Source organism: Macrotis lagotis, chromosome 1 (assembly GCF_037893015.1).
Source record: "Macrotis lagotis isolate mMagLag1 chromosome 1, bilby.v1.9.chrom.fasta, whole genome shotgun sequence".
NCBI classification, from domain to species: domain Eukaryota; kingdom Metazoa; phylum Chordata; class Mammalia; order Peramelemorphia; family Peramelidae; genus Macrotis; species Macrotis lagotis.
The window spans coordinates 220,252,291-220,358,563 of record NC_133658.1 but is presented as its reverse complement, the minus strand read 5'-3'; the positions used below and the strand labels follow the sequence as shown (position 1 = coordinate 220,358,563).

The 106,273-nt window shown below is 36.5% G+C and overlaps 1 protein-coding gene across 1 annotated transcript; it reads left to right on the top strand.

The window, feature by feature from the left end:
• Nucleotides 1-19,016: 19,016 nt before the first annotated feature.
• Nucleotides 19,017-93,971, top strand: SRD5A2 (steroid 5 alpha-reductase 2). The gene is made up of 5 exons (XM_074209665.1): nucleotides 19,017-19,342; nucleotides 69,752-69,915; nucleotides 72,769-72,870; nucleotides 86,810-86,960; nucleotides 91,585-93,971. Exons 1-5 carry the CDS (start codon nucleotides 19,062-19,064, stop codon nucleotides 91,649-91,651), a joined length of 765 nt encoding a protein of 254 aa, XP_074065766.1. The 5' UTR covers nucleotides 19,017-19,061; the 3' UTR covers nucleotides 91,652-93,971.
• Nucleotides 93,972-106,273: the final 12,302 nt, after the last annotated feature.

Sequence of the window (106,273 nt, the reverse complement as noted above, 5' to 3'; positions counted from 1 at the left end):
GAACTGAATTCCAATTCAGCCTCAGATACTTAATAGTTGTGTGACCCTAGACAAGCTACTGTTTGACTCATTTTCCTCATTGTAAATAACACTTAACTCTCAGGATTTTTGAGAAGATCAAAAAAAAAATTCTGACCTGTAATAGGCGTCAAATAAATGTTTGTTCCATTCCTCCTTTTCCTTTCTCTCCCTATCTTTCATTTCATATTCCATGACTTCCCTAATGGAACTAAGTGGTAAGTAGGAAGGTTGGGCTTCATATCTGGCCTCAGACACTTGCTATGAGACCACGGGCAAGTCATTTAACCCTGTTTGCTTCAGTTTTCTTATCAGTTTTCATCTGAGAAGAAAATTTACAAACTACTCCAATATCTTTGCCACAAAACTCCAAATTGGGTCACAAAGAGTTGAACATGACTGAAAAATGATTGAATAGCAATGACAACAAAAACAAGACTTCTTTAAACTGATAATCTTTTCCTTCCTCTCTATACCCCCCTCTATTGTTGTATATTCCCAGCTAGATGGTAAGCTTCTTTAGGACAAGAGCAATACGTTTATTTCTTCATTTCCAGCTCTCAGGATAGTAGGTCAATTTTTATTCATGATAGCCAATCAAACCTTCCTGTTAGAGTTTAATATTAATGAGGTTACATTAAACATAGTCCTGTAAAATCTTCACAAAGCTAATTTGAAACATGAATGTGATATGGGTCAAGGGGATATTATTTATACATCATCAAGAAATTTTCAGGTGAACTGGTATAACTGTCAAATTGAGATTTATAAAAGAATAAGTCTGATCATGTCATTCTCTGTTCATTAAACTCTTAAGGACTCCAAGTTACATAAACACTGTTTAGTATGGGAAAGGGGAAAGGAGGAAGGAATGGATGAAACCTTTATTAATCTCTTGCTATGTGCCAGACTGTGTTGGCACAATGTCTGACCTGTAGTAGGCACCTAATAAATGTTTGTTCCTTTGCTCCTTTCCCTTTCTCTCTCTATCTTTCATTTGATATCCCATCACTTCCCTAATTGGGCAGCTTGGTGGTATGAGTCAGGAAAACTCAGTTACTTAGTTCAAATCTGGCCACGGACACTTACTTGCTGTGTGACCCTGGCAAATATTATCTCATTTGATCTTCATGATAATCCTGTGTCATTTGTTATTATTACCACTTTACAGATGAAGAAACTAAGGCCAAACAGTGGTTAAATGACTTCCCACACAGCTAGTAATTTAGACAGGATTGGAAGTCCAGTCCTCCTGATTTCAGGCATAGCACTCTGTCTACTGAATTCACCTAGAAACCTGTGTGAAGCTTTTGTTTAAAATTCATCCTTCAAATTTGCTCTAGTCAAGCCGCCATTCTTGCTCATTCCCATATATGGTATTCTGTGCCCTGTCATTTTTCCTTTGTCCCTCAAACTTGAAATGCATTGCTTCATTTCCTCCTCTTAGAATCCCTAGCATCCTTCAAGGCTTGGCTGAAATGTCACCTTCTCCAGGAGGCTAATCCAGGCCTTCCTGGTTGCTAGGGTTTCCTCCTCTCACCCCAAATTACCTTGTATTTATTTAGGATAATGGGAGCATAGCTTCAGAATTGGCAGGGACTTCAGAGGTCATCTAAATCAATCCCTTCATTTTATAGAAGAGGAAACTGATCTCAGAGCAGTTAGGGACTTGCCCCAGGTGATATACTGTTTCCCTTCAGTAGAATGTAAAACTCCCCAAGGGCAGGGACTTTTTTTATGGTATGGTCAGGGGACAGAATGCCAACACTGGAGTCAGAAGAGATACATTTGTATGATTCTGGGCATGTCTTTTAATCCTGTTTGTCTTGTTTTTCTTATCTGTAAAATGAATTGTTGAAAGAAATGGCAACCTAGTATAAGTATCTTTGCCAAGATATCCCCTAATTGGATCATTAAGGTATAGATATGCCTGAAAAACAACTCAATAAATCCTTAGCCCCTACCAGAGTGCCTAGCACGTGATAGATAACAAATACATACATATTAACTGAAAGACTTTTAATAGATGAATGAATCTGAGAAGACAATTTAACTCAGCTTATGATATTCCAGGTATGGAAATGTTTCTCAATGAATCCATCAGCAAGCATGTATTAAGAATCTAATACATGACAGGTACTATGTTAGACTCTGGACATACAAATTCGATGAAGTGAAACAATCCCTCATCATAAGGGACTGACCCAAGGGAAAGGGATCTAATGAGTCCCACACATTTACAAAATCATTAACTTTCATTTATTTACTTCATTACTAGAGGTACTCTCTCCATTAATGCAGATTGTAATACATGAATTCTTCCTCAGCTATCTTGTGTGATTCTTATCTATACTTTTCCCAAAGGTGATCCACAAAATATCCATCTGACATGTTGAAGCCTTTCTCTAAGTGTTTTTGTGTTTTATGGGCACCATCTGAACATTTCACAGGCACTATCTGTGATACATTGTTTATGCTTGTCCATTGTTTTTTCTTCTCCTATATTTTTCCAATGATATACCTTGCCATATAGTTTCTTGACCATAGATCACCAAGGGGATATGCCAAATCCTGTTTATGCCCAATGACCACTTAAATGTTGTCCTTAGGGTCATCTCCAACTTTGACTTTTTTGGAGAGTACTGTGTTCCAAGATTTGCAATCACATAGTACCATCAGAATATTTATTTTTCAAGAATGAATTTCTGCTTTAGGAAACAGCTTGGAACCATATTGTTGATGTTTTTCTATTCCATAGTGGAGTGTGTTACTAAACAATGAATGAGGGAAAGCTGGAATTTTTCTTTGGTGAGGTGAGCATGATGAATTTTCATTTTCAGTAACATAATGGAAAACAAGGAATATATGATTAAATTTTCCATAGTTAGGACTATGTTCAGTATGATCTCTAATAACCACTATTGCAAAGAAGTTTTTTGGAAGTCAGGCAGCTAAATGGTATAGTGGAGTCAGAAGACTCATCTTCCTGAGTTCAAATCCAGCTTCGGACACTAACTAGCTGTATGACCCTCCGCATATCACTTAACTTGTTTGACTTAGTTTCTCTTATGTAAAATGAACTGGAGAAGAAATTGGCAAATCACTCTCATATTTTTGTCAAGTAAGACCTTGAATGGAATCAGACACAACTGAAAAGTGACTAAGCAACTTTTAGAAAATCATTGATCTTCAAAAGAAATTTGTAATTAATTTCTCTTTTTAAGGTGCTGAAAAAAAGCAAGTACAGAAGGAAGCATTTATTAAGTATCAGGCACTATGTTAAGCACTTTAAAGATTTTATCTTATTTGATCTTCACAACAACCATGGTGTTCCCATTAGTCCCATTTTATGGTTGAAGAAAAGATGACAGAAGTTACATGATTTACCCAGGGTCACCAACTGGTAGGTGTCTGAGGCTAAATTGAAGTTCAAATTTTCTTGCCTCAAGACTCAGTGTTCTATATAACCATTGTGCCAGCTAGTTGCCTTTTCAAGATTATTAAAACCACCTAATACTTTTGGGATGCCCTTTATTTCAGATTAATTTACTTGTGTTCAGGTTGTTCTCTTCTTGTCAGTAGAATGTAAACATCTTGAGAACAGAAACTATTTAGTTTATGTCTTTGTAACCCCAATACAAAGCCCAGAGAAGGAACTTAATAAATGCTCATTTAATTGAATGATTGCATGGTAGAGAAAGTATTGAATTTGGATACAAGGCATCAAAGATTATAGATTTGGAGCTGGAAGGAATCTCTTTTAGTCCTATTTTAATGATGAGACACCATGCGATTTTCCATACGTCATGGGTAGTAATGGCAGGAATGGAATTTGAACCCTGATTCTGCTTCCATTGTTCCACACTTCTTCTCTTGGTCCTGAATCTCCATTTTCTTAATTACTAGCTCTGTAAGTTAACACCTCTTTGGGTTCAACTTCCTCATCTGTAAAATAAGGAATTAGAGTAGATGAACTGGTCCCTTCCTGTGAAAACCTATGATTCAAGATCTCATAAGTGAAAGAGGGAAGATGCAATTAGAAGTGGTAATCTCAGAAGTTAAGAGGAAAAAATGGATGCCACTCCTCACTGGTCATGACAGGGTTAGTCCAGGGTAGGAGTTGAACATAAATTAGTATAAAGAACCAGACAGGGAGGAGCAAAGTTGGAGAGAGTTGATATGAATCATACAGGTTAGGGTAGAGGGAGAAAAGTGTAATTATTTGTATACAAGTAAGAGTCAGACAATAAAATAACAACAAAAAGTTAACTTTTGATGTTAGTTAATGGATGTAAAGGTAAATGTCAGGGATTTTTATGCCTTCATCAAATTCTGAGAACTTCACATTTTGCATCTCTTTCAAGGAAAAGGTTGCAAAATTGTCTTCTTCATGATGGTTGATTCATAATTGATGGAGTTCAGAGAGGAAAAAGGAAGCAAAATGAACTATTTTTAGTTACAGTTGGAAAAATGAGGAAAAAACAAAAAATTGGGTCATGGTATATCAGACAGACTGATGTAGCTAACTACATTCTTGGTTCTGGCTTGATGACTTTCCAAATCTATTTCCCCGATACTAGGGCCTATCTCTTGAACCCATCTTGTACTTATTTCTATGAGAAATTTCTACATACATGGAAACTTTTTTCATCACTTTGTTCCTTTTTGGTAGGGATTATATAAGATTTTAAGAAGATATATTTTGGTCTTCATTTAAATTCCACAGTTCCTTCTCTGGATATGGATGGTATTTTCTAATAAAGGTATTTTAAAATTGTCTTTGATTACTGTACTACTGGAATGAACACTTAACAATTAGCAATTGGTTAGTAATCGCCCCATGATGTTGGTGTGTATAATGTTCTTTTGGTTCTGCTCATTTCATTCTGCATCAATTTATTCAAATTCTTCCAGGCTCTTCTGAAATCCCATCCCTCATGATTTCTTATAGATTGATGGACATCCCCTCAATTTCCAATTCTTTGCCACTACAAAAAAAAATTGTTATGGATAGTTTTGTATTTGTAGGATTTTTACTCTTTTTTCCATGATCCTTGCAGGATATAGACCCAGGAGTGGTACTGTTGGATGAGAGAGTTTCTTAATAGCTCTTAAGGAAAAACTAACCTAACTTCCATGGAGAAGGAGAATAGGATATTTCATTACCTAGCATGACCCTGAGATAGATCCTGGCTGTTGGTCACAGAGGGGTTGAGACTCAGTCTATTAAAATGGTTATTTAGTAATAACTCTTGGCTTTCTTGGGACAAAGATTTAGAGATAGTTCTAACTAACATTTGCAGATATCTGTACATTTATCTTGGATACTTCTGAAGTTGGCTTCCTAATACAATTATCTTTAGTAATCCTGGCAGTAGATGTGCTTCTGAAAAATCAAACCTCTTCTTGTAATTTAAAAGTATTCCTACTGCCTTAACTAACAATTTTGAGTCATGTGACTTGTATTAGCTTATAACTTCAGAGAAATGCTGTGACACTTCAGAGAAGTGTCAGTGGGTCTATCTTCTTCCCACAATCCCTTCTACACTGACAGTGTTTACTATTTTCTGTATTTTTTTCTAGGTTTCCCCTAGGCAATGGGGTTAAGTGGCTTGCCCAAGGCCACACAGCTGGGTAATTATTAAGTGTCTGAGGCCCTTAGGTCCTCCTGACTCCAGGACCGGTGCTCTATCCACTGCACCACCTAGCTGCCCCCCCCATTTTCTGTCATTTTTGTCAATTTTCAGGGTGTAAAGTAAAACCTCAGAGTGGTTTTGTTTTGCATTTCTCTTATTATTGGTCATTTGGAGCATTTTTCCATGTGGCTGTGAATACTTTGCACTTCTTTTGAGGATTGTTTGTTTCTATGATCAGAGTTACCTAATTTATCTTTGCTCAAGAATGCAGCTCTTAAAGGATCTAAAAATATACAAAATATTTTTAGACTCTCTTTTCTGGTAGCAAAGATTGGAAATTGAGGATATGTCTATCAATTGGGGAATGACTGAACAAATAATGGTATGTGATTATGATAGAATACTATTCTGCTGAAAGAAATGATGAGCAGGATGTTTTCAGAAAAACCTGTATGGACTTACATGAGCTGATTCAAAGTGAAAACAAAGTTAACAGCAATATTGTAAGATGATCAGCTGTGAATGACTTCACTACTCTTGGACAACCCAAGACATCTCTGAAGGTCTTAAGTTGAAAAATCCTATCCATCCCCAGAAAAAGAACTGATGGTATCTGAATAGAAATGAAAGCATACTTTTTAAAATTTTATTTTTCTTGAGATTTTTGTGTTATGCTTTCTTTTATAACCTGACTATTAGGAAATATTTAGCATAACTACATATGTTTAACTTTTATTGAATTGCTTGCCTTCTCAATAGAGATGGGGTAGGGAAGGAGGAAGGGAGAGAATTTGAAATTCAAAGTTTTAAAAATGAATGTTAAAATTGTACATGAAACAGCAGAAAAATAAAATATTAAATAATGATTAAAAAAAGAATTCAACTTGTATTAGCTTATAACCTCAGAGCTTATAACTTGTTCCTTCCTTCCTTTATTCTCTTCAGGTCCAAGTGTTGCTGGGCCATCTCCATGTCCTCTCTGACTTTCTCTTATGGGGACTCTGAAATCCTTTCTTCTCACCAATTGAATCTTAGCTCTTTTACATCTCAATCTAGTGCTAATTGTTCAAAACACTTGGCTCCTTATCTGGGCCTTGTGGATTATTCCTCCAGTTATTTAATTTTTAAATTTTCATAGGATGATCTTTAATATGTAGGTCACATCCATTTAGTTTATATATTGTGGAATGAGGTATAAGATGTTGATCTAAGTCCAACAACCTTAGCAACCATTTGATCTAATTCATTAAAAGATTTTTATGAATATCTTTAATTTTTGATGAAATCTTTCTTCTTTGCTCTAATCAATGTACCATCCTTTTTAACAGAGAATAAAAATAAAAGGAAAAATGCAGTTCAGCAAAATTAACTACTCTATCAATTTTTGTCTTTCATTTCTGCAAAGAGATGTGTTTTTTTCCCAATCTTCTACTATTCCAAACTTGATCACATTCATCATATAGTATTTAATTTTCTTCTTTTTCCTTCTACTTCACTACCATCTCCCCTCCCCTCATTCTTTTATGGAAGATAAAACAAAGGCTAAGAAGAAATTACTTGCCTTGGAACACAGTGGCAGTTAGTGCTAGAAATTTAAGTCTAGTTTAGTGCTCTTTCAATTTTAACATATCATTATCATTAAACATTTATTTAGCACTTGAAAAAATTTGCTCTGGGAATATAAAAAGGTCCAAGGCATGGCCCCTATTTCTAGTTGCTTTCAATCTAGTTAGGGAGGTATATATCATTAAAGGTAGCAGGTATTAAGTAATAAGGTACATTTGTGATTTAGACAAGTGCTACAGAAAATTCAAAGGAAAAGGAAGTTTCTGAGGTTTGAAAGAGATTTCTTGGAGGTTTTGAACTTTGAATTTGAAGAGAAGACAAGGACTTTTAAATGGGCAGGAAAGAGAAGGACTCCCTACCTCCAGGGTAACACACTTGCTATTTCCCAAATTCCCCATGTCAGGACACATCAAGAATGTTATGCTCACTTTGGGGTGCCAACTTTGCAGAAGGGTATTGATAGGTTTGGAGAGGTCCAGTTTTCTTCAGCCAGGAGAGGAGAGAGATCAATCTAAAGCATGGGTCCCTGACCTGGGGACTATAAGTTTTATTAGAGATCCATAGTGGGGACCCTGAATTTGCAGATAAAAGAATGAAAGCCCTGGGTGCTGAAAAAGGGTTGAAATGCCAGATGATAATTTTGGTAGGGAAAAGAAGATAGAGGTCAAATGTGATTGGAAAAGACTAAAAAGTCAATTAGGGAAAGAAAAAATACATTGGAATGAATGTTGAGATTAGATAAGATAAATTTGTAATGGAACCATTCAGCACTATTAAAGTGACTTTCTTCAGTAATATTCAGTAGTATTCTCAAAAGAATAGATTGTGACTATTAATTAGTATTAATTACTAAGAATAGCTGACATGGAAGGTCTACAAAACATATTTACCTATCTGGAACTTATATCAGTTGGGCAATGCACTTGAAATTATTGACTAGCTTCAGCATTTTTTGTTCGGTTATTTTTTTCAGTTGTGTTTTAACACTTTGTGACCCCATTTAGGGTTTTCTTGGCAAAGTTACTGGGGTAGTTTGCTATTTCCTTCTCTAGTTCATGAGGAAACTGAGGCAAGCAGAATTAAGTGACTTTTCCAAGGTCACATGGCTAATAAATGTTTGAAGCTGGATTTGAGTTCAGGTTGTCCTCACTCCAACTTTGGTACTCTATCCATTGTGCCATTTACATGTCTAGATTCAGATTAGGGGTCTCTTATGCAATCATAATCTCTTTCAGAGGGTTTATCCTTAAAATATCAAGATTTGACTCATGTATGTCTAAAGATATTCAGCAAATACTTGGGTTTAACAAAACAGAGACCATAGGGAAGATTTCATTTAGAAAATAAAAATCCCAGACATCATGACAAAAACCAGAAAGACTTTTTACCTGAGTTCATCACTATTTAGGAAACCTCCATTCCCCTTTCCAGAGGTCAACTCCTGCTCTTATGAGTCTTATCTTCCCTTTGGATTTATAGAGTACCAATGATGGGTAGCTACTCAATGCACATGGTTCCATGATGGACTACTCTTTCTTCCTCTTTGTAGCCACAAAGATGATGCTGACACAGGATTCTCTTCAGGTCCAAGTGTTGCTGGGCATCTCCATGTCCTCTCTGACTTTCTCTTATGGAGACTCTGAATTCCTTTCTTCTTACCAATTGAATCTTAGCTCTTCTACATCTCAATCTGGTGCCAATTGCTCAAAACACTTGACTCCTTATCCAGGCTTCATGGATTATTCCTCCAGTTCTTTAAATAGGAACTTGAGTCAATGAGACCATGTTAGAATAATAATGGGGACCCAAGGCAAGGTGGTTTAAAACCTTGTTCAAGAGTCAGCTGAGTCCCTTGGTGGAGGCTTATAACAAACCTATTTCAAGGGCACTTAGTTTTACAGAGAAACTGAAATGAGAAGGGATTAACTAACTTTTTTATGATCATAGAGCTAGTTAGTATCAAAGGTAGAATTTGAACTCAGATCTCTCCTGACCTCAAGTCTAGGTTTTGATTAAATGTTTTTTGCGTTTTCTAATAATTATTCCACAAACATTCCCTGTCCACTAGGCCAATGTAAGGCATGATCTTTGGCCTTAAGGAATTTATAGTCTAGCATGGGAGATTAAGGAGGTTAAAAAATAACTATTTTATGACAGTAGCTGATAAATGTGTTGGAGAAATGAGAGATCTCCTTTTACTGTTAACTGGGTAACCAGGAAAGCTTTCTCCTCCTTGCCCTCCTTCTCTCCCTGATCTAACCTCCCCTATTCAGGGAGAAAGGGAGGAAAGAAAGTAGGAAGGAAAAAAGAAAGAAAAAAAGAAAGGAAGAGAGAGAGAGGAACAGTAACGTTTCCCCTTTTTTTCTTTCCTTGTTCCTTCCTTCCTTTATTCCTTCTCTTCTCTTCTTTCCTTCCTCCTATCTTCATTTCCTCCCTTCTGGGAGTGCAGTGCAGTGCACCCTAGACAGGAGTGCAGTTTTATATTAAATGCCATAAATACCAATCTGACATAGGTTCCACTCATCCTGACCTCCAGTAGTTGTCTCTGCCTAGAGCTAATATATCATTTCTTAACTCTCTCCTAGCTCCTTCCTGCTTCCTCTCCCATCTTAGCACAAGGCAGTCCAAGGAGAGAGGACAGCAGTAAATAAAACTTCAAGGCAACTTACAATGGCAATACCAGTACTTTTCCATCCAAGCCTCTTGAGGTTATAAAACCTCTCTGAACCAGGGAAAGATTGGTCACAATTAAGTCCTGCTGGTTGACTCCATTTGAGCTATCTATCTATGACCCAGGGTATCACCACCCATTCCCTCATCCCAGTGAAAGAAGAACTCCCACCTCATAAGTGAAAATGATTGTTATGGGAGCTGCTGATTAGGATTTCTTCCCATGTGTTCTTGCAAAAAATCCATAACTGTGAGTGGACCATATGTTTCCTTTCCTGAGGACTTTTGAGCTCGCTTTGAGCACAAAGTACTATTCAAAATAAGAATATAAAATAAGTCTTTTCACAGGATTCTTGGTGACATTTGCTTCTTGTACTCTATCATTATCCCTTGAAGCTTTGTGTTGTTCATGGTTCCAGCAGGGATTCTAGGATGAAGCAATAATAAGGACAGGGACAGTGGTAAATACACTCTAATAGAGAAGGAAGTGTTGAAAAATTGTATAAGAGACCAAGAGAATGAAGGAATCTAAAAGAAGAGAAAAGGAAGAAGATGGGATCTCTTCCATACACTCAGGCATTGGCAATGGCTTTTGGCACTATCTTTGCATACTTGTTCCATTCCCAACCTTTGCTTGGCTTTATGATCAGTGCACAGGTCAAACATGGTGTAGGGTCTTGGATAGTTTCCAGATATTCTCTATGTTCATTTTTGTCTCTGAACCAAAGGTAACATTCTGGGTATACAGTCCTAGCAAAATAAAAACATTCACTCAGGCTTCCAATATCCTCAACACTTTTTCCCCTTTCTCCTTTTCCTGCACCATTTCTCTCCCAAAGCTTGTTCCATCTATTTTGCCCCTCATTGCTTTCTTTCTCTCTGAACTCCCACAGGTACCTTTTCATCTGGTTCACACCAGACTGCAAAACACTAGATGCCCACATGCCTCCAGTTTGCCTTCCTGTGGAAATTTAGCAAAAGAAAAAAAAGCAATAACAACAAAACCACAACCAAAAAAACCCTTCCCACATTCTAACTGAGCACTTGTTCCTTCTAATACTGACTACTGTCTGTATCACTCATTTTGCTTGACACTTAATCACCTACTTATCACCTTATATTGTTAACTGTTTCGTGTATGTTAGTTTAGGTTTTCTGGAAGAGCCTTTATAGAAGGGCAAGAGTTGATCCTTTATAATTAAAAAAAACAAAACCATTTTTTTGTTTCCCAAGTGTGTAATAGTACTATGCTTGGACACCTATTAAGTCCTTGATGAATTGTTGGAGAAAGAGAAAGGAAAGGGAAAGGAATCAACATTTGATAAACGATTAACACCAAGAACTTTACAAATATTATCTTGAAATTTTGAGAAACATAAGGAAAGAATTCAAAGAAGAAAGAGGAAAAGACATAGAAATAAGAGGTGCAAGAGAGAAGAATATGGGTAAATAAATTTCTGTTCTACTTAATTTTTAAAGTCGTTATTCAGTTCAAAACATAGTAAGATCCTTTTCTTTACAAAGCAGTGTTAGGTACAGGAGATATACTCAAGCTCTAATAATCATTTCCTTTGCAAAGTTTACATTTTATTTCAAAGAAGGTGTGTGTGTGTGTGTGTGTGTGTGTGTGTGTGTGTGTGTGTGTGTGTATGTATATATATATATATATATGTGGTGAATGAAAATGAAGCATGAAGAAAGTTGTATAGAATAATTTCAAGAGAGGGAAAGCACTTTAATAGCAGAGAACACTTGGAAAGGTCTTACATAGTAGGTGGTCCTGAGATTCATTTTGAAAGAATCTAGGAATTCAGAGAAGGAGGGTTGTTGAGGGAGAACATTCTAGACAATAGGGAGTCCTCATCTCCCTTGTACAGGAGATAGCTAGCACACAGTTTGACTGGGAACAGAAAGTAAATAAAAGTGAGTAATATATAAAAAGTCTGGAGAGACAGGTAGGAATCAAACTTTAAATGTCAGACTGACAAGTTTGTCTTTTGTCCTTGAAATATCAGAGAATTGCTGAAGCCTTCTGAGCAGGGTATTGGCAAAGTTAGATCTTTGCTTCAAGAATGACAACATAGGATCCATGTAGAGGATGAACTGGAGAGAAGACTGAAAGGAAGGAGACTAATTAGAAGACTAATTAGAAGACTAATTAGTAGCCCAGATGCAAAGAGTATCTAATGATCATGGTCTGTTTGAGTGGAGAAAAAGGGACAAAAGATATTGTGGAGACAGAATTGTCAAGATTTGAGAACTTGTGAAATTATGGAGATGAGGGAAAAAGAAGAGTCAAAGATGATTCCAACATTTTTGAGGCACCAGTGGTGTCTAAAATAGTTTTCTGTACACAGGTAAACACTTAATAAAATGTCAACTAGTTGACACTTAATCACTGCCAGTCCGTGATTGGGGCTCACCATCTCACTAGACAATTTCTTTGTTGGATAACTCATATGGATAGAAGGTTCTTAATTGTATTGAGTTAAAATCCATTTCCCTGTGCTTTATCCACACCCCAATTCCCACTGCAGTGTCATATATATATATATGTATATATATATATACATATATATGTAGATATAGATATAGATATAGATATACACATAATCTAATCCCTCCATGACAACCCTTCAAATGACTTAATCTTCCTTTTTCCAAAGTGTTGACCCAAGAAAAATCAAATATTGGGTCAGTTTGGTGGTATAGTGGATAGAGCACTGGCCCTGGAGTGAGGAGGACCTGAGTTCAAATCAGACCTCAGACACTTAATAATTACCTAGCTGTGTGATCTTGGGCAAGTCATTTAACCCCATTGCCTTGCAAAAACAAAAACAAAATAAAAGATCATTGAAGATCCCCATTTTATTTTTTTCATTTTTTTAGATTTTTTTTTTGTAGCTTGTCCAAGGCCACATAGCTAGGTAATTGTTAAGTATCTGAGGATGGATTTGAACTCAGGTGCTCCTGACTCCAGGGTCAGTGCTCTATCCACTGTGCAATCTAGCTGCTCCTAGACCCCTACTTAAAAAGATTAAAATTAAAATTAAATATCTAGACTAGTTGACTGGGTGAAATACCCTAAGCTATATAAGTAGAGGTAAAAGAAAAATGGTGGAGAAAAAGAAAAAATCAGAATGAATGATAGAGAATAATGGTGGGAATAGTATAATTAAAATAAAAAGTGTTGGACTTGGAGTCAGAAGAACTCTGGCTTTAAATACTGTCTCCAACATTGAATTATTTGCTAATATTTTAAGTCTGATGTTTAATTGTAGAATATGGAAGGAACATTAGATTTGAAGTCAAAGACCCTTTCTTAGAAATCCTGACTGTGAGACTTTTGAGAACATCAGTTCAAATACTTGACCTTAGTTTTTATTAACTATGAAATGAGAGGATTGGAGTCAGTGATGAGAAAATTAAATTGAAATGGATCCTTCAAATATAAGAATTCCTTGCAGGTACATATCTGCTTAGAAAACCACATAATAACATTTTCTATATCCTATTGTATTTTTATTGATTTTATTGATTTTTCCTAATTCTATTTTAATTTAATTAGGAGGCATGAGCTGTGGTGTTTGACCCTTCTGAATTAAATGATTTTTTCAGTTTGCTATGGGTAGTAGGAGATATGATCACTCAAAAGTGAAGAGAAAGAGAACTTTATTTAATAGAGACTTAAGTCCAAATCCTGCCACTTAATTTCTCTGAACTTTAGCTTCCTCATCTATGTTATATAGTTATTTGTTGGTCATGTCTGACTTTTTGTGACAGACCCCATTTGGAATTTTCTTGGCAAAGATACTGGAGTGGTTTGCTATTTTGTTCTCTAGCTCATTTTACAGATGAGGAAACTCAGACAACAAGAGTTAAGTGACTTGCTAAAAAGTGTCTGAGACTGAATTTAAACTCAGGAAAATAAATTTTTCTGGTGCTTAGGTTCAGTACTCTACTGTGCTATGTAACTGCTCCTTCTCATATGTAATTGAGGATAATAATGCCTCCTTTTTATATAGCTCCCACTTTACAGAGTTGTGAGAATCAAATGGCATGATATTTTAAATATATATAAAATGCATATTCCCACCTCTCTAGTACCTTCTTCATTGGGTTGTTGTGGAGAATCTGTAAAAAATAATATTTGCAAGACATTTTGTCAAATAAAGTGTTATATACAGACCATTTCTTATTATTCAGATTTCTTCTTATCTTTTTTTCAGTATGGTTCAGGTAGAAAACCCAGGGACAAGTTATAATCCTGCTATTATGTTTTCATATTTTACATTCTGCTGAATAGAACACAGTGGGGATAAAATAATATTTGGTTTAAGCACCAGCTCTGTGGGGTCATCTTAATGTAATTCAAGCAGCAGAGAGGGCCACAGGGATGATAAATACCTCATCCTGTTCCCATAAAATTTTTGGCTAGATTTCTCTATTTTGAGTGTTTTTCCATCCTTTGCAGTTTGGAGATTATGAATATTTGATCATGGTAGTTGTTGTTCAGTTAATTTTTTAAATTATATCTGACTCTTCATGAGTCCATTTGAAGTTTTCTTGGTAAAGATACTGCAGTGATTTGCTGTTTCCTTCTCCAGTTCATTTTACAGATGAAGAAAGCGGTGCAAACAATGTTAAGTGAATTGCCAGGATCACACAGCCACTAAGTGTGTGAGGCCTGATTTGGAAGATGAGTCTTCCTGATCTAGTATTCTATCTATTGTATCACTTAGGTGTCTTGCTTGGTATGGTATTAAAATGCTATTCTTAAGTTTTTCAAGTCAGGATCAGTGTAGGTCTGAAAGACTGTGCAATATGTTCGTCTGTGATAATGCTCTGTCTCTGGAAGAATTTATTAGTTGGATTCACAAAATATTCCTAAGTATGGACATTTGTTCTATGTCAGTCAAGACAGCCCTTTTGATTCCATCTTGGATCTTAACCTTGACATATGTTTCATCCAGAGATAAACAGGATATCTATGACAAAAACCCACTTGCACAGGAACCGGGAAGAAGAGATTACTGAGGACCAGGTGACAATAGAGATGATGGCAAAAGATTGTTAATTCCTGATTAATATAACTCTTGACAGTGTCAGGTCTTGCTAGATATTTGGCAGGTGCTAATTTTTACAATCTACTGTAATGTGTTGCTTATCTACATTGATCATTAAGTGTGACTTATTAAATATAACCCTTCCTGACATTTCTGATAATAATGACTTGATCTTAAATTGTCATCATTTACTGCTCCATTTCCTTAAACAAGTCTCCACACTGAGTCATTTGCATGACACTTATTTGTTGACTGAAGTCATGTAGCTGTTGACTGTGGAGAATCTTTTGACTTCCATTTTATATCTTAGCCATGTCATAGACTCCATCCCAAGGAAACTATTTTTAGTTACATTTGATATCCAATAATGAATACCTGTTGTCAGTTTTAACTGTTGATTAATGAAATAATGTCTGAGTGTTCCAAATGTATTTCTGTAGTTTGGGGGGCTCATCATGTGCTTTAAGAATGTCTATCGGGGTGGCTAGGTGGCATAGTAGATAAAGCACCGGCCCTGGAGTCAGGAGTACCTGGGTTCAAATCCGGTCTCAGACACTTAATAATTACCTAGCTGTGTGGCCTTGGGCAAGCCACTTAACCCTGTTTGCCTTGCAAAAAAAAACAAACCTAAAAAAAAAGAATGTCTATCAATCCTCTTCCTTATTTTATGAGGAGAAGTAAACTATTTTAAAAAGGTGTTCATGCTACCTTAGAGTGATGGGCCCCATATTCTGTTAATATTTTGTCACTATTATTATTATCATAGCAGAATAAATGAAAACTATATGGGAATAGTTTGGCATTTATATGCCATTCTTGTCTTTCTACATCCTTACTAGAGTTTTCCCAAAGAAGATTTTGATGAAGATAAGCTATTTGGATAAAGATAAGTTGGAAGATAAGCTTAAACCTTAATACTCATTTAATTAGAAAAAAATAATCATTTTATCTACCTGCACAATAATCCAGAGATCAAACTATGAAAGAAAAAAAGGAGAATAGAATAATGTTTTCAGCCTATTTATGTAGGAATCTCATTTCAAATATATAAGAATGAGATAACAGTGATAATGATAATAAATAAAAAGATTGTGTCAATAGAGGCTTCCCTAAGGCACAATGAGTTTTAGGGTGAAAAATAAATCTGCAATGTACATTAGAGGAGACAGGATCCTTGACCTAAGTTTATTCATTGTTGTTGACCAGATTTCAACCTTATAGAAACAGAAACTGTAACTACAGCAGAACTTCAGGTTCAAATTGGCAAGGATATTCTATTCTAGTACCTAATACCCTGAGGGGCCATAGTTAGGCCATGGTCATGGTTAGTCTGCCAAACTAGGGACAGGTTGTTCTATTTCTTCTATCCAATGAAGTCTTATAGAATAACATTTTTCACTGCCATAGTCATTAGTTTTGTTTTCTTTTTATCCATTTAAAGTCTGGGCAGGTCCAATAGCTACAACCAACTAGAGGAGAAGTGAAGACAGGATAAACAGATAAAAAGCTGAGATGATCCGGGGGGGGGGGGGGGGGGGTCATAGCAAAGAAAGGATGAAGATTCCAACTCATTCCAATGCATTCATTTTGGCATTGGATATCACTTTTCTGTGGTAGGTTTCTGTAATAATAGGACTCACCTCTCAGCATTATTATGAAAATTGAATGAAAAGAAAAATGTTAAGTGCTTTGCAAGCCTTAAAGTGCTAAATAAATGTTAACTTCCAAAGCATAATAGGTTGCACAGAATGAGAAAGCTTTATTCTGTCATTGATGAGCTGTCAGAGCCTAGCACACATATGAGGGCAAGAAGCAGGGGCTAGTGAGGATGCTACCCCTGACAGAATTGCTAAGTACCTTATGTCTTGTGGATGCTGGTAATAACTGTGAGTGGTCTATTGTGTTTTCATCATTGAGATGCCTACAACTCTGCCTTAGCTCCTTACAACTACATCTAAGGGCTAAGGCAGAGATTGGCAGTGATTTTCTGGCATATAACTTATGGGACAGAGAAGAAGCATGGCAAGTTGGGGTGAGAGGGAGCAGAAGAGGCTGAGGAAAAGAGGAGGAAAGAAATACGGTATGTTGGACTTAAAGACAGAGCTAAAAGCAAAAAACGGTAAAAAGAAAAGTGGTGACATCTGGAATTTTTAAACAGTGATGTGGGAGAGAGCAGACAAAGATGAACTTTTGTCCTGCCTATCTCACCAATCAGCTGTATGCCAGCTGGTTAGTTATTAGGATCATATACTTAAGACTGGAAGGGAAGAATCTCTTGACTTCAGCTTTCTCATTTATAAAATGAAGAGATTCACTTGGCTATTTTCATAGTGGATTCTCATTGCAAGATTCTATGATTTTGATAGATTTTGTTAAGAGCTTTGGGGTAGAAGGACAAGATGAAGTAATCTAGAGTGCAAAAAGAGAGTGGAAAGAAGGGTGGAGATGATTAAGAGGGATTAAGAGACTGGAAAACTGGAGAAGAGAAAAGGGAAAAGAGAAGCAACAAGGAGGAAAAGAATATTGGAGGAAACATTGTTAAAAACAAGGGGACTCAACAAGGTGACTGGACTAAGGATTCTTGGAATAGGGATAGAAATAGTTTTTATTCTGTTTGAAAGATGATAAAGAAGCCAGTGGAGAGCAAGTTCATTAGTAAAGTCACCTATGCCATTAGTGAATTGTAATCTGTTGAATTGTGTGTAATGTTGTACAGAGAGATCCTTTAGATTTAACAATTCAGACCCAGTGCTAACTACCAACTCCATGGGAATTTACTGAAAGACCAGGAATAGGCAGGGGACCTTCTTTTGGAAACTGTCTTGTTTTCCATTTCTTTGAATCTCCTAAAGACCTAGAACAACAATTGTCTGCTTAACGACTGAGTGTTTTGGATGGCTAGGGGAGACTGGGGATATGAAAAAGGAGTGGAGGGAAAGGACAAGAAGTTGGGAGGGGAAAGGCAGAAGAGAGGAATGAATAATGGGAGTGCAGAAGAAGAGAGTGGGAAACGATATGACCCAAAGCCTTGATAAAAATGAAATGAAGTCTAACAGAATATGACTCAAGTAGGAATGGAAGGAAGGGAGAAAGCTGAAGATGACCTGTGGTCGGAGATGTAGGAATAAGTGGAAAAGGTCAGAACAGTAATGATGAGGAAAGGAAAGGAAGGGGAAACAGATACTCACAGAAAGACAGTGAGACAGAGAGACAGAGACAGTAGCTAGACAGAGAGATTCCGAGACAGAGAGAGAAAGTAGATAATTTCAGTAGTATGTGAGAGACGTCGAGGAGGAAAATCAGAGTGGTTATAGAATGATTGTAGGTGAAGAGCTGGAAAGAACCTTAGAGGTTGGAGAGTCAAATCCCTTTATTTTAGATGAGGACTCTTGAAACTAATGGCCTTGCCCAAAATCAAACAGGTAGTGACAGACGGATATGAAGTCAGTGCTCAGAATCCAAAGCCAGTTACTGATTATTCCCCGCTGCCTCTGGTGGTACCTTTCCAAGAAGAGACGCCAGTCGGAGCTAGGACAGAAAGCCTGGGAACGGGAGCGTCCCTAGGGAGTTGTAGTGGTAATGGTGATAGTGGTGGTGGATGTAAACCACACTGCAAGTTCGGCTTCACCACTCACGCATTTTCTATCCCAGTCCGAGTCACGTTAGTAGAAACAGGAACAGTTTTAAGGAGAAAAGAAGTCGCTCAAGGGCATTCGGGAAAGGGATGAGGGGACACAGTTTCTTCTCTGTTGTGCCGGTAGCGGAAACTAATGAATTGGATCCTCTGGGCTTAAAAAACCCCATCACCAGGAGTGGATTTCTTTTCTTCTCTCGCCTCGGGCTGCCTCCCACAGTTTCTGCTCAGCCGGACCAGCAACCTGGAGAGTGGGAAATGTCCTGGACAGGCCACCTCTCTATTTGCCGCACGCTCTGGACGCCTCTGAGTGGGGGCAGGAGGGAGGGATGTGTGGATGTGGATAAGATGAAGGGGCGGGAGACCTGGCAGAAGGGGCGGACACGGGGAGGTGTCTCTGTCCCCATAAAGGGACCTTTAGGGGCTGCGCTCTTCATACCCGGAGCGTTGGGGAGAGGCGCACCTTTTGTGATGCCCACGATGTGCCAGCTGAGCCCGGTGCTGGGGGGCAGCACGCTTCTGGCCAGCTTCGGGCTGTTCTCGCTGCTGAGGTCCAGGCCCACCCAGTATGGCAAGCAGGCTGAACACCTGTTGCCACCGGTCCCCCGGGTGCCCGCCCGCGCAGCCTGGTTCCTCCAGGAGCTTCCCTCTTTCGCGGTGCCGGCTGGGCTGCTTGCCTGGCAGCCCCAACCGCTTCTCGGCCCGCCGGGGCTCTTACTGCTCGTCCTCTTCTGCGGACATTACTTCCACAGGTACTCGTCGCGGCCCCTAGTTTCCCATCTCTTTCCTCGCCCAGCCGTCCCGGTGCGTTGGGCTGCGTCTTCGCACTCGGGATTCCCGGCTTCTTCACCGCAAGTAGCTAAAGGGGGCGGGGGAGCGCAAGGGGAGGTCCTGTTCTGTGCCCGGAGACTTGCGCGCTCTCAGTGGGTCTGTGGGCTGAAGCATCCCAGGACAGAAGGGAGCAGCCCGGGCCAGGCTGGCCAGAGCGCAGCAGAAGCAGTCCAGGGGCTCAGAAATGTTGGGCCCCGCCTCCCCACACCTGGCTTCTCTGAAGGACAAAGGCGCGGAAGCGGAGCTGGGAGTCCTGAGGACCAGGCAAAGTTGGAAGGAAGGCTGGGCGGCTAGATGATGGGGAGAAGAAGGGAAGGAGAAAAGGGGAGGGGGGATAAAGAGCGAGCGAGCGAGAGAGAGAGAGAGAGAGAGAGAGAGAGAGAAAGAGAGAGAAACAGAGACAGAGAGAGAGAAACAGAGACAGAGACAGAGACAGAGAGAGAGAGAGAGAAACAGAGACAGAGACAGAGAGAAACAGAGACAGAGACAGAGACAGAGAGAGAGAGAGAGAGAGAGAGAGAGAGAGAGAAACAGAGACAGAGACAGAGACAGAGAACCAGAAAGATAGAGATAAAGGAAGACAAAAAACAGAGAGGCAGAGACAGAGAGAGACAGACAGACAGAGGCAGAGACAGAGTCAGAGACAGAGACAGAGAGAAAAACAGGCAGGGACAAAGAGAGACAGACAGACAGAACAAGACAGAGAGAGAGAGAGAGAGAGAGAGAGAGAGAGAGAGAGAGAGAGAGAGAGAGAGAGAGAGGAGACAGAGCTAGAGACACACAGAGACAGAACTAGAGCTAGAGACAGACACAAAGAGAGAGAGAGAAAGAGACAGAGGTAGAGACAGAGAGAGAAAGGACAGAGAGAAGAGGGAAACAAGGGGTGGAGTCAAGAGAGGCAGAGACAGAAAGACAAAAAAAGCAGAGAGAGGGTTTGGATATCACTTTAATAGAAATGAAAACTGCCTGATGATGGTTCAGAGCCAGCTGGAGGCATTCTTCCCACTCAGCCTTCCTTACCTATCGTTTATAGAGAGTTTGGGGGGATGGCTTAGGGTAAAATCTTGAATCTGCCAGCCTAAGAGACTGTGAGCTGGAATCTACTAAAAGACTCTCAGAATTGATCAGACGTAACTTGGGAAAAGACATGCAGACCAGAGATTAAGGCTGACTAGGGACCAGGACAGGATTTCACTGGTGGAGAGGAACTGCTAACTTTATGGCTAAGATCTTTGAATTTATGTATTAATACCAACTCAGTGGGAAATAGTGAGATACCTTAACTTTCTTCCCCCAGCCCCATGTCAGCTCTTGTGTGATTGCCAAAGGTAGGGTTTTCACTGGGACAAAGAGAGTTAGGGATGGATGGGAAGAGGCCAGCAGTCAATGAACATCCAGTAATACTGAGAGAAGGGACAGTTTGTTCCTTGAACTTTGAAAGGTTTGAATAGGAAGGTGAGAGTGACATTTCAGCAAGACTGAGATAATCTATATTTGTCTAGGATAGTTATTCTTTGTTGGATGGCAGAAGACCAGGAGGGAAGGGAGGAATGGGGTGAGTGGGAAGGCATAGAACAGGGGAATGTAATACATCTTTTGGCCCCTCTGGGACAGAGTCTCATTTACCTTGTGCTAGTTGTCTGTGGACCAAAGTGTGAGACAATTTTAGCTTATCTGTAGACCCGAGGTTAGCCTGTGGAGAGTCTGCTGCTCAGGAATATATTTTGGTGTGGAGGAAGGACATTGTATCTGCACATGAGTACACATCACCTTGAAATGATTCTGTTATCACCCATATGGTTCTTTCAATGGCAAATTAAATTTCATCAACTTTAATATTCATGTGTAAGAATACTATACCCATTCCCTAGTATACTATCTAGGACTTTCAGGAATGGATTTTTTTTAATCAGTCAAGATAGCATTCATACAATTTAAATAAACTTTGATTTTTTTTTAAATTTGATGTGATGAAGCTACAGTAATAAAATAACCAAGAACCTAATTTTTAAAAATTTAAAAATATTTTAGATAAGTTTTACATTTTTTAACTTGTAGAGAAAGAGAGATTTGATAGGATCATCTCTTTTCTTTCCAATTTACACTTAACACAATTAGCTGCCAAATTATTTTCTTATTTCTGAAGGTCCTATTTTGTCCCTGCCCTTCCCACAAACCTTCCATGGTTCCTAATTGTTTCTAGCATAAAATATCAATTCCTTAGACTGACTTTTAAGGACTTTCACAATCTGGCTCTATCCTAAGTTTCCAGCCTTATTTCCCATTATTCTCCTTTATGTACTCTATATTCTAGCCAAATTGTAATACTAGCTGTTCCTCCAATGTGATATGCTGTCTCCTGCCTCTGAGGATTTGGACAGACTGTTCCCCATGCCTGGAATTCACTTACTCCTCATATCTTTGTTTTGGAATTCTTCTTTTCCTTCAAAGGTTCAGCTTAGACACTTCTCCCCTTTCCTCCAGGCCATAAAGTCTTCTTTGATGCCTCTAGCTAAGAGTATTTTCTTTCTTCCCTGAGTTTCCTAGAGAACTTGATTTCTTTGCTTTTGCTTCCATTACATACTACCTTATTCCGTACTTATTTTTGTATGTAATGCTTCCTCCATGGGTTCTCAACTCATGCTTGCATTTGCATTCATGGGGTGAATACTTTCAAGTTCAAAGGTGAATCTGCAGTGTTAAAATTAAAGCCTTCAGTCCCTGTTGGCATGTTTCATGCTAGGTGGCACAGTGGATGCCTATTCACTACCAAAAAAATGCCTTGGAATCAGGAGGATAGGAGTTCAAATCCAACCTGAGACACTTGACACTAGCTGAGTAACCTTGGGTAAGTACCTTAACCCTGATTGCCTCACATCCAGGGCCATCTCCAGTCATCCTGATTCATATCTGACGACTGAACTCAGATGGCTCTGGAGGAGAAAGTGAGCTCAAATCCAATTCATGTGTTTGTCATGGCATCACTTCCCTGATGTCATGGTCTTCTTCAAGAACAAAGGACAAACATCATCATCATCAGTCCTGATTAGCTCAAAGCAAAAGCATTTACTAAGATGGCAGAGTAAAATTCGACCTTCAAATAAGATTTTAAAAAATATACAAGCTACAAATCCTTCAGTAAACTTGGGATATACTTCCTCATAAATACACACAATTTAAATACAAAAGTGGGTGCAAAATTAGAGAATAGACCCACGTAGGGGACATATGTGGGCAAGGCACCTCACAATTCTGACAGTACAGGGCCCAAATGACCTTTTGTCTTCTCTGGTACCCTCATGTTGATTCCACTGAATGTAGCATTTTTCTTGAATGGCTCACTTAGTTTGACTACCTGGGTCTTTTTTTTTTTTTGCAGCTCAGTTCTCAAATGCCAGGATTATTAACTCTCTTGAATTCATAGTTGGTTCCCTTCTTTATAGTCAGGAGTCATGATCCTTGAAGCCGTTTCTTGACTTGACTCTCCCTTACTGTCCCCCAATTAAAGAGCTAGATGGGCTATCTACTATTGGAAGAGTACTTGTGTTTAAGATGCTATAATAAATCTCCTCACACCCTATCACTTGGTAGAGAGAGAGACACAGTGGTTACAAATAAATACTCTACAAATAAGCTTCCTGCCTTGAATGCCCATCCTGTCTGGATAGCTTACTTTTTAAATGCCACCTAAATGGGAGGAAACTGAGTTCTTGTTCCATCAAAATTGGAGCCATGATCTCACCAAAGCAAATTCCCTTGTGCCTAGAGAGTCAAACTGGCAATTGGCACATATTGAGACACTGACTCCTCTGTGGATGAATAAATCCAGACTTCTTAAGTCTAATCCTTATTTTATTTCTGTGATTAATAACCTGCTATCATTAATCTTTCCATTTCTGTCAACAAATCTGCATGACTCAGTGGTTTATTCAATACTTCTAAGTCAATATATTATTGGTTGGATTTATGAGAACTTTAGACTTGTAAAGTCTTTTGTTTCCACTCTCATATCTTAGGCATTTCATAGACTCCATCTGGAAATAAACCACTTTCTGTTACAGTCAACAAAACTAGGAGTGTAGAAGTATTGTCCAGTTTCACCCTTACTTTGTGGAGTGAGATCTGTTTGTTCTCAAAGTAATACAATAAACTATTAATCTATTTATCATGTTTTCTGAAAACATCTATCATTTCACTTTTCTCCTTATGAATGGAAAATGGGGCATTCAGCACTGTAAAACCACCTTGGGTAAAATGGGTCCTTTATTTTGTTAGTATTTTATGGATTTATATTTGGATAACTTCTAGAACTGCAGCAAAAGTATAATAGCTGGCACATTAGATGGCACAATGAGTAAAGTTATGGACTTGGAGTCAGGAAGATCTGAGATCAATTCATTCTTCAGAAACTTATTAGCTATGTGATCCCTTCTCATCACTACCCCCCCCCAAGATATTAACCTATTTAAGTTTCCTCATCTGTAAAATGAGCATATAATAACAGCATCTAGCTTTCAGATTTGTTATTAGAATCAAATGAGGTAACATATGTAAAGCCTTAAAACTCCCTTAGAGGTACTTTTATTTACTTTATTATTGCTGTTGTTGTTGTTAATATTATTACATTAAGACAAGTATAGCATTGGTATTAATTTCTCTAAATATCTTCTTTCCAGGAGCATATCATTTAGTCTCTTAAAATATACAACTTCAGCTTTTTCCATGATAGTCAGTCTTAGGTCCAATTGGTTTTTCCTGAAGAAGAATGATATATGTTTTTTTAGGTTTTTTTTTGCAAGGAAAACAGGGTTAAGTGACTTTCCAAGGCCACACAGCTAGGTAATTATTAAGTATCTGAGGTCAAATTTGAACTCAGGTGCTCCTGACTCCAAGGCCAGTGCTCTATCCACTGCACCACCTAACTCCCACAGAATGATGTATTTTTAAGTATTGCCTTTGTCCTTTGATTTAATTGATTCTATATTGGAGCCCAAAGATCTTAATTTTCATTCTTCCTTGGCATACGTTAGTAATTTTACCTCTATTGAGCTCAGATGGCATTCTGTTATTGCTGGGAAAAGCTTCCATGAGATGAAAGATCTGTTTTAATATGATTTAATATAAATTTAGTAATTGGAGTGTGTATTTTCTTGTAAAAAGTTCTTTCTAATTTTCTAGTACTTAATGTATGTTTTTCTCATATTTTATTTCACTTCATATTAGTCACTTTCTTTGGTAGTGTTATTCAGTCATGTTTCTATGCTACAATTGTCAAAGCTTTGTCTAATCAATGGACATATGATTTATTTCTAATTTTTTCCTATTATGAGTAATGGTGCTTAGAAATATGTTTGTGTTGCTAGATAATGTACTTTCTTGTCTGTTAATGCCCAAATGACTTATAAGGTGATCTTTCCTCTTAAAGTAAATAAAGATCAATATTGGGAGGGCAGTTTTCATTTTTATCTTTGCAACATAGAACCTGATAGGTACTTAATAAATGTTTGTTGAATTTATTTAATAATAGTGTACCTCCAGGTCACATTTTTAGGGAAGAAGAAATTAAATGACCAAAGAAATAATGCCAAATTTGCCAGAAACCTATGAAAAAATGTTTTATAAAGGTTATTAAATGACTAATTGAATCAATACTTATTAGATGCCTACAATGTTGCTACTATCTTTGTTAAAGAAGATCAGTGGCATTACTTTGAGTATTTTCTTGAAGTTGGTATCTCCTTACTTGGCCATAGCACTGTCTCAAGCTTCAGACTTTTTGTGTGGCTATTATCAGAGCTGGATCTGGTGATCAGTACTTCCAAAGTTGGTCTAATTCACTACTCACTCCCTCTGCCCTCTGATCTTTAGCTAAAGTCAGACATCTAGCACACATCAAGGATGAACCTTGAACTCAAATTATCCTGGCTCTAAGGCTGACTTTATATTCACTATTTGTTCATTTATTTTTCAGTATTTCCCCTTTAGGGACTTCCTAGGCAAAGATACTGGAGTGGTTTGCCATATCTTCTCTAGCTCATTATACAGATGAGGAAACCAAGGTAAACAGGGTGAAGTGATTTGCCTAAGGTCACATATATAGTGAGTGTCTGAGGTCAGATTTGAACTCAAGAAGAAGAATTATCTTGACTCCAGGCCCAGAACTTTATTTACTGCACCATCTAAATGTCCTCATTCATCATATCAACCACTTAATAAATACTGAGAGGGGGAAAAGGGAGAGAGAGAGAGAGAGAGAGAGAGAGAGAGAGAGAGAGAGAGAGAAATAGAGAGAGAGAGAAATAGATAGAGTGAGAGAGCCAACAGTCTTTCCCCCTTTTTTAATTTTACAAAATAAGAAAAAAATTATAATGTGTGCAGCAAAACATAAGAGAAGATTAATAACCTAAAACAATAAATCTTAATTTCAAAAAACCTTATATAATAAACAATTTACATCCTTTGTTTCCTTTTAGATTTTCTGTTCTCTTCTCTGCTGTGTTTCTTCCTCTTTCCTCTCCTCTAGGATTGCTAGAATTAAGAATGGATCTCTCTCTCTCTCTCTCTCTCTGTATATATATATATATATATATATATATATATATATATATATATATGTATATATATATACATATATATGTATATATATATACATATATATATATATATATATATATATACATACATATATACCTCTCTCATAAAGCTTTACACAGGATCCCATATAGCACTAAGTGGTATTAGTATCAAATTTTGGCACTTTTATTATCTCTTTATCTATACATATGTGAATATGCATCTAAATATCTATATCCATATCTATAGCTATATAAAATCTTATTTAGTCCTTTTAATAGCCCTTGGAGAGGCAGTCAAACTGACAAAAAGAACTGGCCTTGAAGTCATAAAGACTTAATTTAAAGTCTTTCTTTTGATACATATTGGCTGTATTTCCCTGGACCAGTCATTACCTTTGAGGTAATGAAGGACATGTATTGTTATCCCCATAGATTTTGGGGTTAAAGATGTCAAATGACATTCTAAGTTCATAAAACTAGTGGTAGAGCTAGATGTAAAACTTGACAGGCAGGTACAGAGTGGGAAGAGTTCAATAAAAGGATTCTGCTAGGTCTGACCTGATGTTGGACAATTCACTTAGAGACAACATTTAATCCAGTTTAAAATATAAGGTTATCTATATTTTATTGCATTTTTATTCATTTTGTCAAATATTTCCCAATTTTAGCATAGTTCAACCAGTAAGACTGGACCTGCAAGCCACAAGCTTGATACCTACACGCTAGGTAAATATGCCTGGGATCCCAGTTAATAATGAAATTTATTTCCTTAGACCTTCATAGAATTTGAGAGTTGCAAAGGGTCTCAGCCAACATTTAGTATAATCCCATACAGAAAAAAAGCTCAAGGAGTGGTCCCTTAACCCCTGCTTGGAAAGAGAGAAGGAATCCACAACCTATCCAGAGATCCCACTTTAGAGTTCAATAGTTCTAATTGGTAATAAGCTTTCCTTTACCCTAAAATTAGTGATCTTTTTGACAATGCTTGGGCAAATCTCTCTCTCTCTCTCTCTCTCTCTCTCTCTCTCTCTCTCTCTCTCTCTCTCTCTCTCTCTCCCTCTCTCGCTCTCTCTCCAACTTTCTCTGTTTCTCTCATTGTTTCTCTTTCATTTTCTGTCATTCTTTTTTGTGTAGAGAACTCCTGTTGAGGAAAATTCCTTTATCCAAGCAGCTCTTTTTTAGATTCTGCAACTTCTAACCTTAGAGAGTTACTTAGGGCATTAAAAGTTCAGTGAGTTATCCAGGATTACTCGATCAATCTGTGTGAAGTGAGATTTACCTCAAGTCAAATGATGAGTAAATAATCTGAACTGATTATAGATCTTTTGGACTCCAAACAGAGAGCTTCTTCTACTTTACAATGCTAATCCACATTTAATAGCAAAGCCAGACTCAGACACTCAGGAACCACTCCAAACCTCAAATCATTCCATGGTCACTGGGGAGAGTGACCTCCTCAGCTTGCAGATACAAAGAACCTCAGAACTAGAAGGTACCTCAGAAGCCATGTGATTCAACCTGAACCTGTACAAAAATCCCTATTGCAATACATCAGTTAAGCTCAACAATTGGTATATCAAATGAGCAAATACATGTCAAGTCAGGTCAAGTCAAGTCAACAAATGTTTACCAAGTGTCGACTATGTATTTAAGAACTGGGGATACAAAGAAAGGCCAATAATGGCAGTTAGTCTCTGTTCTCGAGGAGTTCACAATCCAGTGGAAGAGACAACATGCAAGCATTCAAGAACAAAGAGCCATAGACAAGATATTCTGGAGGTAATCTCAGAGGAAGGACATCAACATTAAGAGGGCCATGGAAGGCTTCTTGTAGAAGGTGAGATTCTAGCTAGTAGCTGCAGGAAGTTTGGAAAATCAGGATGCAAAGATAAGGTAGGAGAATATTCCAGGCATGGGATTGAAGGTGTAGGGTAATATGTGAAAATGCTTCGAGTATCTTGTTCAACAAAAAAGCAAGAAGGTCATGATATGTGGCTATATTTTTGGCACAGAGATTTTGTTCCTGTAAATCAAAATCACACATCATACCCCATACCATCCATTGTGCCAGGCCTATGATAAGTTTTCCAAACATCTCATCTGTGTCTTCTTTTTATTTACATTGTTTATAGTATTTCTCCTCCTATAAATTTTCACTTTAATTATATCAATTACTTTTTCCTCTTGCATTCTTTTACATTAGAATATCTTCTTCAAAATATTAGTCTACCTCTCAGTCCCTTTTGTCTGTTTCACTTAAATAAAGCATTCTTTCTAACATATTCTTATTAGTAAATTTTCTTGCCTCATTTCAAATCATTTTCCAGAATAGATGAATTCTACCAACTCACAACCTTACTGGTAGTAAATTAATCTCTGTTCCTCTTCATAGGACTTCTAGTATAGACCATTTTTGTGTTTTGACACTTTGCATTTCTCTTATTATTAATTATGTGGAGTATTTAGTATTTCATAATTTGAATTTCTTCTTTTGAAAATTCAACTATTCAAATTTCAATTATATCTAAGAGGTCAAATTTTCCTGTTTGCAATTAGAACTTTTAATTACTCATACTTTGTGTATTTGTTAATAGTCATCTGAGGTCATGGGTTTCATTGCTGGCCCCTTTCTTAATTTTTGTTTTCAGTAAATTGTTGGGCATTTCTAATGTTATTCTTATATTTATGCTTTGATTATCATCTATCACATTTTACTTTGGAGAAATCTGTTGACAGTTTTCTCTTTTTCTTTTCCATTTCCATTTCAAGTTATTTTGATTATAAATATAAGATTCTAGTCAAATACTAACTTTTACACATGTATGTATGCATGCATGTATGTATATATGTACATTTTGGTAAGGGAATGGGGTTAAGTGATTTGCCCAAGTTCACATAGTTAGTAATTAAGTGTCTAAGGTCAAATTTGAACTCAGGTTCCCCTGACTCCAGGGTTGGTGCTTTATCCACTGCACCACCTAGCTGCCCCCAAATACTAACTTTCAAAACTGATCTTTGCTAGGTGTAATCCTTACCAATGTCAAGAAAATACTCAAAGTAATGCCACTGATCTTCTTTAACAAAGATAGTAGCAACAATTAGTCATTTAATAACTTTTATAAAACATTTTTTCATAGGTTTCTGGCAAATTTGGCATTATTTCTTTGGTCATTTAATTTCTTCTTCCCTAAAAATGTGACCTGGAGGTACACTATTATTAAATAAATTCAACAAACATTTATTAAGTACATATCAGGTTCTATGTTGTAAAGATAAAAATGAAAACTGCTCTCCCAATATTGATCTTTATTTACTTTAAGAGGAAAGATCACCTTATAAGTCATTTGGGCATTAACAGACAAGAAAGTACATTATCTAGCAATACAAACATATTTCTGAGCACCATTACTCATAATAGGAAAAAATTAGAAATAAATCACATGTCCATTTATACTAATTCATGATCCAGATAGCTAAATCCCAAACTTAGGATCATAAAATTTTGCACCTTTGGATATTTATATTTTTATGGTGTCAATATAGCTTTGAATTCGAGACTCAGTAATGGAAATGTGTCAAAACATATGAATTATTTAGTACATTTCCTTGCATAATTCCAAATTGTTTTCCAGAATAGTTGAACTCTACTAACTCACCATTCTATTAGTAGTAAATTAACCCCTGTTTGCCTTCATAAGCCTTCTAGCATTGACCATTTTTGTGCTTTGCCACTTTGGTCATCTGAGAGTTGTAGGGGAAAGATAGTCATTTTATTCTGCATTTCTGTTATTATTAATTATTTGGAATATCTAGTTTTTCATAATTTGAATTTCTTCTTTCTGAAAATTCACAGCTTATAACTTTTGACCACTTAGTTATGGTATTAAATGGTTCTTTTTTTATACATCTGTATCAATTATCTAAATATTTCGTCTGTCAGACAGACTTTTATCAGAGAGGTATTTATTACATAGATTTTCCTCCTGGTTTGTAGCTTTTTCTATTTTAGTTGCATTGATTTTTGTAGATGCATTTAAAAATTGATATATACTTGGGTTTTATATTTTTCTTTTCAATATATTTTATGTTATGTATTGTTTTTGAGTTCTTCCCTCATTTACAATTATATATTTGGTTTTTTTGTTTGGGACTTAGTACTTAGCAATACTTTATGGATTTTTCTGGCAATATCATTTTGAATCATTTAGCAGTTGTATTAGCCATCAAATTTAATCATCATCACCCCAGCACAAACTCCATCATTCTTCCAATTGGGATACAGGCAGCTCTGCCTCCCCTAGAAGATACATTTCCTTACTCTTTAGGAGGAGTCACGCATGTATTTCATAGTTCCATATTTTCAGGGGTTCTTCTTTTCCCCTGTCTGAATTGTGTCACATTCTACTGTCCTTCTGAGATAAGATCATAGGAATGTGGGTCTGTTGAAAGCACATTGGATCTGGGAGGAAGGGCCTAGGTCTACATTCCATCTTTATCACTTATTACTTGGGTAACCTCTCAGTATATCAGTATCCTCATCTATATGATGCAGGGGTAGAATACCTCTAAGGTCCCTTCTTGTGCAAGTCATGTTTCTATGATACAATCTTTGAGCTCTTTTGTTCTTTGCTTTTATCTTGGAGGAGAAATCGGATAAATATCTATCCCATGACTGCTATCATATTGTCCTCCTTATATTAGCAGTTATACTTCTGTCTTTTCAAAGGATGAGACTAAAATATTTATTTCTTTTCTATCTCCTTATGGAGAATGATTTGTACTGAGTGTATAAGCAGTCAACACAAAATGAAATGGTATAGAGGAAGAAGAGAAGAGAAGAGGGTCTAGGACAAAGACTTTGTGGGGGGGCACCCACAATTAATGGATATGACCACAATGAAAAGTCAGCAAAGGAAATTGAGAAGATAGGTATTCATTTCCACTCAATTCCTCCATTCCATCTGTGAGAAGAATCATCATTCACTTTTTCTATCAATGGGGATAAACTCAAAGGGGACATTGTGCTGATACAACTGGATTCTCCCTCTGAGAACATCCCTGTCTGCCTCCCAACACCCCAGACCCATTTTGCCATTGACACTCTGTACTAGGTGATTGGATGGGGACAAACTAAAGCAAGATGATGACTCTGGAGGCCCTTTTATCTATAAGGACAGATACCTGGTTCTAGTTTGGGATGGTGAGCTGGTTGGACCTGATCCAATCATCTAAGAGTCTATACTCAAGTCCAGGTTTACACAGATTGGATTCAAACAACCATTGCAATGTGCTTCACTCATTGTTTCAGAGCCAAATGACCAACACTGGTTCTTCTCCATATTCAGTAAAGTTCTTCCCACCATACTTCAACTCTATAACTTCAAGAAATCTTTTCTATCTCTTCATTTGTATCCCTGCTTAACCTCTCTGTATCCTGGATGCCCTTCTTTGCTCTCATACTGATGGCAACTCTGTCTGTCTGGGATATGGGAGGAAAGGATCACAAGTTGACATATTCTTTTCCTAATCCAACCCTGGATCTGGTGCTAGTGCAACATAAGAGTGGAAGGAATTTGAGATTCCTATCCAAAGGGAGGGGTGTCACAGTGTTGCTGGGGAAACAACAGATATAGGATATCTGAACAATAATAGAAGGCCTCTTTTAGCAATAAAGCAAGCAAACAAACAAAATAGCCAGGAGAGAAAAGTGTCACAAAAACACAGAACAATAATAGCTGTTACCTCTTCACAGTAACTGTTTCCTGTTTCTGATATACCAGAAAAACCTGGAGGAGGGAGAGGGAAAATTCTTTGAAATTATAGTTTTTAAAAGAAAGTCCTTGGGTATGCATAGCTGCATTTTATTTTCTACTGGAAAACAGAATATATGAAAAAGATGTGTGTGTGTGTATGGAGGGTGGGGAAGGAATGAATGGTATCACTGTGCTGATCTAATGTTTAATTTGCATTTTGCTTTTCTTTAGACCTTCTAAGCTGGAAGTTGAATGACCATAGGTGGCCCCAAGCTTAGTGGTTGACTAAGGGAAAGAAAACAGGGAGAGAAAAAAATATATAGAGAAAATTGTTCTCTTAGAATTCATTACTTTCTACTAAGGGTTTGGAACTGACCTTTGACTTATAGAAAATGACGTTCTATCTTTTGAAAGGAGTCAGAGAATCCAAATAGAAAATATGAAGAGAGAGAAAAAAATGCAACATGAGGACTTCCTCTTAAAGGATCAGAAACCACATTTTAATAATAGTAATAATTATGATAATAATATAATTTATTTTTATAATGTTTATATAATTTATATGATATATATAACATATATATTTATAATTTATATAATACCATTTTATTTGATACTCACAACACCTCTGGAAGGTAGGTGCAATTATTATCCTCATTTTATAGTTGAAGAAACTAAGGAAGACAGAGTTTAAATGATTTGCCCAAGCTCACATAGGTAGCAAGTGTCTGAGGCTGGATTTGAACTCAGATTTCGCTGACTCCAGACCCAGACCTCTATCTACTACACCATCCAACTGCCTTCTTATATATTTTGGAGTTGCACTTGACAAAAAGAAAACCCAAACCCTAAAATCTACTCTAGAAGGTCAAACTGTGAGTTTGAATTCAATTCAGCTTAGAAAACATTTATTAAGTAACTACCATGTGTCAGAAATTGTGTTAGGTTTCAGGAAGACAAGAAAAATGATTCCTCCCTTGCTGGGAGATTGCAATCTAGGATTCCTAGCATAGTTGGATCCTGAGAAGTTAAATTTTGAAATGGTAATTGTTCCTCTAGCAGAAGTATACTCTTCACTGAGACAAGAGGCAGAGGATCTTCTCATCCCAAAACAGGACTGGAAACTCCTGGGGCTACAGGTTGAAAGAAAAAGTTAGAGGGTTCTTGGTAGAGAAGTTTAAAGAAATAATTCAGTAGAGACTTCTGGCTAAGATGGCAGAGAGAAGACAGGTACTGTGATAGGTGCTCTTCTTTCCCCTCAAAAATAACATGAGAGAAACCTCTTAACAGAAATTTGATCAACAAAACCCAGAAAGAGAAACTAGGAGAAAAACATCTACCAAAAAGGTCTGTCTCAGGGGACTGTGGGTGAACCAGGAGACTAGAGAAGAGGATCAATGCAAGGACAGCAGCTGGGGGAAAACAGAGGGCTAGCCTCAGCCATAGAGACTTTGGTGAGTGTTGAGTGTGAAATCCAACTTTAATTGTGGAGTCTTTGGCTGGAGGGAGGGGAGCTGTGGGAGGGTGAGTTCCAGCACAGAGTCTCAGAACATGCCTGGAGAACAACCATCTGGGCCAGGGACCTGAGTTCCATACTTTCAGCAGAGCCCTTTGCCCAGAACAAACAATAAACTCCCATGCCACTACCTCCCCCCCCCCAGGGCAACAGAGTTTACTAAACCAAAAGAGATTAACTCCCTCCCCCAGGACCCAGCCCAGTGTTCAAGGTCAACTCAGACCCTGTTGCTGAGGACCTCACTCCAGAGAAAGCAACCAGCACCTCCTACTGGCTGGCCCTTGGAATTACTAAGACAAGTGAACAAAGTCACTAGGATCTTCAAAAGCAAATCTCTGAAAGCTAGCTCCCCTCCCCCAGCACAAGATCCTAGAAAGATTAAAAAAGGTCAGAGAAAGGGGGCCCCATGGAGAAATACTTAGATGAGACAGATTGTAACCCAGAGAGATCTAGCACTGCTGAAGAGAATATAAATTGATCTCCAGCCCAGAAAGACTTCCTTGAAGAAACCAGGAAGGAGTTTAAAAATCAACTGGAAAAACTGGGAAAAGAAACTCAAGAGAAAATTTACACATTGCAAGGAAAAATTAACATCTCACAACAAGAAAACAAATCCTTGGAAAATACAATTGGACAAATACAAAATGAGAATAACTCTCTCAGGTCTTCAATTGGGCAAATGTAAAAGGAAAATGATTCTGTCAAAACTAAACTTGGGCAAATAAAAAAGTCCTTCAAAAATAGAATTGACTGGGCAGCTAGGTGGCACAGTGGATAGAGCACCAGCCCTGGATTCAGGAATACCTGAGTTCAAATCAGGTCTCAGACACTTAATAATTACCTAGCTGTGTGGCCTTGGGCAAGCCACTTAACCCCATTTGCCTTGCAAAAAAAAAACACCCTAAAAAATAGAATTGACCAACTGGAAAAGGAGTTGCAAAAGATAAATGAAGAAAAATCTTCTTCTCTAAAAAAAAAAGAATGGAATCGGCAGAAACTAATGACTTCATGAGATAGCGAGATTGTCTTAAAGAAAACCAAAAGATCAAAAAAAATAGAAAAAAAATGTAAAACACCTCATAAGCAAAACTACTAACCTTGAGGACAAATCAAGACAGGAGAACCTGAGAATTATCAGTCTTCATGAAAACATTGATGAGGGGAAAAAAAAGTCTGGGCTTAATATTACAGGAGTTAGTGGTGAAAAATTGCCCTGATATCATGGAACCAGAGGGCAAAAGAGTTATTGAAAGAATACATTGATACACTCTAGAAAGAGATCCTAAAATAAAAACACCAAGGAATGTTGTGGCCAAATTCCAGAACTATCAGATAAAAGAAAAAATCCTACAAGCAGCCAGAAAGAAAAAAAATTAAATACCAAGGAGCCACAGTAAAGATTACATAGGACCTGGCCATAGCAACATTAAGGGCTCAAAGGGCCTGGAATAAGATATTCTGAAGAGCAAGGGAGGTTGGAATGCAGCCAAGAATCCACTACCCAGCAAAGCTGAGCCTTCTCTTCCAGGGAAAAAGATGGACATTTAAAGAAATGGGAGACTTCCAAGATTTCATGACAAAAAGACCAGGGCTAAATAGAAACTTTGGACATCAAACAGGAGATTCAAGAGACACATGAAAAGGTAAAATAAAAAAAAGCAAAAAACTGCTAACCAATAAGAGGAAACTGGTTATATACCCACTTGGGAGAAAGAGTCTCATAACTCTTTAGAATTGTAACTCTATTAGAGAGAATATACATAGCTAAAAGTGATGGACACTCATAACTTTTCTGTGACTCAGATAGAATGATTTAAAAACACTACCTTCTTAAAAAGAGGGGCAGTAAGGAGAAGGGAGATTGGAGGGAAACTGAATGAGATAAATCTCATTAAATCAAGAGGTACAAAAGATCTATTGTAATTGAGGGGAAGAAGGGAGGAAGTGAGAACCATCTGAATCTTCATCTCATCAGATTTGGATTAAAGTTAACTTAGATATACTTAGCTAAATTAAGAAATTTATCTTGCCTTTCAAACATTAAAAGGGAAAAGGGGAGGGGGGGAGAAAAAGGGAAATTAACAGAAGGAAGGGAAGAAGGGGAAAAGAGAAAGGGAATAAAAGGGGAGGGGGCAAACACACTGAAGGTGGCAGTATTTAGAAACAAAATACTGGGGAATAGGGATAAAGGGGGAAAGGGGGAAAATACAAATAGAAGGAAGATAGCATGGATGACAATGAAGAGTTAGTAATTATAACTTTGAATGTGAATGGAATGAACTCTCCCTTAAAATGTAAGCAAATAGCAGAGTGGATTAAAAACCAGAATCCTACAATATGCTGCTTTCAAGAAACCCATTTGAAGCAGAGACATACATACAGAGTAAAGGTAAAAAGTTGGAGCAAAATATATTTTGCTTCAGCTGAAGTAAAAAAAGTAGGGGTAGAAATCCTTATCTAAGACAAAGGAGCTGCAAAAATAGTGTTAAAAGAGATAAGGAAGGAAACTAAATCCTCCTAAAAGGTACTGTAGACAATAAAGTAATTTCAATACAAAATATGTAAGCACCCAATAAGACACCATCCAAATTCTTAGAGGAGAAGTTGAAAGAGCTACAGGAAGACAAAGACAGCAAAACTATATTAGTTTGAGACCTCAACCTCTCACTCTCAGATTTAGATAAATTGAATCATAAAATAAACAAGAAGGAAGTTAAGGATGTAAATAAATTGTTAGAAAACCTATATATGATAGACTTATGGAGCAAATTGATTGGAGATAGAAAGGAATATACTTTTTTCTGCAGTACATTGCACTTACACAAAAATTGATCATGTACTAGGACATAAAAACCTAATGATCAATTGCAGAAAGGCAGAAATAGTGAATACATCTTTCACAGCTCTTAATGCAATAACAGTCATATGCAATACTGTGACAGGGAGATATAGACCCAGAACTAATTGGAAACTAAATAACTTCATTTTAAAGAATGAGTGGATCAAACAACAAATTATAGAAAGAATTAATTATTTCATCCTAAATAATGACAATAATGAAACAACATACCAAAACCTATGGGATACACTCAAGGTGACTGTCAGGAAATATATCATATCTTTAAATACATGAATAAATTAGAAAAAGAAGAAACCAATGAACTAAACATTCAACTAAAAAATTTAGAGAAAGAAGAAATTAAACCCCCCCAATTAAATACTAAATTAGAAATTCTAAAAATTAAAGTGGAAATTAATAAAACTGAAAGCAAGAAAATTATTGAACTAATAAATAAAACCAAAAGCTGGTTTTATGAAAAAAAACCCAGTAAAATTGATAAACCTCTGGTCAACTTGATTAAAAAAATGAAAGAAGAAAACCAAATTGCTAGTATCATAAATGAAAAAGTTGAACTGACCACCAATGAGGAGGAAATTAAAAATAATAATTCATAAATATTTTGCCCAAGTATATGCCAATAAATTTGACAATATAAGTGAAATCAATGAATATTTACAAAAATATAAATTGCCCAGATTAAATGAAGAGGAAATTAAAAACCTAAATAACCCTATCTCAGAAAAGGAAATTCAACAAAGCATTATTGAACTCTCCAAGAAAAAATCTCCAGGGCTGGATGGATCCACAAGTGAATTCTATCAAACATTTATTGATTCCAATTCTATATAAAGTCTTTGGAAAAATAGGTGAAGACAGAACTCTGCCTAACGCTTTCTATGACAGCAATGTGGTGCTGATACCAAATCCAGGAAGAGTTAAAACAGAGAAAGAAAATCATAAACCTACCTCTCTGATGAATGTAGATGCAAAAATCTTAAATAAAATCTTAGCAAAGAAATAGCAATAAGTTATCACTAGGATAATACATTATGATCAAATAGGATTTATACCAGGAATGCAAGGTTGCTTCAATATTAGGAAAACTATTAGTATAATTAATTATATCAATAACATACCTTTCAAAAATCATATAATCATATCAATAGATGCTTAAAAAGTTTTTGACAAAATACAGCACCCATTCCTAATAAAAACACTAGAGAGTGTAGAAATAAATGGTTTGTTCCTTAGAATGATAAGTAGTGTCTATCTGAAACCATCAACAAACATTATATCCAACAGGGATAGGCTTGAGGCATTCCCAATAAGATCAGGAGTGAAACAAAGATGCCCATTATCACCACTACTATTCAATATCATATTAGAAATGTTAGCCTAAGTAATTAGAGAAGAAAAAGAAATTGAAGGAATTAGAATAGGGAAGGTGGAGACATAACTCTCATTCTTTGCAGATGACATGATGGTATACCTAGAGAATCCCAAAAAGTCATCTAAAACTACTAGAAATAATTAACAACTTTAGCAAGATAGCAGGATATAAAATAAACCCTCATAAATCCTCCACATTTCTATATATGACTAGCCATATACAGCAGAAAGTGCTAGAAAGAGAAATCCCACTCAAAATAACCTCAGACAAAATAAAATACCTGGGAGTCTGCCTGCTAAGGCAGACTCAAAAACTTTTTGAAAACAATTACAAAACTCTTCTCATACAAATAAAATCAGGTTTAAATACCTGGGCAAATATCAACCATTCATGGATAGGTCGAGCTAATATAATAAAAATGACAACTCTACCAAAACTAAACTACTTGTTTAGCACCCTACTAATCAAAAATTCCAAAAAATTACTTTAATGAGTTAGAAAAAGTTGTAAGTAAATTTATATGGAGAAATAAAAAGTCAAGAATTTCCAGGGATTCAATGAAAAAAAAGTGCAAAAAGAAGGTGGCTTAGCCTTACCAGATCTAAAATTTTATTATAAAGGATCAGTCATCAAAACTGTCTGGTATTGACTAAGAAGTAGAGTCATGGATCAGTGGAATAGACTGGGTGCAGTAGCAGAAAATGATTATAGTAATCTGCTGTTTGATAAACCCAAAGAGTCCAGCTATTGGGATAAAAACTCTCTCTTTGATAAAAAAAAACTGTTGGGAAAATTGGAAGTTAGTATGGAAGAAACTTAGATTAGACCAACACCTCACACAAGATAAGATCAAAATGATTACAGGATTTAGACATAAAAAACAATACTTTAAGCAAACTAGATCAAGGAGTAGTTTGCCTGTGAGATCTATGGAAAAGGAAATAGTTTATGACCAAGAAAGAGATAGAGATCATCATGAAAAACAAACTAGATAATTTTGATTACATTAAATTAAAAAGTTTTTGCACAGACAAAACCACTGTAACTAAGATCAAAAGAAATGCAGTAAATTAGGAAACAATTGTTGCAACTAGTATTTCTGAAAAAGGACTCATTTCTAAAATATACAGAGATCTGAGTCAAATTTTTCAAAAAGCAAGCCATTCCCTAATTGTCAAATGGTCAAAGGATATGCAAAGGCAATTTACAGATGAGGATATCAAAGCAATCCACAGTCATATGAAAAATTGCTCCAAATCATTACTTATTAGAGAAATACAAATTAAATTTCTCTGAGATACCACCTCACACCTCTCAGACTGGCCAATATGACCAGAAAGGACAATGATCAATGTTGGAAGGGATGTGGGAAATCTGAATTACTAATACATTGTTGGTGGAGCTGTGAACTCATCCAACCTTTCTGGAGAGCAATTTGGAATTACGGCCAAAGGGCAACAAAAATGTGCATAACCTTTGATCCAGCAATACCACTACTGGGTCTATACCTTGAAGAGATTATGAAAAAGGTCAAAAACATCACTTGTACAAAAATATTTATAGCAGCCCTGTTTGTGGTGGCAAAAAATTAGAAATTAAGTGAATGTCCTTCAATTGGGGAATGGCTTAACAACTGTGGTATATATATACATATCTATATATATCTATATATCTATATATCTATATATCTATCTATATATATATATATGTTTATGTCATGGAACACTATTGTTCTATTAGAAACCAGGAGGGATGATAATTCAGGAAAGCTTGGAAAGATTTGCATGAACTGATGCTGATTGAGATGAGCAGAACCAGAAAAACATTGTACACCATAACAACAACATGGGGGTGATGATCAACCTAGATGAACTTGCTCATTCTATCAGTGCAACAACCAGGGACAATTTTGGGCTATCTGCAATGGAGAATACCATCTGTATCTAGAGAAAGAATTATGGACTTTGAACAAAGACCAAAGACTATTACCTTCAAATTAGAAAAAAAATGTTATCTTATTATGTAATTTTACTCTCATACTTCATTTTTCTTCCTTAAGGATATGATTTCTCTGTCATCACATTCAACTGAGATCTATGTACCTGGAACCAATGTAAATACTAACAGAATTCCTTCTGGGGAGGTGGGGGGTGGGAGGAAGCAAGAATGGGGGAAAAATTGTAAAACTCAAAATAAATAAAATCTTTCTAGAAACAATAATTCAGGAGATACTGATTGAAATGGCAGCTCCACTCTGGGGAACTAAGTAAGGAATTGGATACCTGAACCAAGAAGGCTAGTCAAGGAAACCTAGGGCTTGGAAGATTAAGTGCCAATGACAGAAGTTTGGTTCTGATGCCAAAGAAAGATGCTGGACTGTGACCCATAAGATCATAGGATATTAATGGAGGGGTCTCTCAGTACCATCTACCTCTAGCCCCATTAATTTTTACTGGAGATAACTGAGTGCCAGAGAAGCTGAGTAGCCCGTCCAAGATTATGCATGTAGCAAACTTTGGAAACAGAATTTGGAAACAATTCCTCTGACATCAGAATCATTGAGTACTCTTTCCACTATATCATTTTATTCCTATAGGTTCTACTTTTCTTGAGTACTCAATATAGGCTTATGGGCAAAAACAGCATGTAGAAATGACTGTGACTCCAAAGATTAAGTTAAAGGGAAGTGAATTTTTTAATTTATTTTGTCAAAATGATTGGTTAATGATCAGCCATGTATTTATAGTTTTAGGGGTAATGACTTATTTCCACAGATACTGATCATAATATCCCCATGATTTTGTAAATTCTATTCATGAATTGCTATAGTTGGAAGAAATTTTCACTTTGTAGCCATCCTTCTGATGGTGAACTTCTGCAGATTTAGCTATACAGGTTCTCAGATGATAACCCATCACCAGAAATGCACTGTGAAGCTTTCCACCTTTGTGGGATTTGAAGAATTGTAGTGGCCTAGGTGGTACAGTCAAGAAAGTATGAGGTCTGGTGTCAGGAAGACTGCTTTTGTTTGGTTCAAATCCAGACTCAGCCACTTAATAGCAGTGTGACCCTGAGCAAGTCACTTAACCCTGTTTGGCTCAATTTCCTCATCTGTAAAATGAACTGGAGAAGGAAATGGAAAGCTATTTCAGTATCTTCTTTTTTTTGTAGTTTTTGGGATTAAGTGGCTTGCCCAAGGCCACACAGCTAGGTAATTATTAAGTGTCTGAGGCCGAATTTGAACTCAGCTACCCTGACTCCAGGGCTGGTGCTCTATCCACTATGCCACCTAGCTGCCCCTACTTCAGTATCTTTACCAAGAAAATCCAAATGGGGTCATAAAGAGTTGTATATGACTGGAAATAACTGAACAACAACAACATGGTTTAACCATTGCCTTAGTGTAGTATCTGGTAAGTACTTAATAGAGGTTTATTGATTTCTTGATTAACCTTCAAGAACCTGTTGGGTGGTAAGAGTTAGATGGTTGTGTATACATGGATGGATTATGAATCACATCATGGGAGGAAAATTCTGAATTGGTTATATTAAAAATTCATTGATGATTTGAGCAGTATCAGAGTACTCTCACAAGGTTGGATGGGGAGTCATGTCTGAAATATAGTTTTACCAAAGCCATATTCAAAAGAAACAGGATGGGTAAAAAAGTAGGCTAGTGTAGTATTGTGTATTTAGAAGATATAAAGGATGAGGAAATGAGTGAAAAATCACAGAGTTAAAACCAAAAGTGATACTGACATTAGAGCATAATATAGACCACTTGGACAGAAGGAGGAAACAACAAAAGAGTTTAGAAGTTACTCCATAAGACTGGGATAGAGGTATGTTAACTCAGTGAAGGGAACTTTATCTAAATAGCTTCTGCAGGTGTCTCTTTGAAAAAAACAGAGTTTAATAATTTGGCTTCATGACAATTTTAGTGTTTAGAAAGGGCAATGAAGAGAATAACCATTATGGATCTGATTGTCACCAATAAGGAAGCACTAGTTGTTGAAGTAAAAATAATGGAAAATTTGTAGGGAAGTAACCATACATTTTAGAATCTGCTGGGCCTAGTCTGAAGTATCTATTGGGAGAGTAAAAGTCAAAGACTCAGAAGAATATTAGGTAGGATTCCATGGTCAAAAAATTCTTGAGAATTCAGTCCAGGATGGGTGAGAAGTTTTCAAGAATGAAATTGTTAAATCATAAAAAGAAACAATTCTGATGAAATGATAAAGAGGAGTTTTCTAAGGAGACTAATATGGATAAACAGGGAACTCATTCACTCATTAGATTTGATAAAGATGTGTAACTGAAGATAGATGCAAAAATACATAATAAAAATAAATACTAAAGCAGGATATGAAGTGGAAAGCTAAAACTGAGTTGACAATGGTTAGGGATGACAAATATGGATATTTAGCTATATTTGGTAAAGGGGAGATTAATATTAAAGAAGGGATAGTACAATTGCTCGATATAAATGGAATAATACCAATGTAGAACAGTTTAATTTTTAATCTTGTTTTTATTTTCTTTTCTAAGGAGAATAATCTTTAGATTGGAAAGAACAGGAAAAATATTAATTGGAACTTGGAACATGAACTAAAAAAGAAAGGCAATGTCTAGGGCCTTAGAAGGGTAAATGGGGTTCTAATTTTCAAGGAAAAAGGAGAGAACAAATGTAGGTTAGATGACAAAGATCTTAATTTAGGTTTCTGTGAAAAATCTATAATATATTAATGAGGAGATCATTATACATGTCTAGAAAAGAGTATATCATTTTCTTTTTTGACAGGGTTATTAAATGCTATCCCAGATGAAGACTATAGATTTAGTTTACTCAGATTTAAGTAAAGCATTTGACAAAATATTTCATGCCAAAATTTGTGAACAATATAAAGATTTGAAGTTAGATGATAATATGGGTAGGTAGCTTCAAGACCAGTTGAATGGGCAGAATCAAAGAGTGGTCACCAGTGGTTTGATGTCCATTGGAAGGAAATTCACAGTGAAATATTTTATGTATGTGTACTCACGTTGCCCTTAACAGTTTTATCAGTGACTTGGATAAAGGTATAGATGACATGCTTATCAAAATTGCCGTTGATATATATATATATATATATATATATATATATATATATATATATATATATATGTATATGGGTGATTTGTTGTTGTTGTTGTTTAGTTGTTCAGTTGTCTCACTCTTTGTAATATGATGTACCAGACACTTTCAAGTCTGCCCAAGCTCATGTTTGTTGCTTCCATGACATTGCCTATCCATCTCATCCTAGACTGTGTCCCTCTCCTTTTGCCTTTTTAAACTTTCCTATCATCAAGGTCTTTTCCAGTGAGTCCTGTCTTCTCACTATGTGATCAAAATATTTAAACTTCAGTTTCAGTATTTGACCTTCTGGTGAAAAATCCAAGTTAATTTCTTTGAGTATTGATTGGTTTGATCTTGCTGTCTACCACTTGAAAGTCTCAATTCTGCAGTGCTAAGTTAGGATTTGAAATAGCTCAGGTGGAATTCTATCACCTTCATTAGCCTTATTGTTAGCAATGCTTCCTAAGCCCACTTGACATCATTCTCCAGTATGTTTGACTCCAGATCAGTAAGCATACCAATGTGATTATCAGTGATGTTGAAGTCTTTCTTCTGTAGTTCTTTTGTATATTCTTTCCACCTCTTATTAATCTCTTCTGTTTCTGTTAAATCTCTATCATTTTGTCTTTTATCATACTGATTTTTGCATGAAATATTACCTTGATATCTCTCATTTTCTATTTAGGGGAAATGACCAAGACATTAGATAACAGGATTAAAAGTCAAGGATAAACTGTTGAGCTAAATATAATGAGATAAAATTAAGTAGAAACAAATGTAAAGTTTTATACTTTGACTCAAAGATGAACTTTCCAATTAGAAAATTGTAGAATTCTGGAGAGTGATTAGAGGAGGGTAACTAGGTTGATGAAGGCTCTTGACATTATGCTACATGAGGATTAGTTGAACATTAAATTATTTAGCTGGGTGAATACTTTTACGGGGACATGAGAGCTGTCACTGGACTCATTCTGCTTGGCTTGGGTGGGGGGGGGTGCAAAACTAGGAGCAATGGATGACTGTTGTACAAACTTGATGCAAGGAAAAACTTCCTAGTTTCTAGAACTGTTGCAAATGAAATGAACTCAGGTAAGTTATGAGGATCCAACCTCACGGAAGCTAGTCAAGTAGAAAGTGGATGATCATTTGCCAGGGATTTGGCAGGAAGAATAGGATGCTTGGGCAGATAAGAGTTGGAAATGATAAATCTTTGAGGTTCCTTTTAATCCTGAACTTGCTCATTTTGCAGATGAGGAAATGGAGGCTCAAAAAAGGGAAAATAACTGGGTCTAGGTCATAAAGGTAGCACAGAAAATGGCCATGATTTGAACCTGCATATCCAGTATTCTCTCCATTACATGAGAGGCCAGTAGATTTTGTAACATCTTTGAAGATTGAACAGTATGTTCTTTAACTCTTGAAGAAACAACCTGATGTAATGAAAAGAGCATTGGAATTGGAGTAAGGAAACCTATGCTAGGACTTAATAGTTATATAACTGGACAACTCACTGAACCACCCCCCCCCACCTTGTAAAATGAGGGTAATAAGGTTTGCAGTATTTATCTTTTTGTAGGTGGTTAATGGGGAAAATTTTCGATATGAATTAGTCTAAAACTAATTCTACTCTAAAAGTGAATTATTAGATAGAACACTTTGCAGTGAACAGTAACAATTACTACAAAAGAACACACAAGTTTCTGACCTGCCTTAAGTTGGGAATATATATCTAGTTCTAGATTATTTGATTCTCCAGTTTTCAAGGGAAAATTCATTATCATTTTTTGGAACTCTCCTTAAATTTCCAATTTCAACCTTCACACTGGCTTCCTATGCTGCTTGAACCCACTTAGTATCATATCTACCCCCATTCTCAATGTTCTCTTCTCCTTTCCCTGATATCCTTTTCTCTCTTATATACTTAGGTATTATAATTTTTTATGCTTTCTTTATTTCCTTTTTCATGAGTAAACTGGTCAATAGGAAAATATTATCTAATATGTTCTATGTGAATATCTTTTAATCTATTCAAAGGAGAAAAAGAGAATACGCTTTTGGGAAAAAAAACAGACTCTGACTTTGAACACTTCATCCCATCTCCTTTCATATCATTCAACATATTCTAATACTCTTCTGGAACAATATCAACAACTGGATCAATCCTTTCACTACCCACTTCTCAGTCACCATTCTTAGTTGTCCCCATTGATGATGATGATGATGTCCTGTCCTTGATGAATTTCTGAACTCCTTTGTATTTCATCGATTTAATTCAATTCAATAAGCATTTATTTAGTGACTGCTATGTGATGGACACTATGTTAGACTCCAAGAACACAAAGACAAAAATGAAATAGTCCCTGCCTCAAAGATCTTATATTCTATTAGGACAAAGCAGTATATACAAAGAAAATTATGAAATATAGAAAGCAATTTCTGAATGGGGGGGATGGAGACATTTCCAAATGGTATGAGGTTTGGTATATGCTTCCTCTTGATGCAGTGCTTGAAATTATTCATCCACGGTCTTACTGTTGCCTTTTAAAGATCTTAAATCCCCTGACCACAGCTTTTTGATCTTTCTCCAATCCTATCTCTTGTTCCTTTTGACTTTTCTTATGATTCTCCAACTTTGGGTAAGCATTCTATGATTTCTCCTCTACAATTCCTTGGTTACTAAACACTATTGTAGGAAGTCACAAAATCCTACATCTCCACTGCAAACTATACAAATTATACTAACTAAATCTTCACTGCTTTCACTGTTATTCTTTTATTCTTCTATAGTTGATTTCCCATTGCATTCCTCAGAATAACTATTTCAATTCTTTTTCATATCCCTTAAATCCCTAAGCCCTTTCTCCTCATGCTGTACAGAGGCCTTTTTTTCCCAGAGAAAGAAGATAGTCACCATTCCACATGAGTCTTCATAAATTTTATTCAGTCCACCTTAAAAGTCCTGTCATGTTTGTTCTTGCCTAGACTTGCTTCCTTTCCAAGAATACCATCTCTCTACTTGGACCATTAGTCCCATCACTTTCCTTAGCCTTCCGAGCTTTGCTTGATGAGTGCTTGGTGCCATCTTCCATCTGTCCATTGTAAAGGTCTCTTTTCTTCAGACAAAATACTTTTATTCTCCTTTATCCTTACAAAGAATCAAATACACCCACACAAAGAAAAACGTCCTTCCTTGGGGCCTACTACAGGACCCACTAAAAGGAGACAGGGCTTAGGGATGTAAGGGATATGAAAAAAATTTGAAATAGTTACTCTGAGGAATGCAATGGGGAAATGAAGCTCCAATTCTGTTGCTACCTTTATTTTTCAAATTTCTCAGAAGATCAGTGTACATTCCCTATCTTCTGTTCTTTGCAATCATATCTTTTCTCAAGCCCTTGGATTTGGTTTCTGCCTTCACAGCTATGCAGAAACTATTTTTTTGAGGAACTATTTTTTTGAGGATCCATAATGACCACTTCATCCTTACTTCCATCATTTAGTCCCCTTTTTAGACCTCAAGCTACCATTTGTGATAGAGTAAGAAAACCATTGGTTTTGGAGTCAAAAGTTCTGGAATCAAATCTTGCCTCTAACACTTATCTGTGTTTGTGATGTTGGGCAAGTCATTTGAGATTTCTGGGTCTCAGTTTCATCATCTTTAAAGTAAGAGAGTTGGACTAATTGATCTCTGAAGATCTTCATAGCTCTATCTTGATGATCCTGTGGTCACCTCTTACTTCTTGAATGTATCTTTTCCTTTGGCTTTTATGATATAACCATTTATACCTCAGTCTACTTGACTCTATGGATCTATATTCCAAGTCTTAGCTTAGCTTCAACTCCAGAATTTCAACCTTGGAGCTCTCACTATCTTGACTGGCTAATATATCTCATGAGCCCACTATATTTAGGCAGCCCTAGTCAAGATTTCATCTTTGTTACTGGTGACTTATGCTTACAGCTAACCCCTGAATTTCCTAGTCTTCCTCTCTTCCCTCCTTGCCAGGTGAGAAAGGCAGATTATAGACAAATTGATTTCATGGGAGTGAGAACCTGACTGAAGTTCACTATTTCCATGCCAGAGTTCTTAGCTTTAGAATTATCAATGGATCTAATACGGCACAAATACCTAATTTACCCATTTTAAAAGCTAAAAGTTAGAATCATGGAATTAATTAAAGGTCTTGGTAACAGTTGAGTTGGTCAGGTCCCTTCTCATATCAGTGGGTGAAGAGACAGGAAATATTTGCTGAAATGATGGAATCAACAAAAACAATTGACTTTTCTCCTTCCATCACAAGTACAAATCCATTTTAAGTCCTGCTTTGAAGACTACGAATTTTGAAGACTAAATTTCATTGGTGTGAAAGAGCGAAGAGAATGGGTCTGACCTAGAGTAGTACCAGAAAGTCTGACTTGCCCCTAACCCATTTCCTGCTCAGAAAAACCAAGGATTCTGGACAAAATATAACACGATAAATAATCTAATTTCCCATTAGACTGCAATCTTCTTGTAGTTATATAATCAACATCTGGCACTGTGACTTGTTGATAGCTTGATATTTTGGTTTCCTTTAGGCAGTTTGGTGACCAGCACTGACCTTTTGTTAGCTCCCAATCCTTCAGCTCTCCAGACCAGAGATGTCCAGGGACTAGGTAATACATTTGTTAGAATAGCATAGATCTGGGAATGAGGAAAAGGGGTAGTGGTAAGGATCGGAGAAAATGGGTGACTGCAATTTAATAATTTCTACTTTTGTCTTGGACTTTAGTCCATATGATTTCTAAGACCTTGATTTGTTTTGTATTCAAGAATCTCCTTGTTCTGGTTACTCAAATCCTCTGAGTTATCCAACTATGTGTGCTAAAGACATGGTGGATCTTTTACAGGTTTCAGTCTGGATTGTTCCTGTAACAGTACCTGGTTGGCTTTCTCTGGAACATCATTGTTCCAGAAGTCAATGGATTACATTCAACTTACAATGACCTAGGGCTGTCATTTTTACTCTCTTGGCTGATCTAGGCTTTCAGCTCCTGTGGACTGAGGTTAAACTTTATGTTCTTCTTTGGCAACTACTGCAATCAAGATGCTTATTGCTTGTCCTACTAATGGTCAACTGAATTAACGGACATTCTGATAGGCAACATAAATCAGATAAGACTCTTTTCCCCCCTTTTCTAAGTCCCTTATCAGAATGCTTATAGAACACTTACAGTAAATATTTGTTTCCCTTGCCAAAATGTTTGAGCATCTGGTTGCAACATGAACATTCTAGAATCTCAATATTGGAAGGTACTTTGGAGATTGTCTAGGTTCACTTTCCTGAGACAGGTCAGAAGAGAGGATGTGTGGCACAGGGGACAGGGCTCTGATGTAACAGTCAGAAGACCTGGGTTTGAATTTTGTCTTTGATATTTAAATTTAAAATGCAATTGACATTTTAGCTGAGACTTTAAGGAAGTCAGGGAAACCAGGAGGCATGAAGAGTATTGTAGGGATGGGGGACAATCAATGAAAGTACCCAAAGTAGATAGATGGAGTGTTTTAAATGAGGGATAGCAAGGAAATCCACGCCATTGGATTGCAGAGGAAATAGAATGGTATATCAGGATTGGAGTTGTAAATGAATAAATAGTTATGTTGCTTGATGATTGCACAGCATGATCTCACCATTTTTATCCACCTAAGAAGGAAACCTAGAATCTAAGGAATGTGAATTTAGGATTTAGCCCTGAAAGGGACATTACAAACCACATATTTCAAACCCCTTATTTTGGATAAACTAAGTTCAATGGTCTTTCCAACCTTCTTGCAACATTTCAACTGACCTAATCAGTCAGTCTTACACATTAAGGAAAGAATTAATTTCATTGAATTATAGGGATCATCTGTAGGGATCATCTACTTACCTTTATTTTATAGATGAAATCTGGATTTTTTAAAGGAATTTCTAAATTGTTGAACTAAAACCTATTTGAGTATTTGAATGTCTTTTATACAACTAGTAGAGAATAAGTCATTATTGTGTGTTAATATGCAAATTGATAGATTTTACTAGGTCTATGATTTTATGACTCTTCTGGTGTAGGTCAGCATTTTTCTTTATCTTCTATCATAGAGAATTTTCTGGAGCACTGAGAAATTAAATGACTTGCTCATGGTCAGAAAACTGGTACTTGTTAGAAATCAGATTTGAACCCAAGCCTTTTTAAATCTGAGGACAGTACCTTGTCCAGCATTCAAAACTACCTCACATGTATCTATTATGACAAATATATGGAGCACTTATTGACTTTGGGAATCCTTGCTTCAATTCCCACATCTAATGATTGTTTGGGTACCCAGAATTAAACCACATGTCCCCTTAGGGAACATCCCTGAAAAATCAAGGGTATCTCATGTGAATATAGTGTATTCTCTCAAAATTTAATTGCCAGTGATTAGCACCCTAATTTCATTTAACAGATTAGCTTTTATAAAGAAATATTTATCTTATAACTGGCATTTATTTACATTGTGACTTGTGGCATTTATTTACATTGTGACTTGAGATTTGCAAATCACTTTATATGTTATCTCATTTGGTTCTCAAAACAATCCTGTGAGGAAAGTAGATATTCCTATTTTTACAGGGGAGATAACTGAAAATCAAATGGGCTGAGTGACTTGCCAAGGGTTACATGGCTAGTAAGTGACTGAGGCAAGATTTGAACTCAGATTTTCCTGACATCTACTTCAACATTCTATCCATTATACCACCTAGCTACCTTTTTACTACAAAGATATGGCAAGAACATGTTACAAAGTATTATCCCCTAATACCTGGAGACATACTCTTCTATACTACCTTGATCCTTGAGGGGAATGAGATCAAGCTTAAAGCAGTTTATACATAGTATTCACTTCATTACATTCATTTCACAATTTGGTTTAACTAATGGATGAATCATGGCAGCTCCCTTTGGATGATTTCCAACTCTTTTGAATCATATGGATCGCTCAGGATATTGCTACTTAACACATGGCTTCTGGAAAATCCTGGCATAGTCTCTGGTTCCTAGACTTCTGTTGTCTTGCACATATATGAATGATGTGAAAGTCATAATATATTTTTTTGCTTTGCAGGCAGCTCCTTAAGACCATAAATTCCTAGGAGCTATAATCAGTGAAGAAAGTTTGTACCTCCACAAATATATTTCTACACACATATAATAAGACATTTTCAAGCAGATAGTTTGCACTTACTTTGATTGGCACTGAAATTGTAGAATTAATATTGCTTGAACTTTCCAAGATTGATAACACTTAGCAATAGTGTATATATTTACAAAGGGTTAGTTTAATATTAGTTAGTCTATATAAAATTTGTGGATTGAAGTTTTCTCACTTAATTTTAATTTGGATTGACAATTTCCATTCATCCTTTTCAATATGACTGCTCAAATTGATATTTGTTTAGTACAGCTATAACACTGTAAATTTAGAGACTTCTTAATGATCTCTAAATTAGCTTGTGCTTGAGACAAAGGAATCCTGGATCAGGAGTAGGAGATAGGGTTAAATGGTCTATGTTCTCAAAGGTCTTAAACCTCAGACTATATCAGAGGCTTCTGGTAGAGGATTACTGGGTTGGATGAGAGGGTAAAAGTTTTTATGAGATGCTTGGCTCTATCTTTTTCCCAGACCTTCCTACTTGATCTTTTTATTCCTGTTCACCCTTTGGTTGCTCACTATATTTAGCCACTTATTTTGAGCAGTTACCAATTATCCAATGTGATAATGTCACATCATCCTTAGGAGAATTTATCCTCCATTTAATTCTGGTTCATAGTCCCTGCTGCCCCTTCCAACAAGAAGTAGATGTTTCAACTGTATCAGACCACTGGTTATCACTCCACAATCTGTGTGAGGTGGGACTTTTGCCTTTAGGTTATTTTTACATTCTCTTGGCACAGATTGGGCCAAAGTTTAAGGAAAATAAGTCCTATCTTCATGAGTCCCTCCTACCTTCTACTTTATATTTATATTATTTTCAGTGTCTCTCAGATACTTCTTCCTAGACTCAACCTCTCCTGACTCCAGTACTATATATTGTCATGGAAGGGGATAAACAATATTTGATTAAATCCTATAGACCTGAGTTCCAGGCTCTATGGTTTAAAAAAGTAAGTTGATAATTTGGAGGCTATCCAAAGGAGGGTAATCGGGAGGGAAAAGCATTTAGTACACATCATGCTAGGATGTGTTGAAGGAATGCTGCATGTTTAGCCTGGATAAGAGAAAACTCAGAGTCCATGATAACTATCTTCAAGCATTTGAAGGGCTGTTGTGTGTAGACTTGTTCTGTTTGGACTCAGAAGAAAGACGCAGGAATATGGGTGGAAGTTAAAAAGAGACCATTTTTTTTTTTTTGCAAGGCATTGGGGTTAAGTGGCTTGCCCAAGGCCACACAGCTAGGTAATTATTAAGTGTCTGAGGCCAGATTGGAACTCAGGTACTCCTGATTCCAGGGCTGGTGCTCTATCCACTGCACCACCTAGCTGCCCCTCAATTTGTTTTTGATATAAGGAAAAACTTCCATAGAATTTGAGCTGTCTAAAAGTGGAATTGGGCTGCCACAAGAAGAAGTAGGCTCCCCCACTTTTTGGGTCTTTAAGCAGAGGCTTTGTGACTTCATTTGTATATGTTCCTTTTTTATACAGCTTGGACAAGAAAGCAATGGAGATCTTTTCCAGCTGTAAGTTTCTGTGATTCTGTCCTCTAGTCCAAGCTCTGCAAAACCAGAATCCCCTCTCTAATAATATCAGAGAGATGCTCATCTGGTTTCTGCTTGGAGACTTCCACTGAAGAGTACCACCTCCTAAGGCTGCCCATTCCACTTTGGAAGAACTTGAATGGTTGCCTTTTTACCCATATCAAATGTACACCTGCCACTCATTGATCTTTGTTCTGTCTTCTGAGGCTAAGTCTTAGTGACTGTTCTTTGAAGACTTGAAATTATTTATGCTGTCCTACTGAAATCTTCATCAGACTTAAGATTCCCAGTTTCTTCAGTTAGTCCTCATATGATTTGCCTAGAGGTAGCTAAGTGACAAATTGGATAGATCATGAGACATAAAGTCAAGAAGACCTAAGTTCAAATCCCCAGATGTTTAGTAGCTGTATGATACTGGGAAAGTCACTTAACCTCTGTCTGTCTCAGTTTCCTCCACCATAAAGTGATAATAACAGCACCATAACTTCCAGGGATATTGGGAAGATCAAATGAATTAACATATGTTAAGCACTGAAAAACCTTAAAGCCCTATATTAATGTTAGCTATTTTATGGTATGAATTTGGGACTTGTGTCTATTATCTGATCATCTCACTCAAGTTATTAGAGATTCAATTATCACTATCCTTTTCAGGATTATTTACATTTTAAATAAATCCTGGTTAGAGAGGGCAATAATTTACCCAAATTATATAATTCTAATCTTAAATGATAGAATTTTAGGCACTATTAATGCCTAGGTAAAGGACAGGATTTTAGTCAATGGACTTTTCTGGCCTTCAGCTCTCAGAAGAGACCATTGACTGATTATTTGACTGGTAACCCTGCCTATGGGTCTGTATCCAGGAGAAGAGGTAGACAGAGGTGATTTGTATTCTAAGTGCAAGCTAATAAAGTGGTCATTTTGAGACATGACAAATTGCAGATACCAAAATTCTCATCCCCAGGGCCTCAGGAAACTGACACCACAGTTCCAAAACTATAAAAGTAAAATCTTTTATTGCAGAGAAGAAACAAGGCCCTGTGACTCAACAACTTGCCAGGAAAATAGATGCAGGAAGTGAAAAAGTTTAACTTAAGGATAAATCTAGTCATCTTCACCATTCCCATGGGGCATTCTACCTCTAAAGAAAGGGAAGAAAGATAGAATGCCTTCCTTGTCCAGGGAAAGTCTATTGTGGATTGCAATAGTGACTCTGCTGCTTAAATCTATTCATGGTAAAGGTATCATTTAAGAACATTGTTTCCCAGGACAGGTTTTGCAAGCAGCTGCAACAGCAGAAAAGGTGGTGATGATGTTGGTGATAGTAGGAGTAGGGTCCAGAAGACCTGGACTCAAATCTTGTCAGAGAAGTTTAATGCTAGCTATATGACTAAGAGACCCTGGGCAAATCATGTTATTTTTTCTGGGATTCTATTTCCTCATCTACAAAAGATGGTAGTTATACTTTATGACCTCAGGTCCCATTTACTTCTAAATCTATAATTCTCTAATTATCTTCTGTAACATGTCAGCAGTAGGACTTGAACCCAGGTCTTCCTGGCTCTAAAATCAACTCTATATTCACCATGGAACATGCCTCTCCATGACCATGATGAAGAATGATTAGAGTTATAACAATAAAGAAAATAATAACAGTTGCTTCTTAAATTTATATGACACTTGGGCACAAGATTGGGGGTGGAGCCAAAATGGCAGCATGAAGGCAGGAATTCCCAGAATTATTTTCCCCCCCAAATTCCAAAAACCATCAAAATTTAGCTAAACTTTAGAGGGCAGAACCCACAGAAATACTGAGTGATACAATTTCCAGACCAAGACAACTTAGAAGTTCCACAGGAAAGCTCTGCTTCACTAGGACCAAGGATTGGAAAAAAAGCCACAGCCACAATGCAGCTCAGCCCAAGGATCACCAGGAACAGCTTGAAGGGGTGGCAAGAGAACTCTGCTGCACCAGAGTGAGTGTGGAATGAGTGCTGGCCTCAGAGCAGCCCTGTGTTGAGAACCTGCAGTGGGAATTGGGGAAGCCAGCCTGCCCATCCAGAGTACAGACCACACTCAGGGAGTCAGGGAGACTGCAGAAATCTCTCTTGTCTCCCTGGGGCAGGACTCAACTGTTTGCCTACACTCAGATCCAGGTTGCAGTTTGGGCTTCCATACTGTGATATCTGAGCTAGGACTCCCCTCACAGCTCCAGGGCAGAGGGGAAGGCTTGTGGTCAGTCACATATCAAAGCACAGGCAAGAAAGCAGTCAGAGCCTCTCATAAGACCTTGGAGGAATTAAGGTCCCAGTGGGATGTCCCAAAATCCCCCCAAAGCCTAGGAAGTGCTGTAAATCAGTCATGGGCTGAGTAAATGCAGAAAGAAAAGAAAAAGAAGAATCTGAACATAGAAAATTACTTTGGTCCCACGGAAGATTCAGAAGATGACAAACTAGAAGCTTCTATATCCAAAACCTCCAAGAGAAATAGGAAATGGGTTCAGGCTATGGATGAGCTCAAAAAAAGACTTTGAAAAGCAATTAAAGGAGGTAGAGGAACAATGGGGAGGAGAAATGAGAGTGATGCAGATGAATCATGAAAAGCAAATCAGCAGCTTGGGTAAAGAAATACAAAAAATACTGAAGAAAATAATATGTTAAAAACCAGTTTAGCAAATGGAAAAAGCAACACAAAAGGCAAATGAAGAGACGAATGCATTAAAAAGTAAAATTGGCTAGCTGGAAAAGGAGATAGCAAAGCTCTCTGAAGAAAATAACTCCTTCAAATGCAGAATGGAACTAAAGGAAACTGATAACCTTGAAAGAAATCAGAAAGAAATAAAACTTATTCTAAAAATAAAAATTAGAAGAAAATGTGAAATATCTCATTGGAAAAACAACCAACCTTGAAAACAGATCCAGGAAAAATCATTTGAAAATTATTGGACTACCTGAAAGTTTTGACCAGGAAAAGAGCCTAGACTTCATTTTTCAGGAAATAATACAGAAAAATTGCCCTGAGTTCCTAGAAGCAGAGGGTAAAAATAGAAATTGAGGGAATTCACCAGTCACCTCTTGAAAGAGATCCCAAAAGAAAAACTTCCAGGAATATTATAGCCATATCAGCAAATCAGGGAGTACTGGGTAGGGAAATATAAATAGCTGGTGGAATCAGGCCACCAGGCAGAAGTTGGTACTTGAGCATCTTGAAGGCAACTAGGAACTACAAGATGAGAAGGCACGGACTAATCCAAAGGCACAAAGATGAGAGATAGGTGTGAGGAATTGTAAAAAATTATCTTCACTAGACCATTGAATGCAGGAAAGGGGATAATAATTAATAATAATAATAATAATAATAATAATAATAATAATAATAATTTTATATAGCAACACCAATAATGAGAATTTTAAAATACTGATAACTCCTTAAATTCATATGGTACTTTGCTTTTACATCCATTATGTAATTTAAGCTTATTGACCTTGTTTTACAGATGAGGAAACTGAGACTCAGTGAAAAAAATGAGACTGGAAAGGGAGATTGTGAGCAAGGTTTTAAGACTTCAAATGCCAAATGGAAGACTTTATATTTGATTGTAGAGGTAGTAGAGAATAATTAGAATATAGTGAATACAAGTATTACATGGTCAGATTTACCCCTAAGAAAAATTGATTTTGCTACAAGGAGAATGTATTAGATTGGGAAGGGACTTGAGGAAGGGAAATTTATTGGAAGGTTATTACAGTAGTATAGGTGAAAGTGATGAAAACCTGAACTAAGGAAGGTGGTGACTAGGTGTGAAATGAGACAGGGTTAGATATAAGTAAAAGGAGAAATGATGAGCCTTGCCAATTGATTGGATGTGTAGGGCAAGAGAGAGTAAAGAATTGAGAATCATGCCAAAGTTGTGAATCTGAAAGTCTAGAAAAATTATGATGGCATTGATAGAAATATGGAAGTTCAGTGAAAGGATGGATTTGGGTGTGTAAGACAATGAGTTCTGATTTTAAAATATTTAGTCTGAGATGTGGATGGACCAGTTCAAAATGTCCAAAAGGAAGCTGGAAGTCATCAGGATAGACAAGACAAAATAACAGGATCTGAGAAGCTCACCAAATAAAAAAATATATAAAGAGAAGAGGACCTAGGAAAGAGTGTTGAGGAATACTCAAGGTGATACAATATGAATGTTGAACCAGCAAAGGAAACTGAGAAGGCATGATCAGAGAGGCACAAAGAAGACTAGGAGAGAGAATGTAGTGAGATGAAAGATTGACTAACAGTGACAAAAACTGTAGAAAATTGGAGAAGGATAAGAACTGAAGGAAAGACCACCATATTTGTCAATAAAGAAGTAATTTGTAATTTTGGAGAAATTATGATGAAAAATTAAATCCACAAACTTAATATCATATCAAACTAGTTTGGTTTATTTTGTTCAAATGAATGAGTATTGTCTTGGACCAAGTCTAGAATATGTTCTGACACAATTAAACACTCAGGTTCTAAGTGTACAATCAAACCTTTTTTTGCAAGGTAAATAGGGTTAAGTGACTTTTCCAAGGTCACACAGCTAGGTTATTATTTAAATGTCTGAGGCTGGATTTGAACTCAGGTACTCCTGACTCCAGGGTCAATGCTCTATCCACTGTACCATCTAGCTTCCCCTACAGCAAAGCTTTTACTGTATCTAGTGTTCTAAAAATACCTAATCAAGGAGAGTAGAGGTGGCTCTCTTGTGACAGAAGCTCCATTAGGCCTGACCAGCCTACTGCAAGTGAGTTGATCTTCTCCTGTCTCATCTTTGTAGGAGCCCCTTCTATAACTAGGGCCACCCACCTGAAGAACTTCTTCTACAGTGAAGACAATCCAGTTCTCAAAGGGTGGTCCAAGAACCCCTAGATGTCCCCGAGACCTTTCCAACTAGTCTACAAAACCAAAATTATTTTTATAATATAATTAGGGCATTATTTATCTATCAAAACACTCCTCCTTTCTTCAATTAAGTATCAGGGTGAGGCCAGCTCTTCTATATATAGTTAAACCAAAACAACACATTTTAACAGATTGAATGTAGAAGCAGATAAGAGAATCCAGCTGTCTCCTATTAAGTTAGACATTAAAGAGGTTTGAAAAAATTGGCAAAATGATGCCACTTTTCTACTTTTTGAAAATATAATTATTTTTCATAAAAATATATTATATTAACATTTAATGGGGTTATGATTTAAATTATTACTAAATATCCATTTAAAATTTATCCATTTACATTTCTAATATAGTAGATATCGATATTTATAAAACACATAAACAACATCTCTTTGGGGGGGGACCTCAATAAGACTGTAAAGGGATTCTGAGATCAGAAAGCTTAGTCTAGAGGGAAATACCTCATCCTCCACCCCCTTATTTATCTCTCTTCTGGTCTCCCACAGGTATTAAGTTACTCTCAGTATCCTGGATTTACAACTTCAGAAATACTTAGTTTATATTTCATTCAAATTATAGACTGTGACCTGATTTAAAAATTAGAGGGGTGTTCTTTGGGAAAGAATGCTCTTATTCACCAAAGGGAGAATTGTGTCTCCATGGGAGGGGATGGACCTAAATCTCTTACTTTAAGTAGAACTAGTGAGTAATCAGTATTTTTTAAAAGGTGAAATAGAAGCCTGGGGGGGTGTTTTGCCTTTGTATCCTCAGAGCTTCCCATAATGAATTGAACATGAGAGATATTTAATGAATTTATTTTGAATGAGCTGACAAATGAATGGTGTGAAAATGCAGTTATTCTCTTGAAGAAAAAGGCATTGTGGTATAAAGGATAGATGACTGACCTTCAAGTCCAGAACACTTGGATCGAAGTCTTAGCAATGACATACACCGTCTGTATAAGCCTGCAACAGTCACTTAATTTATACTCCAGGCATCTCTGGAAGACATTGTGTTACTAATTGATCTGCATTGGATATAGTTTTCTCAATGGGAGTTCCCAATAATTTTGACAAATGACTGGTGTTTTTATTTGTTTTGTTGTACTATGCATATTTGTTAACTAGTGTGAGAAGTATGTACATATAAGTTGTCTAAATGCATATACTTTGTTTGTGAATGGTATGAATAGCTTTTTCCTTCCCTTTCTCTCCCACTTAATAGTATTTTATTCCATTTATGTGTAAATATAGTTTCAACATTCACTTCTATAAGATTTTGAGTTCCAAATTTTTCTCCCTCCTTCACTAGCTTCCTTCCTCCCCATGACAACAAGCAATCTGATAGATGCTATATACATATAATCATATTAATAATTTTTCCACATTAGTATGTTGTGGAGGAAGAATGAAAAGAAAAGAGAAAACCACAAGAAAGGAAAAAAACAAAAAATGAGAAAAAAAAGTGAAAATACTATGCTACGATCTGCATTCAGAATCCATCAATTCTTTCTCTGGATGTGGATGGCATTCTTTTAGAATTGTCTTGGATTATTGGATTGCTGAGAAAAATTAAGTCTGCTCATTTCACTTAGTATGAGTTCCATGTTTTTCTGATATCTGCCTGCTCATCATTTTTTTAGCATAAAGTATTCCCTTACATTCAGATATCAGAACTTGTTCAACCATTCCCCAATGTTTAATTGAGGACATCCCCTCAATTTGCAATTCTTTGACACCACAAAAAAAAGTTGCTATACATGTTTTTGTACATGTGGGTTTTTCCCCCTTTTTTGTAATCTCTTTAGGATATAGACCTTGTCATGGTAATACTGGATCAAAGAATATGTACAGTTTTATTGCTCTTTGAGCATAGTTTCAAGTGACTCTCCAAAATGGATGGATCAATTCACAGCAGTGCATTAGTGTCCCAGTTTTTTTCACATGCTCTCCAGCATTGATCATTTTTCTTTTTTTTTTGTCATTTTAGCCAATCTGAGATGTGTAAGGGTTGTTTTAATCTGCATTTCCTCTAATCAAGAGATTTAAACCATTTCCCCCCATATATCTATGGATTGCTTTGATTTCTTCATCTGAAAACTACCTGTTCATATATTTGATAATTTATTAATTGGGGAATGATTTGTATTCTTATAAATTCGACTATATATTTCAGAAACACTGGCTGTAAAATTGTTTCCCAGTTTTCTGGGATTTGATTGTATTGGTTTTGTTTGTGCAAATCCTTTTTTTTTTTTAAAATCAAAATTATCCATTTTGTATTTCATACTGTTTTTCTCTTGATTAGTCATAAGTTCTTCCCTTTTCCATAGAACTGACAAGTAAACTATTCCTTGCTTTCCTATTTTGATTATGCTATGATCCTTTATGTCTAAATCATCGACTCATTTTGATCTTATCTTGGTATAGGGTGTGAGATGTTGGTCTTTGCCTAGATTTTGCTATACTGTTTTCCAGTTTTCCCAGCAGATTTTGTCTAATAGTGAATCTAAAGGCTAGAGACTTTGGATTTATCTAACAGTAGATTACCATGCTACTGTTTCTTTCACACCTAATTTTCCCACTAAATCCACCACTCTATTTCTTAGCTGGTAGCAAACAATTTTGGTGAATTCCCTTTTATTATATATTGTTTTAGTTCAGGTGCAGTTCCCTATAAAATTGATCCAGGCCAAAAATTGTGTAGAATTAGAATAAAAATTGGAAAACAAATTTCCTTCACATGTGCAAAAGGGTCTAAGTTATGACCATGTGAGAGTGACCCAAGCTATAGTAGCCAAAAAGATGACCCTTGAAATGAAAGCAGAAAAGCTATAGAGATTATATGGAAATAAGAAGGTGAATGTTATTTCAATAATAGAGAAAAACTGGAATAGAAGCCTTTATTATGAACCATAACAAAATAAATATATATTAATACATATTTATATAATTTAAATATATAATTATCTAAAAATAATTAAAAGAAGAAGTAACTGACAAGTGAGTGTAGTGTAGCATCTCCTGTGGGCTACCTTCTCAACTCATTAATCATAAGTTTGCAGGTTGGTTCCATGGCAGGTAGTTTCTAACAGGTTCAGGTACTCTATGGGACTCCAATTTATAATATGCTGCCATTTAAATGATAATTTACAAGTCCCAACTAGTGTGCTTATCTATAAGTCATCCAGTAGACAAATTAGCTCAAAAGAAAGGCATTTACTAATATGGCATAATAAAAACAGTATTTACAAACATTCTCCCCATAAACAAGGGGCAAACTTCCATATATATATATATATATATACAAATTTGGAATTATAAATTAGGGAATATCTTTGACCAAGAAAACTCTGGTACTGCAGGGTCCTCTTTTCATGGTGGTCCCATAATGCTCTTTGGGTGTAATCTGTCTGCTGTAAAGATCACTCACTGACACTCCCCAGGTTTGTTCTTCAATGCAACTTAACTCCTTCTTTGATGATTCTCTGTGGCAATGGATCACACTCCTGAAAGTTAATTCTACTATTTCTTAATCTAGAGCTGGCAAATTAGTTCAAAAAAATTAACAACCATTAATAGGCATGGTTTTACTGTGCCAACCGACAGCAAACTAGCTTTCAAATTCCACCAGGGAAACTTCTTCACATCAAAGGATAATAGGAAATAGATGAGTCTTCACACTTTATTTTGCACATTAATATCTCATTATTTTCTGTGATTTTATCAAATAGAATTGGTGAATTGGTGGGGAGGAATGAAACAGATGAATGCTTAAAAAATAAAACAAGTCATAAATACATTCACTTGCAAGAAAATTGAGCGGATGTTTCCAAATCCAAATGACGTGAACTGGTCCATTTCTTTATCATGTAGTAAGGTTATATATACGTCATACTTTCCCTTCTCCTGGCTTGCTTTTTCTGTGCATAGAGTGGAACAGAGGATGCTGCCAGAATATAAGATGAAGTAGGAGATGCTGGAAACAGAGTGGAACCTTAGAAGGAGAAAGTTCTATCCTTTTCTGTGTCCTTAAGCAAAGATGGAGAACCACATCTCTCTGGGATAATCTTGCTTCTGGGATAAGGCAGAGGGCAGTTTGAAACCCAGCTCTCTCATCATTCCTATCCTCTCTCTTTGCCTTAGTTTTTTTTTCCTACCCACAGGTTAAGGCTGCTTTCTGCTTTTTTGCCCAACACAGGAGATGTTTAGTAATAATAGAGATACTTTTCATTCATTTTGCTATGTATGGGTGAGTTACAATCTTTGTAGTCCTTGCTAAAACACCATCTGTAAATATAGAAAGAGTGATTACTCTTATTTTTTTTCATTTACTCTCTTAAGAGTGGAATTCTGGTCCAGATAATGGTTTCTTATTGATTAATATTTTGTTTCTTACAAAATGAATGAGAAAATGTGCCCACATCTTTTCTTGCAGTGCAATTCTGCAACAGAGGATTGCAGATTAAGAGGAGAAAAGGGTCCAGTTTACTCATTTTAATGATGAAAGTCTGGGGACTGGAAAATTTAAGTAACTTGGCACAGGACCTATAGGCAGTAATTAGGCTCTAGATTATCTAGCTCCAAATTTAACCTTCTGCTGTTCTGATGGTATCCTTGAGGTCCCTCAATGGTTCCTTTTTTGGTCTTCAAATCCCTCTTTGCCTGACACATAGTTCTTGCCTAATACATGTTGTTGATCAATCCATCCTGAGTAGAAACTTAGTAAACAGTAAATAGGTGTGCTAGACATGTAAGTATGCTCTATGGAACCACTTTTCAGGGTGAACAATTCAAGCAGATGTCTGAATAATTCAGGTTTCCTTCTCAATTTTCCCCTCCTTGAAATGCTCAGATAATGTAAACATATCTATATCCCTTGGATTTCTTTCATAGAAATAAATGCCTAAATTCTTCTCTTTATGTTATATGAATAGACACAGTATAGGAGCCAAGGTCTGTCAATGTTTTCCTTTATAAGGAGTTTATTACAGGCAGTTTTGAAATTGTATAAGATGTAAAGGGACTTTCTTGGCATCAAGTCTTGGGAATAATGTGTGAAGTTGCCCTTTGTTTGCTCTGACTCTCTTGTGTGTTATGAGAAACCAGTGAGAAATGATACTTCAAATTCTATGTTATCTGAATCAAGATTCACAATATTGCCAGATGGATCCCTGTTGTATCAGCATTCCCATGTCCAGAAATCTGAAAAATAATAGATCCAATACTAAGATAATATTTTTTGAGAATCATTAATTACAGACATTGTAAAGCTGAAAGGGGAAAAAACTGTCTCAGAATGATTATCTGTATTTTTATCAGTATTATTTCATTTTCTAAATTCCTTGAATCTTCTTTAGTCACTCAAATGTATGTAAAATGATGGTATGCAATGGCAAATCCTGAAGTTTCTCATTCTGTAAAAGGCCTTATATTTCTTCTAAGTAGTTTGAGTTGTACTCTGTTTCTGATAATACAAATGATGTAGTGAGGACTTACTGATTAACTCAAATGATCTTTCTTTTTCTCTAGGACTTGAGATACCTGAAAAACAGGAACAATCTAACAACCCCAAATTGGACAGCCTAGGAGATTTTAGGCATTTTAGTTTTCTTGCAAATTAACCGCAATTGTTTTCCTGATTGATCCATATCAATAAGGGCTGGACAGGCTTCACCAATCTGTCTTGTCAGATGGCAATGCTGCCATAAGACTAGGCTGAATTTCATGTGTAGCAGGTCAGTTGATTAAATTGGTGATGGCATGAAAGTGATTTCTTTAGACACACTAGGCTTTTAAGACTTATTTTTTTGTTATTTGGTTAAGCTGGCTGCCCTTGGGGGACATTCATGTTGAGTTTGGTTCATGTTGGAATCACTAGGTTCACTTTTTTTGCAAGGCAAATGGGGTTAAGTGGCTTGCCCAAGGCCACACAGCTAGACAATTAAGTGTCTGAGACCAGATTTGAACCCAGGTACTCCTGACTCCAAGGCCAGTGCTTTATCTACTATGCTACCTAGCTGCCCTAGGTTCACTTTTTTTCCTCAGAAATTTGGGTCTTTGAGGCATATCTATCTCACAACAAGTCAGAAGTTTAGCCAACTTTTTTTGATCATCAAAATACTTCTGTACTTCAGAAGATCCATGATTTTTGCCAAATGAACACTCCTGTAAACTTTGTAAAGAATGGAGTACTTATCCTAGTTCCTATTTGTCAGCAAAACTGACTACATTTCCCCTTCAGGTTCTCAGGGTTCCCCCTTCAGGGTGGGTGTGTTTTTCTCATGTATTTAACTTGAATTCCCATTGAGCTATGTTTATTCAATATCCACTCACATTTTTCTATTCCATATCATCTAATCAATATCAGCTAATATATCCCTATTATCTTTGGTACCATTGATAGTACCCTGAAATCATTTAATCAATTAACATTAACTAACTTTAACAAAGGGACTTTTACTGAGAAGAAATAGCAGAAGTTCAAATACACCTCCTGAATCTAGGATCATATTCTTCTCTATACTGCTTTGGTTCCTAGGGAGGGATGGATCAATATTAAGGCATTTGTTACAAAAATTTCACCCTACCAAGTTTATTTCCAAATGTGGTACAGTCCAATGAATGAATAGTTCCCTTACCTGTTGGACAGCATGTTGTTTTTGTCATTTTTATTCAGTGCTGGGTGGGATCCCACAGCTTACTTTTTGGGGCTGTTACATTTGAAAATTAAGATAAATGGAGAGATAATGATCTGAGCATGATCAATTTATTAGTTAGATTAGCAATAACCATTAAATTGGGCCAATAGTCTCTTTCAAATACCACAGACCCTGAAATATAACTCATTAGCCTCCATATAGCTTTGGGGAGAACAAAGAAATTAGTTGGGTAGGTAGAGCAAATAATGCATTTGGCTATAGGACTGTGGGATTGAGGGTATTATATATCCATGTGAAGCTAATAAGCACCCCTCTATGTCATAAAAGAATGTGTGATTGAGATAGCAGATTCCCTGATTTTGAGGAGGGAGATAACACACTTCAATTGTATAAGGGCACTAAAAGACAGCAATGTATCTCCTAGAGCTAACTTCAGGACCTGAAGATAACACCAGATGTCTTGCTATTTTACTAGTTGCTGAAGGTATGGTAGATAACAATTTCTCCCATTAATTACAACTTTAAACCAACTTCAGAGGGAATCCAAACTCTTATACCTAAGAAATATTCATTGTATGGGTCTATCTGCAAGGTTAGAGTGGTCCAAGGCTACATTTCTGTGTAGGTCCTTGTTTTTATGGATTTCTATCTCTGGAATTCTGATCTGTTGACCTTTTGAAACTTACAAGATCATTTTTTTCTCCAATGCTCCATAGCCTAAGAACAAAAAGGAACTTATAATAGGACCAGATGTGACATATAAAGACATGTTTTAGATGGGGAGTTTCCCCATCTAAAGATTTAAAGCATTTTGTGTTCCTGATTTTTGAACACAGGTAGGAAACAGAGGGCAAGTCATAGTGGTATTTTGTAATCAAATTAGTTTCTGACTTGACAACCAGTCAAAAACCCTCTTTGACACACAGAAGACAATTAAGAAATAGTCACAGAATACTCTGAAATGGAGAGCAGACCTTCCACTATTCTTATCTTGAAGAAGGCTCACCAAACATGTAGATGCTCCCCTATTGGGACCTCATTGGCTTGGTTTCCCCATTTCATTCCTCTCAAGCTTGCAAATAGACTTTACTTTAGTTAATAGTTTCAGAGGTTGTGTTACATAAAGCTAGTCATCATATGGTATTGAACTTTCTGAGGAGCAGTTTTTGCTGCAATAAGCCAAGTTGGTTCTTGGAGGAATTCCTGAAGGTGAGATTACCTTCAAGTATAATACAAACTCTGGAAGGATTTCCAACTCAGAAAGGCTTTGAGCATGGTTCAGCATCAGAGTAACAAAGATATTTTGATATACAGATGAATCTTATTATTTTGTACATATCCTTATATTTATTTTGAACATATTTAGTAAATATGGGCAGCTAGGTGGCACAGTGGATAGAGCACAGGAGGACAGGAGTGTGAATCTGGTCTCAAACATTTAGCTCTTACTAGCTGTGTGACCTTAGGCAAGTCACTTAACCCTTATTGCCTTGCATCCAGTGTCATCTCAAGTCATCCTGATTCATATCTCTGGCCACTGGACCCAGATGGCTCTGGAAGAGAAAATGAACCTGGTGACTTAGCTCAGTACCCACTCACTCAAATCCAAATCAGTATCACCTCCCTGATGTTGTAGTCTTCTTTGAATATGAAAGACAAACATTAATTAGTATATATTTTCTTTTTATTATTTGGTATCTATTTTGAGTGTATCAAATAGGTACATCCTGTCTCCTCCAGAGGAATGTAAACTCCTTATGGGCAGGATCTATTTTTTGGTCTACATTTCCCCCAGTGCCTCCATAGCATAAATAGCTACTTAATAAATTCTTACTAATTGATTAATGATCTCATTGAAACACTTGTTTCCTCTAATTGTGAGGAATACTACATATCCACATATCAAAAAGAAAAATGGCAACTCTGGAGTCAGAGAAGTGATGACAAATAATGCCCTCCTTATTTATTGCGTGCATGACCATAGGCAAGTTACTTAAACTTTCTGGGCCCTCATTTCCCTATCTGTAAAATGAGGGGATTGGATGAAATGGCCCCTTTCAACTCTAGGTCTGTGATCCTTCGGCTATCTCAAACTGTTTGACTCATGTTCATGGCCTCCTGTTGGCCCTGCATAGTAGGTCTGTACTACAATGGAATCTGTTCTCTCACTAGGTGCCCTTTCTTTCCTGTGACACATTTTTCTATGATTTCCACTAAGCAGTTTCCTCCCACCCACATCTTTGTGAGTAGTATTTTGTAGTTAACTTGTGCCTCCCCATCTGCCTATCTATTGCTTTTTTGGGTGACCTGTAACTTTAATTGCAATAGAATCTGAAATAAGCTAGAAGACATAAAAGCTCAGTTTTCAACAAAAATAAAGAAACAGGAATGAACACACTGATACACACACATATCCACTGACATACATCTATATCTGTAACTATATGCAGCTGGGCAATACTCCTCTCTCTCCAAATTTCCCTCATTTTATAGCTCTGTTTAAAGCTTCAGCTCAGCTGATGACCCTGACCACAAACTCCATCCGAGGCTGCCTATCCCCACCAAGAAGACATGTTTTGGGGGGAAGAGCCCTGGACTTGGTTTCAGAAAACATAGGTTTGAATCCTGGCTCAAAAAACCTCCAGACCCTAATTGAGTACCTTTCAACAAGTCACTTCAAAAAAATGATGGTTGGCATTGATTTATAATGGCATCTAGGTGGTCCAGAGGATCAGAACAATGGACTAGGAGTCAGAAAGACCAAAAAGGCCAGAATACAAATTTGACCTCAGATGCTTACTGGCTGTTATCCTAGGCAAATTACTTCACCCCTTCCTGCCTAAAACTGAAGAAAAATGGCAAGCCATTTCAATCTTATTGCCATGGACAGTTGGTCCAAAGGGTTACAAAGAATCAGAAATGACTAAATAAAAAAAAAACTTAGAAAAATTAAGCAACTTTCCTAGTGCCTCACATTTAATGAATAAATGAGGTGCAATTTGAACCCAGTACGTGGTGACTTAAGTCCAGTATTCTCCCTGCTTTGTCATTTTGATTCTTTCCTTACCTTTCTGGGCCTCATTTTTCCTTATGAAATGAAGAACTTGAACTATGTGAATTCTTAGCTGTTTTCCAGTCTTAACATCTTTATTTTGATGATACTCTATCATGCTTTGTACTTTTTGGAGTATCAGCAGATCATAGTCCCCAAACTTTCCAGTACATTGTAAGCTCCTTGAGGGCAGGATCTGTTTCTTATTTTATCTGTATATCCCCTTGTGCATAACAAATGCTTTTTGTACATGTAAACATATACCTGAATATGTATGATGGCTCTTGTTCCTAATTTATTATTTATTTTTTATTTTTTGCAAGGCAATGGGGTTAAGTGATTTGCCCCAGATCACACAGCTAGGTAATTATTAAGTGTTTGAAATTGGATTTGAGGGATGCTAGGTGGTGCAGTGGATAAAGCTCCGGCCTTGGAGTCAGGAGTACCTGGGTTCAAATCCAGTCTCAGACACTTAATAATTACCTAGCTGTGTGTCCTTGGGCAAGCCACTTAACCCCATTTGCCTTTCAAAAAACTAAAAAAAAAAAAAGAAATTGCATTTGAACTCAGGTCTTCCTGACTCCAGGGCCAGTTCTCTATCCACTGCACCACAAAGCTGCCCCCACCCCAATTCATTATTTAAAAAAAACCAAACCAAACTTTTTGCCTTTGGAATTAATTTTGTGGCTATACATACTACCAGAAGACTAAAGCTTCTTAACATAAAATCTGAATGAGTCCTCCAACTAACTTAAATGAGTCAAAATGATCTTTATACAATCCAGGGATTTTTTTTTCTGCTCTATCATAAAGAAATAATGATGAAATTTACTTCCCTAGTCACTTGTTTCTGTTCTCCCAGATTCTTTCCTTCAGCTGCCATAGCAACTTGTTTAGCAAGTTGTTTTGCTGATATCTTCTATTCCCCTGGGCAGCCTTTGGAATAGGATCTGGGACAGATCATTGCCAGGGCAAGATAATTGGTGTGGGTTAAACCCTTGTTTGTTCTGGTTTAACCCATAGAAATTCTGAAGATCTGTCTCTTTTTCCTCCATTCTCCAGATTACTCACAGTTTCCAGAATAGGGCTATTTCTCTCCTCAGAATTCTAGGGGGTTCCCCTTAGAAGTTGGAGATAACATTCTAGTGTTATCAGATGCTAGCAGTATGTTTCTCTAAAGGTTATCAGAGTGGACTATCAGTTTAGTCAGATAACCTTAAAGTAGTTTTTAGAAAGGGGTATTTGATAAGATAGGGGCCAGTAGATAGAGCACTAGACTTGGAATCAGGAAGACTCATCTTTATGAGCTCTAAGCAAACCTCAGACATAATCCATCTCTATTAGCTGATCCTAGGCAATCAGTTTCCTCATCTGTAAAATGAGCTGGAGTAGGAAATGGCAAACTACTCTAGTATCTTTGCTAAGAAACACTACCACACCCTTCCAAAGAAAACTCCAAAATCAGAAATGACTCAACAACAACAAAAGTTTACTAACAACTAACAAGAGCTGGTGTAAAACAAGGTTGGCAAACTTGGATCCATGAGTCCGATTTAGCTCATTACCTATTTTTGTAAGAATTGTTAAGTCAGTCTTATTTTGAGGGACATTAAAAAACAGGTAATGGATTGGATTTGGCCTTTGGTCTGTAGATTGCAAGCCCTTGATAGAAAACATTCTCCCAAAAGTCTATGATACACTCTCCCACAAATCCATAGAGTTTAGTAGAAAGTGGGCTTGTACTTAAGAGATCACAAAGTAACACAGTTCCTGGTCACTTTAAGACCTTTACTCACATTTGTGGAGTATTTAAGAAGTTCCCCTTCAGCATGGCAAATGTATCCAGTTTGTTCTTGGCTCCTGAGGAAATACATTGCTTCTAGCTACTATCTCAGGAGGATGGTGGAGGAGATTAATAAGAAAACAGAAATTTCAACACCCTCTGGACCTTTCAAAACTTGCAAGGTTTTCCTCTGGCAGAAGAATATCCATGCTAATGCTGGAAAAGAACTCTCCTCTTTTCGCCAAGGAAGTTCTCAAGGATCTCCAAGTGATCAGGAGTTGACTGAAACATTTTTCCTCCTGCTTATTTTGAAGTACTTGCTAGACCACTCTGATTCTTATCAACTTTATGATTTTATGTAGGACCCAGAAAGTGTAAGAACAATCTCTCAGTCAATTAGAACAGATTTTCTGTCTGAGAAAATTTCATCATTGGTCTTCAGAGACTTTCCCTACTTATTACTGAGTCTAAATTTGGGATTGAAATAATTTCAAGAAACTGTATTGCCTCATCACATACTTTATCTCAGAAAGATACTTCGTAAGCTCTATAAAACACTGCATAAATAGGAAGTTTCTGTTATTTTTTTACATTTTATAAGAAATGTTATTTATTTTGTTTTTTTTATCATTTTTTTGGTCTTAATTTATATCAGTTTCATTTCTGATACACTTCTTCCTCCAAAGGAGCCCTCTCTAATAGCAAAGAATAAAAAAAGGAAGATTATTGAAAATGTTTAGCAAAACTAATCAATGCATCATCCAGTCTATGGTGTGTTTCACATCCATATGGTGTGTTTCCATCTTTCTGGGGAAGGAACATTCTTTTATCTCTTCTCTGGAGCTAAACTTGGTCATCATAATGCTTGAATTTCTATTTTTGTTGTTTTTGTTCTTTTGATTTGTGTTATTGAAATCATTGTGTTAAATGTTTTCCTGGTCATTTAGTTCACTTTGTATCAGTTCATGCAAGGATTTACAGGCTTCTATATTCATTCATACTCATTTGTTATTGTACAGTAATAATATTCTATTATGTTCATATACTATCATTTGTTTAGCTATTCCCTCAATGGACAACTGTTTATTTCCAGTTCTTTGTTATCATAAACAGTACTGTTAGAGGATATTTTGATAGACAAAGGATCTTTCTTTTAACTTTTGAATTCTTTGGAATTTATGCTTGGCCATGGGATCTCTGGATCAAAAGATATACATTTTGTGGTCATTTTTTTAGAATACTCCCCATTTTTTCCCCAGAAGATTGGACTTATTCATAGCTTTCCTGCAGGGTACTAATGTGCCTGTCTAGGAAAGACTCTTTATAAGAGGGACAATGATATAATCCAGTTATATTCTATAAATATTTAAAAATGCCTATTATATGTAATACATTGTGCTAGTCTCTGGAGAAGATACAAAGATAATCTAGAAGACTCATATACAGATCTTCATACTATAAATTACAATATAATAAATGCATGAGGATCATAAAATGTTGAAAGAGCAGATCATGTTAGCCAACATTTATATAGCACTTTAGGGCTTGAAAGAGGCATCTAGATAGTATAGTGGATATAGTGCTTGGCCTAGAGTCAGGAAGACCTGAGTTCAAATATAGCTTCCTACACTTACCAGTTGTGTGATGCTAGCAAATCACTTAACTTTGCCTCAGTTTCCTCATCTGCAATATGAGCTGGAGAAGGAAATGGCAAACCACTCCAATATCTTTGCCAAGAAAACCACAAATAGGGTCAGGAAGAGTCAGACTCAACAAAAACAACAAATAAAGCTTGAAAACATTTTCAAATACTATCTCATTTGTTGGACAGATTACTTCTGCATCAGGGAAGGTTTTATATAGAAAGTGGAATTTGAAATGTCTGGTTGCTTTGACTTCTTTTGTAATTGTTTTTACAACTTGTCTTTCTTTTTTTTTTAATTTTCCCTAGGACATTCATTTATTCCCTCCTCATCAGAGGAAGGCCCTTTCCACTAGTATTAATTTTTCCTAGCCTTATCTTCTGTACCCTGAATGGTTTACTTCAAGGACACTATTTAATTTACTGTGCTGAATACCCTGATGAATGGTTCACTGACGTCCGATTTACTTCAGGTAATTACCTTTCCTCCAGTTCCCTTTTGCAATTCATTTTTTGTTACTTATTTCTTTCTGCTCATGGTCACTGTGCACCAATAATCCACCATCTTCAGGGTGCCTTTGCTTTTTAATTCTTCAAAGATGATGATTATCCATAACTTGCAGCCAAAAACCTTCAGAAGAATTGGGCTGTTAAAAAGATGATCCTTTGTTGTTGTGGGAGAAGCTGGAAGTTAGAGAATTTTGCCATTTCCCAAAGTCAATCCAATTGTTCTCCTTTTTCTGTTCAACTATGAACTCAAGCTATACCTCATTTGTGCTGTCTGTTCAAACTATCTATATATCCATCCATCTATTTGTCTAGATTCATAGTCGCCTCAAATGGGCAGGTACCTATCTATAGATATAGATAGATATTGGTATTTATCTACATAATAGATATCTAAATTTATATTGTAGATATAGTTATCTATATATTTTATTTTAGTAATCAAATCTCTAGAGATAAAGCTTTATAACCATAGATGTATAAGGACAAAGCTATAGAGATATAGCTTCTATATATTATGCGATATAATATACACACATACATATGTATATTCACATATGGATGTGAATATGTGTATATATTTGCATATATATCTATATCTATCTATCTATCTATCTATCTATATATATATATCTATATATCTATATATATATGTATATATGTAGCAAGTATTCTGAGCCTTACTTTCTGTCAACTGTGATTAACTAATATCTTTTGAATGTACCTCTAGGCAGCCAGTCACAAAGGCCTTTCTTCCTTACTTAATAAACGTAGATTGGAACCAGTTACAAAATACTTATTCCAAAGTCTTGTTTGCCAATGTAATTCTATTACATGTCATCATGTATATCCAGAAGTAGGTGCCTCAGTCTCCCCTACATGAAGAACTGCATTAACCTCAGCAAATTCATAAGAACTGGATTCATTGTCAATGTTCTTTCCTCTTTGTTTTTTTGTTTTTATGCTCCCTTCCTCCTCCCTTCCTCCTTCCCTTCCCTCCCTCCCTCCCTCCCTCCCTCCTTCCTTCCTTCCTTCCTTCCTTCCTTCCTTCCTTCCTTCCTTCCTTCCTTCCTCCCTTCCTTCCTCCCTTCCTTCCTTTTCGACATCCTGGAAACCTTGACAACAACCAAGCCAGTGGCATACTTCAGTTTCTGCCAAAGTTTTGTGGGATGATTGAATGTGCTAAGAGAGAGGGCACAGATTGTTCATGTCTGATAGACTTACAGTGGTAGAGAAGAATTTGACCTTAGGCACAGAAATGGCTCAGAACCAGAATCACAGCACTGTAATTTGGACCTGGAAATGACTTTTGAGAGAGTTTTGTCCAAACCCTTCATTTCATATATAAATATCATGAAGAATCATCGAGTTTTATATATATATATATATATATATATATATATATATATATATATATATATATATATATATTTATATGTATATATATATATTTATATTTATATTTATAAATGTGAAAATTGAGGCTCAGAGTGGCTGAGTAAATTGCCCAAGTCATACAGGTAGGATTTGAACTCAAATATCCTAACATTACTTGTGGCAAAGATAGAAAGAGAACTGGAAAGGAATGCAGACATTTCCTTTCTTTCTGAATTCTCTTCCCATCCTCCTAGTTGCTGACATGCAATGGAGCACCTGTGTTGTGGGTGTATGTATAGCCTGTTGCTTTTGTTAAATTGTCTTTTCTTACAGTCTGATGAAGCTTTTCCTTGTATTCAGCAGAATGAAGGTTATTGGGAGAGGTGAAGTTGAAGATGTTTGTGGTTTGCAGTGTTGGCTTAAAGAGATCTACCCCCTACTTTGGTGTTACCCTTACTAACCTGCTTCCCCCAATCCCCCCCATATTTTTAGCTTTCTTTGGAATAGCTGATGCTTAGCAGAGGATATTGTAATATGGGTTTCTTTGTTTTGGTTTTTGATTCATTCATGACTTCATTGTCGTAAGGGACTCACAATGCAGAAACTTCCTTCACCAAAGGAAATCATTTCCTTTGCAGTTTATAATCTTAGAAAGTCACTTAGACTACTAAAAAATTAAGTGACTTGCTGAATGTCACAAAACCAATAGCAAGAGAAGCAGGATTTGAATTCAGGTCTTTCTGATTTTAAGGCTGACTTTCTATTCACAATACCATATTTCTTCTTGACGTGAAATTTCTTGGGAATGAATGGGAAGTCAGAGAAAATATTGGAATAAATAGCGGAAATTGAAGTATCTTTTGTTTTGACAAATTGTCCCTTATAATAAATCTTTTCAGATGTGCAAACTTGCATATTTAATATCTATAAGTAAAAATATTAGGGAACAAAGGTAGCATTTAGAAGTGATGGTCTTCTTTTCAGGAAACCTGGGATGGAATCTAGCCCCAGACCTTTTCCTTGCTTTATAAACTTGGACAGCTCACTTAAGGATTTCTGTCTGTCAGCTTCCTTATCCATAGTCTGGAGCTAATTATGCTTTCCTTACTCATTCACAAAATTAGGCTGGAGACTCAAATGAGATAAATTGCATAAGGTGTTTTGCTTTCTCTAAAGTGGGACATAATGATCATAAATAAATAAACCCCAGGTCTTTTAAAGGCCGGGATTAACTAACTGATGTTTTATTCAATCACACTGTTACAACATCTCAAAAGATGGGACTTGGGCCACAAACCCTGATTTGCCATACCCTGGGGTTGGTTCTGGCCATGGATACTAACTGGAAATTTGCTATTTTGTTGTAATTGTTTAACTAATGTACTCATCTGAAGATCAGAACAGTTTGAAATTTCTATCTATTATTTAATTTCTTTTTCTAGGTATCCTTTTATTTTTTCTTGGAATGGCAATTAATATTCACAGTGACTATTTACTACGCCAGCTCAGAAAGCCTGGAGAACTCTCCTATAAGATTCCACAAGGTAAAAATGATTATTTATTTCCTGGCCTTATTCCTGAGGTTTTTGAGAAATACATATCAATTAATTAATTAGTTAGTTAATTCATTATCATCCAGTCAGACATTCAATAAATATCTCTTAAGTGTCTGCCATGGACAATGGTAGTACTTGGTGTTGGAGCAGTTAGAAAGGTAAAGAAGGCATAGGTCTCTTTCATCAAGTAACTCACATTCATAGTTGTGATTGGATTAAAGGCATTGCAAATTAAAATATGAAATGGACCTTAAGAGCAGTTCAAAGGACTGTGAATGAGCTCAGATGATCAAGGATTCATTTCTAGGTGAGGGAATTGAGAAAGTTTTTCTGAAGAAGGAAATTCTTGAGCTACTCTTCTACTCTTCCAAAGAGTAGTTTCAGCAAGTGGAGATGGGCTGGGACAAGTCCAGGCAATTTAGGAATCAGAATGAGCAAAGACAGGGAAGCAAAAAATTGGGGCATGTTTTGAATATATGGTGAGTAAGGCAGTTTGGCCTGAGTATGGAAGGCATGAGAGAAGCATATGGAGTCAGTCTAGAAAAGCTGTCCAGAACCAGGTCTCATTCAGATTTTTTTGTTGTCTCATGCAAGGGGAATATCAGCTCTTCATACCTTTTTTCATGCCTTTTTTACATATCACATTCTCCATTCCCAGTGAGTCCAGTTTTCTAGGGTGGAGAACTGACCCTGGTTGTAGTTTGACTTGAAAAACCTTAATTTTTTTTTTTTATTTTTTGACAACTTAGACATCATGATATAATAGCAAGAGAACCAGATTTCAAGTCAGGGAACCCTGGGAGGCATCAGGTGGGGCAGTAGATAGCAAACTGAATTTGAAGTCAGGAAGACTCATCTTCATGACTGATCTCAGACTCTGTGTGACCCTGGACAAGACTTAATCCTGTTTGCCTTAGTTTCCTCATCTGTAAAATGAAGTGGAGAAGGAAATGGAAAACCATTCCAGCATCCCTGTCAAGAAAATACTAAATGGGTTCACAAAGAGTCATACATGACTAAAAAATGATGGAACAACAAAGTCACTTACCTCTCTGAGCCTCAGTTTTCTTATTTGTAAAATGGAGATAACATCACCTTCATCATTAGGCTGTTATAAGAAGGGAATGAGATATTGCATGTTCTTTAGAATAATTAAGCAGGAGGCATGTATATGGTGACTACAATGTATTAGGAGCTAGGAATATAAAGACAAAAAATAAATCAATCCTTGCTTGCTCTGAGGAGCTTATGTTATTGGGGGAAGACAGTATAGACATAGATAAGGAGAGGAACTAGACCCAGGATTTCACTGGTAAAGGTAAATCTTAGGTGAGGAAATTCCCTCTAATAATGCAGGTTGGCATCTTTTCTGCTTCTTAAAGTTTTAGCTATTATAAGGTCATTAAGAGGATTTTAATCAGGGTAATATGGCCAACATGTGACAAAAACTGACCCTGAATCCACATCTTCCCAATTCTAAGACCAGTTTCTCTAACCACTAAACCATATCATCTCTCATATTAGTTATTATGATTATATTCAGAGATCCCATTGCATGTTTAAATGAAATTGTAGGAAGAGAGAATCCAAGTGATTACAATACCCTCTTAATTTTCTCCATTTTCCCCTTCTCCTTCAACTCACTCTCTTATTTCATCAAATCCAATAGATTCTCCTATAACTGGAAGCCCATTACTTTTTATATTCTCACTTTTACTTACTTTTATATTCTTACTTATTTTCTATTTATTTGTATACCTGTTTCCCATGACATTTAATCTCCTTGAGGGCAGGTTTTACTCATCTTTGTCTAGCATGGTGACTGGTATATATTAGATATTTAATAAATATTTGTTGAATAAATGAATTGATTAAGTAATGTATACGAACTGTAAAGAATACCTTAGAAAGGAATGACCTTGGATTCTCATTCCTGTAAAGATAAGAATCTCAAGGAAAATAATGAAGAAAGGAGGGTAAAAAGATCTCAACTTATATTAAAAATAGTAATGATCAAAACTATTTGGTATCAGTTAAAACAGAAAAGTAGAATAATGTTAACAGATTAAGGAAGAATTAGAAGTAATCAAACTCAAAACTCAAAGTTTGATAAACTCACTAATATAAATTAGGTGAGAAAGCTGTCCTGTTTGTTAAGAATTCCTGAGAAAACTGAAAATCAGTTTGTCAGAATTTATGTTTAGAACAGCATTTTATACCATATATACTACAATAAACTAAAACTGGTTAAACCTGAATATTAAAAGTCACAAATTAAAAAAAAATATAGAAGGAAACAAGATTAAGCTCATTTCACAGCTATGATTAAAGGGGGAATTCTTACTCAGAGTAGAGATAATTTTCAAAGATAATATAGGAAATTTCTATCACATGAAATTAAAAAGCTTTCCCCCCCCCACTGTGTACAAAATCAATGGAAGACTTTTTCTGAGGAAAAATATCTTACTTTCAAATATCTGTGATAAGACTCTAATATCCAAGATACATAGAGAACAAATAGGAGCACTCAAGATCCAAAGTCATTCCCCAATTTGTAAATGGTCAAAGGATTTAAACAAAATGATTCTCAAAAGAAAAATGGCAGACTGTTAATGACTGTATGAAAGATTGTTCCAAATTACTCATTAGAAGATATTCAAACCAAAACAAATCTAAGATTTTTACCTCACTCCCAGAATATTGGCAAAAATGACAAAAGGTGAGATTAATCAATATTGTAGAAGATAGATACTAACATAATATTGGTGGAGTTGGGTATCAGTCTAATGATTCTAGAAGGCAATTTGGAATTGTGCCAAGAAATGTCACTAAAATATCCTTATACTTACATACATACATATACACACATATAAACACACACATATATAGATAGATAGATAGATAGATAGATAGATAGATAGATAGATAGATATCATAAAGACCAAAGATGGGGAAAGGTCCCATATACACCATTTATAACAGCAGGAACATACATCCTTTCCCCAGAACAGTGATTTCTCCCAGTGAGGTAACTCTGGGGTAACTCAAGATAGATTGACCTAGTTTTAGAAAGTTATTAGAGAACAGTTCTGGAGTTAGGAGGACCAATCTGGCCACAGGAGAACAAAAAATGCCTTGTTTACCAAGAAATAACTAAAAAATAATGATACATGAATGTAATAGAACATCACTGTATTATAAAAAAGAATGAAGAGACAATGAAGAAGTCAGAGAAACTGTATGAGCAGCATGGGCAACTAGACTGCACAGAAGATAGAGTGCTGTCTCTGGAGTCACAAAGACATGAGTTTGAATTCTGTTTCAGACACATACCAGCTTTGTGATCCTGGGTAATTCACTTAAACCTCAATTTTCTCCTCTGTAAAATTAAGATGATAGAAGCATCTATCTCACAGGGCTGTTTTGAGGATCATATGTTATTATTATTATTGTAAAGTACTTAGCATAGGGCCTGGCAGAGAGTCAGCACTATATAGCTATTAGCTCTTGGTTGGTTGGTTGGTTGTTGTCCTTCTTTATTGAAGAAGACCAAAATGACATCACTATATTTGAGACTAAGTGTAGTGTGTCCAAATGTGGCTGATCAGACCAATATGAACTCGGAATTCTCTACCACAGGTTGGGCACAAATAGCCCATGTGAACACCTGGGATGGATACTGTAAACTTACAGATGTCACATTTCCTTTGAACTTCTTCAATTCTGCCTTCCTCATTAAGTGCAGTATCTTCACTGATGAGGGCACACCATGCTAGGTGGTCCTGTGCAATCAATTCTAAAGTTCTTCAATGAGACCTTCAGAATGTCTCGATAGCACTTCTGATCCCCTTGTGAGCACTTGTCCTATGTGAGATCTCTATACAATAGCTTTTTGGGCAATCATAAGTCTGGTACTCCAACAATATGTTCAGTCCATTGTTGTTGTATTCTCTGTAGTAATATTGGAATGCTAGGCAATTTACCTTGAGAAAGGATCTCAGTGTCTGGTATCTTCTCTTGCCAGGTGATCTTCAAAATCTTCCTAAGATCATTTAAATGAAAGTGATTAAGTTTCCTGACATGGCTCCAAGTTTCACAGGCATATAGCAATGAGGTCAGTGCAATGGTTCTGTAGACCTTTAGTTTGGTAGTCAGTATAATACCTCTTCTCTCCCACACTTTCTTTTGGAGTCTTCTAAATATTGAGCTAGCTCTAGCAATGAGAGTGTCAACCTCATTGTCAATGTGTACCTCCTTGGAAAGGGCACTGCCAAAGTAAGTGAACTTGTCCACAGTACTCAAAATTTCTCCATTTATTGTAATCAATGTTTCCACATATGGATGGTATGGTGCTGACTGATGGAACACCTGTGTTTTCTTGGTGTTTATTTTTAGACCAAAATTAGCAGAATCAATCCATATTTTGCAGCATCTTAGCTTCAAAGGCTGCGTTGGGTGCACTGTCATATGAAAACAGAAGACCATGCACCAGCACTCTCTTCATTTTGGTCTTGGCTTAAAGCCTTTTCAAGTTGAAGAATTTGCCATCAGTGTGGTAGCTGACCTTGAGGCCATGTTCATTTGCAGTGAAGGCATAAAACTTCATGCTAAAAAGTATGGGAGCAAGGACACATCCTAGTTTTACTCCACTGGTGACTGGGAAATCTTGAGAGCATTGTTCATTATCCAGAATCTGGCATGCATATGATGAAATTGAAGTACAGTACTGATGAACTTCTCTGGGCAACCAAATTTTCACATAATTTTCCATAAACCTTCATGACTGATGTATCAAAGGCCTTGGTCAGATGTACAAATGTTGTATACAGACCTCTGTTCTGTTACTGGTATTTTTTCTGGAACACCATATGGACTGACCCTTTCTGAAGCCACACTGACTCTCAGGGAAGTGACCATCTTCCAGGTGAAGGATCAGCCTACTGAGAAGGACTCTGGCAAGAATATTATCATAAATGTCTAAAAGAGAAATACCCCTCTGATTGTCACAGGGCAATCTATTTCCTTTAGCTTATAGAGATGGTGGATGGAGGCATTCTTGAATTCTTGGGTGATAATCTCTTCATGCCATTATAGCCTGGAAAATTTCAGTCAGTTTTTGGATGAGCAATGAACCCCGCACCTGGCAGATCTCTACTTGAATAGACTCAGCAACAGATGCTTTGTCACTTAAAAGGAGCCTAATGTCATTCAAAACCTCTTTTTCAGTTGGAACTTCAACTGGGGCCTAATTGCCTTCAACTTGAGGTCAATGGCTTCTGCATTGAATGATGATAGTCTGTTAAGAACACTATGGAAGTGTTCAGTCCATCATTAATCAAAGTGGATCCATTAGCACTGAGTAGTTGAAATGCACCATATGCTTTTGGCCCATAAATAGCCTTCAGGGCAACATAAAAGCATTTTGGTTTGTTATTGTCTGCATCAAATTGAACTTCACCTGACTTCTTATTTAGCCAAGAGTCCTGCATCTCTCTAAACTTCGCTAGGACTTTCCTTATCTATCTATCTATCTATCTATCTGTCTGTCTGTCTGTCTGTCTGTCTGTCTGTTTATTTATTTAGATTTTTTGCAAGGCAATAGGGTTAAGTGGCTTGCCCAATGCCACACAGCTAGGTAATTATTAAGTGTCTGAGGCCAGATTTGAACTCAAGTATTCCTGACTCCAGGGCTGGTGCTCTATCCACTGCACCACCTAGCTGCCCCAGGACTTTACTTTTGATGGAATTAAATGCTTTCTTCTTAGAAATGGATAAACTATGCTGCTGGTAAACCCTGTGGAGGTATCGTTTTTCATTTAGCAGCTTCTATATTTCCCCATTATTTTCATCAAACCAGTCTTGGTGTTTGCTAGCGTTCTGGCACAGATGAGCAAATGCAGTGCTGTACATGAGATCTCTGAAGGCTGCCCACTCCTTTTCTGTTCCACTGTTGCCAACTGTATGTTGGCTCAGTTTTCCCTCCAAGTTAGTAATAAGCTATTCCCCACTCAGAGAGACACTCTAATCTCTTGACATTAATTCTTGTATTCATCTGGCCTTGGAGCTGCTACTTTGGTTGAATATGAATATTTAGCTTAGGGAGAATGAGTCTGTGATCAGTCCAGCACTCTGCACCATACATTGCTTTTGTCACACTCACATCCTGTCTGTCTCTTCTTATATCTCATAGTCTAAGAGATGTCAATATTTGCTATGAGGGTGCATCTAGGAAATTTTATTGCATTTAGGTAAAAGGAAAACAGTGTTTGTGATGAGAAGGTCATGAGATGCACAAGTCTTTAGTAGAAAGTGACCATTAATGTTGTTGTTTCCAACTCCATTCCTCCAAAGGAATCTCTGCTTTATCTGGTAAACTGATCCTACTTTAGCATTAAAGCCACCCAGAATTATAAGCTTGTCCTCTTTTGGTACATTGATGATAAGGGTCTCCAGGTCTTCATAAAATTTTAATTTCATCAGTGTATGTCATGGAAGCATAGGCACTGATGATGATGATGGCATTGTGTTTTCCTGGAAGTAACAATCTCATTGTCATGACTGTCATTCAAGAATGTTGACTAGACTGATTTTGATTCTTCACAGTGTTCCCTTTCTTTGTGATTACTCTAGAAAAACATATCCAGCTCCAACTTCAGTAAGCTGGCCTTCATTTGCCAGACTTGTTTCACTCAGGGCTGCTATTTGGGTGTCATACCTGCTAAGTTCTTTTGCAACAGGAACTGTTCGTCTTACAGGTCTATGGGATCTTGTGTAGTCTATGAGTATATGCACATTCCAAACACTGATGGTGAGTGGAATCTTATTTGAAGAAGTTTTTGTAGATTTTTTTGTATCTCAACTGAACTGTGGGATTTCCTGTCTGTCTCAGTAATCAGGCCAGGGTTGGGTAAGCAGACAATTTTTAGGACACTTTTTCTAGCACCTTCCTCACATCAGGAAGTGAGCAGTGTTATCCTTTAAAAGACTGTTCAGTTACCCAGGGTACTACGGAATCCCACTGCTGCTTTCAGAGGAGAAATGACCTTATGGCCTGGCTCCCCACGTGCAGGATTGTGACTATAGCTCCAAGTGCTTCTGCACCTGCTGCTTTATCACTTAACTGTTGCCACAGGACTTTGAAGAGTAGTTATGAGTGATTTTTTTGTTGCATGTGTAAATGTGATTTAAGTAAGGTAGAGCTGCATGAAATCAACTACCTCACTCTCTCTTCCAAAGTCATCATGACCCAGCATGCAAGACAGAGTAAAGACAACTGGTAAGAGCTATAGATGCAGTGGATGACCTTGGCATCTTCTATGTCTAACCAAGGTCTAAGCATTTCACAGCACTTCCTTCAGCTGATTTCATGGCCATTGGAATAAATTGTTCTGCTCCACCTATTCCACCAGCGGAAGACTTCACATGCTTGGGGTAGACACCCCCCACTACACACCGATGGGCTTGAGACTCCCTCTGTTACCGTCAACCTGGTTTACCAGCCTGTCAAAGTGGTTTACCAAGGTGTGCCTTTGAGCATGCCACACAGCTTCTTGGAACCACATGTGAGAGTTAGGTGACTGAGGTGGACATCAAAGGTGTACAGCAGCTCTGAAGAGAGCTCAGCAGGCCTCACACTGAGGTACTAGTCTTCCTTGAAAACATCCTACACTCCTATTAGCTCATTATTATTAGCTATATTGATTGATTCAGAATAAAGTAAGGAGATACAGAGAAACAATATATCCAATGACTACAAGAGTGTAATTGAAAAGAAAAACAAAATAAAGTGGAAAAAAGTAGATAATTATGATCAAGCCTGTCCCCCCCACCAAAAGATGACAAATTATTCTTCCCTCTATCCAGAGATATCACTGCACTAGATTGATAAATTGGTTGTTCAGTTATAACTGACTTTTAGTGACCCTATTTGGGATTTTCTTGGCAGAGATATTGGAATGGTTTGCCATTTCCTTTTTCAACTCATTTTAAAGATGAGGAAACTGAGGCAAACAGTGACTTGCTTAGTCACTCAACTAATAATTATCAGTCTGGATTTGAACTTAAGAAAATGTGTTTTCCTGCCTCCCAAACTTGTGCTCTATTCACTGTACCACCTAGCTGCTCTGATATGTTTGCTAGTTTTATTGAATTTCTTTCTCTTTCTCTCTTTTTTATTCTTTATTCTAAAGAATGTTTTACTTAGTGTGGAATAAAGGAGAAATATTATAGAATTGATAGTGATACAAAAATAAAATATATTAATTGGACTAATTTTCTCCCCTGTCCCTACCCTGCCATTCCAGATGATTATAAGTTAAGGGCAAGTACTTACTTTTTCCCTGAACAGTGATTTCATTGGTATGGAACTCTCCTGGTGAGGTAACTCTATCTATCAAGGAAGACTGGCATAGTTTAGGGAAGTTATTAGGGAAGTTAGGAGTTAGGAGTACCAATAAGTATTCTTATTGGCTATGTGGTCTTGGGCAGGTTACTTAACCCAGATCGTCTCAATAAAAAAGCCATTGGGGCACTGGGAGGTAAATATCTTTTCAAGACTCTTACACCTACCTATAAATGTTAGATTTTTTTAAAACATAGTTTTTTTTTTTAAATTCAGACTGGCTCTCTATGTGATCATATATCTGACTTACAGTAGGCACTCAAAAAATCTTGTTGAATTGAATTAAATTATTAAATTGAAGTGACATGTTACCTTAGTGAACATCTTTGTAGGATCATAGACTTGAGAGGGAAGGTACCTTGGAAAAAAAAGAGTACAACCTCTCATTTTACAGGTGAAGAAACTGAAGTCTTTACTCCTGTTTGTGTCATGGACTCCTTGGGCAGCCTGGTAAAGCCTGTGGGTCACTTCCCAACATAATGTTTTTAAATGCACAAAATAAAATGCAAAACATTACAAAGAAAACAAATTATTTTGAAATACTATTGTCAAATATATATATATATACAAGTATGTTTATATATATTCATATATATCTGAACATATACACATATCCATCTCTATCTATACATAGATATATAAATAATTAAAAAGAATAAGTTCATGTACTCCAGGGTTGGGACTATAAGTAACTTGCCTAAGGGAATAAGTGGAAGAACTGGAATTTGTACTCAGATCCCAAGACTTTAAATTCAAGACAATGGACTGCACTATCTCACCATGTTTATTGAATCATGCAGTAATTTTCTTTTTTGTTTTTTTATATAGCTTTTTATTTTTCTCAAATGCAGATAAACAAAGAATTCTAATATTATTTTTCTTTGAAATTCTGAGTCCCCAATCTCTCCCTCCCTCTCTCCCAGCCCTACTCTCTAAAAAGCCAATCAATTTATATAAATTATACATAGTCATGCAACACATTTCCACATTATCCACAAACAGTAATTTCCAAAGTTGATAACAGGCAGAGTTGTGTAAAAATTATAGTCCTATCCACAGTTTAGATTGGGGTCACCTAGGAGGATAAAATCATATATGTGATCAATTTGATTGGTCTGGTTAACCATGACTTGGAAAGATGGGCTGGGGATGCTAAGGAGCCTGATAGCTACAGAATCATATGCTCATTTAGTAAATAAGCATTTAAATGTCCTTTGTGTGCAGAACACAGATCAAAGTCCTGAGGAAGTTAGAAAACATATAAAAAAACACAGTTCCTGACCTCAAGAATACAGATGAGTTATAAAATAAAAGAGCAATATGTTTTTATATTTGTGTATGTATTTATATCACAAATATTTATTTATACCATATATAATTATGTGTATATATTTGTTTATTGGTTCTGACTTATGCTTTTAGCAATTGGGAGAACTCAGTATGGAAGCCCCATTCACTAATGTAGATTGACAACTCCTTTGCAACTTTTAGTCTTATTTGTTTTCTAATAGAACTGAAGGGTTATTTGCCTTTTCCATGAGCAAACAACCAGTGTATGTCACTGACAGATCTTCCAAGTCTGCCCCATTCCAAGCTCAGCTTTCTTTCCACCCATTGTATGACCTCTCATTAGCTATTGCTAATAATCTTGTTGATATTTTGTATTTGTATCATAGTACATTATTAAAGAGTGGCAAAAAACATTGTGAATTTGTTTAGAGGTAAATCATTACCAGAGACTGAGAAGGAGAGCATTTCATGTATGAGGAACAGCCTGAGTGAATATTTGATGGATAGAATACAGGTTAATTTGACTAGAACACAGATTTGCAGAGATATTATATAAGGCTACCCAGGTAGGGTAAGGTCAGATTGTGTAAGATCTTGAATGTCAGGCAAAGAACTTTATTGGAGAGGTAAGAAGGTACTATTGACATTGGCGGGGGGGGGGGGCAGATGAGTGACATGACCAAATTTTTCTACATAAGAATTATTTGTCTGGTAACTATTTGAAAGGCGAATTGGAATCAGAAAAGAAGGGAAGCAGGAGGACCCAGGAACATATTTTTACAACTTTTTTCATTCATTATTTTTGGTTCTGATCAGCTGGGACAGTTCCTGGATCATAGTAGGGGCTTAGTAGCACTTAAACCTGCTTGCCTTATTTTCCTCATCTGTAAAATAAACTGTAGAAGAAATGACAAACCTCTCTGGTAACTTTGCCAAGAAAACCCCAAGTGGGTAATGGAAGAGTGAGACAAGATGGGTATAGTACGAGCATCAGAGCTAAGATTTGAGCCCAGGTTCTCTGTCTTAGGTGGAGAGAACTGTGAGAATCATGGCAGAGATGCAATCAACAGGAACTGTTGATTGGTTATGAATTTGAGTGAGGGTGCATTGTTCCAACCTTGTTTTTTAATTACAATCATTTTCTGCTGCTTTTGTGTTTCTGAACAACTGAAGGGTAAGCATAATGTTTCATAAACTTTGATCTAGTGAGTTAAAGATTAAAAAAAAACCCAGAAAAATCTATAAATGACAAGATTCCAAAAGGTGGTAGTTATTGTTAGCATTTGAAAATTATGTGAACACACAATATTCCAGAAAGAAAGACTTTGGGTTGCGACTTTCCAAATTTTGGACTTGCAGGAAAAAAAAAGTTTGTTGAACACTTTGATTAAGTTTAAACTGTTTGTTGATTTTTAGTCAAAGCTTGAATTCAAGCATGTTTTCACATTATACACTGATGTTAGGAATATAGTCAATCTTCTTCTAAGAGAAAACCAAACATTCAAAATTAATAGAATCATAGTTCCTGTAAAGGGAAGGTGAACTTATCTTTTTTTTTTTGCATTAGGATTCTGTAAATCAAATTTCCTTCCAGCAGGGGACTGTAAATGTCAAAACATCACCTGATTGATGTTTTATTTTTTCAGAATTTATTTTCGTAGCTTAAATGTCATGTATTTTTAAAACTGTATGATCAACTGGGCTGCTATTTTGTAATGGATTCTTTTTCAATTTTTGAGTTTGCAGAGTAGAGGTAGAGAGGAGACTTAGTATGGTTTTTTAGGGTGAAACTGAAGTCACTTAATCATCTTTGAGTCAGAAGACCTGAGTCTGAGACTGGCCTCAGCCATGCTCAGACTTGGTAACCTTGGTCAAGCTATCTCACCAGCCTGAAGCTCATTTTTCTGTAAAATGGGGATAATAGTTATGTTATCCTCTACTTTCCTGGGTTGTGAGGAAAACATTGATAAACTGTGAAATAGTATGCAAACTCTTCTGCAGCTTAGTGTTATTATACTTATAGGTAGGTTCTTAAGGAGACATCTTTATCAAAGTCCTGAAGAAAAGTTAATGGCAGAGAGGCACTAATTAATGACAGAGAAGGTTTGGATAAACTCCATTAAGGAGACAGGCAAGTCCTCATATTCCTAGGTCATTAGACAAAATTTCCAAGAGTATCAGGATAATACTGTTCCTTTCTTTTCTATGTCCCTTAAAGGATACATTACTCTATGGAACATCTATAGCTATAGCCATACCTATATCTGGAGTTATTTCTATCTAGAATCATCCTCATTTTCAGATTAAAACATATGTACATTTATATGAATATATGTTTCATATCACATATGCATTTATTTATATAGATAAATAAATGTATTGCTTTACATGTTTTATTGATGCTTTTTTGAAAACACTATTGCCACTTTCCAATAATAGACCCATCCCCTTTGAAACTTTCTTTATAACAAAGTATTCAATGTGCTTTTTTCCTGTCAGATGGGGATCTTTGTGTTTATTAATTATGGTGAATTAGTTATTCTTTTAATATTTTATTCTATTTTAAGCCTTGTTACAAGGACAATTCAGATGGAATGGGGAGGAGGGAAAGATATATTCAGAATCTAATGTGATATAAAAACAGAAGGTATCAATAAAATTAAATGAATGGCAAAAAAAGAAAGCAAACCAAACTAAAACATTGATCATTTCCACATCTACAGTCCATCACTTCTCTGAGAAAAGGTATATGTTTCATTATCAGGGAGCTGGAGTTAAGATGGATTTTCCCAATCTTTAGAGTTCATATGTTATTTTCATTTTTATTACACTAGTCATTGTGCTGATTGTTCTCTTGTTTCATTTAAGTATTCCCATTTCCTGAATAATAACAATGATGATGATGATGATGATAATAATAATAATAATATAGCTATCATTTATATGGCTCTTTAAGGTTTGCAAGATATTTTGTAAACATTATCTTAATTAAAATAATGAATAATTGACATTGGTACAGTTGTATTCAAATGCGTTCATTTGTCACAATTTGTCTGGTTATCATGCAATTGATCATTACTCAATTTGTTTTTAGCTGTTTGTTCATTTGTTTTTTGTTCCTGCAAAATGTTTTACTTTAAGTATTTTTGATTATGTGGATCCTTTCCTTCTAACACTGTGTATGTGTGTGTGTGTGTGTGTGTTTCTTTGTAGATATAGCCATGTGTATGTGTATTTGCACGCATGTGTGTATGTGTGTGTGTGTGTGTGTGTGTGTGTGTGTGTGTGTGTGTGTGTGTTTTTCTGGGAAAATGTTCCCTTGTCCTCTGGAATAGAATGATTTTGAATAAAGTCCATACCAACTTCCATGTACTGTAATCTATGCAAAGGAGCACTCAGCTTCTATGCATTATTAACAAAAATCATAAAACTAGTTTTAGATAGAGGAATTAGCAGAAAAAGAAACATCAATATGTCAAGGATCTGTGATTTCATAGGTTCATTAGACCTTTAGACAGAAGCTCAGGGAGATTAATGGACTAGTCCATCATCATACAGCTAGTAACTCTTAGAGGCAAGATTTCAAACCAAATGTAATTGAGTCTAGGTTCTCAGAGAAAGAAAAGAGAAATAAGTGAACAAGAATGAATAAGAATAACTCTTGTTCTGCTTTTAGACAGACTGAGATAGAGGTAGATCGATGACTAGGTGGAGGCAGGAGGATCAAATCAAATCTGGCCTCAGACACTCACTAGCATGATGGTATTTGCCTCAGCTTTCTCAAATGTAAAATTGGAATAATAATGGCACCTACAATCCTATGAGGATCAAATGAGATAATATTAAGTACTATCTCAGTACTTATTCCCTTCCTTTTGGGAGTTGACTGTTGGATTGAAGGAGACTGTTAATCTTCAGTGAACCTTAGGCCCTGGAACAATCAAAGGTTGGATTGCTTTTTTTTTTTTTTAAGTGAAAGAACGATTTCTGGTGACAAAATAAGCTAGTTTCTGCTAGATTTCAAGTTAAAAGTGTATCTTAGAGGCCAGAGATCAGTGGGGAGATCTGGACTTCCAAGAAGAGGGTCATAGCTAAGCAATACTGCCTGGGTTTCTATACACAACTTGGATTAAACCACCTTAACCGTTTGACTGTTTTTTTTTTTTGAGTTGGGGGGGAGGTTCTAATTCTTGTGATGATTGTGTTGACTTGAATGTTTGAATCTTATAAATATAGGAGGATTATTCACTTATATATCTGGAGCCAATTACTTCGGTGAGATTGTGGAATGGATTGGCTATGCCATGGCAACCTGGTCATTCCCGGGCATGGCCTTTGCCTTTTTCTCCTTATGTTTTCTTGGAAAAAGAGCTTATCACCATCACAGGTAAGCCCCAAGAGAAAATTTATTTCCTATAAATGCAATTATTTGGTTGGCAAAGTTGAATATTTCGTTTAATTTTGGACAGGGAAAGGAAAATTTGACTTTCTGGGCTTTTGCTTTCTTTAACTTTGACTATATGATGAAGCTAAATCTTTTTCAGGTGAGGTTCAACTCACATGGACAGCTAGATGTCACAGTGGATAGAGCACCAGGCCTGAAGTTAGGAAGATCTGAGTTCATATCATTCTTTAGTCACTTACCAGCTGTGTGACCTTGGGCAAATCACTTAACCCACTTTGCCTCAGTTTCCTCATCAGTAAAATGAGCTGCAGAAGAAAATGGCAAATCCCTCTAGTACCTTCACCAAGGAAAACTCGGAACAGGCTCAAGAAGAGTTGACTACAATTTAACAATAAAATAAACCCACGAATATGTGGTTTTGAATCAAGCTTATTTTGATCAAATGTTTCTTCGAAGTGTTACTTGATATGTTTGAGAGGTGAAAAAATCTCACAGAACTCTGGAACATACATGACTTAATATGTTGAGTTCTAAGTGTCAGCTTAGGAAAGCTGCTGAGAAACTGGAGGATGACCAGGACAATGAAGGGTCTTGAGTTCAGGTCATCTGAAGACTGACTGAAGGAAATGGGAAAGTTTTCATAAAAAAAAAGAATAGAGTTGTTTTGTTTGGTCCTAGAAGGTAAAATTAGGAACAATGGATGGAAGGCATAGGTGTGTGCTGAATTATATTATTTTTTCAAATATGAGAAGTGCTAGATGACCTAAGAGGGTCTTGCTTGCTCTGAGATAGTATAGTTCTAATCTATTGCAGGACAATTGATGGACAAACATTTTAATGGAGAATAATAATGTTGCTCTCAGAGACAGGGTTGGAAAAAGGGGGTGGTGGTTGGTAGATTGGTACATGAACTTGGTGAAATGGAGGGTTTGAGGTTAAGTATGATCCAGTGAATGTTTATCTGTAAGAGTTCAGGGTCACAGGAGCAATACCTTCAGATCTGGATGGAGGTAGAGGATAGAGAGCAATCAGTATGGCATAGAGATGACTGGGATGTGTCAAAAAAGACCTGATATTTCTAGTCAAACTATTCATTAGTTCCTCTGGACAAGAATAAGCCCAATTTATTAGCTGGAGTCATCATCTTATTCTCTGTGTTTTTGTGAAACTCCTCTCATTGTTATAGAGTTACAAGATACTAAAACTGGAAGGGGCTTTAGATTTTTTGGCATAAATTTTTCATTTTCAGGAGCAGCTAGGTTGCACAATGGATAGAGCACTGGCCCTGGAGTCAGGAGGATGAGATCAAATGCTGCCTCAGACACCTAATACTTAGTTGTGTGATTGTAGGTTAACCCCATTGCCTTGCAAAAACTAACTAAATAAATAAATTGTTCATTTTCTAGCTGAGAAAATTGCAAATCTGAAGGGCTAAGTGATTTATTCAGGAGTGAGTTGTTCTGAGATTTAAACCTACTTATTTTGACTTTCAAATTTAGTCTTTCCAATGTGTAACAATTATTAGTGTAGTAGAGTTAAAGAATCAAGTTACATAGTGAAAAGAACAGCATGCTTAAAAATGGAGAGGAAAAACCCATTGTCAAGCATAATGAGTCTGTTAAAATAGTTTTCCAGTCTTCCTCTCAGGTTCTCTTGTGGGATCGGGATGACACTAGACTCTCAAAAAAAGTTATAGAAATGAAGAATGAACTCTGGTAGGCCCTACCAAGCTGTAGACTTTTCAAGTATAGTTCCACTGAAAAATTGTAAGACTTTTATCTGAAACTCAATATCATTAATTTCAGAAAAGTTCATCATCTAAAAGTGATCAACAAAAATTTATTTTTGCAAGGTAACAGGGTTAAATGACTTGGTCAAGGTCACACAACTAGATAAGTGTCTGAGATCAAATTTGAACTCAAATCATCTTGTTTCCATGGCCAGTGCTCTATCCACCAAACCACCTAGCTGCCCTTACAACCTTTTTTTTAGCCTTAGCAAGTAATAAGTAATAAGTAATGTTGAATGTCTCCAATGCAGAGAGGGGATTGGGTCTGAAATGAGGGAGGGAGGAGATAGTCACAAAGATGAAGTCACATATCTTTGAAGTAAAATCTATAGAAGCAAACCTAGTTCTTAATCTAATATATCTTAAAATAATTCTAGTTTTGCTGGGATTCCAGTTAAACTATTGGTTTTGATTTAGTTTACAAACAGTTAATAGTACTAGGTTTATTTCTTTTTTCTTTTTTTAAAAATATTTTATTTATTTTGAGTTTTACAATTTTTCCCCTAATCTCACTCCCTCCCCCCACCCCACAGAGAAAGCTATTTGCCAGTCTTTACATTGTTTCAATGGTATACATTGATCCAAATTGCATGTGATGAGAGAGAAATCATATCCTTAAGGAAGAAGCATAAAGTATAAGAGATAGCAAGATCAGACAATAAGATATCATTTTTTTTTCTAAATTTAGGGTAATAGTCCTTGGTCTTTGTTCAAACTCCACAGTTGTTTCTCTGGATATAGATGGTATTCTCCATTGCAGACAGCCCCAAATTGTCCCCGACTGTTGCACTGTTGGAATGAGTGAGTCCATTAAGACTGATCATTGCCCCCATGTTGTTGTTAGGGTGTACAGTGTTTTTCTGGTTCTGCTCATCTCACTCAGCATCAGTTCATGAAAATCTTTCCGGGCTTCCCTGAATTCCATCCCTCCTGGTTACTAATAGAACAATAGTGTTCCATCACATACGTGTACCACATTTTGTTAAGTCATTCCCCAATTGAAAGACATTTACTTGATTTCCAGTTCTTTGCCACCACAAACAGGGCTGTTATGAATGTTTTTGTATAAGTGATGTTTTGTTTCCTGCTATTGCACCTAGTATTAGGTTTATTTCTAATGACTTGCTGCCAACTCACTACTCTCCAACATACACTCACGCAACTGACTCTTTAAACTTATGTGTAGGGATTAATGGTTATCCCTATGAAAGAACATCTTTCCATTGATTTTAGCCAGTTGAGATCTTTGAGGATTTTGATACTGTCATATAATATATTAGCTCTACTTACTGTTTTTTTTAACAATAGAACTGATAACTGTGCCTTCTATTCCTTCATTAAGTTTCTCATAAAAATTTTGATTAGAATAGAACCAAATATAGACTGACAGAGAGCATCCCCAAGGCTGATATTGCTCTACCAATCAGTTTCCTTTGGCTCAATTGCTTAACTTATTGGAGATTCAACTAACCCTGCTACCAGTTAGCTTTATCTTCTCCTCATTTAAGTACTTTCTACTTAGAATAGTGCCAAATCTTCCTTATCTCCTCCTTATCTTACAAATAGGCAGGATCATGTAGACTTTGCAAGTCCTCATGACTCATCCATTAAACCTTATTTGGAATTTTCACAAGAATAACTAGAATTAATCACTTCCCTCTTCTTTGACCAACTTAGTAAAGCAAGAAAACTTGCCAGAAAGGGAGATAGTTTAGGTCTGGGCATTTCCAGGATTTTTGAATAACCCCTGGCAGAAAGTACATCACTAAGTCTACATTTAAAGGATTTGGTTTATCTGCTGGTCAGTGAATCACAGAGCTATGATAAATACTGGAAGAATTTCTTGACTCAGAAAAGATATATTATCAGAAATGAAATGGGATTTTCAACAGGAGAGTCCTGGGTAAAGTCAGACTTGATTTTATATGTAGGTTAAGTTCCTAGTCAATCACATGGTGTGATTTTTATATTCCTAGACATTCTCTCACTGTCAGTTACCCAACAATGTTTCCTGATCACTGACCAAAATTTAACTGCTTGTTGCTTTTGTTTAAAACTGTTTAGATTCAGATAGCCCAAGGAGAGTTCACACTTTAAGTTGGTTATTTGTTTATGGTATAAAAAAGTTTCAGATGTATTCCTTTCTTTTGGCTCTAAGTGCTATGGGAAGGAGAAAATATAAAGGCACTGGTACTTGAAAGAAGTAGGGAGGGGAGAGGGCAGAAAGAGGATGCTGAGGGTATCTAAATTTTATTTTCACATACTTTATGTTCATTGCTGACTGTGATTATTTGTGTCTCTATTACTTGCCTGACCTAGATCAAGCTAACACTTTTGCATGGATATTAAGTCATCTCCTTCCTTGGCTTAGTTTATAATAAGTAGTCAAATGGCTAAGGTAGGTAAATAAAGCAGAAGAAAAATGTCTAAATAATTATAGGAGACACTACAATATTAGAGCTAGGATATCTACCTATTATAATCCAATCTTCTCATTTTACAGATGAAAAGAATGAAATTTTGAGACATAAAATGATTTATACAGAATCATTATAGCCAGGGGAAATGACAGAACCTAGATTAAAATCCAGGTCTTCTGATTCTAAATTCAGTGTTCCTTTTGCAAAATAACATCCTCATGTCATTTTGTGACAATTATTTGTGGAATGACTCCTGAATCAAAAAGGATGGCCTACAATGCATTAATTCTGTCATTCACTTTCATTTTGCATGAGGGAGCAGAATATCAGCATATTTCATTCATCTCTTGCCCATCACTTAACCAAACTATTAATTATGTTCTTTCTTTCCATCTAGGTTTTATCTCAAGAAGTTTCAAGAATATCCTAAGTCTCGGAAAGCTCTGATTCCTTTCATATTTTGACATCAGAGATGATAGAAGATGGAAACCTTTCAAGCTGCTGAACTTGACAGCTGAATTCTACTGTAAATAATAATAATAATAATAATAATAATAATAATAATGATGATGATGATGATGATGATGATGATGATGATGATGATGATGCTAGCCTTTATAGAGAGCTTTTAAATTTGTGAAGTGCTTTACAAGTATTATGTCATTTGATCCTCATAACAACCCTGTAAGATAGGTGTAATTATCATTACTATTTTACTGATGAGTTAACTGAGTCTGAGAGAGGTTAACTAAAATTTTCTAGTGTTTTAGGATGGATTTACAACTTAGATTTTCCTAACTCTATGTGTAGCACTCTAGCCACTGTGCCATAGCTGCCATAGCTGCCATAGCTGATGACTTGAACTCTCCAAGTTAAGCTTCTTAATCTGATGACTGGAGACCTGACTATGTTCAGTGGTGTACCTTCCCATCTTGCTCAATATTCAACGATGCCATCTTTTCTCAAAATTTGAATGATGTTCCTTTCCAAATGGGAACTCTTTATGGCCTCTTCTGAAGTATAAAATTCTCTCTCTCTCTCTCTCTCTCTCTCTCTCTCTCTCTCTCTCTCTCTCTCCCCTACTCTACATATATTTCTTAGTAGTCCACTCACAAAGCCTTATTGGCTAAGTCAACCCTAACCAACACTCCTCATGAAATTAAAAAAAGTGATTTTTGGGGTTGGCTAGGTGGTGAGTAGATAGAGCACTGGCCCTGGAATCAGGAGTACCTGAGTTCAAATCCAGCCTCAGACACTTGATAATTACCTAGCCATGTGGCCTTGGGCAAGCTACTTTAACCCCATTGCCTTGCAAAAAAACCAAAACAAAACAACAACAACTAAAAAAAAGTGATTTTGACAGATTGATATCTGTGTCCCATCCCCTTTCTTCTTTCCCCTAAAAGTATGTGTGTGTGTGTGTGTATGTGTGTGTGTGTGTGTGTGTATGTGTGTGTGTATTTATGTGTAGAAGATGGAGAGACCTCTCATTAATTACTACTTTAGCACTTTAAAGATCTATGTTTTCACTGACATGGGTATGCCTTTCACCAATGGAAATCAATTCCCCTTCCTGACTTAGTAGCTTAATCTTTATGGGTTGCTTTTAGAGAGGCAATATGGCATAGTGAACAGAGTATCAAACTTGACATCAGGAAGATCTGAGTTTGAATCCTGACTCTTTTATTTGCTAGCTATGTGACTGTGGGTAAGTCACATAACCTCTGTATCTCAGTTTCCTTATCTGTAAAATGAGGCCCTTAGACTAGTTGGCCTTCCCATGGTCAGCTCTCTGTTGATGAACTTCTTTGAATTAACATACTATTCCTTGGAGAACCGACATGGAACCTGTCACTGACATTGTCTCCAGGAAGAATAAGGACAGTAGAAGAAGTGAAAAATAAAGAAACAATAATGTTAAGATATGGATAGTCCTAGAGTTTGCACCTTCTTCAACCCTTCTAAAAAATATACCTTTTCCTCAAAGAAGCTTTGAAAGTAAACTTTTTGTGATTTGTTTTATTGAGCATGAGGTTTATAGGATAAAGTATATGTCTGATATGTCTCTCTCCTCAATCACCTTCATCAGTGAGAGATCTATAACTGTAAGAGGAGGCAATGGGTGTTGTAGGGATAAGAAAAGATGATTGTATATTTATGCTAAGTCAAGAAATCTATAGGAAACTTGTATATATCCTTTATGAAAATTTTACAGAAGATTGTGAACAAAATGATGATATAATAAAAGAAGATATTGGAAGTTACACTCATATATGATATCACTGACTTTTTGAAAATGATGACTATTGTCCCACTTTAAAAAGCTTTTAAATGCTTAATTAAATTTAATTAAAACAATACATTTTTAATTTAATATTTTTATTATTACCTTCATTTTTCAAATATACTCTTCCCTTACATCTTCTATAATCCATGACTCAAAATGAAGAATAAAATTAAGAAAAGCAGTTAGACAAAACCAGTCAATGCAGCAATAATTAACAATTCTAGTCCATGATCTCCTACCTCTGTAAAGGAGTACTGATTTTCCCTTGATAACTATAAATTAGATATCTTTTAGTAGAGATTGTACTCATACATGAATATAAGAAGACATTTAACCAATTTCACGCCAAGTCAGGGTTCCCACATTGGCCTGGGAATCTATATGAATCTTCACAATTCCAGTTGATGAAATTTTCACCCTTTCCAGTTCTCACTTCTTCAAGCATACACACAAACACACACACACACACACACACACACAATACATAAACATATATGCATTCACATACACATTCTTGCACACAATTTGATCATGGTCTGTAGTTCAGATGTTGATAATCCATAGAAATGACCCTTGATGATTGACTGACAAGTATAGAAATGCCAGTCATCTTATCTAGTACAGATATCTCTATCACCAAATTTAATAACATTTCAAATATCTATGATTTCATTGACATGGTTATGCCTTTCACCAATTGAGATCAATGCCCCTTCATGATTTAGTAGCTAATCTTTGTGGGTTGCTTTTAGAGAGACAGTATGGCATAGTATCCAGAGCTGAAACTCAGTCCATCAACAACATAGGGGATTTTTTTTAATGTTATAATGTTCATTATTCATTAAAATATTTTTACATACAACATTTTCTGGTGCTAAACTGCATAAACTAAGAGTAGGAAAAATTTTACATGCAGGATTCTCATATAGATCCCCTTTTAGTGAATACTGCTGGAATACTGCATGTAGGAGGAAAGCATCCTTGGAAAGAAATGAGTTATTTAACTGAAATACTGACTACTTTACTTTTTGTTGAAGAAGTGATTTTAGAAAGGGGTGTTGGTTCTGAGTTTGGCCCTTAAATAGTTGTAAAACCTTGGACAAATCTCTGAAACTCCCTCATGGTTTCAGTTTCCTCATGGAGGAAAGAAGAGATGGAGATGAACAATAGATAAGGAGAAAAGGATAGGTCAACCAACAAACACTATTAAGACACACATATATGGTCACATATAAGAGGCACTGTGGCATTTTGAAAAGAAAACTGAATTTTGAGTTAGAAAGTCCTGGGTTCAAATCCTGTGTCTAACATATACTAGTTGTGTGAATAAGGCAAATCACTTACCCTTTTTGTGATCAAGGCAATTCTTTAAGACTCCAAGCTGCAGAGGATATGTTGACCTGCATTGGTAGGGATTGCTTTGTTGTGGAGATTTCTCTGTACCAATGAAATCTCAAGTCCAATCCCTCTTCTTAGGTGCTAGATATTGAGGATACAAAGACATCTTATCCTAAAGGAGCTTGTATTATTATTTTTTTTTGCAAGGCAAATGGGATTAAGTGGCTTGCCCAAGGCCACACAGCTAGGTAATTATTAAGTGTCTGAGACTGGATTTGAACCCAGGTATTCCTGACTCCAAGGCTGGTGCTTTATCCACTGCACCACCTAGCCGCCCCCAAGGAGCTTGTATTATATAAAGGAAATAACATGTAAACATATGAGTATGATTTCCTTGCCCTGCCTTTCTCACAAAGGGCTGATATACATTATATGATTGTGCATTGTAAACCACACAACTTATTATGGGTAAGGTAGGTGGATGATTAAAAAGAGCCAATGGAGAGCACTGAACAGAGAAGCCCTTATGAACTTTGGTTGACCCAGGTGAACAGCAGCATCTCATCAAAGGGCATAGGTATATTATAAAACTATTCAAAGAGTTCATTTACAATCAGTCTCAGAACTGGGAAGGTCCTTGAGGGAGCATGCAATCTTGACTTCCTCCAGTGTAGGGGCTCTTTACATTTTTCATATGTCATTAATCTCCTAGGCAGTCTAGAGTGGACTTCTTCTCAGAAGGGCGTTTTTAAATGAATAAGATGAAATCCATAGGACTACAGAGACAATTAACTTTATTGATATACAACTAATTAAGTATTTCTTAAAAGATCATGAATGTCAAGATCCTAACCCATAATCTAGGATACTTTTTTGGAGGAAGGTCTCTAGAAGATTTTGATATTTGGGAAGACTTGAATTTTTACAGAAGGCATTAAATGCAATTTAATTAACCAGCAAAATGCAGAGTAATGAGAATTTCAGCAAATACCTGGCATCCTTATAAATTTCTTTTGAGAAATGAATGGTAATCTGGGGGAATCTAGTGCCCAGTACAGGAACTCAGTCCATCAACAACAGAGAGGATTTGGTAGGCCTGGAAAAGGCCTTGTTGAGGATTTGTCCATACAAAGAAGGGTTTTGTTATATTAATAAATATCTCTGAAAGATATTGCCATTTCATCATTTTTTGGCATAAATAAAAATGCATGGAACTCTGGAGAATATTTTAAGGTTGTTAAGCTATGATTCTTCTTCCCTCCCTTCTCCCCCCAACCCCCCCCCCAATAAAAATAAACAAACATGTATCTTGGATTATTATGGTGCTGTTTCCTTTCCCTTACTATCTGGCCTCCCTTTTTCAAACCTTTTAAAAGTAAGGTATGAATACCTTGGAGTTATTCTGATTGAATCTAGAGGTCCAAGGGAAAGCAAAGTAAGTCAGTTATCTCATGAATTAGTTAGATTAGAGAACTTCTAAGATACCTTCTACCTCCAAATGATTCTGGGAGATTCTAGTTTTTTTGGTTTCAGTTCTTACTATTGCAAATATTTCCATAGTGCGGAAATCAAAAAAACCTAAACCAAAACCACCCTTCTTTAAACAACTTTGAAAATGACCTTCCTAAAAGGATTCTGCTAAAAATATTATATGTGGGTATTTTGATGAATTCATGATTTCATTGATGTGGTTACATCTTCCATGAATGCAGATCTCAGCCACTCTGAATCTCCTCACCCCATGATACTCCTGAAAGGATGTTATCCCTGGCCTGTGCAGGAGGTGGGTTTTGCTATTTCCCAAATGAGACTTTAGGTTTTAAATTTTTAAAATTCTTATCTTTAAAGTAAAACAAAAGAAATTTTAGGTTATACATGAAGTTTATTCTCTAAGATTTATCATAAAACTTATATGTAGAAAACATCATTAAAGATAACTACATTGAGTTTAATGATAGACGAGACATCACAAAAAGAGTCAAACAATCAGGTTACACATTAGTGCATAAAGCTGTCATTGATTACTTTATGATCCTCTTAGCCATTCAGAAGGTCTATTTTCTGTCAGAAGTGACAAAGATCCAGTTAGTAGGACTAGGTTCTCCTTTCTGACTTGTTATTTTATGTTTATCAGATATGTTATAGACAAATAAACATGATATTTCTTCTTTTCTAAAATGTCATAAGAATAACAACTTATTTAGGTTTTTAATAGAAATAGCCAGACCAGTTTTTGGCCTTTTCAGGATGGTCTTCATCTAAATTGTTGACACAACTGGGTAAGCCAACTTGTAGCTGCAACTAGAGGGTGACCAGGCTAATACAGAGACAGAACTCACCTTCAGATTTATATTTGGAGAGATATAAGATTTTAGAAACTTCACTTTCACAAGGAACTTGGATTCAATTCTGGAAGATTGACCCAAAGAGAAAGGATTGAGATCTTTTCTCAGATTTTCTGGTTCATTATGCCCCAACTTCAAGATCCTAAGGGAAAATCTTTTAAATAAATTTTAGATATGTCTAGAATCTCCCCCCAAATATTTTTTATATCTTTGAATAAAAATTATTAAATATTAGATATTCAAATATCATTCAGGTAACCTTTTCTTTCCTCAACTGCAAAAAAATCTTAAAAGAAAAGATTCATAAGGATCCATGAACACATACTTTAAACATGAAACATTTTCTCCTTGGAAAAAACTAGAGTACAGTTGTAGGAATCACCTTCATTGTCAGTTGACACCCCGAAACTCTGGAACTTTCTAGTTTATAATTATTACCAGAGTTGGAAATGTTCATCTCTCAGAATTGCTGTTCACTGGTCTGGTCCAGAAGTAAAAATTGCATATTTCTGGGCCTCAGTTTCCTTGGCATCTGTAAAATAAGGAGGTTAATCTAGATCACAAGCTCTTGAGCTAGAATCTAGAACTTGTTTTTGTTTGTTGGTTTGCTTTTTTTTATAATATTTTACTTTTTGCCAATTACATGTAAAAATAATTTTTATCTTTTTTTAAATTTTGAGTTCTGAATTCTCTCCCTTCATCTCTTCCATCATCCCTGAGATATCAAGCAATTGGATGTCATTTATATAGGAACTTTAAAAATATTGTGATTACTGTATTTTAATATAATTGCCTTTGTAATCATATATATTCAAACATTTAAAAATGTTATTCTGAGAAAGGTTTTTACAAACCACCAGAATGCCAAGAGGGACTCTTAAACCCATGTCTAGATGGTTATTCTGCTCCCTGTCAGCTCCAAATCCTTTGGTTGTCTTAAGACAATGATAGGAAATTTCCATAGAAATTGTATTCTGCTACTATTCTTCTCTGTGAATTTAAGATGATGAAGTCTATTTCTAAATTGAATTTCTTGGGGGGAAAAAAGCCCATACCTTTTTTAGATAAGTACAGTATAATAAACCTTATTCAATCTTTATTCTTTTTTGATTGCTGAAGAATTGACAGTGTCTGGTGCCACTATTCTGAACCTCATTTTAGGTGTCTTCTCATAGTAGGGCATGCCATGACATTTTGCTTTGCATTAAGTAAATCCTAGATTTCAGTTTAGGATCAGAAATTTAGAGCAGAGAGTGACATTAGATATTATTTTGTTCAATGCTATTTGATGATCCATAGACATTTCCAACTTAGTATATCCAAAAATTCATTATCTTTCTCCCAAAATTTACAAATTTTAAAGAGCTTTATAAATGCTCGTTATTTTGGTTGTATTAGCTGTTGTTCAAAGGCCACTACTGCCCTAACTCAGGTCATCATCACCTTTGCCCGAATTATTGCCACAGTCCTATTGGCTTCTCTATCTTGGTTTCTCTATCTCAAGTTTCCTCCCTTTCCAATCCTTCCTCCAACTGTGTCAACATGATATTGTAAAGCATAGGTCTAACATATCATTCTCCTATTTAATAGCCTCCATTGATTACTTATTACCCTTTGTCATTTAAAATCCTTCACAACATGATTTCAACATTTCCAGATTAATTATTACATATTTCTCCTCTCTTGTATTGTCTAATAAAAATGATTTCTTGCTGTTGGCATTCTAATCCCTAGCTCAAAGTGTCTTTGAAGGGCTGTTCCTCATTCCTGAAATTCCCTCTCAGTTTATTTCCATCCTTTAGAGGTCTCTAGTTACCTTCAAAAGCTAGCTCAAGTGCCATGGTCTCTCCTGTAATGGTTAGCTACTAATGTTCTTCCTCTGAAATAACCTTGATTTGATTTTGTAACATATTTGTTGCTTTTCTTATTAGAATGTAAGCTCCTTGAGGGCAGGAATAGTTTTAAATTTTGTGTTTGTATCCCCATTACCTAGCATAGTCTGCATATATAAAAGATGCTGATGTTTCTTGATTCATTAATTATTGTATGACTTGCCCAAGATCATGCATGTAGTAAGTTGCAGAGCTTTGATTTGAAACTAGTGTTACAAAGGACATCAGAGGTCATTGTGTCTATTTCTCTCATTTTATACATGAGATAACTGAGGCCCAGATCACAAGCTAGTTAAGAGACAGATCTGAGACTTCAAACTCAGATGCTTTGACTAAGATCTGTTTCTGAATTCTGGTTCAGATACTCCCTATCTCTGTGCTCTTGGAAAAGTCATTTCCTTAGCTGTAAAAAAAAAAGAGAGTTGACTGATATGATCTCAAAAATCTTTTCCATTTCTGAAACTTTCATTCTATCCCCCCCCCCCCAAAGCTCCTCTGAATCTTTGCTGCCACCTGACTGCCCTTTTAATATGAAGGATTATAACCTCTCCTCTAAAGGGAGGAGAACACATTTATGAATACATCTATTCCTTTCCAGTTTAGCCTTTCTCATCACTCAAAGAGATTATGGACCAGGGTCTCTGATGGGAAATAAAAAGGATAATTTAAAATGCATAACAAAATCTTTTGGAGGAGGTTGTCAATGTTTTAGGACTTTTATGTTAGCCTATAAAAAGAGAAAGAGGACTTTTAGCCAAATGGTTGTGGTACATTTGTGTGTGTGTGTGTGTGTGTGTGTGTGTGTGTGTGTGCATGCATGCGTGCACATGCACACCCACATACACAAGCCATTCATAAGTCCACAGAGCATATTGAATTTCTAAATAAGTCTATATAGTAATTTATCCAATAAATAAATTGAGTTACGCTCTTAGGGTGTTCAACATTTGTGTGCTTTCATGCATCTCATTCCCTCCCACCATTCCTACTGGGGGATATTTGATAGTGAAATGATTAGTAGGAACTGATTAAATGTACATTCCCCTCCTTTGACTTCCCCTAATTCTTGCTTTAAGCATCAACTTTTGCTCAGTGGAATCTCAGCTAAAAGTAGCTTCTGTTCTATCATCTTCTATCATTTCTATCATCTTGTCCAAGAGGTTAGAACAGGAAAGGAGTTGGGTAGAAAGAAAATTGTATGCGTGTGTGTGGGCATGCATGGGTGTTGTCTGGGGTTTGTGTCGAAAATTGAAGATTGAGAGGCCTTTGAATAATGAAAAAATTCACAAACAGCCTTGGGATTTTAAAGCTGCTTAGAATTTATTATACACAGGGTGGCTAGGTGGTGCAGTGGATAGAGCACTGGTCCTGGAGTCAGGAGGACCTGAGTTCAAATCTAGCCTCAGACACTTAATAATTACCTAGCTGTGTGGCCTTGGGCAAGCCACTCGACTCCATCTGCCTTGCAAAAACCTAAAAAAATGAAAAAAATTATATAGGCCTACAAAGTATACAAATTAAAATCTTTTCTACTCCTGGAGAAGCAACAAGCACTTTGAAGACAGGTTGCGGAGAGAGAGAGAGAGAGAGAGAGAGAGAGAGAGAGAGAGAGAGAGAGAGAGAGAGAGAGTAGACCACCACAAGGACTGGTTTAGACTGGCCATAGGTTAAGTTGGCTTAGGCTGGGAACCCATGGCCTAAGAAAGAGATAGCCATCCTTGTAAGGTGAAAGAAGCATTTTTCTTCGGGATGACTTTTCTTCTGTAGTGGGTTAGACAAGGGTAGTGCTTGGGGAGTGATCTAGCACCTGGCTCAGGAATTCTCCGATAGGCAAGCTACATACTGGTCCTTCCTGTCCCAAGGTAATTGACCTCTAAATCCACCATGCCATTTCCTGTCACACCAGCGCAAATTTAACCCATTAATAGCCAAGGTCAGGTAGACTGGAAACTGGAAACTGGGGAAAGTGGAACAGAATCTGGAGGAAGGGGAACTAGCAAAGACTGCTCCCCCTTGGTCAATTCACATTCAACAGTGGAAGCACTTTGAACAACAGAGTTCCCCAATAGGCACAGAAAACACTTGTCTTTCCACAAAATTTGCTTTCAATCACAACATCTCTCCTGTCTACAACTCCCTGCATCATATTCTCCTAACTTGCAGTATCATGAAGACTGGTGACAGAATCTCACCTTTACCTGCTTTGCAGCCTTTGGGAAGTTACTTTAAGCTCCACATTTTCAAAATGGGAATAGTAATGTCCTACCAAACTCACCAAGCACCTAAGGTTTAAATGAGAGCAGAGTCTGCTACAATCTAGCTAGTTAATTGAAATTATATTAAGAAGGGGGATAGGTGAGAAGATTGTCTCCCCTTGAATTCTACCTGAGCATCTGTTAACACAACAGATGACTGATTTATGTGAAGTTGGATATAGGCAGTAAGACAACTAAGGTGGTGTTAGAGGATAGTTGTGGTGAGGAAAAAGGGGCATCACTGGGATGGGACTTAAGGAAAAGTATGCAAAAATACTCTTAATATATTGTCTATACTTGATGTGCAGGGACAAAGTTCAAATTGTCCCACTCTAAATGACAGAATTAGCAATGGTCATTCTCATAGTTCTAGCATTTGTATATGACAGTAATTTATAATCATTAAGTGCTCTCTGTATAAATATAAACTCTTACTATCAAAGAAAGGACTTTGGGGATGTTAACACCAGAGGACAATAATAATATTTGCCCTATGGATATAGAAAGTCAGTTTTTGCTGTTTCTTTCCTTCTGGGAGATAGAATCAGTACTCTTTCAAACTCCTGCTTCATGAGACCAGTAACAATGAAGAGGCTTGGGGGAGGCCTCACCTTTAAACATAAGCCACATGGCAGTCCTTTGTGATAAATAATTTAATTGCCTTTCTGTTTGTTCACTTCATAAAGATGGTTTTAAGTCATATTGCAAACCAACAGCTAGAGCCAAGATGTAAGTGTGTAAAGGGTTCTGAAAATTGGACAACTGAAGATACAGGAAGGCAGCTGAACAAATAAGAGTCATTGTCAATGGCCTGTTTGCCTTCAACAATGCCTGTAGCTATGCCTTCAGCAATGGCATCCTTCACTTTAAAAAATGCATTGCTTCCCAGAGTCACCACTGGTAAACTCACTTTCACATCATCAAAACCATTTCCTCCATTCCACTACTGTCCTCCCTGGCTTCCTTTAAATCTTAACTCAAATCCCATATTCTATAGGAAATCTTCCCTAACCCCTCTGAATTCCAGTGCCTTCCCTCTGTTAATCATGTCCTGTTTATCATATTTAGCTTGCTTCATATAGATTTCTTTGCATGCTATGTCTAATGCTCACATAATACTGTGAGCTCCTTGAGGGCCTTAAATTTTGCCTCTTTTTTATCCTTGGTGCTTAGCACAGTGACTGATACATTCTTATTGTTGTTCAGTTGTTTCAGTTGCTTTCTATCCTCTGTGACCCCATTTGAAGTCACAAAGACTGGAGTAGTTTGCCATTTCTTTTTTCTAGCTCATTTTACAAATTAGGTAAATGAGGACTATAAGATTAAGTGACTTGCTTAGGAGCAAACAGTTAGTGTGTGAGACTGGATGTGAACTCTGATCTTCCTGACTCCAGATTCAGTATTCTATCCACTGTGCCACCTAGCTGCCCCATCATATAGTAGGTTCTTAATAAATGTCTATTAATTGATTTCCTCACTGACTTTTCTTTTAAACTGAGAGGCATACTTTTAAAGAACTGGAGGAGGAAACCAAGAGAACAACAATGTTGGGAGTTAGAACTAGGTTGGAATTTTGTTGTGTTTGACCTTGGTCATGTCACTTCCACTCTCTGAGCCTCCACATCAGATTTATAAAATGAAAGGATTGATCTAGATGACCTCTGAAGTCTCTACCAGCTTTAAATGAATGATGTTATAAATTAAACCTTTTGGTGTGTCACAGGCTCTCAACTAGAGAGTTTTTGGTCATCTCATTGTTAAACCCTTGGTTCCTTGTTCTTTTCTCTTTCCATTTCTGTCTGTCTCTGACTCTGTCTCTCTTTTACACTTTCCCTTTTCCCTCATACATACATTGATCTAATTGCCTTTCCTGGTGTGTTGTGTAGACTAGAGGGAAGAAAATAGAAAGGGAAAGTGGCACTATTAGGATGTGTCCTCCTATCTCTCTCCTAGCATCTTGTGTACTATAAGTGTCTTTGGGATAGCTTTGATCTCTTTTATGATTTCAGATATATATATATATATATCTGAAATCATAATATATATAATCCATATCCAGTGACTTTTAAGAATCTCCTCCTAGATGCCCAGCAACACCTTTACTTCAATAGACCCAACTCAAATCAATCTAACAAAAACTAATTACATGCCTACTGTGTACTAGGTGATGGGTATCCAAATTTAAGAACAAAGCAGTCTCTGCCCTCAAAAGAAATGTGTAATGCATTGGAATAAACAACAGATAAGTAAGTTAAAATATATATGAAGTCATTACAAAGTACTTTAGGGAGAAGACTAGTGACTGAGAGTATCAGGAAAAGTCTGGTATAGGAGGTAGCCCTTGAGTTAAACCCTAAAAAGATCTTTGGATTCCAAAATGAGAGAGCATTCCCACGTAGAATGACAGATATGTCATAGATTGAAAGGGGAATAAATGCTGATGATCCTAGATTGGAAATGGGGGGGACAGAGGAGGGGTGAATATATAGAATCAGAAAGAGAGATGATAGATGATAATTGAATCCATGGATAACGAGTTCACCAATGCAATAAGCATTTTTAAAATACCTATTTGGGAAGTAACTGGATGTTTGAGACACATTGCATTCAGGATAGAGAAAGGGAAAGGATTAAGCAATTATATAACTCCTACAGTGGGCAAGCATTTGGGTAAGTTCTTCACAAACTTTATATCATTTCATCCTCACAACAACCCTCTGGGTTAAGTGCTTTTATCCTCTTTTTATAGCTGAGGAAACCAGAGATGACTTGTTGCCTAGGGTCACAAAGCAGTAAAAGTGAGGCTGGATTTGAACTCTGATCTTCCTCATTCCTCCTCTATAGAAAGGTGCAGGCTGGAGTTAGTTGTGAAATGCTTCAAATGTCAAATGAATTTGTTTCTACTCTTGGAGGTATGGACTTAATTATCACTTCTTTGCAGATGACTCACAAATCTTGTCCATTTATTAATATCTCTCTTGAGCTCCAGTCCCACATTACCAACCTATTATGGGACATTTCAAAGTAGGTGTCTCAGAGACACCTGAAATTCAACATATCAAAAACAGACCGTGTTGTCTTTCTCCCCAAACCAACCCCTCTTCAGAATTTTTCTATTTCTGTCAAGGATACCACAACTACTCCAGGCCCCAAGGTTTGTAATTCTTGATCCCTCCCTCTTTTTCACCCTGAATCTCTAATTAGTTGCCAAATCTTGTCATTTCTGTTTCTATATTATCTCGTGCATCTGATATTTTTCTCCTCTCACATAGCCACCACCTTAATACAAACCTTCATTGTTTCTAATTTATACTATCACAGTGAAATTCTAATTGGTCTCCTTATTTTATTTCTCCCCTCTCCCTTGTTGATGATGTGTGTCCCTCATTCTGGAAGAAGGCCATATTATCAGGGAGATGATGCCATGACCAGCATGTGAATTAGATTTGAGGGAGGGTACTTGCTGTCATCAGCATCACTTTCTTCTTGAGAGTCATCTGGATTCAGTGGCCAGATATGAATCAGTACTAGAGATATCCCTGGATATGAGGCATCAGGTTTAAGTGACTTATCCAAGTTCACACAGGTAGTCTGAGACTGGATTTGAATTTGGGTCCTCCTGAATTCAGGGCTGGCACTTTACTCATTGCACCATCTAACTGTCTTCTCCCTTTCTCTTATCCTTCACACAGATGCCAACATGATTTTTTTCTTATGTATAGATATGATCGTTTTACTTCTCTAATCATTAAACTTTAGTGGCTCCCTATTGCCTCTTGGATCATGTCCCCAGTACATCCTCTTCATTTCTACATGAGAGAAACCTCACTTCTTTCAAGATGCAACTAATGTACCCCCTTTTTACAGGAAGCCTCTTTAGATTCCACCAATTGTTGGAACTCTCTCACTAACTTGTATTTAGCAAACTATTTATTTAGTATTTATTCTGTATATCTATATCTGTATCTATCTATCTATCTATCTTTCTATCTATGTATATATATACATACATATATATATATATATATGTATATATGTATGTGCATACTTTGTCTTTCTCCCCAGAATATCATCTTTTGGAGAATAGTAGTTATTTCATTTTGGACTTTGTATCTGCCAATGCCTGGCAAATCTTTGTCATCTTCGTGACCCCATCTGGTGTTTTTTGGTAGATACTTAATAAATGCTTGTTGATTGATCACTTGATTGAATAGGGAAACCATGGAACTCATAGAAGGAAATGACATTGTCAGACCTATTAATTTTCATAGAGAAAAGAGAACTGAGACAGAATTCAAAATTCCCACATATAATATGTAAATTCAATCAGCAAAGAAGACCGATAATGGAAGTTGAAGAAGAACAAGGAACATATACTGTCATTAAAAGACATCAAACTCAGTATTCTAGGTATTCTATCATGAATTGTTCTTGTGTGGCTGCATATAGCTAGCATTCCCTGATTAAGGCAAGTACCTCCTTTTCTTAAGCTTTTGTATTCCCAGGCTCTGTAGTTTATGTCTAATAAATATTAGTTGAATTTTATATTATTGAATCTAATACATAAAATACACATAAATATATGTACCATATTTCTCCATGTATAAGATGCACCCCATTTTGAAAAATTTGGTATCTAAAAACCACTATCATTGTATACAATGGTTGTAGATTTTTTTTACTTACAATTTCCTCTTTTTCATGCCTGTTGTCTTTGTGCTCATTGTTTCACATTTGTTACTGGTGTATATTTTGCCACATTTTGCTCAGAAATGACTCAGAAAAGATTTTCATACAGTGGTGAATTCATGTTCAAAGTGATCCAGTTTGTAAAAGTGAATGGAAATCATGCTGCTGAACATCAGTTTGGTCTACCTTCAATGGAGAAAACAATGCAAGACTGGCTACAAGAATAAGAAACCTATTGAAAATACCAGGGCAGAAGAAGGCCTGATTTAGAGAGGGAATT

Bases quoted from the DNA above. Each gene is read 5' to 3' on its own strand.
- SRD5A2 (XM_074209665.1), top strand. From the start codon at position 19,062: ATGCCCACGATGTGCCAGCTGAGCCCGGTGCTGGGGGGCAGCACGCTT. The intron at 72,871-86,809 runs GTAAAAATGATT...TTATAAATATAG, and splicing joins CTCCTATAAGATTCCACAAG to GAGGATTATTCACTTATATA. The intron at 86,961-91,584 runs GTAAGCCCCAAG...CTTTCCATCTAG, and splicing joins AGAGCTTATCACCATCACAG to GTTTTATCTCAAGAAGTTTC.